The sequence below is a fragment of the Chanos chanos genome, chromosome 6 (genome assembly GCF_902362185.1).
Source record: "Chanos chanos chromosome 6, fChaCha1.1, whole genome shotgun sequence".
Taxonomy (NCBI): domain Eukaryota; kingdom Metazoa; phylum Chordata; class Actinopteri; order Gonorynchiformes; family Chanidae; genus Chanos; species Chanos chanos.
This window is the reverse complement of record NC_044500.1, coordinates 24,361,815-24,505,993: the sequence shown is the minus strand read 5'-3', so window position 1 is coordinate 24,505,993 and position 144,179 is coordinate 24,361,815. Positions and strand designations below refer to the sequence as shown.

At 42.9% G+C, this 144,179-nt stretch overlaps 6 protein-coding genes across 6 annotated transcripts; 2 read left to right on the top strand and 4 right to left on the bottom strand.

The window, feature by feature from the left end:
• The first annotated feature begins 28,131 nt into the window (after positions 1-28,131).
• Positions 28,132-33,758, top strand: wnt2ba (wingless-type MMTV integration site family, member 2Ba). The gene is made up of 5 exons (XM_030776483.1): positions 28,132-28,199; positions 30,221-30,441; positions 31,976-32,253; positions 32,962-33,226; positions 33,529-33,758. The coding sequence occupies exons 1-5, from the start codon at positions 28,138-28,140 to the stop codon at positions 33,756-33,758; spliced, it is 1,056 nt and encodes a 351-aa protein (XP_030632343.1). The 5' UTR covers positions 28,132-28,137.
• A 6,630-nt stretch (positions 33,759-40,388) lies between these two features.
• Positions 40,389-62,079, bottom strand: st7l (suppression of tumorigenicity 7 like). Its single transcript, XM_030776322.1, has 15 exons — positions 61,911-62,079; positions 61,401-61,483; positions 58,440-58,599; positions 57,997-58,051; positions 57,765-57,880; positions 57,138-57,216; positions 56,600-56,688; positions 53,555-53,655; positions 53,042-53,156; positions 50,081-50,153; positions 49,781-49,883; positions 43,812-43,962; positions 43,508-43,600; positions 43,220-43,359; positions 40,389-40,488 (listed from the first exon to the last, which is right to left on the bottom strand). Exons 1-15 carry the CDS (start codon positions 62,077-62,079, stop codon positions 40,393-40,395), a joined length of 1,623 nt encoding a protein of 540 aa, XP_030632182.1. The 3' UTR covers positions 40,389-40,392.
• A 396-nt stretch (positions 62,080-62,475) lies between these two features.
• capza1a (capping actin protein of muscle Z-line subunit alpha 1a) lies at positions 62,476-75,052 on the bottom strand. Its single transcript, XM_030776989.1, has 10 exons — positions 75,014-75,052; positions 72,134-72,197; positions 71,783-71,834; positions 71,548-71,611; positions 71,016-71,222; positions 66,296-66,375; positions 66,113-66,191; positions 65,923-65,994; positions 64,033-64,095; positions 62,476-63,790 (listed from the first exon to the last, which is right to left on the bottom strand). The coding sequence occupies exons 1-10, from the start codon at positions 75,050-75,052 to the stop codon at positions 63,650-63,652; spliced, it is 861 nt and encodes a 286-aa protein (XP_030632849.1). The 3' UTR covers positions 62,476-63,649.
• Positions 75,053-76,189: 1,137 nt separating this feature from the next.
• Positions 76,190-96,965, top strand: mov10a (Mov10 RNA helicase a). The gene is made up of 22 exons (XM_030778184.1): positions 76,190-76,308; positions 76,769-76,874; positions 76,983-77,161; positions 77,740-77,981; positions 78,288-78,540; positions 78,950-79,090; positions 79,250-79,412; positions 88,294-88,445; positions 89,072-89,242; positions 89,530-89,677; positions 89,953-90,114; positions 90,251-90,354; positions 90,688-90,785; positions 91,297-91,395; positions 92,351-92,459; positions 92,578-92,695; positions 93,539-93,730; positions 94,090-94,152; positions 94,288-94,413; positions 95,722-95,810; positions 96,120-96,238; positions 96,337-96,965. Exons 1-22 carry the CDS (start codon positions 76,190-76,192, stop codon positions 96,393-96,395), a joined length of 3,012 nt encoding a protein of 1,003 aa, XP_030634044.1. The 3' UTR covers positions 96,396-96,965.
• Positions 96,966-97,313: 348 nt separating this feature from the next.
• On the bottom strand, positions 97,314-110,278 carry LOC115814843 (rho-related GTP-binding protein RhoA-D). Its single transcript, XM_075353580.1, is given in 6 exon segments — positions 97,314-99,957; positions 100,078-100,208; positions 101,002-101,014; positions 101,016-101,123; positions 103,263-103,420; positions 110,159-110,278. Coding segments are annotated over 5 exon segments (582 nt in total). The 5' UTR covers positions 103,419-103,420; positions 110,159-110,278; the 3' UTR covers positions 97,314-99,783.
• A 1,497-nt stretch (positions 110,279-111,775) lies between these two features.
• Positions 111,776-140,885, bottom strand: LOC115814325 (protein phosphatase 1H). The gene is given in 16 exon segments (XM_075353578.1): positions 111,776-114,193; positions 114,668-114,714; positions 114,716-114,820; positions 115,668-115,775; positions 116,409-116,472; positions 118,747-118,865; positions 127,169-127,253; positions 127,908-127,944; positions 127,947-128,019; positions 128,331-128,369; positions 128,371-128,411; positions 128,414-128,533; positions 128,536-128,659; positions 134,286-134,400; positions 140,630-140,870; positions 140,873-140,885. Coding segments are annotated over 16 exon segments (1,479 nt in total). The 3' UTR covers positions 111,776-114,045.
• Positions 140,886-144,179: the final 3,294 nt, after the last annotated feature.

Sequence of the window (144,179 nt, the reverse complement as noted above, 5' to 3'; positions counted from 1 at the left end):
CTTGCGCCTCTTTGATGGGACTCCATCCTGTCCAACCGCCAAATAACATTCTCCATGAACGTTTACTGCTGTCAGACATCTTCTTAAAAATGCATTTAACGGGGACACCAGTTGTTTGTTTTCGTTCAGACTCGGCGTTGGAAAAATTGGATATTCCCGGCGCACGAGTAGCCTCTCCACTCCGCTGTCCGTTCGAAAACTCAAGTGTTCTTTTGCAAGTCATCTTCAAAATGCACACTATCGACAGAATATGGAGTACAACTTCCGTAATCCTTCAGTGACTTGCTTCTCCTACATACAGGTAACCCCTTCCCCAAAGCAAATTTCGCGCTGCAGTTGCACACAATGCTATTGGTTACTGTCACTCTACACCACTCACGCACAGAAAACTGATTGGACAGGACTCAACCTTAGATTCTAAGTGGGTGGTTTGAAAACGGGGCGCGTCCTCATACTGAGGAGAAACATTCCAAACAAACAAGCGAGGAACAGCAACAACAAAAACTCCTGTGCCCTGTAAACTCCTGTATCCTTTGTCCCGCATCCCTCATACTGAGATAATGTCCCGCATTTTCGCTGGTCGTTTGGTTTTTAACTGTCAGAAATAAAAAAATATATGGATCCATTCTCTTACCCGCCCGGCACATAAGCCGCTTATGCCGTTGCAGCATAGTTTCTAATCTATTTAATAGCACTATGTCAAAAGCAGTTAAAATGCAACATAGCCGAGTTTTTAAAAGCCTTGCTTTCACCCAATGGCTGAGAGGAGAGCATTGAGGGCAATCATCAAGAGGCTGTGGCGACCGTCAATCAAACTGTACTGCTGTGGGGCCGACGAATTTATTTGCTACGTCACAAAAACCAAACTTAGTAAAACTTTACTGTCAGTATATCTGTCAGGATTGGGGAATCTGGCCGCTCTGCTGGCCATCCTGTGTATTGTCGAGTTGTGCTTTTGTTTGTTTTGGTTTTGCCATGTTTGTCCCTGTGTCTCCTGTCCCCGCCCCCCACCTGATCCCTATTATTACCTGGTTTGTCTCCTCCAATAGTCTGTCTCTGCTGTTCATTGTTCTGTGTATTTAAGTCCTGTGTTTGTACCTGTTCTTTGTCAGATTGTGACCTTTTGTTCTCTCTGCCAGTCTGTGTGTTTGCCTCCTGTGATCTGTAATTTTGACCGTGTTTACCTGGACCTGTTTTTGCTTTACGTTTTGGATTTGGTTGCCCTGAGGATCCCTGGCTCTGACCTTGTTTGTATCCTGTTTTGACCATTCTTTTGCCTTACGATTTGGATTTGTTTGCCCTCTGGATTTGACCTTGGACTGGACACTGTTCTTGAGATTTGGATTCTGATTTTTGGTTCTGAATAAATCCTATTTTACTCAGTGGGTCTGCGATTGGGTCTTGGTCTGTCAAATCCTCATACTTTACAGATATGAAGGTAAACGTTGTCAGCCAACATCATGGTCAAAAAGAAAGGAAAAAGTTCTTTTATCCCTTCTGACCATGCTACATCCAGTAGAGATTTTGGCTTGATATAAAGATTTGCATTGAAATTGTTTTATTTTATGTAATATTTTATTTTGAGCCTTATTTATTCTTATAGTTGGATTTGGTCAGGGGTTTAACTTGAAAGACTTGAGCTGTATGATGCCTGCTGCTTTGCTTAAGTACAGTTGCATTTGATGGGCCTGTAATGGCCAATGCATGTTGGATGTCTATCAATACAAGTGTATACACGTGTTTCTTATTCAGTTAGGCTGACATTATATATAAGTTTTACATTATCTCTCAGCATTGGTAACATGTCCCACATTGTCCCACACAAACTTACTACTTGTCCCCCATTTGGTCTGTTTGCATCTGGTCAGCCTATACCTTTGACCTCAAGTAAAGGACAGTTGCATAACCATCAAATATGTAATTAATGAACCTCTCATTTAGACTTTTTTTTAAATTATGTTTTCAGTGTGTTTTTGTATGCTCCATCTGAAGAGTCCATCGTAATTTAGCTGCACGACAGAGCAATGACATTAAAGGCTATATGGGCCTACCACTGCTGTATTATACACCTGCAACACCTAACAAGTTTGCGTGGTTATCAAAATATAGCCTAAATATTACATATAGGCTAATTGATAGAAAGTTACAGCGAGGAAGGGGGGCAGGCTTCTGTACCCAGTCCCACCTAGACCACTGACTGTTATTAGCATTTGAAAGGCCAAGCCATCAGCTAACGACTGTGGTCATGCGGATGCCACAGCTGTATTCGGACATTTGCGGGAGTTTTCAGGTCTGCATAAAGTTCTGCGGGCATCCGAATACCTCCAGAAAACAGCAGGTTTGGTGGAAGTTTACTTCGTCCGGATATTTCAGAATACACCACTTTTCACGCAGTGATATCTAACCTCCCCTTTATCTCCAAGATCCTAGAAAAGGCTGTAGCACAGCAGTTGTGCTCATACTTACATAGGAATAACATTCATGAAATGTATCAGTCAGGATTTAGGCCTCATCACAGCACAGAGACAACACTGGTTAAAGTTGCAAATGACCTATTACTGGCCTCTGATCAGGGTTGTGTCTCCTTGCTTGTGTTGCTTGACCTCAGTGCAGCCTTTGACACCATTGATCATACTATTCTCCTTGATAGACTAGAAAATGTTGTTGGAGTTAAGGGAATGGCCCTCTTATGGCTTAGGTCCTACTTGACTGATCGTTATCAGTTTGTTGATGTAAATGGTGACTTCTCTACACATACTGAGGTAAAGTTTGGAGTCCCACAAGGTTCTGTTTTAGGCCCACTGCTTTTTTCTTTATATATGCTACCTCTAGGTAATATTATTCGTAAACACGGTATTAGCTTCCACTGCTATGCTATTGACACACAGTTGTATGTCTCAGCAAAGCCAGACAAGAGACACCAGCTTAACAAAATTGAGGAATGTCTAAAGGATATTAGGCACTGGATGCTTACTAACTTCCTCTCACTTAACTCTGAAAAGACAGAAGTACTTGTTCTAGGATCACGTGCAGCTAGGCGTAAGCTTTCCGATCGCATAGTAACTCTGGATGTCCTTTCTCTTTCATCATGTGCGGCAGTAAAAGGCCTTGGTGTAATTATTGACTCCAGTCTTTCATTTGAAGCTCATGTAGATAACATTACCAGGATAGCCTTCTTTCATCTTAGAAATATTAACAGGATAAGAAATGCATTGTCATTTCAAGATGCTGAAAAATTGGTTCATGCTTTCATTACCTCTAGGTTAGACTATTGTAATGCCTTACTGTCTGGATGTTCTAATAGGTGTATAAATAAGCTACAGTTAGTTCAGAATGCAGCAGCCAGAGTTCTTACTAGAACCAAAAGATATGACCACATCACTCCTATCTTATCCACACTGCACTGGCTCCCAGTCAAATCTCGTATTGATTATAAAATCTTACTATTAACCTATAGAGCACTAAATGGTCTTGCGCCACAGTACCTGAGCGAACTCCTGGTCTTTTATGATCCACGACGCCTACTTAGATCAAAAGGTACAGGCTATTTGTTGGTACCATTGTGTGCACTCGGCACACAATGTACATTTTCCCTTAACCATTATGTGGAAATGAACATCTAACAATGTCTCTCTCTCTCTCTCTCTCCCTCTCTCTCTCTCTCTCTGTCTCTCTCTGTCAAGCCACACATGCTACTTGCCACAAATGCTACTCCTGAGATACCAGTGATCCTGACTCCTCCTGCCCTCTGGACCGACCCATCCTGGTGTTATCATCTTTCATCCCCCTGTCAGCCTCCTGTCAGCATCGCCATCCCCTTTGTTCATGCTCTAATTTACTTGCAATTGTAACTGCCAGCTGGGTCGGCACCTATTGCACACCTGACTGGCCAAGGAGGGTTCTCCTCTCTCTGTGGTCCTTCTCAAGATTTCTCCCATTTTCCCATTTCCCTTTTGGGTTTTTGGGGAGTTTTTTCTTGCCCGCAGGGGGCAAGGGGGTGCCGTCCTGTTTTGATTTTGACTGTTGTGGCCTGTAAAGCCCTTTGAGACTGTAAACAGTGATATTGGGCTCTAAATAAACTTGAAACTTGATTTATTTTGCATATGGTAAACATGACATAGCTCAGAGTAACCTACCCTGCATAGAGAGTTTTTTTAAATGATGAATTTTAATGACATATCACACAGCAACAAAGGGTGAAAACTTTTAGGGGTGAGAGTTTGGAGTTTCCATAGTCAACACAAGTCATAGCTGAGAATTACTTCAGGTTCCCTATCTAAAAATCTGTTATCAAACTTTTTTTCTTATTTCTTTAAACTGTTACAGAGTCAAAGGTAATGGCAATGGTATAGCAGAAAGTCCTGTAACTTTGATGTAACTGACTGAAGTAGCAGTCCTTCGACACTGATGTAAGGAAATATGATGAGTGTTTTCAGAATCACCAGAATAGTGGGGGCTATGACTGCGCTGCTGGAGCAACACAGTGAATCCCTGTCTGCTGAATTTAAGTCATCTCTCAGAAGGAGCACCATCAACGCATTTCCTCACTTGAATCTTTCTCGAACGACTTCAGTCAACGTCTACAAATTCTAGAGTCTCTTTGTTCCAACCTGCATAAAGACACCTCCAAGCTAAGTCGCCGACCTAGAGGGATGTAGCAGGTGGTAAAACATCCGCATCCTTGGTTTACCAGAGTCCATTAAAAATGGACACCCTACCCAATTCTTTTCAGAATTACTCAACAAGGTCTTCAAAGAGGAGGTATCTTCATCCCCTGCAGAAATTGACAGAGCGCACCGTAGCCTGGCGGCTCAGCCTAAACCTGGGGAGAGACCGTGTCCAGTTCTACTGCACCTTCATCGTTACCAGATCAAGGATCTCCTGGTTCGCGAAGCACGCAGAAGAGAGAAGGTGGAATACCGCGGCCATGGCATCCGTGTCCTTGAAGAAGACTACAGCCTGGAGGTGTAAAGCCAGCAGGTAGAATACAGAGACATTATGGCCGAACTGCACAAGCAGGGGATGCGACCCGCTCTTCTGTATTCAGCAAGACTATGCATCATGAAATGTTACAGGCCATTTAACCAGTAACTTAAAATTAAATTAAAGTAGATATAAGAAAAACAGAAAATACTAGGGCACAGAAAAAAGAAGCCAGCAACTACAAGGTCAAAAGCTGTGTGCTCCTAGTCAGCCACACCCTCTGCCTCCCCCTTTTCCTATTTAAAGACCTTTTGACCTGTAGAGGGCACATACTCACAGAACAGAAATACAAAAGAATGTATTCATTTAAGCATTATAATAAATGATCAAATAAATGGCTCCTACACCTAGCTTGCTAATTATGCTTCTTGTAGCTAAACTCTTCAACCATTACAGCTACGTTCCCGAATGTTCAACCATTACTTTTAAGGCCAATTTATACTTCTGTGTCGAATCTACGCCATAGCCTGACGCGCACCTCCCCAGAAATGTAACTACACATCGCTGCGATGCGCGTTGACGCAGACCACAACAACTGTGATTGGTCCACTTGGTCACATCACCCTCCCTCTGCCTCAATTAGTTCAATGGTCATATACGCCATCTCCACTGATGTCTTCTCTTTTTTCTGTGTTGCAGTAATTTCAGTAAAAGTAACTGTTGTGCAATATTTATTAGCTCCAATTCCAACATGATCTGCTCAGTTTCAGTTGCCATTGAAAATTTTCAGCAAAATTGCGAAATTATTTATTTATTTTTCCATTTCTGGTCTTTATTTCAGGTACATAAACACAAATCACCCTATGATAATTTCTATACAAACAAATTTTCCAGTGTTAAAGGATTGTGAAAGTGTTTATATTGTCACACAGGTGGACAAACAGTACAACTGTTGGTAGGGTTCAATTCATTCTACAAAAAGTCCTTCACAAATACATGACCAATGCCTGTTTAAACAAAAGTGTATATTTTTACAAATATTTCATTTTTATAGATATTTTATATTTACTGGTTAATATAGCTATTTGTAACGGTTGCAATATCCGTACTCGCACATAAATTTTCATCAACAGATAAGGTATCTTGCTTTAAATTAACACTAAAAGAAACCATAGACACCACCCCTGCTCTTCGGAGGACAATCTTATTTATTTATTTTTTAACAAGTGAAGATTCGGGACCTTCAATGAAATCGCTCCGCAACCCACCCACCTTGACAATTCCTGGACAGACAGACAGACCTACAGATAGAGGAATGACGAGACATAACAACAACAAGCAAAAGGACAGATAGGCACATAAAGACAATTTACAATTTACAATTTAGCATTTGGCGGACGCTTTTAGCCAAAGCAACTTACAATCAGTGCATCGGTCGGATTCCCAATACCTCATAAGCAGACATCGCAATAATAAGACTGAGCTTCAATTTACTCCTTTGTATTGCGCCCCTGGAATTCTTTGACAAACATAGAAACAAGACAAGGTTTTTTTTTGTTTTTTTTAGTTTTTTTTAAAGGAAAGGAGGTTAGGCATTGGGGGATAGGTGGGTTCTGAAGAGGTGGGTTTTCAGCTTCTTGTGGAAGATGGTAAGGGATTCCGCAATCCTAACTGTATGAGGGAGGTCATTCCACCACCGCGGGGCAATGGCAGAGAAGAGGCGTGGTTGGGAGGAGCGGCTGCCGGGTTCCCGAAGTGAGGGGACCGTCAGCTGACCAGAGGTCGTAGAGCGGAGGGTTCTAGTGGGGGTATACGGAGTTATTGGGGACCGAAGGTATGATGGGGCGGAGCCTCTTGTTGCCTGGTAGGCCAGTACCAGTGTCTTGAATTGGATGCGGGCAGCTACTGGAAGCCAGTGGAGTGCCGTAAGCAGTGGAGTGACATGAGAGTGCTTAGGGAGGTTGAATACCAGGCGTGCAGCGGCATTCTGCACGAGCTGGAGCGGCCTGATGGCGCAGGTCGGTAAGCCAGCCAGTAGAGCGTTGCAGTAGTCCAGGCGGGAGATGACAAGCGCTTGGACCAGGAGCTGGGTCGCCTGTTGTGTGAGGAATGGGCGGATTCTCCTGATATTGTATAGAGAGAATCTGCAGGATCGAGTGACTGCCGCGATGTGACTGGAGTAGGTCAGCTGGTTATCGAGGGTTACGCCAAGGTTTTTGGCTGCTGTGTTGGGGAACACCACAGATCCCTTGATGGTGATTGCAGTGTCAATCGTTGGGGAGTTCTTTGCGGGAAAAAACAGAAGCTCCGTTTTCTCCAGGTTGAGTTTGAGGTGGTTAGCGGACATCCAGGAGGTGATGTCAGCTAAGCAGGCTGCGATACGAGGCTGAACCTGAGAGTCAGAGGGGGGGAAGGAGAAGAACAGCTGTGTATCATCAGCGTAGCAGTGGTCAGAGAGACCATGGGCAGAGACACAAGAATGAGAAGACATGACAAGACCAAGCAGGCAGAGAGACAGACAGATGAACAGACTGACATCACAGGCCATGATGGGACATGACAAAACCAAGCAGGTGGAAAGACAGACAGACAGACAGGCTGACATAACATGACAAGACAAGACCAGGCATTGTGTACAATGGGTTTTATGGAAGGAATGCAACTACGTAGCTATTTGGAGGGGAAAGCAGACTTAACTCTCTCTGTGTTAAGGAAAGTCCTTCGATCCCATTATCAAGAGAAAAGTGCAACCGAACTGTACAAGCAGCTTACGTCAGAGGCTCAAAGCAGTAAAGAGACTCCTCAGAACTTTCTTTTCCGTGCCCTCGATCTAAGGCAAAAGATTCTTTTCGCTTCCCAAGAGGCTGAATCCAGTCTTAGGTATGACCCTGTGCTTGTGCAGAACATGTTCTTGCATTCTGTTCTTACTGGTCTGCAAAATGACAACATAAGGAATGATCTCAAACCATATCTGCAGCAACCAGACATACATGATGAAGTGTTGTTGGAGAAATTGAACATTGCATGTACGATTGAGGCAGAGAGACAAAACAAAAAGAAAGAAATGCTTCCACGTAGTGGTTCACTCAGTTCAGTCCACAGATGCCCCAGTTTCAGCTGAAAGGAAAGGGAAAACACCAAATCAGGAAAGTAAAACTAAGCCTGATCTGATGACTGAACTTAAAGAAATCAAAACAGACATTGCCTTATTGAAGAACCTTAGTACTGAAGTGTGTCAGATTCGAGAATCAATTCAGCAGCCCTAAATGGCCTCAGCACAAAATTTGTCCACACCTGGCATGCATAACAGCCTTCCTCCCAGTCAGTTTGAATATATGCCCACTGGCCGCTGGCGAGATTATGGCCAAGGATAAAAAGGGGGGACTGCACAATTCCAACAAGGTTATGCACCACAGCGATACCCTTTCCCCTCGAACAGAGGCCACATAAGGAGGTGCCCCAGTTGCCAGCAGAGTGACACTGACAACTTCTGCACACATTGCTATGCACGTGGAAGCAGTGAACACTTCTTTGCAGGCTGCAAGACCAGGGGATTCGAACTCAAGAGGCATTCCATTAAACGAGAGAGGGTTGCCCCCACGGGACAGGGAGTAACCTGTAGCACATTAGGGTCCCACCATAAGTGTATGAAGTGTGGTATGAGTGGGGATGGAAATATACCAAGGGTGTGTTCTCCATGTCAGAATGTTTTTTACTGCTCTAAGATTTGTCATACCAGTCTTTGGGCTGTGCACAAGAAAAAATGCATACAGTCAAAATGTAGGAAAGTGAAGGAAAAGATGAAAGTGAAGAAAGGTTCAAGTGTTGCAGCCTTAGTAGGGAAACAGTGTCTTGTTGACTGTTATTTGAACGACGTTAAAACAACAGCACTATGAGATACAGGCTCCCAAGTTTGCATCATTGATGAAAGTTGGAAAAATGAAGCACTCCCAAATGTGAAGCTGAGACCTGTCTCTGAGATTATTGATGCTCCTGATACTCTCCAAATAGTGGCCGCAAATGGGGAGAGTATACCCTTCCTTGGATGGGTTGAGGTCGCATTTGGACTGTCAGTTGAGAGGAGCGATGTCAATGACCTTATTATCCCCATCCTGGTGACGAAAGGGGGTCATTTGTCCCACCCCATAATTGGCTATAATGCGATTGAGCACATTGTAAAAGGCAGTGAAAGTGGGCCATCAAATATTCAAGCAGTGAATAATTGAGAGAGATAATTAGAACGGCTTTCCCTGGACTTGACACGTCAAAAATTCAAGCTTTCATAGACCTTGTGCAAGTGGAACAACCACATGAATATATAGTGAAGACCACCCGAGAAAAGGTTATTACCCCCAAACTCACGTCCATCCAAGTAGAGTGTAGAGTTTCAACAAGCCCATTGATGGAAGACACCACTTTAGTGTTTGAACCTGATATTGACCCTAACCGGAAGGGCTGGAGTTCAAAGAGACGTTGGTGCGACTGAAAAAAGGTACTCCTCCCTACATCATAGTGAACGCACAGAATCCCACAAATCATGACATATTATTGCCAGGAAAAATAGTCATTGGAATGGCCCATGGGGTGCAATCTGTGTATCCAGCCCTCAGCTTAGATCAGTTGTGTCACTCTGCACCTGTGTCAGTGAACCATATCCAGTCAAAGAGCGACCAAACCATCGATGATGAATGGGATCCCCCAGTAGATTTAACCCATCTTGGTGAGCCTAAGAGAGAAATTGTCCATATGATGTTAAGGGATGAATGTGCCTCATTTTCCCAGTCAGATGATGACATTGGATGCATTGAGAGTCTCAGGATGAAAATATCTCTCATGGATACTGTTCCCATTGTACGGTCGTACCTGTCCGTGCCAAAACCATTGTATAAGGAAATGAAAGACTATCTGCATGACCTTATAGCTCAGGGATGGATAGAGAAATCAACATCTTCTTATGCATCACCTGTTGTGTGTGTGAGAAAAAAAGACAGCAGTCTACATCTTTGCATAGACTACAGAGAATTAAATAAGAAGACCCATCCTGATAGGCAGCTCATTCCTAGGGTTCAAGATATCCTTGATGGTTTAGGCGGTAACTCATGGTTTTCGTTATTAGACCAAGGTAAAGCCTACCATCAAGGCTTCATGGCAAAAGAAAGTAGACCTTTAACTGCATTTGTGACGCCATGGGGCCTATATGAATGGATTAGGATATCTTTTGGGTTAATGAATGCCCCTGCAGCTTTCAAGAGATGCGTGGAGGAGTGCTTGGAGGGGTTACGTGATGAGATCTGTGTGCCCTATCTTGATGACACCTTGGTCTATAGTAAGTCCTTTGAGGACCATATCAACCATGTTAGAAAGGTGCTGCGGTGGTTAAGGCAACATGGGATCAAGATAAAGCCCAACAAATGTGAGGTCTTTAAGCGTGAAGTCCATTACCTGGGAAGAATTGTGTCGGCAGAGGGAAGTAAGATGGACCCAGCTACCACCATCGCTGTGAGGGCCCTAAAGGACAAAAGACTGACCACTGTTGGGCATTTGCATACCATTTTGGGACTTCTCAGTTATTATTGGCAATATATAAAGGATTTCTCCAGGATTGCAGGACCACTTTACAACTTGTTGAAGGGGGCAGCACCAAGAGATATACAAGGGCATACACAACAACAGTCCAAACAGAACCATAGTAAAAACAGAGGAGTTCCTTCAAGTAAGCCCATAATGTGGGAGGAAAAGCATCAGAAGGTTTTAGAGAAGCTGACTGATTGTCTGGTTGAGCCACCTATCCTTGGATTCCCAGATTTTTCACAGCCCTTTATTCTTCACACTGATGCCTCGGGTCAAGGTCTGGTTGTGGTGTTGTACCAGAAACAAGAGGGAAAACTTTGTGTCATAGTCTACGGATCTCGCATGCTGACTGCCTCGGAGAAAAATTACCATCTTCACTCTGGGAAGTTGGAGTTTCTTGCCCTGAAGTGGTCAGTGACAGAAAAATTTCGCGACTATTTGTACTATGCCCCCTCATTTACTGTGTTCAGTGATGATAACCTGCTCACATATGTAATGTCTAGCGCAAAGCTCAATGCAACTGGTTGTAGGTGGGTAGCTGAACTAGCTGACTTCCATTTTACAATCAAATACAGACCAGGCAGAGAGAACATAGATGCAGATAGCCTTTCCAGAATACCGGTAGAGATTGAGGACATGATGGAACAGTGCACGGAAGAATTGTCATTTGACTGCGTAGCTGCTATGATTCAGGCCGTGGAAATGCAAGAATATACTCCACCATGGACAGTCACTGCCCTCACTCAACATCCAGCAGACAGCGACAGATATGACCCTCTTGCTGTTGCAGAGATTAGAGTCAACTAGAAGACACACACATTGGGCCAGTGATAAGACACAAGATGACTAATACAAGGCTTCCGGGCCACCTGGCCATGTCTCTCAGTGCTCAGAGTAAATATCTGCTCAGGGAATGGGAGAAGTTGCATATTGACGACAATGGTGTCCTAAGACAGCAACCAGGACCCAACTGATTTTACCAGACAAGTACAAGACCTGTGTGATGAAAGAATTGATTGATAACATGGGCCATCAAGGAGTAGATCGCACCACATCACTTATCAGAGACCATTTCTTTTGGCCCCATATGCGCAGAGAGATTGAGCATCGTGTTACAAGGACCTGTATGTGTTTGAAGCAGAAGAAGCCTAGCAAAGAGACAAGGGCCCCTCTTACTAATATTGTCACAACCCAGCCATTTGAGGTTGTCTCAGTTGATTTCTTACATGTGGATAAATGGAAAGGGGGACATGAATATATATTAGTGATAACTGACCATTTCACACGCTTTGTACAAGCCTATGCTACCACATTAAAATCAGCCAAAACTGTTGCAGATCGGCTGTTCAATGACTATGCCCTTAGATTTGGGTTTCCCAGGTGAATACACCATGATCAAGGGGGCGAATTTGATAACCAGCTTATAGCTCAGCTGAAGAAGAACTGTGCTATTATGAGCTCACGAACATGCCGCTACCATCCGCAAGGGAATGATCAGGTCGAACGGTTCAACAGGACACTACTTCAGATGCTCAAAACACTAACCGATAAAGAAAAGACAAACTGGAAGGAATCGTTGAACAAACATATAACATATAACAGCGCGAGGTGTGAGGTCACTGGCATCTCTCTTTTCTACCTTCTTTATGGGCGGAACCCAAGGTTACCTGTTGACCTACTTTTTGGACTGAGTACATGCAAAGACGGAAAGATCAGATGCAAGAAGCATATGAGATTGCTAGGGAAGGGGTAAAGAGGGCAGCAGGACAGAGCAAAAAGAATTAGGACAAGAGGTTGAGAAGCACAGTCTTGCATCCCGGTGACCGTGTTCTTGTTAGGAACTTGACACCGAGAGGAGGGACAGGAAAGTTACGTAATCACTGGAAAGAGGCCATCCACACTGTTGCGAGACAAATCAAGGAAGGACTCCCAATCTATGAAGTGCAACCAGAGCAAGGAAGGGGAAGATCTAGGGTCCTGCACCGCAACCTATTGCTGCCATGTGATCACCTACCTATAAAAGTCCCGTTGAAGACCAAAGACAGACCAAAGAAAATAGGGGAGACACAAAGAGACAGTGACGTAAACAAAACCAATTCTGATGATGAGGACGATGATGATTTCTGCTGTTATTACTCACCTGTCATGCAGCCTCAGGTGGAAACATGCAATGCGGATACTGAAAGTACAGAGGGGGATGAACTGGAATTAGAGGCAACCAAACCCAAAAGCCTGGGTGAAGACATGGCTGAGTCCTTGGAGAAAGTGTTGACAGAGGAAAAATGCTCGGATGATGACTTAAGTGATGAGGAGACTTCAGCACTAGACCGTAGGGATGGAGATAATGAGGTGGAAGGAGGGTTTCAAAGGCCACAGAGAGAAAGGCGAGCCCCTAAGCTCTTCACCTATGATCACCTTGGGACTCCCACTTGTTACAACACTAGCTGTGCCCATAAGTTTAGGCAGTATGAGCCAAGACCCCATATTAGGTCACAGCTAAACACTATATGGCCAAAGTCATTACAGTCTTATCAGCCGTATTTTGTTTATAAATGTTAAATAATTCCCTCATTGAAGTTAGACAATTAAAGAGCGCATTTACTCCTCTGTGTAAACTGAGTAGCACTGTCATGATAGAGTTTTGAGGGTCATTCAGGTTCAATCAGCTCTATTTGTCCAAACGGAGCTGGAGCCCCTAAAGTTACTGATAGAGGGGGAGTATGTGGTATATGGTGTGTCGTGCCAATGGTATGAGGAAAATCTGGTTAATGGTTCTCTGTGAATATTAGACTTAATACTAATATCACTTTGCTGTAACCATAACCTTATTTTGGAACCTGAACCCAGTGAAATTACAGATATTCTGAAAAACTCTATTTATAGCTCAGTGCTCTGAACGCTGAACCTAGAAATTATTCTGAATAACTCTTCATTAGCCGTACATATAATAAATAACAGCATTAAAGTAGCAGGTACAATAATACTCTTCGAATTCAATATTTCTAGCTAACTAAGTTCCTGGATCACCATATTCAGTAACTTGGAAATAACTTATCACATACTCAAAGAGTAGGAATACAGACGTACACGTTTAATACAACGATCAAATTCAAACGGTACAGAATGAATCTAATGTTGAATAAATGGGAAGTCAGGTGGAATTAAGCACATCCGCTATACACACACATACAACAGCATCTAAACTACTAACAAGAAGACAAACAATTAACGGTAGACAATATCCTCGTTACCTAAAGTATGTATGAATGAACAACTACGCGAGCATGAGGCATTACTCACGAGAAGGCACGCTTAACCAAAAGAACTACCTGAGTGATGTTCTAGTGGAGTTACTTACACACCAAAAGGGGTTGTGAGGAAGGGAGAGAAAAGGGATGAGGAAGAAAAAGAGCAGGCCCAGCCACGTTCAGGTATGAGAGACCGGAGTTACCGAGATTGGCAGAAGGAGACCGTGAGCGAGACTTCGTATCGGTGCCGGGAAAGTCTTTTAGCGTCGCGGATCTTCCGTAGCGGTGAGCCTAAGCTGATTCTTCGTGGAGACGAGCAGGACAGGACGGATGGACTTACATTACGGCTGATACAACCGGAGCTCAACTGTAGCTGAACTGAGCTGTGAGATAGCAGAGAGTCTGGCATTTTATCTGATTGCAGACGGGGGTGCCGCTATCCTTTTGGGGGTGTCTCTACCTGAAAGGAGGAGACACACCTTGGAATTTGGGAAGTATTAATTTGAGCTCGGTTGAAATAATTTTACATAACTTTTTCCCATTAAAGAATAGTAAAATTACGTCCGCATACTTGAATCTACCGCATTTTATGCTCCCGAACAAGACCAAATATGGTTTCTTTACCATTAAAAACAGCACAGTTACACTGGTGGTCATACAATTAGCTGCTCATGACTTGGCTCCTGGCTATTTTTAAGTTTTACCGCGCATTTATGACTATATGAACAGTGCGTATTTAACTGATAATATCGTATGGTTAGTTTCGTTTTTCTTTTGTTCTACATGGTTTGTGCCCGAGTGGAGCGATGCAGATGAGGCCTGTGACATGGTCTGAATTCCATTAAAACTAACCTCCCGAGGTGATCTAGTCTCTTTCGCACCTAAACGTTATCAGCATTTGACCAAATGGTCTTGGAGTTGCTGCGCTAAAACATTGAGCCTGACATCTGTTAGGTGTTACCGCGAGCTGTTTCTGCTTTAGTATGCATTGGTCTTACACGCAGGAGGCCTGGGCTATAAAAGAGAGAACTGGGATCAAAGGGGATAGGGATAGAGAGGTAGAGTGGGGGTGATAGAAATAGATAGAGAAGGGTGAAAAAGAGGGAGAGAGTTTACATAACTGCAACTTTAATTACTAAGGAACACTTAAGGTTAACAAATGTCCTTTTCTTTCTGAAAGCTGCACAGTGTCTGCCCGACAGGTGACTATGAGTTTCATGGTATACCCAGTTAGCCTTTGGGGGGGGCCCCCGGGCAGTACGCCTATGGGTAAGACCCTCCATGAGATTTCGAATTGTTTTAGATATGTTTTGTTGTGTAACCAGTAGAAGGGGCTGCCTGTTGATTGGGGGGATGTGCTGCTGCCAAAAAGGGGGGGGGGACTAGTTGCTTTTCCATATCATTACAACTAGCAACCTGACGAAAGCAGCACGGTGTTCTGTGATCTGTTCAAACACAATATTTCTCCACTCTTAAGGTATGCATTTGGTTTAAATCTAATTAATTGGTCACTACATAGTAACTGAAACAAGAGAGACTTTGTTGTTATTTTTGTATTCACTGAAGGTGTAGTTTTCCATAGAAAAGTATTGCGAGTCACGATTACTAATCGCATATGAACACTGGGAGAAAACATGGTTCATTGTTAATCTGAATTAGGCATTGTGTGAAGTAATAGCCTTAATAGTTTGACTATTCTTGGTCTAATTTCTTAAATTTTGATTGAATGTACTGTGTAGTTATAAGATACGCTGGTTGAATGTCGAATGTAACGAAACCTGTTTAATGTGTTCTGCTAACAAATCAGTATAAGTGAGTTACCTAGCACTGCTTAGATTCGAGTGTTGCCTGTATTGAATTGTTGCGATGTTCTAGCCTGTCACAGTCGATTTGCCAGTAGCGGTCCAACAATGGTATGGTTAACAGGTTTGATAATGAGTAACAACATGACTTTTGACACGTTTAACAGATTTTGTTTGCAGTGATGTACCTCTTAATTTAGAAAATGTATTCACATGTGTGATATTCCCTTTTTGCATTTGGTAACTTACATGCCTCATAACAATGGACTGTTAGAGGAAGAGAGAAGTGTATTGTAAGTTTTTTTTTAAAAAAAGTGAGTGTTTGTCCATGTTTGTGTTTTATTTTGTATACAGTTACTTTTCCATATCATTACAACTAGCAACCTGACGAAAGCAGCACGGTGTTCTGTGATCTTTTCAAACACTATATTTCTCCACTCTTCAGGAGTGTAACACAGACCTTTTTATCTACCACAAGAGTTTTCGTGCATCATTGCTGCTGCAGTTTATGTACCACCGGATGCTAATGCTAAAGTAGCCATGAAAGACCTCAGTGCCACTATTAGCAAGCTACAATCACTGCATCCAGACGGGGCCTTAATTGTTGCTGGGGACTTCAATCACTGCAACCTGCGTACTGTGCTTCCACGATTTCATCAAAATGTCTCATGCATCACAAGGGGACATAAAACCTTGGATCATGTCTACACAAATGTGCCTGATGCCTACAAAGCCACTCCCCTCCCCCACCTGGGACAGTCTGATCATCTTTCATTGTTCCTGCTTCCCAAGTACAGCCCGGTCATCAAAAGTGTGAAACCCACAATGAGGACCATCAAGATCTGGTCTGAGGGTGCTGACTTTGATCTTCAGCACCAATTCCAGCACACAGACCGGAGTGTTTGTTGCCCATGCCACCACAAACTCTCAGACTAACATTGACACATATACCAACTCTGTCTTGGATTACATCAACAAGTGTGTGGACTACACTAAAACAAATAAAAGTTTTCCCCAATCAGAAACCCTGGATGAACAGAGAGGTTTGCCTCCTACTCAAATTCAGAGATACAGCCTTCAGGTCTGGTGAACAGGAGGCTTACAGCTCAGCCAGGGCCAACCTGAGGAGGGGAATCTCCCAAGCTAAATACAGATACAAACAGAGGATCGAGGAGCACTTCAACTCCTCGGACCCCTGGCACATGTGGCAGGGCATACAGACCATCACGGACTACAAACCACCCAGTACTGTGCCCCCATCCAGCTCTGCCTCCCTCCCCGATGAGCTCAACCACTTCTACGCTCGCTTTGACCGAGAAAACAAGAAGGTCACCCTCAAAGCGGATCTCCCCCCCCAGTGAGCTGCCTCTCTCACTTTCCATTTCTGATGTCTGCGCCACCCTGAGCAGGGTGAATGTACGGAAGGCAGCTGGTCAAGATGGAATACCTGGCCGTGTGCTCAGAGTCTGTGCAGGGCAACTGGCTGGGGTCCTCACCGACATCTTCAATCTGTCCCTGGCCCAGGAAGTTGTCCCCACTAGCTTCAAGACTGCCACCATCGTGCCAGTGCCAAAGCACTCCACTGCTACGGCCTTGAATACTTCCGCCCAGTTGCACTCACCCCCATCATTGCAAAGTGCTTTGAGAGACTGGTTCTAACGCATCTCAAATCCTGCCTGCCCTCTACCCTGGATCCCCATCAGTTTGCCTACCGCACCAACAGGTCAGCAGAGGACGCCGTCTCCATGGCACTCCATACTGCCCTGACCCACCTAGACAGTTCCAACTGTTACATCAGAATGCTGTTCATTGACTTCAGCTCAGCATTCAACACTGTGATTCCCTCCAAGCTGTTCTCCAAGCTTAGCCAGCTTGGTATTAGCACATCCCTTTGCAACTGGACTCTGGACTTTCTGACCAACAGATCCCAGTCTGTTCAGTTAGATTACCTCTCCTCCTCCACTCTCACTCTGAACACCAGCGTGCCATAAGGCTGTGTGCTGAGCCCTCTCCTGTACTCCCTCTTCACCTACGGCTGCGTCCCTGTCCGTGGTTTTCCAACACCATAATCAAGTTCGCAGACGACACCACAGTGGTAGGCCTGATCAGAGAGGATGACGAGATGGCCTACAGGGACGAGGTCGAGCACCTGGCTGTGTGCTGACAACAACCTGGCCCTTAACACCCAGACCAAGGAAATCATTGTGGACTTCAGGCGTGCTAGGAGCAAAGCACATACCCCCATCTACATCAGTGGAGCTGTAGTGGAGTGTGTACCTAGCTTCAAACTCCTTGGCGTCCACATCTCCACATCTTACTTCTTGCGGAGCCTTAAGAAAGCTCGTCTGTGTTCCAGGATACTGGTGGGCTTTTACCGCTGTACTATTGAGAGCATACTCACCGACTCCATCTCAGTGTGGTATGGCAATTGTTCCACAGCAGACCGTAAAGCACTCCAGCAGGGGGTGAAATCTGCCCAACGGATCACCGGCACCCAAGTGCCCACCATTGAGAACATTAAACGCTGCCTTGGCCGGGCGAAAAGCATCATCAAGGGTGCATCCCACCCTAACCACGGACTCTTTACCCTCCTCCCATCTTCTGCTTTTTTGCACTGGCTTTACCTCTCATGAGTACCTTGCTTAAACTGTACATACAACCTACTGTAAATATTTTGTCTATATGTATATTCAACCCATACATATACACTCCTCTTTCCTACTCTGTCAGCTTCACCTCTGTGTATAACATAATTAATATATTATACATGTATATTATCTGTAGATATTGCTCACCACTGCCTATACTGCTGTACATACTGTAAGATGTAGCATCACTTGCTGCAGTATTCCCTATACCTGTGCTTATCTGTAAATAATACTATGCTTTGCACTTCTGGTTAGATGCTACTGCATTTCATTGGCTTTGTACCTGTACTCTGCACAATGACAATAAAGTTGAATCTAATCTAATCTAATCTACAACTACATACAGTCTTTCCTCTCTGTATATGGCATTTAAGATGTGATGTGCTTTTTACACCACAGAGACAGAGAATACTCTTTCTTTTCGAGAGTCCATCACACCTACACTAGAATCAATTTTTTTTTCATTGATAACAAGCTCATCTCGCAGCTTCGCTCTTGAGATTTCCAAAGCATCATGATATCTGACCACGCCCCTCTAGTCCTAGGTCTATCTTTTCCTGGCATTGGTCAAGCAAAGAGACAATGGCGATTTAACTCAAGTCTACTATCTGATGAAGGCTTTGTGAAGTATATACCAGGACAAATAACTTTCTTTTGTAACACAAACACCCCATCAGAAGTCTCCGGCCTAACTGTATGGGACACCCTGAAAGCATATTTAAGGGGCCAAATAATGTCCTTTGTAGCAAACAAAAACAGTAACCTCCATAAGAAACAATTAGACCTCTCAAATCAAATCCTCAAACTAGATCAGCAGTATGCCCAGACCCCTACACCTGAACTGTATAAAAAAAACAATTGGAACTCCAAACTGAATTTGACCTACACTCAACATATCAAACAAAGAACCTACTGCATAGGAATGAGTTTTCCAAACATGGCGTAAAATCAGGACAGCTATTAGCAAATCAACTCAGAGGTATGAAAGCTAAACAAATCATCACAGAGATCCATATGGACAATGGTGAGGTGATGTCAGATTCAACCAAAATCAATGAAACATTTAAACTATTCTATTCCAGGTTATATACTTCCCAGTCTAACTCTAACAACAGGTCCATGGAGGAATTTTTCAGCCAAGTAAACATCCCAACATTACATCAAGACTTAAATAAAAGACTAGAAGAGCCCATAACAACAGAGGAAATAAACGAAGCCATATCAGCTATGCAGTCAGGAAAGTCCCCTGGCCCAGGCGGCTTCCCGACTGAATTCCACGAAAAATTGTCTCCACAACTCGCTTCACACCTGACTTCCATTCTGTCTGAGTCTCTTAGAATTGGTGGCCTCCCACCATCGTTCAACCAGGCCTGCATAACCCTCATAGCTAAACAGGGAAAGGATCCTGATGACTGCCTCTTACAGGCCCATTTCATTGTTGAACACAGATGTAAAGATCTTAGCCAAGGTTTTGGCTGGAAGGTTAGAAGACATTCTCTCCACCGTCATAGAGGTGGATCAGACAGGCTTCATAAAAAAAGTCATTCTTTTTTTAAATGTGCGTCACCTCTTTAATATACTATACTCACCCACAAGCAAAGTTCCTGAGTGCCTCGTCAGTTTGGATGCCGAAAAGGCATTTGACAGGGTGGAGTGACACTATTTATTTACAGTTTTAGAAAAATTCAGATTTGGACCAACATTTATTTCCTGGATAAAGCTATTATATATTTCCCCCTCAGCTTCAATCTTAACGAATTCAATACACTCACAACCTTTCGTGGGACTCACCAGGGGTGTCTATTAAGCCCCTTGCTTTTTGATTTAGCAACTGAACCACTGGCTATCACTCTCCATGATTGTAGCCACCTGTCAGGCATCTGGAGGGGAGGTATTGAGAATAAAGTATCGCTCTATGCGGATGACCTGTTGCTATACGTTTCTGTCCCAAGTGCCTCCCTGCCTGCTGCACTCTTATTGCTTTATCCATTCAGCCACATCTCTGGATACAAATTAAACTTACACAAGAGTGAACTATTTCCAGTTAATGAGATACCTCAGAACTGGACTATTTGGTTATACCGTTTAAAATTGAAAAAGAGCATTTCACTTAGGGTCACCTTGGGGACTCCATAAAAAGAAAATATAAATACATCTTCAAAGAAAGCTTTGTTAAATGCCTGAACCAGGTTAAACAAAATGGTCACTGTTGTCTGTATCCCTAGTAGGGCGTATCAATTCTGTGAAAATGACAATACTAACGAAGTTTTTATATCCTTTTCAGTGTATACCTATTTTCATACCCAAGTCATTTTTTAACTTACTAGACTCAGTCATCACATCATACATATGAAAAAATAAACAGCCTAGACTTTGCAAGGCGTACCCTCAGAGACCTAGGAGTAGTGGGGGTATGGCACTCCCCAATTTCCGTTTTTACTACTGGGCAGCTAACATTTGAAGCTCAGATCTGTAGGTGGATCTGTAATACCACTATCACTGTTATGAGACCATCTTACTCTGTTTAAGAATTTGTACCATATTTGTTTTAAAACCAATAAAAAATAATTTGGTAAAAAAAAACCACATTGTGCCACAGGCACTGAGGCAGTCTCAGGTAAATAGAAGTCCTTCCGTAGCAGGCAAGATCGCTATAGCTGGTCTTCACAACTTGGAGTTTATCTGTTTTTGGTGAAAACATTGGGGAAAGTGTTTCCGTTATAAATGAAACCAAAATGGTTTGAAAGACAGCTTCCCTTTAAATAACAGAGGTTTGACAAAATGCTTTTCTTCTGTAATCATCCAGCTTCATCAATCACATTTAACATGATATCTCGTTCTGTCATGGCCAAACAAGGTCAATCAATTCCCCAAATACCTTGAGGAAACAACGAGCAAAAAAATTCTTAAGAAAAACATGGCAACTTTGACTCTACCATCAACAGAATAACCTCTTAAGTCTCAGGGAAGATGTCAGGAAACACCAGGGGAGTGGCATCACTGAGACGAGTCACTTGTCTGCGGACAGGCCTTTGACCACTGCAGACTACAGCTGAATACCGAGTTAGAGGAACCTGTGGACACCCAGAGCAACCAAGAGCACGGATCCACTGCCTGATGGCTGTTGTGCCAATGAAATATGACCTCTCTCAGATACTTACTGAGACGGGCTGCCTAACAAAGCTCCACAACATGACCAGATCATTCTGTAAGGACACGAAGAGCGAAGTTCTTTCCTGATTGTGAAGTATGCTTTAGGGTTGTCAGTTGAGGGTGTTCACCTCCACCCAAGGACTGTGTGAAAATCTTTCATCTCTTATGACTCTGAGTCAAGGCCAAAGAGCTGTCACCAGGGGCCTCCTGTTTACAGATGAGGACAACACAGTCACAACTAACATGGTGAAAAATGTCTGTTTCCTGCATTTTACCAGCCTGCCAAACCAAACCATCTGCATCAAATAAACATTGTCATTTTGAGTGCTCAAAGTTCTCCAACAGTTCACATACCTCAGGTCCACAGTTGTTGAAACAGCAGCAGAAGGGGAAAAAGAGACAACTTCCATGTAAGATTTGCTGTGGATAGCTTAGACAAACACATGAAATACATTCACATTTCCAGCATATTCACATTACTCAGACAGCATTAGCTGTGATACTTCAGGTCTGGTTACCTGCTGGAGAACAGTTACATCCTAACCGACAACCCCTGTCCTCCACAGTGAGATGCTACCCACACATGCTGAATGCAAGCATTTTTTGGCAGCAGGATTTAATGTTTTAATTGAATGTATTTACCCTTAGTGCATTTTGTATTCCGTATGGTTCAAGCATCCTCACATATGAAAGAAAAAACACTGAAATAGTTGAATGAATGAAATCCATGTTTGGAAATAGTCTGCATCAGAACCAGGAGCGGATTTAGGCATGGGCGAAATGGGCAGCCGCCCAGGGCGGCGTCCTGCCAGGGGCAGCATGGGGTGCCTGCAAATAAATGAATAAATAAATAAATAAACGGAATGGTGACATTTGCGTGATCAGTTTTCTATCTCTCATTTGCATGTCACATCAATGATATCATGTCACCATCTGGGTCAATTAACTTTGTCGGAGTGGGCGCCCTGTAGTTTGTGAGCTAGGTAGGCTATTGCATTGGAGGGTCTCCAACTCAGAAGTACGAGATGGGGAGGGGGGAGGGGTTCAGTTGACCTCAGTTGACCCACTGGCGGCCAAGGTGGAGCAAGGGAATCTATCAAATAGTGCACCTCTCACTTTGTACAGCTGTAAAGGGCGGGCCAAGAGAAGGGCACAGAGACAGGAGTGGCAGTGCAGAATTTTGCAGTTTATTGGACAGCGCATGTGTTCATTGCGGGGAAAAAAAAGAAATTAAACTTTGCAAACTGAAAGTGAAACAAAAATAGTCAAAACAAGATGATTCTTATACAACTAAACAAAGTCTGCTCTGGCCTCCAGTGATGGAGGTCTACAACCAGCAGAGATCAGTTTAGCCTGAAAGGAAAAAAAAAATGAATAAGTCATGCTCAGGTACGCCGGGACAAAAGACAGGACCAAGAGACAGTAACAAAAGACAGCCTAAACACAGGGAGCTCCCACACATATATATAGTTTGGTGACCCGCACCAAACAACAGACAGAGGGGGTGACAAACAACAGAGCATGGCTAATATATAAATATCTAAGGTTATAATTAAACTAATGCATTCAAATGAAATTTACATAACCATACATAGGTTATTTAACCAATAATCTTATTAAAGAAAACAAAACAAACACATTAAGAACATTCAGGAAACACTGGTTGATGTCTGGTCCCCTCAGATAATTAATGATGGTATGACCCTCCGCCTTGCCTCTGGGACCCCAATAAATATCTCGTGTTTCCCCACGTACCCCTTTCCATGACGGACCAATCTGGAGAGATGACTAGGCAGGTAACAATGAATAATGGTGAATAACAGAATCTTTCAGCAACCAAGTTTGTGCACTTAACCCAGAAACTGAAAGCAAATAAAAGGTTGTGGAGGACAAATGGTAGTTTGTGTTGTTATCTATTGCAGATTTTATGTGTATGTGATAAATGAGGTTGAAACTAAACTGATGCAATGGCCTGTATGTGCGGCCATCACACACAGCCGTCACAACAGCACTAATGCAATTACCAGAATTAGTCACACTACGAAATGCTACCAAATAAACCACAACTCATTTAATAGTGTTAATATATAGTTTCACAGACATATTGTTGCATTTTATTTCTGGTTTGTGCGAATAATATAAGAATATAAGAATAATATAAAACCAGTCTGCACCTGGGGCAATGGAAGCGGGACTTTAGGCTCTTAGAATATCTATGTTAGTCAACACTGTCTACGTTATGACAAATGGAGAGAGAAGTTAGCATTGCAGCGGTGGCCTAGCTCGCTTCTAAGATAGGCCTACAGTCTCGTTGATATGTCAGTTAGATATACAGTGGAAACTGCTTATAGTGATCATGGTTATAGTGATCAACCGTTTATATGGATCAAAAAGCTTGGGACAGAATCATTCCTATACAAGTGCAGAACTGTATAATTCTCTTATAGTAATCAAGCAGTCCGCTCACAGTTGTAAGATTATAGTAACATCTGAACAGACATGGTTCAGAATAAACTTGGTGTTCCTCAGAATGTTTTACAGATAAATTTGATTTCAAACTCTGCTACCAGTTCAGCACTGATAGCCTACAGTTTATTTTCAATTCTGTTAAAAATTGAGAAATGCACTGAAACCCCGGCCAAGCCGTGGCTTAGCCTGTATTTGCACTACTGACGTTACCGTATTTTGTAAACCGCACAATACTTCTACGTTTTAGGCTATGGCCTTTATCATTTGAACTACAGCAAGCTGTATTTCATATGCAGTATTGTACTATATTGCAATGTATTTAAATTATACACAGTTCAGTAATTTAATTTATACAGTACTGTGATTTGAAAAGTGTTTGAAACAGCTGTAGGCCTACTGTATTTTGAAAGAGCCCATAAAATTCCTTAAATAGCGATGCTGTCTGGTTCATTACACTCAAAAAACTCAACAAAACTCACTCATTTGTTTTTTTTTCTTACCAAAATAGAAATATGTTTGTATAATATGAATGTATTGTGTTTATGTTTGTTACATGATTTATTCTTGTTTGTTTAATGTCACGCAACGAAATTCTGATGAACCAGATTGATTCAAGGAGGATGAGTTACTTTGGATAGGTGATGCAAGTATTGCTAGCTACTGCGGATGTTCCATACTCTCGGTCGATGGGCGGAGCTTCCCAGCATGCCTTGGGGAAATGGACTGTTGTCTAGACCCAGTTCATTATTGTTCAGTTTATGTTTCCCTTTTGTGTCTAGCAGAAGTTTTTGTGATTGTTTATCATTTAGTCTTTGTGTTGTGTTAATTAGTACTTGTGATGGTTTTAATGTTAAGTGTGTCCCGTGAATGTAATTGTCTTTGTGAAAGATGTACTCCCCTCACACCATGATAGTATGATTTGTATGTTGGTTTTTTGTTATTACTCTTGTTTGTTAAAAGGCTTGTTGTTGAAGAGAGAATAATAATAATAATAATATTGTTGAGTGAATAAACAACAAAAACAAGTGAAGCATGTAATAGGTTGTGTTTTTGCATATCTGTTTAAGACTAAATAGATATACAAATTAATTGAACTTAAATGAAATTACATTTGATCAACAAATGTATGTTGTATTCATAGAACATAATAAAGATAGACTAGTTTCACTTGATTTGTTTAGATGGAAATGTGTGGCATGGTTAAATTGCATTTATTCAACAAGTTATTTTTGGAGTGTACTAACTGAACATCTAATTGACATCTGTAATAAATATACAGTCAGTTAGATGGTGATCTGCATGAGAAATAAAGAAAAAGAAAAAAAATCGAGGGGGGGTGGTGCACCTGCGTTTCTTTAACTGATCCATATAAACACTGGAAGAGAATAAACGAGGGAGCTTATAGCCAGCCCAATCCACATTATCTCAGGATTAATGTGTGACTCCGGATTATAATGGCACTCCGTACCACCAGGCAATCTTATGTCTAGATCGCAAGGTATGTAACATGATAATGTTTTAAGAAGAAGGGCCGAGCGTACTGGCTGCGCAAAGTATTTTGTTGATTTGTGAAATCAGAATGACCAACAGAGATTACTTGATTGTAAAGCACAATTTCTTTGTAATTCTATCTAAAGTAGGCTACCATAGACACTGAAAATACGTTCCTGTGCTGCTGCTGCTTTGAAGGCTCCAGCTCTTCAGCTCCGGTATCTGTGTTTTCAGAGTTTTGATTGCATCAAATTAGAAGTTGCGAAGTTGCAATGTAGCATATGCTATGACATCCTGATAACGATACTGCCTTTAGGCTGTCTCAAACTGTGGGAAAATTTTGCATTTAACTGCCAGAATTAAGAAGATTTTCCCTGGGGGAGGATGACCCTGGAGCCCTCCTACAGGGCTGGGTTTACCCCATGTTCTTGTCACCCCCACTTCGAAACTCGTTCCGGCGCTGCTGGTCTGGACACCACCAAGGTTTAGTCTTGACCCTTGAGTGACAGTGTTGGGGGATGGATAATGCATTGATGCTCAAGTGCCAAAGCAACACAAATGGATATTTGTCTTTGCTACTTCTTTTTGATATGAGTCTTATTTTTGTATATATGTTTAAATTTGTAGTTTTAAATGTTATTATATGTGTTGTTCCAACAGTCTGAATAAAAATTACAGATAGTGCAGAATGGTGCTTTTTTTCTGCTGGCGTGGGGGGGTAAACACGCAATGTTTGTCAACAGGGGGTGGGGGGCACTGAAGGAGGGGCTCACCCAGTGCGCCTTACAAGCTAGAACCGCCACTGATCAGAACTGAGAAGCAGCTGATTTCTGGGTTAGTTGTCAGGTCTAATCTGTACAGAACAGGCCAAATTCATGACTTTGAGAGACATGAATTTGTCAGTGTAAATGCAGCTGAAGGCACAGATACACACAAACATAATGGGCAGAGAGGAAGACAAAGATGATGAGGGCAGCACACTTATTCTTTAAGTTATGGAGGATAGTCCATCCCGGACTTTTGGATCCGGTGTTGCCCAGATTGGATCCAAATGGAATCCTATCGCAGAACACCACTGGAGGGCTGTGGAACAGCACAGTCACTGCCCTCTGCATTTAACGGAACTGAGTGAAGAGGAAAGTGATGGAAATAGGATAAGATAAGATAAGATAAGATAAGATAAGATAAGATAAGATAAGATAAGATAACATAACATAAGAAATACTTTATTAATCCTGAAGGTAATTTGAGTGTCACAACCATCCAGCACAAATCAAACACAACGATAGCATAAAATAAAATAGAAAGGTTGCATCTGTCTGTCTGCACTGTGCAGTAATTAAGTACATTGTGCAATTCCACATTGTGCAGTAATTTTATAAGTAGCCTATAATAAACTGATAATAGCGAGATAGATAGAAAAAGGTATTGTCCATTGTGCAATGATTATATACATAGTACATAATGAAATATGATACAAAAATAAAACAAGAGTAAAGAATTACTGCTTTCAGTGTGAAATGTGCAACAGAAAACTTTGAGAAATATGGTTCCAATATATATAACCGCACTGATAGGCTATATGTCAAAGGTCAGCGTAGCAGTGTGTCTGCCGCTGACAGTAAAGCAAACATTAGAAGCAACTGTCCGGTGATATTGCTCCATGTCGAGAAATGCCGCGACATAAATAATAGTCATACCTGAGATGGGCTCAGCTGTAGAGCCATGGGTTTGTTTGTTTTTTCAGTAACCTGTAGTAGGTCTACTTTATACTCTAACATGCCTGAGACAACTGAATTTGTCTGTCTGATATATGCCTATTTGTATTTGACGTAGGCCTACCTGTTAATTGTTCTTGTTTTGTGCGTGAATTGTGCCTCAACACTTATTCTCAAAATCATCATAAGTGAGGGATCATTTACAACGTCATATACTAAAGTCATATACTAAAAATAAACGAGTAATAGGATCCGTCTTGACACAGAATGTCTTCATTGTGCTATATATAGACTTGTATAAGCTGGTGCCCGCATACTAATACCTTTTGAGGCTACACAAAGCTGTATCAGCATAAAAGGTTACCTAATAGATATAGTATATCAGACATATGTGGACATCAGAGTCACAATCACATAGGGCTCAACGTTACTGCTATGTCCCCAGTAAAATGCCGCTCATCATTTAATTAACGGATGTATCGAAATGAAGCGACATCGCTTTGTGACTCATCGTGAAAAAACGCATTATACATTTAACCTCTTTCATCTTCGGAGAGGGTCTCGCTGCACTCTGCTGATTCCACCCAATGAGATAATAGAGAACAGAAAATATTAATTCCCGCTCCCGCCAGCCCCCACACGTCGTTTAGGTTTTATGTTTATTCCGGTATACAGTAGATGATGTCTTACTCTGGTCCAAATGTGAAGTTTGTCTCCACGGAAGGAACAATCTGAGAATCTCTCCGCCGCGGGACTGAGAACTCGGCACCAAAACACAAGCCAATTATAGCTTAGAGTGATGGCTTAGACACAAATCGACAGATCATGATTTTTTTTTTTTGGTTTAAATCAATATGTAATACATTGATAACATGTATAGGCTATATAAGTCCAAAAATAAAACAAATTGCAAAACTGACAGCAATTTTAGTACCGCTTGTTTGTTTAGGCTATTATAAATTGTCCACTTTTTGCGGAGATGCTCCAATCGGAAAAAGTTCCCTCTTCTTCAGGCGCCTGGGGGAACCTGCAGGAGCGGACTGTCTCGAGACAACTTCTCCGAAATGGAACTTTATCCTGCCGCCCAACCTATTTCACTCTCGCTTCGTCAAGGATGTTCTTGTCCTTTATTTTGTTACTGCTTGTGTTCACGCCACGTGCGGATTCATCCTGGTGGTAAGCTTCTCATTACATTGTCTTCAAGATTTCAGGGTTTGTTTGTGTGTTTTTTGTTTTTGCTATGATGCGCGTCTCCTAGCTCCTGAAGCTATGCTTAGAGTTATAATCAGGAGACAAAGTAACTTGTTAAAACGTAATGTTGTTAAAACACCATAATGACACAACTTTAGACTAAATACGAGCGATCATGTTCTTGTCAGAAAGACAGAATAAGACAGAATTATGCTTTTGCGATATTGATCAGACTGTGAAACCTGAAACAACGAAGTCGGATGGGACAGCCTAAATCTTTGATTCATAAACATCAAGACTTATCCTTTAAACAAGCTGTCTGGATAGATTAAATGAATTATCGAGTTAAAGACACTGCAATCCATTGTGTAAGAGTTGTGGGCTTGTTTTATCATCAAAGTATAACTGGTGGAAGACAAAACGAGACTTTAATGATAGAGCATGAAATGGTTGCGTTTAAGTTTGCGTTTGACACCAGTCAATGAATTCAGATCCCAAAGCAACACTTAAGTTCTGCCATTTAAGATTAATGGGAGAACGGGGAGGGAAGGGGGGCTTTAACCATCTTTATCAACCATAGCATGCGGGCAGGCTCAGCGGTGCACGAGAGTGTGATGTCGCACAGGTGGTTTCTCAACGAGTGGTAATTATCTTAATGCATGATGCGCCGACACAATGTTAGGCTGCACACAGACTAATGTGTGGAATTAAACCACCAGGTACTGTGCTATGCTAAATGCCCGAAAATCTCAGGTCAGCATTCTTAGTAGTCGTTGCTGTGTAACAACAGACTGATTATCCACTGACTCCTAACAGGACAGACTGAACCCAAAGATACACTGATTTCCTGGTGTTAATGGCAAACCCCTCTCTGCTTGTTTCCTCCATTATCGACAGCGCGCACAGACACCCTGCTATCATCTCAATGATAGTCTAATACGTCGCAGCCTACCCCATGCCTGCATACAGCTGTGCAAATAGGCTTACTCCAGTTCTCTTTTAATCCGTTGCCGTGGTTCTTTCAATTAAAAAGCCCCTCCAGCGAACGTCTCACCGCTGATAAACTCGTTTCTCACTATAGAATGCATAAAACCGACTTCCCTAGCAGGAAATGGTGCGCTTGTGATCACACTGAAATAACCAAACTGACTCCTTCGCCCTCAGTAATGAAGTGAATATATCACATTGTACGTTTAACATTTAAGCGGTTTGGTCAGGAGCCCAGTGAGCCTAGGCCAGCATAAGATAGTTCTCCCCATTCGTTCAGTAATTTATACAGTTGGGGATTGTTGTCATCGCTGCAATAATTTACGCGAAGCGCGTTTTTGGCTTAAAACTAGCACTCTTTCCCAATTCGGACGTAGGAGGCTGGAGAGGGGTGCTTGGGAGCGGCGTACGCGTGTGCAAGAATGAGTGAAAGTCAGGGATAAACACGACGGGCGTGCGGAGAAGAGTTGTATGGTCGCTGGAGGAGAATATGGCCGGAGACAGCCATAAGAGGAATGGAAAACTGAGCCCCGACTTAGTTTGACCGCCGCCCCGGCACAAATGATTTAGCTGATAATGAAAACGGGCAAGAGACAAAGCTCTGTGAACACTACACAAGCATTGTTATGACGGATTCTCTCGGTATTTGACAGGAGGGAGGTCAGCGTGACTTCTCTGTTCTTTCAGCCCACACAGAGGTTTTACCTTATGTAATGCTCAGGAAAGTACCCTTATCAGGTTCATTAGAAATCAGATCTCCTTGTCTTTTGGTAAAAAGAAGTTTGATTTTTATTTTGCACTTTGATTTTTCTCACAATTCCAGACTTTTCAGTGATTCAAGGGTGGTTCCCACAGCTTTCCAGGACAGAAACTCAATTCTTTGTCATAACTTCCTCTACAGCTCTCTGTTGGTGCTTCAAGGCATGGACAATTTTGATGCATAGACCCTTCCATCGGTGCAGTAAAGTGTAAAGTGATAGAACTGTGTTGACTGGTTTGTGTGACTCTATCGTATGTAGGTACATTGGGGCGCTGGGGGCACGGGTCATATGTGACAACATTCCTGGTCTGGTCAGTAAGCAGAGGCAGCTGTGCCAGAGACACCCTGACCTCATGCAGTGTATCGGGGAGGGCAGTAAGGAGTGGATCAAAGAGTGCCAGCACCAGTTCCGCCACCATCGCTGGAACTGCAGCACCCTCGAACGCGACCACAGTGTGTTTGGTCGTGTCATACTGCACAGTAAGTGTGTGTGTGTGTGTGTGTCTGTGTCTGTGTACGTACATCTGACTTTGTCTCTCTCTCTCTCTCTCTCTCTCGCTCTCTCTATATGTGTGTGTGTGTGTGTTTGTTTGTGTTTGTGTTTTGATACTTACTAACTGGGTGGTTGAATAAGCAGTTAATCTTATCAGTGTTGGCAAAGACCAAAACAATGAAGAACTGCCTCACATTGTCTAAAGACACTAAAGCAGGGGGTTGACCAGCTTCTGCTGTGAACTGCCATAGACGATTAACAAATCTGTCTGAGGGTGGGGAGCAAAGAATCTGATCTTGTCTTTCCAAGAATGAGGAACGGTTTGGGGAGAAAGTGGACATTCTCCAAATACAAGTAGCAAGTGGAGGAGATCTACATGGTGGATGTATAAACAGTAATAAGAGTTGTAAATATTTGGGGAGACGAGTCTGGCAGACAGACAAAGCCTTTCTTCCTGACATTTAACTGTGAGTCAGGCTCTGCATGAGGAGGAGTAAAAACAAAGGGGGGCAAGCAAGGCCTGAGTGTCCCCAGTCTTGCCCTCTACCCCAGTAAAAACACCCTTCACGACTGAGACCATGCTCATCCAAACACAGACAAACATACAAGAATGTGGCCTCCTGTGGCTAAGCATAGTATCCAGCAAAAAAAAGGAAGCAAAAGATGAAGATAATAGTTAGAGAAACGGGGGAAAGTCACAGACAAGGTGATCAACAGTAGGACACACCACTCTGACTGACCTGCTCGTGAGACAGAGTCGTCTCACCTAGATTGGCATTCAGATGGATGACACAGCAGCCATGTTTGGTTAACAGGCTGTTGTCTGACATTATAGGGCACATAATGGAAAAACTGGAAAAACTAGATTTGAATTAACATTTATGCATCCAGTTACACACATTTATTGAAGTACCAGCAAACAAGCAAAGACACCTGATCGGCAGGTTTGGAGTGTAGCTTGTGCACTGAGAGAGAAAGATGGGTGTAGATGGGCATGATTAGGTAGTACACTGGACTGAGCACTCATGAGACAAAAACGAGAAAAAACTTAGACAGTCTGCTCTCTGTCCTCTCCAACTGTTCTTATTACATGACTCTATAATGCTCTTATAACATATGCTCTCAATACATATGGCTCTGTAATGATATTATTACATATGCTCTTATACATATGACTCTGTAATGATCTTATTGAAAATGACTCTATAATGATCTTATTACATGACTCAATAATGTTTTTATTAAAAATGACTCTACAATGCTCTTATTACATATGCTGTTATTACATATGACTCTATAATGATCTTATTACATATGACTCTATAATGAAGTTATTACATATATGACTCTACAATGATCTTGTTCCATATGACTCTACAATGATCTTATTACATATGAGCCTGTCCCATATCCTTGAGGACTTATGTGGCCATGTTAATTTGCATCATTACTCTGTAATTACTGTGTAAGTAAGTGGTTATCCATGACTCATAACATATCCACCTTGTCTCTTGGTTTCAGGCAGTCGTGAGGCAGCATTTGTGTATGCAGTCTCCTCTGCAGGTGTTGTCTATGCCATTACCAGAGCCTGCAGCCAGGGGGAGCTCAAAACATGTAACTGTGACAGTCAGAAACGGGGCAAAGCCAGTGATGATGCAGGTGACTTTGACTGGGGTGGTTGCAGTGATAATATTAACTATGGCATAAAGTTTGCCAAGGCCTTTGTGGATGCCAGGGAGCGGACGGTCAGAGATGCACGAGCGCTGATGAACCTCCACAATAACCGCTGTGGGAGAATGGTGAGAGAACCTCTGTGGATCAAACTGATAGCAGCTAGCGGTAGAGTTAGAGCTCACAGTTAGAATCAGATTTAGTGATGGCAGAGTTAGAGCTCACAGTTTGTCCTAAACATGCTACACAAACCCAGAGGACTTACCTGTGGTCAAGCTTGGTCATATTCACCTCCACATACAGCAATATAGTTAGAAAATCCCAGACAATTAGAAGATCAAAGTTAAGAACTTTAACTGAAGATCCTATAGGGACAAAACATCTCCAGCTGTTTTTCTCTGCTGTTACATTTCATTTATCACTTTACACCATAACCCAGCATTTGGATGTTACACTGTACCTATCGCTGATTCCAGGACAAAGAATCAAAGCAAGCCTGAGCTTTAATCAATGATAAAGCAACACCTTGGTTCAAGAAATGCTATAGGAACAGTTCATGGCTATGGCTAAGCACTGGTATGTCTTAGGTAATAAGCAGTCAGAAAGAGCTTGACTATAATAAAGAGGCCACATTTGTGAGGGCCAGTCAGAGTGGTTGTATTAACCAGTGATTTGCTGTAATTTCACCCTTTTCTTCCATCCTTTCTGATCAACATTTTTATAATCTGAGTCTGCACAGAGCAATCGTCAGCTCGACTGAACTTAAATGTGTAATTCCATTCTCACTGGGTTGTACCCATTCACACTGGCATTGATCAAATCCATTTCTGCTTCAGGCAGTCAAACGCTTCATGAAACTGGAGTGCAAGTGTCATGGTGTCAGTGGGTCATGCGCCTTAAGGACCTGTTGGCTGGCCATGTCTGATTTCAGACGGACGGGAGACTACCTGAGAAAAAAGTACAACACTGCAGTTGAGGTCACCATGAACCAGGATGGCACAGGGTTTACTGTGGCCAACAAAGGCTTTAAAGGAACAACCAAGAATAATCTAGTGTATGTGGAACATTCCCCGGACTACTGTCTTATGGACCGGACCACAGGTGGGTTAGCCATGACCTTTATTTCAGATCACAGAATCCACAGAATGGGTTTCACATAAACCATCATAACCACAGTTTGACGGAGGGTAAGAAGTCATGGCCAACAATGGCACAAGTCTCTCTCTCTTTCTTTCTTTCTTTCTTTCTTTCTTTCTTTCTTTCTTTTCTTTCTTAGTTTATTAATTCCTCCATAAAATTCCAGTATAATTTAATTTCACTCTATCCTGGAACAATGCTACTGGGTTTAGTCTACAACAGACAGTGTACAATAAAGCCTGACCACCCTATGTCCTATAACCTAGGTTCTCTGGGCACAGCAGGACGGGTGTGTAACAAGTCCTCTGGAGGAATGGACGGCTGTGAGGTCATGTGCTGTGGGCGTGGCTACGACACTACTCGCATCAAACACATCACTAAGTGTGAGTGTAAGTTCAGGTGGTGCTGTGCAGTGGAGTGCAGAGACTGTGAGGACACTGTGGACATTCACACCTGCAAGCCTCACAAGCGACCTGATTGGCTGGACAAGACTTGAATGATGCGCAATCACCCAATCCCCTTTCTGCTTTCTCTCTCCGGTAATTCAAGCTAGCCATTGCTGTGTGAGAAATGTATTCCACTGATCTTTCCATCTGATTTCCACTCACTCAGGGATGACTGTTGGATGCTAAATTCCAGCCAATGTGCCTGTTTGGAGTAAGCTTCAGGAGCCTCTTTGGGTAGTAGTTTGGTGGGAGTGGAGAACTGAGAAACACTTACTTGCTGATTATGTCTGTGGAGTGTAGAGTCAGAGTGCCAATGCTGTGAACAGTTTTCTTTTCCTTTGATTTGGTTGGGTTGAGAGGACCTCGGTCAGGAAATGTACTTGACTGTGTGCTGCTTAGATACTATTCAACACACCTGGTTTGGAAACCTATACACCTATGAAATCTATTTGAACTGTGTCTCATCTGTCAGTATCTCATAAAATGATTAATGTTTCTCTAAGATGAGTGAACTCCTTTGTATTAGCTGAAGAGCAGCACTAAGGAGGAACGGAGTCCAGCACACCAGTGACAGGACATTTCTGTTTATCCTCTTCTTTTACAGCAATACTGGAAAATATCAACTGTACAAAAAGCCAAGAAAGCAAATTATGACACTGAAGTTGTACAACTGACATGTATACATAGCTTATAAGCTAATACAAAATCTCTATCAATGGCATTATAATGTGTATAGAACAGCATGAAAATATTCTTTAAGCTCAATTACACAAGTTATATTATAAAACTAAAATATATTATTATATTATAAAAGCTAAAGTTGACTTGGGTAGATAACCTGTACACTTGTCAAATCTTGCATGGATAATGTATCTGATTTGTTAGCTTTGGCTCCTGTTGTATGTCTGACCCCTGTTTTACAAAATCTGTTAACCAAACACGTACAGCTCACTTTTACGTACAGCACTTTTATTTTGCATTTGGTTCAGGTGAAATGTCTCTGACCACAGTCATTCAATGATTTGTTGGGTCCTTTCATTTGAATGGTTTAATAAATTAAACCACCATAAGTGCATATTTGACAAAATCACATTAATCAGTGTGTTGTAAATAGGAGGGCAATTCTGGGAGCTGTAGTTTTCATTCCTGTTACAGTGGTAAACCCATGAATGACCCCCTCAAATGATATTAGTTCTCTGTCCCCGCTCACCCTGTCCCAAGCTTTGTCAATGCTTCCCCATGCCAATACTCCCTCTAAATGTCACAGCGCAGCCATGAAAAGGTTTAACAGAGAGTAGGCTGTTAAAATAGCTTGGTCAGCACGCCTAGAATTCTCCAGCGCTCATCCCGTGACTGACGGCTTTACTTTGGTGTGACAGTGTGGCTGTTGTAAATTTTACTGCAGAGACAGGTGAAGAACCAGACACCTGTGGGTGCGACGTGCTGGCCTCCCATGCAGGCTGGAGGGTGCCTGTTCACACTGACAGTCTCATTAATCTGGGGAAACATGACCTGGGCATGACATGTATAAAGTTACAGAGAAGTATGGCCAGCCGAGGTCACAGGATTACTAATTTAGTGTCATTTTATATATGTCTTGCAGGTCTTTAAGGGATTATTTGTGCTTCCTTTGAAGACCAAAAGACTCAGAGAAAAGCTTCAGTGACTGAGGAAACTGTGATGGAAATATTCACCCTTGACTTTATTCTCACATAGAAAAATTGTGAAACAGTATTAGCCATAATAAATCATCGAAAAGAGGTTTCAGATATATCCTCTAGTTATATGTGCTCTCAGGGTCTCATCCAATCAGAAATTATTTGAAACTATATTTTTCCATTAAATGTCTCAAAGTCATATTGTGTTGTTTTTCAACATTTTAGTTTTGTGATTCTCGCCAAGAGTGCTGTGTTGAGAAAGACATACTGAAAACATACTGAATCATTTTTTCAAAAACTGTCAAACAACTCCCTCAGCAGCATGTCTGGGGTGTTAAAATTTACACACAGTCCTAAACAAAAGGGTCAGCCATTCCAATTAGTTTCCCCATCATGGGAAAGAGCCTGTTCCTTGGCTCAACAGTTTCATGTGATGACTCCAGCCTAACTTTTCATGGACTCTCTAATGGTCTTCTCTGCAGTGCTGTAGTCAACAGTGGTACAGTAGTGACTGGTGTGTTAAGCTAATAGCCCTCTCAGCAGTGGTACAGTAGTGACTGGTGTGTTAAGCTTAGCCCTCTCAGCAGTGGTACAGTAGTGAATGAACAGCGTTTTCCCCTCCCTCAATATGCGTGGCTGAAGTGCCCTTGAGCAAGGCAACTAACCCCCAACTGCTCCCCAAGCAGTGCAGCTATGTGGCTGCCCACTGCTCCAGGTGTGTTTGTGCTCACTGCCTCCTAGTGTGTTCATGCTAATTGCTCACGACTCTCAGTGTGTGTGTGTGTGTGTGTTCACTGCTCCGGGTGGGTCAAACTGCAGAGTCTTAACTTCTGTAAGTCTGTAGAAAAACCTGGTTGGCAGTGCTCTGTTCTGACCACTCCACTCTGTCAGGTGTGTGAAGCATCACAGAGAACTGGGCAGTAAAACAGAGACTATAAGACTTCTATCTGAGCTCAATTCATTACTGAAAAATTACCTGTCAATTTCTCTCGCGCTCTCTCTCTCTCTCTCTATATATATATATAAATATTTGAAGTATGTTTTTTTTCTGAAAATCATTTGTAATTATGGAACCTTCATATACCACATGTGTGTCCATCCTCTTCACTGTAAAACCTTATGTGAGTACCTTCAGGAGCTGTAGGCTTTACCATTAAACATCCCAGCAGCAGGCACAGTGCTCAGCCCATGCTCTCCAGAGAGCAGAGTTACTGGACAGGTTAATGTATTATAAATGTATGTGGCCTTTGGCAACATGTGTGGCTAAACTCCTCTGTGAGAAGGCTGATCCGTTAGCACGCCTCTTGTCAAACTGAGATTAGTGGGCTGGGAGCTGAGGATTAGTGCATCAGAACTCTTATCTGGTGCGTCAGCTGACAAGAATGCAGGAATATCCCCATGTTTCTGAGCAGAGGCCTTGGCCTCAGGTTCACCACCCTGGAGGATTAGCCTTTTATTTTTATCACTAACAAACTGATCTTATGGCCTCCAGTGGGACTTTCACAGGGATGGTGTTCACAGCATGCCACACACACACACACACACACACGGAGAGAGGGAGAGAGAAAACAAACACACGTGTGGGAAGGAGCATCAGTCATAAGACTGGACTGTAGTGCAGTGAGTATGGAGAATAGGTTTCCCTGTCTCAGGCTGCCTTAGCACAGAGATCCTGAGAGCAGGTTTACTTGAAAAACAATCTGATTTCTTTGTGTAAGGCTGAGAACTTTTTTTACTCTAGAGTTCAAATTTACCCTCCAATATTACACTTACCTTCTGCGGACAGTGGCTGGTTGGTGAGATACACCATCTCATTCTGGAGAATGGATCATTTCTGTGGACAGTGAGTTGCAGGCAGACAGGCACAGATGGATCAGTTAATGTTGGAATAAACGTTTGAAGGAGAATAAACGTTTGAATGAGAATAGATGTCTGAATAAGCTAAATGAGTGACCTAAGCTATGAGGAGGAACTGAGGAACTGTCCTCCGTCTGTATGAGCAGACAAACTTAATGTGAAGAATTGCTTAATCAGGTAGGCTCCATTTGTATGAGCAGAAAAACTTAATATGAGGAACTGCGAGGAACTTAATATGAAAAACGTAGGCTTTGAGTGACAGTTCTCCTCAGTTCTCTCAGTCTCCTGTGAGTGTCTTTACATGTAGAGAGTGTGAGACAGGGGGGAGACACGCTCATCTCGTATCTAGGGTACAGGTATTCTACTGAAAATTCACTTTAGAGCTCTGCTCAGCCCTGGCCCATTGCTGGAGAGAACTCTGAATCAGTGGCTGATGTTGAAACTGAGTCAGATATTAATGCAGTTAGGGCAAAAACGCATGGTTATTGTGACTCCTGAGGTCTGAGCTGGGAAACACTGCTCTGCTCATTGTGCCTTCATTTTAAAACCACACTCTTCCTCTGCTTGCCTTTCTCATCTGCCACTAAAGCGTTTAAAGTTCTGCAACTCAAGGCTTTTGGGGATTTTCACCCTCACCCTGATGATTCAAATTGTTTCACTGTTTGAAAAAAAAAAAAAAAAACAGATAAAAAGGAATCTTAGTCCTGGCTTTGCTGGGCCAACACTGCCATCTAAGTAATACTTTGATAGATGAAAGGATGTGGGTATCTGTGATGTTTTCATAAGTACATAACTGAGAAGAAGTGCTTTTCTCATGACATTAATGAAGCAAAATGCTTTCCATGTGTTAGAATTGTAATGTAGTCCATTACTTGTTCATTTTATACAGATTTGTTGCTGCTGTTGATTTTTAGCAAGGGTAGAACTGAAAGTTGTAATGTACAGTAACAAACAGACAGAGCAATATAATGTTCATTCATTTTCCAAGCCACTTATTCTAATTAGGGTAATGGGGGGTGCTGGAGCCTATTCCAGCACTCATTAGGCAAAAGGCAGTGAAACAGCCTGGACAGGTCACCAGTCCATCACAGGACAGACACATTCACACCTAGGGGTGATTTAGTATCTCCAGTTTGCCTGACCTGCGTGTCTTTGGGCTGTGGAAGGAAACTGGAACTCCTGGAGGCAACCCATGCACACACAGGGAGAACATGCAAAGTCCACACAGAGAGGACCCGGGAATCGAACCCAGGACCATCTTGGTGTGAGGTGACAGCATTACCCACTGCGCTACCCACTAATGACAGCACTACCCACTGCGCCACCGTGTGCACCAGCAATATAATAATATTTGATACATCCTTACACATAACTGCTTTTAGATTTACCAAACTTACAAAACTATTAAAACCATCCACTGCTCTCCTCTTAATAACAGCCAATCATGGCTTGGAGGGGCTCATTTATCATATAATTGTCCTTCTGTTATTTGTTATATGGACAGTTTCAGCATACATTTTTATATTGGGTTCTGAGTGATGCAGTCCACAGATCCACACTTTAGGCCTGTGAGATGTAGACCAAGATATCTCCGTTTGAAAGAACATTATTGCCTTTAATCTTGTTTGTGAGGCTACTCACCACATGGCGTGCTAGTCTTTATCCATTACAGATGAGCCATACGTGGGAGGGCAGACAGAGAGTGTATTGAGGACCACGGTGAAGTTCATTACCCTGAAAGGGGAAAACCCATGGAATTACTCTCTTTAAATGGGAGCATTAGTACAAGGGATGAAAAACCCTTTTTAAAGAGGACCCCACCTCAAACCAGTTCCGCCTGTAGATTGCCTTTGTAGGCACTTGACAGTGTTTAAATAAATGCCTAATGAAGCTATAAAGGGCTATGGCATTTGGAGACCAAATATGACCAACCCAGTTTGCCAGTGATCATCTGGGGCCATACTGGAAATAGCCAAATACTCAGCAACACTTCATTCATTTGCTGATTTCATAAAGTACTCTGTGGTGATCTGATGGTTCTAGAAAACTCAGCAATTCTCACACCATGTCCACTGCCAATTCCGTTTACAGTTTCCCAGTGCAGCTGTGAGAACTGGTGGAAACAGTGATACAGCACAGCGGAGTTTTTCATGGCTACAGCAGGCGCAGCACTGGCCTGGCCTCTGTTACGACTTCAAAAAGGCACTAAATCATGTCCCTGTTTTTAGTTGGCCTCACAAAACCAAGGTCAGCTCTGGCCCAGTCAACATCTTCTTTTTGCCTTTTAAGAATCTACTACGCTCTGTGCTCTGTTCTTGGGCCAATTAGACTAGTGGACAATAATTCAGTGATAGTTAACCAGAACTGTGGACAAAGTTTGAGACTGCAGGCAATGTTAGACCAGACGAGGACAGTTGTATTTGGGAATAGCTGCTGACAGGCCTGAGGCATGGATGCACCCAGACCATCCAAATGTACTGGTCCCTTCTGACTGGCTAGCACAGTGGCAAAGACAACAGCCAGAATTACTGAGCAGGTAAATCAAAACAACCTGTCAATACTTTTAACACAAGGAATCTAAAACTAAAAGGCCTTAATGGGCCAGCAGGATCCAACTCAAATGTTTAATAGACCAAGGATGCTGGCCAGGGAGATCTCACCATCGTTCAAAGGATTTTGAGTAGTTTCGTTTTAGAGCCTAGACTGACAAGCTACCTCACTGTCTGCAGCTGCAGCTCTTCACACCCTATAAGTGACTCAAATCACGTTTAACACCCAGGCTTCAAAGATGCTGCCCAATCACAAATGGCACTGAATCTCACGCCATATTGCATTTCACATGAGGTCTCATTCACACTCATGTTGTGGTTTTCCCAACTAACAGGTTGGCTTTCAACATTGGACCAAAGTGAGTATGTATTCATCAGCTGTCTGTGCCAGCCTGGGAGCCGTGCATCAGGCCAAGTTTCCTTAAAAAGCACCACGGCTCCGAGATCCAGAGAGCTCTGAACATACAGACAATAAAGAAGAGCAATGGAAGTAGACACAGGTTTATGCAAAGACAGAAATCATAATGTTTAATTGTTAGTTGATGGATAAGCGTCTGCACTCTTCACTCTATTCTCTTAATTCTTGTATTCTGTTGGCATGCGTTTCACAGGGAGTACAGTCAGAGTCTTGCTGGCTGATGCAGAAGACAGGAAGGCATGAAACTCTCCATCTTGTCTGCGAAGAAACCCAGAGGTGCAAAGAGGGTACTGAAGAACTGAAGACAGGGAGAGGGGGAGGGAGAGAGAGAGAGAGAGAGAGAGAGAGAGAGAGAGAGAGAGATCGCAAAGTGATTGATATCAGTTCAAACCAATTATTACATTTTCAGCTTTAAAATAATTGCAGCTAATCTATTGACTTTTCCAGTACAGAGCACACCCAAAACTGGAATGCTATTCCTATTTCTCAAAGATTCCTTCCACACAGGCATATAACTGGACTCCATATGACTATACGACAGGAGCAGATTCCTTGTTCATGGTAAATTGTCGAAAACATCTGGGGAGACTTTCTTCCTTTTCTTTTTAAATCCTGCTTAAATAGTTGGACTATTAGTAGCTATCCGCCCTGTCCTGACTGCGTTTCATTTGTACTCAACTTAAACTACCCTTATTGGACAAATACAGCTGAAATTAAACTAAACTGGATTTTACAAAATCAAGTAAACATATTAAATACTATAAAATAGCCAATCACAGATCCAGCACAGCAGGACAGAGTGTTGTTATGACATGCCAAATTCAGTCACTTTATAGCTCACTTCATATAACTAGTATTATTCAAGGATGACTAAGAAGGACAGTGAGGTCAAATGTAGAGTTCATGTCCACTTTCCTATTGGTGAGCTGTAGACACATGATACCAGGTTCATAGCAGAGGTATAACTGAATTGAAAATGGTCATGTCCTAAAGCTCTGCAGTGGATTTAGTGAGCTGACACACACAGAGAGTAGACAGAGCTGACCCACAGCGCTGGCCGCTAACCAGCTCCACTACTTAACGACGGCGCGGAAAAACAACCGCAAGAGGAACGTTCAAACCCTCGTTGTCCAGTCCACCATAAACAAGCCTTTAATGTGTTTACCAAGCAATATGTTCTGCAGCCCCAACAGATGTTTATGACAGAATATGGGAACAGAATCACAGTGTGTGGCGTCTGTGAGGAGCGAGAGGCGACGGAGCGGTTTTGGCTGGAGACGCCTGATGCTGGCTCTGATAGTGACAACACTCATGCATACCGCAACATGACAAACGAGGAGCAATTAAACACAGACCTCAGACCGCTTCATTTATTTCAATAAGAGATTTGGAAAATGACTCCCAGCAGAGCGATGTGTGTGTGTGTGTGTATGTATGCAGAAAGTGGAAGCGTGTTTGAGGAGGACAGGAAGGACAGATGACTTGACAGGTCACACTATGAAAAAATCAACAGTTTTGCCAGTTACAACACTCCATGTGTCATTAACATACTGAAACACAGCTACAACACACCACGTGTCATTAACATACTGAAACACAGCTACAATACTTCACACTTCGTATATACATGCTAAAATACAAAGCAAGATTATTGTACTGTGGGCATTTAAACCTGTTCACACAATGTTCTACACATTGTCTAGGAGAGACATGACAGCAATGCCTTCTGTCTGTATAGCTGAACTAATGCCAATGGCCTTGCGTAGCAGATCCCAGGCTGTGTCTGTGGGTCTAAAACGATGAGACTGGTTTGGGTAATATCTGAGTCCTATAGAACGACACAGGGCAACATGCTGTACCAGTCACACTGCTAACAGTCATCAGAACCTCTCAGACCTGCCCTGGGGTCCAAGAGGAGGAGTTTAAGAATCAGCTCTGGACTGGAACTCACTCAAACTCAAACCCACACCCTGGGCACAGGCGGTGAGTCGGCGGTGACGCAGGTTGTGAGATTTAGGGCACAGACTGCCAGTCTCTCCTCATCGTGTTCTGCTTCTCCTCACTGTCCAGCCAGAGGCCTCCTTGCTTCTCTGCGCTCTCATACTTAATCACCGCTGGCAGCTCGGCCCGACTGTTACACAAAACAGGCTGAGAGATACATGTTCTCCCTCAGGTCTTTCCCAAAACAAATGCCACTCACAGAAAACACAATATTTAAAGAGCATTCGATCAGCTCGTAAAACAGAGACTTAATAAGCACAGAGATTGGACACAGAGCCTCCTGCCCTCTTACAGAGTGCCAGACATGCCCACTCCAAACTGGAGTCAATCAGTGAGTGAGGACTTGTTTTTTCCCCCCAAAGATGCTAAACTGAAACATATGATTTAGTTACGTATATGTATTTTGCCTCCTCTTTTGGACACTTCACAGACATTCACACAAACAGATGTGTGTTTTAAAAACATCATGAGATAAATAGCAGAAAATAGAGCAGTGACTCAGACGCTCTTCAGAAGGAATCTCAGTGAATGACTCTGGTCATGGTCCTGGAGGGCTAGGGTCTGAGGGCCTGTGTGGAGGGCAGACAGGACTTACATCCTGTGCGGACAGTAGACAGAGGAGTGCAGAGAGATGCAGAAAGACTTGCGTCCTGTGTGGACAGCAGAGAGGACTTGTGTCCTGTGTGGAGACCACAGAGGTGAAGGACTTATGTCCCGACTGGACAATGGAGAGCAGAGAGGTGAAGGACCTACATCAAAGGTGTCAAAATCCAGTCCTGGAGGGCCATGGTCCTGCTGTTTTTCTTGTCGATCAAGTAAATACAATCTCTGATTGGCTGAAGAGCATGCGCACCTGTTTTCAAGGTGAAAATCAACAGGTAACTAAGAGGTGAAAACAAAAACCAGCAGGACCCTGGCCCTCCAGAACTGTATTTTGACACCTCTGACTTACGTCCTGAGTGAAGACCAGAGAGGTGAAGGACTTACAACCCATGTGGACAGTGGAGAGCAGAAAGGTCAGGACTTACGGCTTTGGCAAAAATGCCCATAAGTTCGGGGAACTGGTGTGTGAGCATAGCCAGCACAGCAGTAAAGGAGCACAGGCCTGCTGTGAAGAGGATGAAAAAAGGCAACTCCTTCTTCGGATACACTGAAACCTCATGGAACGCTGAGAGAGGGAGAGAGACAGGGAAGAGACAAAAGAAGAGAAACAGCATGAGTAAGATGGATATCAAATGAGAAAGAGAGAGAAGAAACGAGAAATGTAAACATTTTTTACATTTTTGGCAGTATTTAGTCAAAAATATCGTGCTCACATGGCAGAAGTTCTCTGTCAGCAGTCTCTGTGCAGCCAGGGTATGGGTAGAACAGATGACCCTTCTCTAGAGGGTATGGAATAATCCGGAAGGCTGAAAAAAACAAGACAAAAAATGGATCCCAACCAATTAAATTCAAAATCAGTCCAAACCAGGGCTGATCAGCTGAAGTACAGACATGTCCAATGAGACAGAAAACTACATGACAAAAAATTATGCCATGAAAATCTGATGGATGTGCACTACGACATGGGTGGACCATACACTCGTGTGTGTGTGTGTGTGTGTGCGTGTGTGTACATACTGCCTTCCCATGTGCAGTGCAAGAGGTTGAGCGCTCCCTCTGCTCTTTTCCAGTGCTGTAGGTGAAAGAAGGCATAGGCCACTGCCTCACTGTCCCCCCGCTTCAGAATGTGCTCCGGAGGCAGGATCAGGCTCTTCATCTCTAATAAATACTGCAGACACACACACACACACACACACACACACACACACATACATATACATGTGCACACACATACAAAGAGAGAGACAACCAGGGAGTAAATTAACCCACTAATGTACAAAGAAGTCAAAGGGCACAAACTGTGTATTCTGTCTGAACATCTCCTTATTGGTTCTTTAATGAACATGGATATTTGAACCAACGGCTGCTCTCCTTAATGAAGGATGTCTGGGTGTACTCCAAACGCCTTTTTCCCAGAGCAATGCTGGAATGGCTTTATAAAAAAATACACACTCACAGGGGTGAAAACAGGAGACTGGGAGTCAACATTAGTTCATGCGTGACTGGTTGATGCTCCATGATGACGACAGTGTTTTCAGTATCAGTATCAGACTCAGACTCAGTAGAACCATCTGTGCCTGGATATAATACAGCTCTGTACGACCAATGCAGTCCAGCAGTGACGACCCAGATCAGCAGAGGGCTCATGGGAAAACAGACTACAGCAGTGTGGGCTGAGTATCTAACAGAAACTGTGTGTTAATCCAGTCTCTGGCCACTGGAATCTTCAGACCAGCCTACGACAGACACACTGGGCTGACAAACACGGCCTTGGAAATGCTCTCCTACAACTAAATCTGTCTGATCTGTTCAGAGCGCAACACGCCAGCCTCATGCACACATACACACACACACACCTATACACACACTCGCATGCACTCCGCACACACAAATACACCAAACACAGCCACAGAACAGGGCGCAGTGTGTGAGTGTGATGTGAGGGGCAGTGTTTGACTAGATGTGACATCTTATATCATTCCTGTGTTAATAGGACTGTGGGTGTCCTGTGTCTTCAATGTTGGAATGTGTCTGAGAATGCAAAATAAAGCACTTGGTCTGTGTGTGTGTGCATGTGTGTGTGTATGCATGCATGTGTACGTGCGTATTCCTCTGTGTTTCAGACTGGATGTCTTCAGTGAAGACCCATTGGGGGTCACTTTAAACCAGGCCAGTCTGTTGATTATGGCTGGTATTTGAGAGCAGGCTGTCCTGGCAAGCTTGGGCATTGCAATGAATGACATTTCCCCTTTTGACAACACACACACACACCACCCCCCCAACCCCCACCCCCTCCCCCACACCACCCCTGCCCCCCCGTGACACCTCTTTGATCTGCGGATAGCATGTCGCTCATGCTCTCTTTTAACTTCGGGACACTAAGCCAAAGCACAAGTCTTAATCCACCATCTGATTCTGATCTTAACTTAATGGAAAAGAAACAGAAACCATCACCATAGATATGCACACTAAGGCTGAACGCAGCTGGTGTTAAACGGTCTCCTGTCACGCCAGCCTCTGATCCAAATCAGCGGTCAAATGCAACCATTCACTTCACCTCTGTATGTCTGACAATTACTAACTGTTACTATAACTCCAAGGTAAAGCGCTTCAGAGTTAACCGTCTCTGTAACTACGCTCATTCAGTCACTGAGTGAATGGACTGCTAGTCTGTCAGCTCTCTGGTATTTCTCACTGTTCCTGTGCTGTGCTCCTCAGAGCTCAGTCAGTGCACATCAGCACAAAGAGTGTAGAACACTGCAGATGGGTTTCAGTGTTGAGAACAACCCAGAGAGAAGCAGCTGGGATCTCACACTGATTATCACCTAATCCTCATCTTTACAGAAAAACCTTTATGTGGTATTCACTGTCATTTTTATCCTCTGACAGACCATGCCCCTGAAAGACACAGAAACATTTCTGTATGCATTTTCTATGTGAACAGGAGGACCAGGGAAGAAGAGAAGAGAAGAATGTGCTCTGAGTCAGTCATTCAAGTTTGGTGGAGCAGACTATTTGGGGTAGAACAGGCAGAAGTGTGTGTGTGTGTGTGTGTGTGTTTGTGCGCGTGCGTCTGTGTGTGTCTGTGTGCACTTGTACAGCTATCCTTGTGAGGACCAATTTCAGTTTTAGACCTTGGAAGTGAGGACATTTTGGGAAACTGAAGACATTTTGGCTGGACCTCACTTCTTCAAAGGGCTGTTTAAGGGTTAAGACTTGGTTTTAGGGTTCAGGTTAGATTAGGCTTAGGTTAGGGTTATGGTAAGGGTTGGGGTTGGGCATTTAATTGAGATAGTTGAGGTTAGGGTAAGGGGCTAGGGAATGCATCCTGTCAACGAGTGTCCTTACAAAGACAGAAGTACAAGTGTGTGTGTGTGGTGTGTGTGTGTGAGTGTGTGTGTGTATATATGTGTGTGTGTGTGAAAGGGTCCTGAGCAGTTACAGACTCATGGATCATTCGCCACAGTCTGCTGCTCTAGTGGTATCTGATGAAACTCAAACAGGCACTGCTGTCATGGCTGCACATCCCAAACATACACCTACAACAAACACAAACTCCCATCAGCCTACACAAATGAACCTTAGACACGCCCCCATGAGGAGTCTGTTGGTTCATCTCTCTCTGTCTCTCCGTCTTCTGTGGCCTGTCTGACTTTCATATAGTCCTATGAGTAGATAAATCTCACCCTGGGTGGCAACAAACATTTCATTAAACACTTTGGTTGCGTTTTTTGGATATTAGACAGAGGCTCTTACATGTTTCTGTAGAATAGGCTGGTACAGCAAGCTAGACTTGTTGACAGAGGACCACAGAGGTCCTGAGGGTAGCCATTTTCCATAGACATGTTGTTTTTCATTTTGGCCAGACAGCTACAGTTTTGTCTCATCTGTCCACACATTGTTCTAAAATTGTTGCATTTTACTCGTGTTGTTTTTGCTAAATAAGGCTACTTTGGTAGTAAGCAAATGGTCCATTTTGGAGCTGAGTGATCTTGTCCTAACTATTCTTCAATGAGAGCCAATGTTACCCAGTGTGTTTCCTAACAGTGCACTGTGGGGACAGAGGGGCCTACGATGGGCCTCTGGGTGATATCCTGGGGTTCTTTGAAACAGTGAATATTCTGTAGATCAAACTGGTTAGACTGGCAACATTCTGGAATTTTCTCAAGACTTTTTACAGACTGCAGACGTCTTGCTATGCTAAAATGTGTTTAATACTGTTTAAATAAATGCTTTGAAATGTGGCACGAAATCATTCTCTGTCAGACTGTCATACTAACACGACTGAATAGCACAATGGAAAACCAGACCACTCAGCAAGAACGACAGCCAGCAGTTGTGGAAATATACTCTATACTACACACTCTAAAATGTTCCACAAAAACCACTGTTTGAAGTCACGTTTAGATGTGCTGACTGGAAATGTTGTGGATGTCATTTGTTTTCATTTAGGTTTTCACCACAACACTCATTAACCAGTTTAGTAGGGTTGTTTTGGTATGTTCCAGTCTTTGAATTAACAACTCCTCATAGCTAATGCCCTTACCAAAACAACTCCACCATCATATTTAACAACTCCTCACAGCTAATGCCCTTACCAAAACAACTCCACCATCATTTTTAACAACTCCTCACAGCTAATGCCCTTACCAAAACAACTCCACCATCATATTTAACAACTCCTCACAGCTAATGCCCCTACCAAAACAACTCCACCATCATTTTTAACAACTCCTCACAGCTAATGCCCTTACCAAAACAACTCCACCATCATATTTAACAACTCTTCACAGCTAAAGCCCTTACCAAAACAACTCCACCATCATGTTCAACAACTCCTCACAGCTAAAGCCCTTACCAAAACAACTCCACCATCATGTTCAACAACTCCTCACAGCTAATGCCCTTACCAAAACAACTCCACCATCATATTTAACAACTCCTCACAGCTAATGCCTCTACCAAAACAACTCTAACATTGTCTTTTATAGCCCCTAAACAGCTAATGTAAGTTAAAAGCATCTTTTTCTCCAAACACAATCGCATCCTTTTCTTCAAACACAATGTCAGTACACAGATAAATGACCCATCAAACCATCCTTGGTACTACACTCTGGGCTCCAAGTTTTGCTTCGGCAACCTTACCATTAAACCTCAGCATTATGAAGTTCAGGATGGAGAGATTTTTGATTTTCTCTCTCTTTTTTTTTTTTTAACTGAGACTCTACTACTGTTTTATAGCTGTTGTACCTGTCCTGTCAAGTCCTGTCAGACGAATGTCTGGTCCTGTCGATGAGAATGTACTTCCTGTTCCTGTGATACAGCTAACACATGTTGGTCATTAGTATTTATTTTAATATGAATATTTTAACAATGACTCATGTGCAGTTGCCATAGTAAATTTCATTCAATTATTTCAAGATTAAGGTCCATTTTTCCTTTGGTGTGTTCATTCTTCTGCTCCACCATGTGCCTTTTGATTCCAGAATTACATGTATCCTGAGAGCTTAAGACCAATCTAATCATCCACTCTTAACCCTTAGTAACGGCCAGTCAGTTTTAATTATGTCCAATCATCAAATCTTCAAAGTGTGTCCTTTGCTTTTCACTGACTGTAGTATTAAAGATTAGGATAAGCGACAAAGCAACTCTACAAACTGCTACAAGATAGCGCTTTATCACACATATGAATGACAGCAGACAGTGACAGTGGGGTGAAAGAGTGGTAAAGAGTGGTAAAGACAGGTGTTATACCTCTACAAGCTGATCAGGTTGTCGGGTGGGGCAGGTTGGGGCAGATGGAGTTTTTAGAGGTGCAGAGAAGGCACCTCTTTGAAAAGACTGCACTAAAACATGGGGACTCGGAAGTACCTAACTTTAAAGCTGTTCTAGAAATACTAAAAATTTAGAAATATTTCATTCAGAGTAGTTTTCGTTGGTTAGTACAGGTAAACTATTTCACTTTTTGAAAACCACGTAATCATTTGAATGCCGAATGAATTTGCAGCCTAATACAACACCTCAGTAAGCAAACACTTCAATGGACATTTTGCAGACTTAATGAGCTACCTATGGCTTTTTAAATGCATATAATGAAATGTGCTGAACAATGATGACGTATGTGTGGAATATTGTAGACATGAAAACGACAAAGGACATCATCTCAGTGAGTGGTTCAGAATTAATAGACTGTTTCATCTCTAACAAAGGAACTGCGCCACCTACCTGCCCATTATGGAAATGTATTTCTCAATGTATCACTGTGGGGGATAACTACAAAATAGACTACAGCTTGCTCTTTGAGTTCACTGAGTGGTCAGGGAAAACAAAACCATTCCTCAGACATGACTGGACTGACTGATATGACCGACGGATTGCCAGATATGACTGACTGGACTGACCGATACGACTGATGGATTTGGTCAGATATCGAGAGACTAAAACTATTCCTAACCAAATATGGAGAGGAAACCTTCATACACACACACATATACATGAAAACACACAAACACACATAAATGAAGCTCAAATGTGTGTGTGTGTGTGTTAAATTTTAGATACTTTATTGATCCTCTGATGGAAATTAGGAATCTGCATTTAACCCATCCAGCAGTAAACATACACAGTATGTGTAGTGAGCAATGAGTACACACACACCTGGAGCAGTGGGCAGCCACATAGCTGCAGCGCCTGGGGAGCAGTGGGGGTTAGTTGCCTTGCTCAAGGGCACTTCAGCTGTGAATACTGAGGGAGGGGAAAGCGCTGTTCATTCACTCCCCCTGCCTACATCTTTTCCTGCTGGTCCAGGGATCAAACTGGCGACCTTCCGGTCCCGAGCCCACTTATCTAACCTTTAGGCTATGGCTGCCCCACAAGTATGTATGTATGTGTGTGTGTGTGCGCCTGTCTGTGTATTGATATATATGGGTGTGTGTGTGTGTGTGTGTGTGTGTGTGTGTGTGTGTGTGTGTATTTGTGTAGCCTACCTTGGGCACATGTGGGTTGAACTCCACAGCTCTGTGGATAGCCTCCACTGCATTCATTTCAGCTGTACTGAGGCCTCGTCTGGACGCTGCTTCAGGGGAAAACCTAAAATATGCATTACTCTTTACTGAATATAGAAAGCCATCTGCCCTCTGGAATACACATACATTAACATGTGTGACAGTTCTAAAATACTAATCAAACTTACAAACATACATGTTTTCATTATAATATTTTAAGGTGCAGTTCATGTGACTGGAATGTGCCAGTAAATAGGCTTCACACAGTAAAGAAACACTCACTTATCTGAGACGGCCCGAGCTTTGAGCAGGGCAGATGTGTAGCATATTGTGGCTGACTTAGGCAGGCTGATGTCTGAAAAAGGCAGGGCATACATGGCATTACAGAAGGTTAGAGAGTCACGTGTGTGCTACCCCAGCGATGTGTCAATGGACATGTCACCAAGAGCTACAATGGACTCTGCAGCACTACAATGGGCTATAGTGACCCTTTGTTACCATATGCTGCAATGGGCTATGGTGACCATGTGCCATAGCACGTTGTAATGGGCTATAGTGACCCTGTGTTACAGCATGTTAAAATGGGCCATAGTGACCCTGTGTTACAGCATGTTAAAATGGGCTACAGTGACCCTGTGTTACAGCATGTTAAAATGGGCTATAGTGACCCTGTGTTACAGCATGTTAAAATGGGCCATAGTGACCCTGTGTTACAGCATGTTAAAATGGGCTATAGTGACCCTGTGTTACAGCATGTTAAAATGGGCTATAGTGACCCTGTGTTACAGCATGTTAAAATGGGCTATAGTGACCCTGTGTTACAGTATGTTAAAATGGGCCATAGTGACCGTGTGTTACAGCATGTTAAAATGGGCCATAGTGACCCTGTGTTACAGCATGTTATAATGGGCTATAGTGACCCTGTGTTACAGCATGTTAAAATGGGCTATAGTGACCCTGTGTTACAGCATGTTAAAATGGGCCATAGTGACCCTGTGTTACAGTATGTTAAAATGGGCCATAGTGACCCTGTGTTACAGTATGTTAAAATGGGCTATAGTGACCCTGTGTTACAGCATGTTACAATGGGCTATAGTGACCCTGTGTTACAGCATGTTAAAATGGGCCATAGTGACCCTGTGTTACAGTATGTTAAAATGGGCTATAGTGACCCTGTGTTACAGCATGTTAAAATGGGCCATAGTGACCCTGTGTTACAGTATGTTAAAATGGGCTATAGTGACCGTGTGTTACAGCATGTTAAAATGGGCCATAGTGACCCTGTGTTACAGTATGTTAAAATGGGCTATAGTGACCGTGTGTTACAGCATGTTAAAATGGGTTATAGTGACCCTGTGTTACAGCATGTTAAAATGGGTTATAGTGACCGTGTGTTACAGCATGTTAAAATAGGCTATAGTGACCCCGTGTTACAGCATGTTAAAATGGACTATAGTGACCATGCGTTACAGTATGTTACAATGGGCCATAGTGACCCTGTGTTACAGCATGTTAAAATGGGCCATAGTGACCCTGTGTTACAGTATGTTACAATGGGTTATAGTGACCCTGTGTTACAGTATGTTAAAATGGGCTATAGTGACCATGCGTTACAGTATGTTAAAATGGGTCATAGTGACCCTGTGTTACAGTATGTTAAAATGGGCCATAGTGACCCTGTGTTACAGTATGTTACAATGGGTTATAGTGACCCTGTGTTACAGTATGTTAAAATGGGCTATAGTGACCATGTGTTACAGTATGTTACAATGGGTTATAGTGGCCGTGTGTTACAGCATGTTAAAATGGGCTACAGTGACCGTGTGTTACAGCATGTTAAAATGGGCTACAGTGACCCTGTGTTACAGCATATTAAAATGGGTTATAGTGACCATGTGTTACAGTATGTTAAAATGGGTTATAGTGACCCTGTATTACAGCATGTTATAATGGGCCATAGTGACCATGTGTTACAGTATGTTACAATGGGTTATACTGACCCTGTGTTACAGTATGTTAAAATGGGCTATAGTGACCCTGTGTTACAGCATGTTAAAATGGGCTATAGTGACCCTGTGTTACAGCATGTTAAAATGGGCCATAGTGACCCTGTGTTACAGTATGTTAAAATGGGTCATAGTGACCCTGTGTTACAGTATGTTAAAATGGGCCATAGTGACCATGTGTTACAGTATGTTACAATGGGTTATAGTGACCCTGTATTACAGCATGTTATAATGGGCCATAGTGACCATGTGTTACAGTATGTTACAATGGGTTATACTGACCCTGTGTTACAGTATGTTAAAATGGGCTATAGTGACCCTGTGTTACAGCATGTTAAAATGGGCTATAGTGACCCTGTGTTACAGCATGTTAAAATGGGCCATAGTGACCCTGTGTTACAGCATGTTAAAATGGGCTATAGTGACCCTGTGTTACAGTATGTTAAAATGGGCCATAGTGACCCTGTGTTACAGCATGTTAAAATGGGCCATAGTGACCCTGTGTTACAGCATGTTAAAATGGACCATAGTGACCCTGTGTTACAGCATGTTAAAATGGGCTATAGTGACCGTGTGTTACAGCATGTTAAAATGGGCCATAGTGACCCTGTGTTACAGTATGTTAAAATGGGCTATAGTGACCCTGTGTTACAGCATGTTACAATGGGCCATAGTGACCCTGTGTTACAGCATGTTAAAATGGGCCATAGTGACCCTGTGTTACAGTATGTTACAATGGGTTATAGTGACCCTGTGTTACAGTATGTTAAAATGGACTATAGTGACCATGTGTTACAGTATGTTACAATGGGTTATAGTGACCCTGTGTTACAGTATGTTAAAATGGGCTATAGTGACCGTGTGTTACAGAAAAATCATAACATTGTAGAATATTTTGCTGTTATTTGTGCCTGCAAGTGTGCTACAGAAAATTACACTTTTATTTTGCTATGTCATGTTACCAGAAGAACAGTACAGTTAATATTAATTCCTCCGCCACAATACATGTACAGCAGCACAAAGATCACGGGGTTTCTGCATTAATATTTTCTTTTAATATATATATATATATATATATATATATATATATATATATATATTTTTTTTTTTTTTAATAACACACCCCCCCTTTCAGAGGACAATTTTTTAAAATTTCAATCTATTTTAATTTCTGCATAAATATTCAATTTCTGTCTCATTAGCCAGACAAGGGAATGGCTGCAGTAGTTTGGCTCACCGTCATATTTCGCCAATACGGCTTGCACATCTGCGTATGCCTTTAGCTCCAGCAGGGCTTCCAGAAGATTCTCATGGATATTTAACATTCCCAACAGGGGGAATTCTTTCATTAACTTAGGGAGAAACAGAGGACCAGAGATTCAGCTCTGAGCATTAATGGTGACTAGAAAGAGGCAGCCTTTAAATGACAGCACACAAAAACACATGATCATACCTCTCTCACTCATAATCATAACATAAACCTACTCAAATAAAACAAGCCTCTCAGAGCCATCTCCCTCCTGCCTTAACTGATCAAAACAATAGTAAAGTAACACTCAAACAACATTCAAGAAACATTTCACATCAGACCAGGGTACATCATTATTTTAGACCAAACACTGAGAAGAATCTGAGGTTGAAATCACACTATGACAGTCATCTTCCCTCTCACAAACACTCATTATTCGTCATGGTTACTTCACTTAAGGCATAAACAGATCTGGTGACCACAGAAAGCAGTTGGACTTACGTCTCTCATCATTTTGACGGCCTCTTTGACGCGTCCCAGTTTTCGTGCACACATGGCCAATCTGCGCCTGATGTACACGAGCAAGTTGGTGTCTTTGCCAGCTACAGACGGGGCACACATCACACAGCTCCATTGAACACATCAAATCAACACAAACATTACAGACAAAATCAGCACTTCACATCAAATACACTTTTCATTATGGATTTAATCACATCCAAAAGAAGGAGATTAATTATTAATTTAAAAATCAAAATAATTGTTTACTTAATAATAAGATTAATCATTTACTCTCTCCTGTAAACAATCTCAACCCTAACATTTTCCATATTTTGTCATTTTACAAATTTTTTGTGACTCCTGCACATAAATGACTAGGTAATCAAGTGTTATGAAAATTCTGAAGGTGTTCTCACATGTCATTTAAAATACAAACTGAAATGTGTTGAATTAATAAATATTATATTATATGTTTTATTATTTTGTTTTACTACACTTTAAAAACAACCTTTGTGCTCTAAATTGTTAACCAGTATAAACATACATTATACACACAGTCAAGAGGGGAGAAAAAATCACTTCATCTGCAGTTAAAAAACAAACTGTACAGGCCAGGAAGGGGGTGAATACTTTCTTTCCACTATATCGGTAGTGTAAATCTAGTGCTGTATTACAGAACTTCACTGTGTCAATATTTGCATGTCCTGCTGACCCACTGACCACAAACCATCAGAACAAAGGTGTTGGTGTCCAGCACTACAAAGCATGCATCCATTCCCACAGTGAAAATGTACATTTGTCAAAATATATCTCACAAATTATTTATCAGCATGTATTTATCAGATTATTTATCAGAATATATCTCACAGATTATTTATCAGCATGTATTTATCAGATTATTTATCAGAATATATCTCACAGATTATTTATCAGACTATGTCTCACAGATTATTTATCAGCATGTATCTATCAGATTATTTATCAGCATGTATTTATCAGATTATTTATCAGCATGTATTATGAGATGAGAGCTGTTGAGTGAGTTGGTATTGGGTAAGAGATGGTGCTGTCTGTTGAGTGAGTGGTATTTAGGCCCACTGCTTTTTTCTTTTTAGGCCCAGTGCTTTTTTCTTTACATATGCTACCTCTAGGTAATATTATTCGTAAACACGGTATTAGCTTCCACTACTATGCTGATGACACACAGTTGTATGTCTCAGCGAAGCCAGACGAGAGACACCATCTTAACAAAACTGAAGAATGTGTAAAGGATATTAGGCATTGGATGCTTACTAACTTCCTCTCACTTAACTCTGAAAAGACAGAAGTACTTGTACTAGGATCACGTGCAGCTAGGAGTAAGCTTTCCGATCACATAGTTACTCTGGAGGGCCTTTCTCTTTCATCATGTGCGGCAGTAAAAGGCCTTGGTGTAATTATTGACTCCAGTCTTTCATTTGAAGCTCATGTAGATAATATTACCAGGATAGCCTTCTTTCATCTTAGAAATATTAACAGGATAAGAAATGCATTGTCATTTCAAGATGCTGAAAAATTGGTTCATGCTTTCATTATCTCTGGGTTAGACTATTGTAATGCCTTACTGTCTGGATGTTCTAATAGGTGTATAAATAAGCTACAGTTAGTTCAGAATGCAGCAGCCAGAGTTCTTACTAGAGCCAAAAGATATGATCACATCACTCCTATCTTATCCACACTGCACTGGCTCCCAGTCAAATCTCGTATTGATTATAAAATCTTACTATTAACCTACAGAGCACTAAATGGTCTTGTGCCACAGTACCTGCACGAACTCCTGGTCTTTTATGATCCACCACGCCTACTTAGATCAAAAGGTGCAGGCCATTTGTTGGTACCTCGAGTTGTGACGGCTACAGCAGGGGGCAGAGCCTTCTCTTACAGAGCCCCACAGTTACGGAATAGCCTCCAAATTAATGTTCGAGACTCAGACACAGTCTCTATGTTTAACTCAAGGCTGAAAACTTATCTGTTTAGCCAAGCCTTTTGCTGACAGCTCTTTACTAGGTAAAGGAGCAGATCTGGAGGGTTCCCGAGCATAGAATGTTTGGTAAACTGGGATGTTTGGATGCTGTGCCCCCCTCCCCCCCCACTCTAACATGTTCACTCAGGTTTGTTGACGGTGGAGTGGGTGGCCGCCTTGTGTCCCAGAGTGCCATCATGTCCGTATTACCTTCTAGCTCTCCCTTTTAGCTATGCTGTAATAGCTAGACTTGCTGGAGTCCCTGCCTGCACTCGGCACACAATGTACATTTTCCCCTAACCATTATGTGGAAATGAACATCTAACAATGTCTCTCTCTCTCTCTCTCTCTCTCTTTCTCTCTGTTGAGCCACACATGCTACTCGCCACACGTGCTACTCCTGAGATACCAGTGATCCTGACTCCTCCTGCCCTCTGGACCGATCCATCCTGGTGTTATCATCTTTCATCCCCCTGTCAGCCTCCTGTCAGCATCACCATCCCCTTTGTTCATGCTCTAATTTACTTGCAATTGTAACTGCCCGCACCTATTGCACACCTGTCTGGCCAAGAAGGGGTCTCCTCTCTCTGTGGTCCTTCTCAAGATTTCTCCCATTTCCCTTTTGGGTTTTTGGGGAGTTTTTTCTTGCCCGCAATGAGGATTAAGTCAGGGGGTGCCGTCCTGTTTTGATTTTGACTGTTGTGGCCTGTAAAGCCCTTTGAGACTGTAAACAGTGATACTGGGCTCTAAATAAACTGGAAACTTATTGGGTAAGAGATGGTGCTGTCTGTTGAGTGAGCTGGTATTGGGTAAGAGATGGTGCTGTCTGTTGAATGAGCTGGTATTGGGTAAGAGATGGTGCTGTCTGTTGAATGAGCTGGTATTGGGTAAGAGATGGTGCTGTCTGTTGAATGAGCTGGTATTGGGTAAGAGATGGTGCTGTCTGTTGAATGAGTTGGTACTGGGTAAGAGATGGTGCTGTCTGTTGAATGAGTTGGTATTGGTGCTGTGTGGTCTAATGCTCTGCTCTGAGAAACCCATACCACTTTTCAGGGCCTTTTTAAACAGACGCTCAGCCTCAGAGATTGTGGTTGCTTCTTCCTCAGCCAACAACACATAGGCAGCAGCACATCTGGGAAATCACACACACACACATACACACACACGTACTAAGATAAGTGATGTAAGCTGAGACCTTAAAACACACTTCAGCCAGAAGCCTGTCTACTTACACAGAATAACTCAGCAGATGGAAAGCCATGTAAGACAGTTTCTGTTTCATTAACAGTTCAAACGCAGTCAAAGAGCAAACGTGGACTTGGCAGGCTGCTCCGGTGAATATATGTAGAGGTGTGCATGTCTGTATCCATAAGTGTGTTTGTATGTGCGTGTAACAGTACTGTCTAATGATTGTGTGTACCTCCTAGGTGTGTGTGTGTGTGTGTGTGTGACAGTACTGACTCGGGGTTGAGTTTAGTGTGTGTGTGTGTGTGTGTGTGTGTGTGTGTAACAGTACTGACTCGTGGTCGAGTTTAATGTGTGTGTGTGTGTGTGTGTGTGTGTGTATGTGACAGTACTGACTCATGGTTGAGTTTAATGGCTTGATAGGCTGCCCTGATCCGAGCCTGAGGGTTCCTCTCTCTCCATGCTTTCTGCATCACTGTGAGAGAGAAAGAGAGAGAGAGAGAGAGGGAGAGAGAGAGAAAAACAGAGAGAGCGCAGTCAGTGGTCACACTTAGACAAAGCTAGAGACAATGGCCTTTGGCTGAAATATAAGAATTTAAACTCTGAATTCTGCCAAATTTCTATTGCGGCTCTCAGCCACAAAGTATAGGTCCAAAACATCAAAAGGAAAAAAGAAAGGAAACACAGAACATATGAACAATATGCAGCTTTACCTGGATTTTGTTTTGAGGTCACAACAAAAAGAAATAGCAACAACATTTACCCTATGGCCCAAAATATACAGAATATAGTCATGCGATATATATTCTTAAACATAATGGGCCTGGAAATACAACTGAGCTAAGCTTCAAATAAACAAACAGACAGACTAATACTTACATGAAAGTACCTGTTACATCAGTGCTTACTAAAGCCTTCTGATGTGAGTCAAATAAGTTCTTACCAGAGTCCTCTGGTCTGAGTCATATATATATCAGTTCTTACCAGAGTCCTCTGGTCTGAGTCATATATATCAGTTCTTACCAGAGTCCTCTGGTCTGAGCTGCTGTGTGTCTCCAGTGAAGAACGTCTGGTGGTCTTGTGCTGATAAATTCATGTCATGATAGGTCAGGGGCTCTTTCCCAGTCACCCATGTATACCTGCAACGGAACACACAGCTCAGCAAGAGGCAAGGAGAGAAAGGGTTGGAATGACAGCATAGTCTGTCTATGTGTGGCTGTGTGAACTGTGTGTGTGTGTGTGTGTGTAGCCATACCTGCTGTATTCTGCACCTCTGAATAAATTTAGGGGGTTCCTCCACACTTTGCACTCTGAAACAAACACAGACACTTCAGAGTCTGATTCTTATTACTGCGCAAGTTACCAGTACAAAGGCTGAGTTACCAGTACACAGGCTGAGTTACCAGTACACAGGCTGAGTTACCAGTACACAGGCTGAGTTACCAGTACACAGGCTGAGGTACCAGTACACAGGCTGAGTTACCAGTACACAGGCTGAGGTACCAGTACACAGGCTGAGTTACCAGTACACAGGCTGAGTTACCAGTACACAGGCTGAGGTACCAGTACACAGGCTGAGTTACCAGTACACAGGCTGAGTTACCAGTACACAGGCTGAGGTACCAGTACACAGGGCATCATAGATAAAATAAACTGTATCAAAGTGCCACCATCATCCAAATGTACAACAGCCAGTACCTGAAACAGTGGGTCTGTGCTCTGTATCTCCATTGACTGAGGAGAAGAGATCTCCTGAGCTGCTGTTCTCCACTCCGCCCAGCAGAGGGCGCAAGTGGCTAACAGACACTTGCTCTATGAATGATGCGCCATACTTTCTGAAGTACCACCATTCAAATATCTTAAATAAAGGAGAGAAAAGAGAGGGTATGACAAACAACAGTCAGACAAAAGAAACAATAAGGGAAAGGCAAGATTAAAGAGTGTTTAAAGCATTTAAAAACATTATACAAAACATTTCATCTAAGCTATTTATCCAAGTGGGTCACACTCACAGGTTCATCTCTTTCCAAAAGAACCTCAAAAACAGTTCAATACATGAACATATGTAACTTAGGTGGCAAATACATGAACATATGTAACTTTCGTGACAAATACATGAACATATGTAACTTTCGTGACAAATACATGAACATATGTAACTTTCGTGGCAAATACACGAAACATATGTAACTTCAATGGCAAATACATGAACATATGTAACTTAGGTGGCAAATACATGAACATATGTAACTTACACGACAAAACATGGATAAATCATTTCAAGCTTGTCCTGCATTTACAGGTTTTTGGTCCCCATATTTCATGTGCTACTTTAAATATACACTTATATACATCCAGTTACATCAGCTGCTGAGTGACTGTGTGAGAATGGAGAGCACAAGACATCCAGGGATAGCCTGACGAATGAAAACACAGATGAGTCTGCAGTCTCACTGTTAGAGACCAATGGTCTGTCTGAAATATGACGCAGTGTTGAGTGTTGAGCACTCTGTTAAAGTGTTCAGCGCTGCAGAGTGAGTGACTCTCATGCACAAAGCCCTGAGTCTGTGTCACCAACTCTGTTGCTTCATTTCACTACACACATTCTGAGGCAATCTGAGTTAAACTGAAGATTCCCTGTCTCACCACTGATCATCTCACAGACACAGCTCTATTTGGATTTGGAACAGAGCTTTAATGATGATGTTTTCAGCATATCAATGTATGTTTGGATCCACAATTTTATCACACAGGTTACTGATGGAAATGGTGAATGACAATACCCTGAGAGCTGAGTTTTCCAGTAGTTTTAGCAAGCTTTCTGAAGCAGAGTCTAACTGATTACACTATGGTATATCAGACAATGGAAAAGCCTAACTGATTACACTGTAGTGTATCAGACAATGGAGGAGCCTAACTGATTACACTGTAGTATATCAGACAATGGAAGAGCCTAACTGATTACACTGTAGTGTATCAGACAATGGAAGAGTCTAACTGATTACACTATGGTTTATCAGACAATGGAAGCTACTTCACAACACACCAGTCAACAGACTAACTAGTCTGTTCAACAGTATCTCTCAGCCAACAGTAACAATCGCTTTACATACACCAGTGCAGGGGTTACAGTCTGGGGCACTGACCACATTCAGATGCCATGCCTTTTCTGAAGCCCCTCTGAAGGCTACTTAGGACATCACTGGTCCTTACAAACCATTTCTGCTCATTTTTAACAAATAGTTTTGGGATTTCTGAATGTTCAGACATAAGAGAGAAAATGTTTTGCTGTAAAAGGTATCCATCATTCAGAAGATAAAAGCCTGTGGCAGGTTTAAGACCCTTTTAATCTTGAACTTCTGTTGCTTCAGAAGGTCATGTTAAAAAATAATTTATCAGGAATTATTTCTACAACAAGCTCAAAAGACCATCATTTCATTAATCTTTTCTTTATTTCTGATAAAAGAGGATTTTTTAATCATTTCTAATTTCTTTTTATTTTTTTAAAAAAATATTCTCTCGTGAAACACATTGAGTTAAAAACATTTCTCAGTTCAACTCATAGGCTATATCTCCTATAAGACACACACTGAATGTTCCAGAAGAAATGAGGAGTTGCTTAAAATAGTTTACACTCTGAGAGATTACAAGAACAAAAGGTTTGAGGACAGACCTGACTGTTCTCTAAAACTTTAATGGGTATTAGGTTTTTTTATTATTTGACTTAAATAAACGCAAACTTCTTCCAGTTGGTGAGTGTTGGCAAAATAGCTAAAGACGGTCTAGCCTGCTGAACGTTGGCAGTGTGGACATTCGCTGTGTCTTGCTTTAGCCCAAGTTGTGTTTCTCTCATGAACAAGTTACATTTAAACACAGACACAGCTTCAGTCTGTGTTAATGTCAGGAAGGTGAGTTAGTCTTTCCCAGTCACTATAAAACATATACACCAATAAAATATTTAGGATGCTTTGTTTGCCAGATGTTTCAACACTGCTGTTTGGATGTGCACAAGGGTCATGCACAGCATTTTTAAAAAAAAAAAAAAAAAAAAAAAAAAAAAATGACATCTTCTGTAAATGAGTGGACTCATTGGTTGAGCTCGTAATAATCAGTGTTGTGTGAGTAGGTGAGTTAAGTAAGTTTGTGTTAAGCTGACACAGTATGATAACACAGTCAAAGATTTAAATTGACCAGAGGCTGGTGACCTCCAATCACAGTTTAAAGTTCTGGGTAGAATTACGATGTCATAATTCAGTCTGGCCAATACAGCAGACAGTGACTGACTGACAGGTGATGTGACTGATAAACTTGAGCATCACAAACACTGGAACCACCCACTAATCAGTACTGCTTAGAGAACAGCCACAGAATTCATTCACATTCACACTGTCCCTGCGCGTTTCATACTGCTCTTGGTTCACACTGCACTGGTACCTCACAGACTGATTCCCCTTTAAGGAACTCCTGCCAGCTGTGGACAAGAGCACAGGGGAACCAAAGCGGAACAAAACATGTTTCCTTTGGGTGGCCTACAATGGGAACTGACAATCAGATGCATCCCAGCACACTACTACTACCTCTGAAAATTTGCACGGCTCACGGTGTGTAAAAAAAAGCAGTGTCTGCCATCTGAGGGGGGAGAAAAGACTCCTGACTTACCAAAATAAGCCCCGAGATGAGGGAGGAGGTGCCTGTGAGTGCCACATAAAATTTAGGTGTCAGCGTATTCAAAAAGACAGATGCTGTGGGGGAAAAGAGTGTACAAGTTAAACCATCCTACAGTTTAACAGCCTTAAGAACAATGAAAACAGAACAAACAAGGAGAGTGTGTGTTAAAGGGATGGGGAAATTTGGTTGGAGGATTCCACAATGTCACGAAAATATCGTTATTCAGCCAACAAAGTTAACCTCAGAATCCACCTTAGAGCATCTAACAGAATTTGAATTTTATGAACCAAATGTCCTAAGGATTTGTACTAGTGGAAACTTTATTTATTACGCGATTCTACGATAGCCCTGCCTTACAACTGAAAGAAAGAGACATAGAGATAGAAATAGAGGGAGGAAGAGAGAGAGACTAGAGTAGGCCATGTCTTCAGCTGTCACAGCACCTGTCACAACCTGCCTGGACAGTTGTGCGGCTAGCTGCTTTTTCTGTAGATTTATTACCTGCGGAAACGGTCTCTTGAAGCTTGAGCGGACTTCGTAGCACGTAAATCATAGTTAAAAGCATGGCCAACCAAATGGCACAAACGTAGGTCCAAGACCAAGAGAACCAGCATTTTAATTTCTCTGTAAACCTGGGGGCTTGAGGATTATTATTTGTATCATCCGCCATTTTTCATTTAAAGCTATAAACACAAGAACTATGGGAAACTGGAGGACCGGTCTTTTCTCTCGGATCTTGCGGTCTGTCTCCATGGGGTGGCGTCATTACTTCAACAACGCAACACGAGGGGAACGCACCAAATACCGGAAATTGTTCAAAGAAAGAAGGTATTGTGCTGCTTATGATCCGTGTTTGATAAATTAATTTAGAGTTTATCTGACATTTATTGAACTAAAAGTAGCAGTTATTGAACTGGGATCGTGTCACGTGTTTTTTCTCTATCATGTCTGGAAATTGATCTCGTATGGAACAAGCGCCATCTCATCATATCTGATTCTTATGGACGGGATTACCGCTGAATAAACGACAATACCCAATGTCTGGTGCAAACTCTTTATTCAACTTGAATGATACACGTCTGTTCTTTTGGTAAAAATAATTAACAATTAGAGCTAGGGAAAGGGGTACTTGCAACAAAGTTTTTGGAATGGCAAAAATACATGACTGAAAACCAGAGGAAGGCAACAAATCAATATTTTGTAAAAGGAAAGTTAGATCTCTCCAAACTGTATGTCTGTCATCTCAAACCTGCTGCCCACTGACTCCTGAGTCAGTACAGTTCTAGGCAGGATGGGTCTGATCTGAACCCCAGGCACTCCAGCCATGCTACACTCACACAGATCTGTGCAAACATTACCAGGGATGTGCAGGCTGGCACTCAGTAAGAAACAAACTTTTGTGGGGAAAAACAAAAACAAAAAACAAACAAACAAAAAAACCCCTGAATCATTTTATACCTCAAGCTGATGTGCAAATGAAAATGGAGGGCTTGGCACATCTAAACAACAAAACTGAATCACAGGCAGTAAACAATCACAGGAAGAGTTCACAGTTTTTCATGAACCAGTCACTGTGTATATGTTCAGTCTGAGGCAGAGCAGACAGGTATTGGGTCATTTGACTGTTAAAGGCAAAGGATAGAAAAACACTGTGTAATGTTGAGATGTCAAATGTAAGGAGGACTGAGTCATGTTGGGCATGTTATTAAAAAAACAAACAAACAAACAAAGGCTGAGCAGTAAAAAACAAACAGACAAAAACGTAGCACTCATCAACCATATTCACACTCAACACACAGCTTCAACACAAACTGACCGATGACTATGATGGGATTTTTTTCCCTAGCAAATCGTGCGAATCATCTTTTGACAGTGAATAGAGAAATGTAAAAAATTACGATGTGATAATTTCTATCCCTTCCAGTGGAGTTATTCATGGAGCCACCATGGATGTGGCTTTAAAAACCGATTGAGCTGAGCGAAGGTGCTGCCAAACGGCGTGAGGAGCAGAGAGCAGCTTTTTGTCCTCACTGAAAAAGGGACGAACCGTGGCTTTCTTACAACTGAAAAGAGAACAGCTTTTTGTCCTCGCTGAAAAAGGAACGAACCGTGGCTTTCTTACAACTGAAAAGAGAACAGACACATTGATAGCACATTTCTCACAGGGAACATGAACAGCTTGGCCTCTCAGACAGTCTCTCTCTCTTTGGCTGTGAGGGGTTCACAGCCCTGTGTCTGAGCTAGGCGCTCTGCATCTCCTTGCCGATCCTGTAGCTGAGGATCTTGTTCCAGTCGATTTTTGTGCGTGTGACGGGCAGCTGTCGGCGTAAGGCTTTGAAGGTGGTGTCGGACATAGTCTGGTAGTTTTCACTGATGGCCGTCTGAAACAGGAGGCACATATGACTTAAGAAAACACATGTTTCTTCAGCCCCAGTCACTGCAATAGCACTGGTCAACTGGTCTATTGCCACAGCACTGGTCAACTACTCCTATCATTTCACACCATCATATGAAGTGTTGCCATCAAAATGAAATAATCACTATGTGATAGAAAGAACAAAAAAGAAAAAATTCTTGTTCATTTGGGTACTCAGTGGTATACGTTTGTGATAAGAACACACACCTGGTATTCATTTTCTGCATTTTCAATGATTTTGACAAACTCCTTAGCAGTCTGGGTTTCACTCTGTCAAAACAGAAAAACACAAGTCAGAAAAGGAGGAAGAAAGAAAGGAAACCATGATGTGGTAAAACCGCTGAGTTTCAGACTTTTGGGGTTCCACGTTGATTAAGATCAGAGTTGCTCTGTGAGGCACTGTCCTGACTGACTGACTGTAAGGATGCCTTATCCAGTCACAGGCCATGATATTACCAGGGTTCATACACATTTTTACCAATAAATTTCCATGACTTTCCCGTGCCTTTGAGGCAAAATTTCATGACCATACATTCTCTGAAACGTCTGTGTACACATGAAAAATAAGGATAAAAATCCATGTAAAAATTTACCACAGCATATTTTAACTGAAATTAATGACAAACTATGCGGTTTGAAGCCAGACATGATTAAATCCACATTTTCCTGGCACTGCGTGAATTTACATTTCGTTAAGTAAAAGCTGCAACACAGGTCGGAGTCTGATGTTACCCCACACAGAGAACAAGGTAAAGTGACGTGACTGATCTGCCCGAATATCGAAGCATTGTTTAACCAATGATAGATTTTTCTCTGTCGATCTTAACTATACCATATGATGATTAGGATGGGTGTTTGGTTGCAGTTTAATGGTTAATGCTACTGTAATACAAGAAATTTAGATGTCAAAGTGGCCTACTTTTATTATCATTTAAAATTAACAATTTTGCCAGTAAACACATTTGCACTTTTTGAAATTCACTAACGGAAGCTTCGTGTTGCTCTCCACCAAGGCGTCATAAATTCGCACATAAGCTAGGAATGACGTTCATTTGTGATTCCCAGTCCTGGACCAAAAAAAAAAGTCCAAAAACCCTGGTTTGGAAGCATTTTAAGCTTACCGATGATAAAAAAAAGCAGAGTGCCAGATCAAATTCGTGTACCATCACTCAACAACAAATCTGGGAAACCATCTGAAAAGTGTTTCATGAATTCAGAAATAAACTAAGGTCTACAATAAATTTAGTTTAGCCTACTGCGCAGATAATCAGTGTATTATCTGTGAATAAAGGTGCGTCCTAAGCTATGGAAGGAATGCCAACCATCGACACCGTAAAGACAGCGAACTCTGGATCAAATGATGTAAATAATGTCTATTAAAGAGTGTCAAACTTAAAAAAAAGTGTGACTTGCAGTTTCTCATATTCATCATCTCTTTATTCATACTACTGAGTAGAAAGTTGAGTATTCCAAAACAACAGACCAAAACGATGCCGTCACGTTACAGACACTCGAAGCTTCGCTTGAAAAGGGTTGGCCAAAATTCAGTTGGCAAAAAAGTGGCATTTGATACAGCCCTACTGAACCACGTATACTCTATAAAACAGGTGCCTATGAAGAACATTTCCATGACTTTTCCAAAACTGTGTGGGTTTAATTATTTTTCCAAAACTTTTCCAGGCCTGGAAATTGATATTTTCAAACTCCATGACTTTTCCAGGTTTTTCATCACTGTACGAACCCTGTATTACATTCACTCACTACTGAAAACTTTGCACATCAGTTCACACAGTACCAAAGACTGTAGTAATATAGGTCACATGTTTTCTTCTCTGCAGACAAACTTCCTTTTGAGCTAATGCACTGAAGCACTGAGGAAGTTAGCAGGCTAACCACACAGAGACACCCTATGATACAGCAAGACAGAGCAGCCCCAGATTACAGCAGGCTCCTGTCATACACACACACACACACACACACACACACACACACAGATAAGACATAACACTGCCAGGCTGATAGGACCCTTGAGTGCCTTTACTCATCCCAGCTACTCTCCATACATCTTAACATTTATCCACACACCAACCCACTCACAGACACAAGAAGGGAGTCCTCCACATCCTTGTGGCTAACCAGCTGTACGTTACCATCCTCATAGTAATGCACCTGAAACATGAAAAAGACATGAAAATAATCACCCACATGTTCCCCTGAACCTGACCATTTCATCATCATCACTGAGAGAGATTTGACAGCTCGTAAACAGCCTGGGAGTTACACTGACCTGGATCTTCAGCACACCCACCACCTGAGCTGTGGAAGGAGACATAGAAAGCTTCCACTCTGAGCGGCAGCGTCCGTTCCTGTGGGGTCACAGGTTGTGGTCAAAACACAGAGACAGTAAAAGACATGTCTTTACACTCCTGTCTGATAAGTAAAAGACGTGTGGTGAGAACACAGTACTGACCAAAAGTTTTTGGCTTGAAATTGATGACTCTCAATACAGGCAATGATAGTCTGCTGCCCATCAATGGTTTTGCCGTACACCTGTGCAAAATCACACACACATACCTGACACACTGAGACACAGAACTTTTTACAAAACCCACAAAACTTCAAACAATGCTTCACAACCATCTTCTCTGCCTGTTCTAAATTTCTGTGCTTTCAAGCAAGTTCTGTACTTGTAATTCAAGCAAGACAATTCCTGTGTGTCTGGCTTCTAACAGAACTGCAGGAATTAGGCTAAGACAATGAAGAGCAGGGGGAGTGCTGTGAGGCAGTGAAGAGCAGGAGGGATGCCATGAGGCAGTGAAGAGCAGGGGGAATGCCATGAGGCAGTGAAGAGCAGGGGGAATGCCGTGAGACAGTGAAGAGCAGGGGGAATGCCGTGAGGCAGATGGAAGAGCAGGGGGAATGCCGTGAGAGCGTGAGACAGTGAAGAGCAGGGCGAATGCCATGAGACCGTGAGACAGTGAAGACCTGGGGGAATGCCCTGAGACCGTGAGACAGTGAAGAGCAGGGGGAATGCCATGAGACTGTGAGACAGTGAAGAGCAGGGGGAATGCCATGAGACTGTGAGACAGTGAAGAGCAGGGGGAATGCCATGAGACCGTGTCACAGTGAAGAGCTGGGGGAATGCCATGAGACAGTGAAGAGCAGGGGGAATGTTGTGAGACTGTAAGACAGTGAAGAGCAGGGGGAATGCCATGAGACCGTGTGACAGTGAAGAGCTGGGGGAATGCCATGAGACCGTGAGACAGTGAAGAGCTGGGGGAGTGCCGTGAGACCGTGAGACAGTGAAGAGCTGGGGGAATGCCATGAGACCGTGTGACAGTGAAGAGCTGGGGGAATGCCATGAGACCGTGAGACAGTGAAGAGCTGGGGGAATGTTGTGAGACTGTAAGACAGTGAAGAGCTGGGGGAATGCCATGAGACCGTGTGACAGTGAAGAGCTGGGGGAATGCCATGAGACCGTGAGACAGTGAAGAGCTGGGGGAGTGCCGTGAGACCGTGAGACAGTGAAGAGCTGGGGGAGTGCCGTGAGACCGTGCTACAGTGAAGAGCAGGGGGAATGCCGTGAGAGCGTGAGACAGTGAAGAGCAGGGCGAATGCCATGAGACCGTGAGACAGTGAAGAGCTGGGGGAATGCCATGAGACCGTGAGACAGTGAAGAGCTGGGGGAATGTTGTGAGACTGTAAGACAGTGAAGAGCAGGGGGAATGCCATGAGACCGTGTCACAGTGAAGAGCTGGGGGAATGCCATGAGACCGTGAGACAGTGAAGAGCTGGGGGAGTGCCGTGAGACCGTGAGACAGTGAAGAGCTGGGGGAGTGCCGTGAGACCGTGATACAGTGAAGAGCAGGGGGAATGCCGTGAGAGCGTGAGACAGTGAAGAGCAGGGCGAATGCCATGAGACCGTGAGACAGTGAAGAGCTGGGGGAGTGCCGTGAGACCGTGAGACAGTGAAGAGCTGGGGGAATGCCATGAGACCGTGAGACAGTGAAGAGCTGGGGGAATGCCATGAGACAGTGAAGAGCTGGGGGAATGCCATGAGACAGTGAAGAGCTGGGGGAATGTTGTGAGACCGTGAGACAGTGAAGAGCTGGGGGAGTGCCGTGAGACCATGAGACAGTGAAGAGCTGGGGGAATGCCGTGAGACCGTGAGACAGTGAAGAGCTGGGGGAATGCCGTGAGACCGTGAGACAGTGAAGAGCTGGGGGAGTGCCGTGAGACCGTGAGACAGTGAAGAGTAGGGGGAATGTCGTGAGACCGTGAAGAGCAGGGGGAATGCCGTGAGAGAAATGGAAGACTAGGGTGAAAGGCTGTGAGCAGAGGCATTGTTAGGACCTTGAAACATTGGGGGCTTAGCCCAGCCCAGAAATCTTTAGATTTTCAATAATTGCACCATGTTCAAGTTATTAGAGTTATATGTTTATAAGTTATATGCTCAGCCCATGTTTCACATTAATATCATAGTGAGTGCAGGCTAGCTACACCAGTGGTTCTCAAACTGTGTGCCATTACACACTGGTGTGCCTTGGGGGCTGGCTAGGGGTGCCCTGGAATTAGTCTTATTTATGATGATTTACACAGCTATATAAGGGTCACAGTTCCGTACATACTTCGGTTTTGAAGTCACAGTTCGGTATGTTCTCGGTGAAGTGAAAAAAGACATGCAAAACATGAAATTTAGTCTGACATTTCACAACATGTAAAGAGGTTAAGTAAGTTACTAGCCCAGTTAAACAGCAGTAAACTGATAAAGGCAAGACGATGTAGGGGCACAAATTTAGGCACGTGCCTCAAAGGGAAAAAAAAAAAAAAAATACTGACAGTGAAATTCTCTGGAACCTACTGGTATCAGGAGCTTGGTATCAAATTACTCCCCCAAACCCACAACCAAGTCCATATCTATACTTATCAGCAGATCACAGACTAAGGGTGTAATGGACAGCAGCGTTTCTAGCTTGTATGGCGCCCTGGGTGAACACCCCCACATTGGCGTGACGTGCAAATGAGCAATAGAAAACCGATTGTGCAAATGTCACCATTCTGATTTTTTTTTTGTGAGAGCGCCCCATGGCACCCCCAACACAATGCCGTCCTGGACGGCTGCCCTTGTTGCCCATATCTAAATCCACCACTGGTAATAGTACGCAAAAGTCACGGTTCAGTACGTACTTCGATTTTGAAATCATGGGTCACTATGTTTTCGTGACAGTGGGAAAAAAAAAAAAAGAAAAAAACACATGCAAAACATGACATTTCATTTATTATGACTCTAACTTGTAAACTTATAAACTTGTACAAACTTGTAATAGTGGCAAACTGACCATAAGTTCTTGAACACATCAGGAATGCACATAAAGGCACTAAGAATGCACTCAAACACTAAGAGCAACATGGTTTGCTTCACTTGGTAAAGTATAAGACACAGGCTCACTTTTGTTAAGCTCTTAAGCGACCTTTTGGACTACTCAGTTTTTCAGTTGAAATGACTGATTACTTAATTTGCCTGGAATACCTGGGGGGTATTCCAGAAAGCAGGTTTAGTGAAAACTCTGAGTTAGTTAACTCAGAGTAAGTAGTAAACCTCCTAATAAGAGAGTCCTATGGCTTCATTCTCCTAGCAAAACAAAGCCATAAGGCTCTTCTATTAGGAGGTTTACTACTTGTTCTGACTTAACTAACTCAGAGTTTTCTCTAAACCCGCTTTCTGGAATCCCCCCTGGTCTCTGATGACCTGTAGTGTATGAACTCGTTGCAACGGAAAAGCAAATTAAACATCCATTGAACAGCTACATAGCTAACATTAACCGTCCAGCTAGTTAGATGGCTCTCCTCACTAGTAATAAAAGCATTGGTCATGGTACTGCTGTAACTACGTGAATAATGAACGAAAGACCCGAAGACTCATAGCGCAGCAGCCATGTGACAAGTGAAGAAGAAGACAGACTCGAAAGACCCGTTCGTGAACGAAGCTAAGCCTGAGTAGCGCGCATGCGCGGCCTAGGGGAAAAAATGAACGAATCACTCACTCAGACGACTTGATACTCAAAAACGACTAGTCATACAAAAGATTAATTCAAAATGAACGAATCGTTCACGAACGACACATCACCAAGTGGTCTACTTCTAGTAGTTCTGGCTTTGTGGTCGCCATACTTGTGAGGCTGCATTAGCCTACTGAAAATGTGCTAATTTGAGTTGCTAAGTTACGGATTCGTTATGGAATCGGAGAGGAGTTTTTAATTTTAGTCCCGCACACAGAAATGTAGATGAGAGGGCACACTTGTCAAGTATGACTTTATTGTTTTCGATAACGTTTCGGTCGACTGACCATCAGAGCATAAAAAAAGTTATGCATGTAACGTGCGTGGTTAAAGCTACACGATATTCACTCAAATCACAACGCGCACCGAACCGAACGTCCTGTACGGAGCGATACGGTACAAATAGGAGTACCGTTACACCCCTAAGCTATATATAAAGGTGTGCCTTGGAAATACTTGTTTTCATAAATGGTCTGCCCTTAGACAAAAACGTTTCAGAACCACTAAGCTAGACTCGCTAAAGAGTCCTCTTCTTCACCAACCTGAGCTTGTAGATAAGGCAGTGGCACTCTCACGTCCTGACTCATCTGCTGCTACAGCAACAAGAGATAACTCTTCCTCCACCTCCTCTAGCCTCGCCTGCGCCTCGTTGCCTTCGTCCTTTTTCTTTACAAAAAAAAAAAAAAAAAAGCTTTTTATATCCAAAGCCTTCAAGTCTTGCCTTAGTGAACTAGCTAGCTACCTACCACCAGATGCCAATGACAAGCCCTGTAACTTAGGCGCTCTCTCTTTGTCTCTATAGTGCTAACACAAAATGCACTCGTGCCAAGTGGTGTTAGGTAGATCTGCTGCATGAATGACACATAGAGGACCCAAAACGTACTTGCGTTTTTTGATCAATGATATCATATTATTTTCCAGGGCTTTAATGCATGATCGGAATGACAGATGAATATATCGGGGGCTATTATTTTTATTATTATTATTGTAAAAAAAAAATTGAGATCTAGGGCTATTCATAAAACATTCGGGGCTGTAGCCCTGGATGCCCAGGCCTAACGACGACACAGGCTGTGAGAGACGTCAGTGAGTCAGGACACGAGTATTCAGGACATGACGATGGTCTCGTACCGTGCAGACGCCGCTGGGGTAGTGCTCTTTGACATAGGCTTTGAGAGCGTTGTCACAGGCATCTCTCAGTGTCTGCAGTGTCGACTCGCCCTCATGCGTCTGGACATCCCGTGCCTCCTTACGCAGGTGGTCAAACTTGAATGACACCTTGTTGCGAGGGTCGAAGAAGCGACCGTTGCCAAGGTCTCCATGCTCTGTGATCAAAACCTGAGGGGAAAGTGATACAACACAGTAAAGCTCCTTTTAAAAGCATTCTCTGAGGGTATGTCCCCACTGTGACCACAGTGTGTTAAACTTACACTACAGTTATGCAGGGAGGCAGAAAATATCACTCTGGCCTCATTTCTCTAACTGCAATGTGACATTAGCTCCTCAACTAAGCAGAATATTGTTACAAACAAGATGTCTGAAACGAGGCAGGGGTAGGACACCTGAGTTTTCACCCAGACCTGAGTGTGATTTTTTTTGTTAAAGAGCCTGATCCGGTGGAAAAAGCATTTTCACTGCAGCCAGTGTAATTTGTGTCTGTTACCTGATCATTGTATCCTTCAAGTTTGACAGGGGTAAACTGATCCATGTTATACTGGGCAAAGGCACTGTTGTAAAGAGAGAAAACAAAGCCCTTATTCAACATGAGAATTTGCATCTCTCACACACAAACACACACAAACACACACACACACACACACACACACTCTGGGGTTCCTCTGACACTGCAGGAGGGTTCAGTCAATAGTGCAAGTGAGACAAAGGCAAGTCATACTCACTGTGCCGCACCTTCCCTGAGTAAAGCATCATTGTTGAGCAGTAGCCGCACATCTGTGAATAAAGCACAAAGACACCACCTCCATTAAAGACTCCGTTAGTGCCTTCGAATTGCCTAGTGTCTTTGTTAACGCACCTAAGAGACTGTTCTATACACAGCCCAGAATTCAAACACGTGTGTTAACTGACTCTAATCCAGTTTGTGTATATTCTTCAAATACAGTGAGGTGTTTGAACACACACATATAGACAAATGAACTTTGATAATGACTCATTACAGTAGTCCTGTGTGATAAGAGCAGACAGACAGTAGAGCACATGGATGCAGAGTTTAATGCACACAGGTTCCTCACCATTAAAGACTTCATTAAATTCTCCAGGAGGAGCATGAAGGACGAAGCTGGCTGCAATGCGGACCTGTGGACAGGAGAGAGGGAAGAGTCAGCAGCTGCAGATACAATCTTCAAAAAATAAAAAGATTGGATACTTACCTAAGTTTCTACATTAAAAACACAAAGTCAAAGACACAAGTCACATGCAAGCAAACTGAGAGTACATGAAACACAGAGACAGACAAAGAAAAGCTATCAACTGACATCCACTTAAAAACACTCAGCTTTACTCCAGTACTGGACCTTCACACATGCTTTACCCAGATCAATGCCAGGTTTAAATATACTGAAAATGCTACAGAAATGGGAAGCAAGTCCCATTCTTCGCTCTTAAAATTCGCACTCATGAAAATGAAATGCCAAGACATGTCTTTCACATAAACAGACTAAATAACTAAAATGTTTGTTTGGACAGTAGTGGTTTTTTCAATTTCTTATCAACACGGATGAAAAGATACACAACACATCAGTCTGACAACATATAGCCTAAATACATTTGAGGTAATTGCTTATTCAGTCAGCTGTGCCAGAGAAGCTGTGTGTGTCCCGTTCACTGCCTGAACACGGCTGCCTTTAAACACATCTGTTCTCCTGCTCATTCCCATCAGCCTGCAATGTAAGAGGAGAAGTGTCTGTAGTGAGTGAAGTGGTTGGAGTGTGGACTCAGAGTCAGACACATTTCAGTCACTAAGACTGAGATGATGGAGGAAGGCATCCGCCTTCGCAGCCATTGCTTAAGTCCATATGCAGCATGGCTCAGGGAAACCAGCCACGCCTCAGGCTCAGGGTGAGGAGGACATCTCTGCTATCTGCTATATCACACCATGAGCTGCTTCCACTGTGTTCAGTCACTGAACCTAAACACTTACCCTCTGTCCCTCAGCCTGGTCTAGACTAATGACCCCACTAAAGAGGACAGAAATGGTACCCTGAATGGGCTGAAAAAAAAACCCTTTCCTGGTTTAAATAAGTGTACCGCAGGTCAGGTTTCAGTGAGGTCCATCACACACAATGAGTATCCAGCTGTATATGTGCAGTACATTTAGCACTGCATGTGTGTACGTGAACACACACATACGTTCCATCACTCTCCTTTCGGTCAACGAAGGGCAGGTGTCACTTTAAAAAACAGGTACGTTCTGAGAGCATGATGTCTTTGTTTATTAACAGTGTTACCTATTCCAGAGGCTTGTCTCCACCACCACACTTCCACACAAACTTTATCTCCAGAACCGGACTGAGGAGGAGTGGCAAGAGGGATAGAGAGCGGAGGACTGAGTCTCTGCCATCTCTGCATTTCTGAAATACCAGTCTCCTCCTTCTGCTGGCTCCTACATGCCCCACAACACCTGACAACACATGGCCAGTGGCGGGGGAGGAGGACGGAGTTTGGAAAGGGGGGTGGGGGGAATACTGGAACAGTTTTCTGCATGTATGAGCATGCTAGATGAGCGAGTACACAGACAGAGTCAAGAAGAGTTTAATAGCAGTCAAGAACACTCTTGTCTGTAAGAGACCTAGAGCTACGTTGTGGACTTGGACATACGTTGAATGAGCTAAGTATGTTGAATCAGGTGCGCCTGAGTACCTGAATTAAAATGGTACAGCAGGACTCTGGAACAGTGAACTTAGAATCACTTACTCACACTCTCTCTCTCTCATATTCTGTGGTACACTGACAAACTCCTAATGCAACACAGTGAAATAAACCAATGTATGACTGACATTTTTATCAGAGAGAAATCAAGAGAAGTGCACTGCCATAAGCCTGTAAATATTGTTAATGCAACAATGTTAAAGAAGTTTAAAGGATAAGTAAAAAACGGCAGACAGCGCGACTTAGGGAAACAACTGTGTGTCGTGACAGGGCATTCAGTCGTGTACCTCTGCAAAAGGTGACAAAATATCAGGAATGCCACGTTTTAACAGCCTTTAACAACAACAACAACAACAACAACAAAAACCCAACAACAACAACAACAAAAACACAACAAACAAAAACTGACATAAAAGTTAAACACGTGTTTCAGACTGTATCAGCAAAGGAGATCCTTGTAGATGAATTAGTTACTGAACGCAGCCTTTCTCCGTCAATGTACCGTTAGTTTACAGTAACGGGCATCTCGGGGTATGAGCACTGAATAACAATGAAGCAAATATACCCTATACGTATATAATTTTTAACTAATTTCAAAACTGTTATATGACCACGCCTATGTAAGTGATTACCTCTTGCTTTCTTTAACACAGAGCGGGCTGATGATAGGAGAAAGACTTTAGTAATTTGAACAATAACAGGAACCAGTTAGCTAAGATAACGTGTTGAAATCTCTTCAGAAGTTAACGAGATTGTTCACGATTTAACAGACAAGAAACTGACATTACCGTTACAGATTATTTGTATCTTCTTCACATCCTCTGAATTAAAACGCTCACTGACTTGTCAAAGCTGTCCGTATTAGCACCATAGTACACACCCAACACTCATATTACTTAAATCCAATTAAAAGACCTGCCGCCATAACAGTTTGAAATATCATAGATATCGTTAGATTGTAGCTAGTGGGCTATAAATCATAACGTATTGTTGAAAAGTGCAAGTTACCAAACAGACAGACTTAAAATTTCACTCTCGGCTCCTGACTTCCTTGCTCTATTAAGATTCACCGCTTCAAACACTAGCCTGCTGTGTAATACGGTGTGCAAACAAAACATTTTCTATAGCTACCTTGGATATTTTTAATGGATTTTGACTGTATATTTCTCGAACCATTGTAAATGCGCTACAAAGCGTTCAAGTCTAATTCAGAAGTTTAAATAATTTTATAAACTGATTCATACCTTCTCTTCTTCAGTAATCTGTTCATCGAAGTCTGCCATCTTGGCTCATCTGGGAAAGCCCAGGCAAATTGCACCATGGGAACCAATCCCCATCACGTTTACAAGAGAAAAGTTTGGATCTTAATATGAACACATTTGTAACAATTTTACATGATTCGTCACAAATATAGATAGCGATAATTTATTATCGCAAGAGTTGTCATGTAATTATTAAGTAAATTATTTAATTTAATATTTTGTCATATTGTATTGATCCTTGTATTCACTTTCAAGCATAACTTTCATTAACAAAACTGACGATTCTTAAAACACTTTTCTTTGTATTTTATCCTTGTCATAGAACCTGCTAGTACAAACATAAAAAAAACAAAAAACAAAACAAAACAAAAATCAAACAATCTAACAAAACCCCCAAAACAAAACAGAACAAAATAGAAAGATTTGCTATGCCACCTGCTGGTGCTTTTATTCACTAAAATGGGTACCTGTTGAAAGCTGGTAAAATTCGGCTGTTTTGCGTATTTTCGAGAGACCATTAATAGCCTGGACAATGTTTTCTCGTCATATAACTTTTTTGATTAATCAGGGATTCGTTCTAACGTGACACGTGCTTTGGGAAAGTAATGTTAATTAATTGGCAAATAGGTACCACATATACTTGGGGAAACGTAGGGTTAACAGAGACAGCTCTGTTAGAAAAAAGAACCAACAGCCTTATATAGACTCATCCATTGACTTCTGCTGGTTAAAGTGGCAGCCCATCCCATACTGTTGCAGATCCGTGGAATGGGCCAAAGCTTATGTAATAGCGGATAAAATTAAGGGAGTATCACAAAGTTAAGGATTCAAATTAAAACGAAAGTTTCTGCGCGGGGATATAAGAACATTTATTTCCATATCTTCCTATCAAAAAGTGAATAAAAGTTCACTCACATTATATTTAATTTAAAGTTTTGTACGTCTGAAATAGTTTCCTTTATGTCTCTAACTCTGTAACAGTTTCTTTTTTTTTTCGTTTTGTATTTGCTGACGTAACCTTTTCACGATCCCGTATAACACACTTGGGTTCAGTGGACGTAACTTTCAGAGGGGAGGGTAGAGACCAACTGAATGTGCATATATCCGGCTTTTCCTGAACTGCCGCGCAAATATCAACTCTATTACAAAAATCACATAATGCCATCTCTAAGAGCATGTTACGAGGTTGGACTGGATTTTGTTGAATTCTTGGGGGATAGGAAAACGAAAACAGACAAACATGAGCTTCGGGAAATTTACAACTTGGAATTTAAAAGGTTCATTATTGGTCTGTCTGTAACGCATGGAGATATATATTAATGTAATATGTAAGCACTGTACGTGTTTTCGGTACTTGAAACTGAAGATTAGTTTTCATGTATCTAGTTGTTTTTGATATACTGTATGTCGCAACAGAATGATTAGTGTCCGCTATAATATGGTGATGGTGGTCTGCCCATTCTAACACTGTTGTCAGCTGTGTTAAAAAGCCTCTTTGTGGTCCTTTTTAGTCAGAGAATGCTTTGTAAACATGCATTAGCTACTCCGACTGACGTATGTGTGACAAACATGAAAACAAGCGCTATTTTAATGGAAAGACTGTCTTAAGTCATTTTACTCAACATAAATAGAGCATTGGGAATCATTGTCATCTCATCATGACAGGTGTGATTTATCTTTAAAGGTCACTATGCTGAATTTACAAACAGCATTTCAACAAAATGCCTTTGATTTTAGGGGACGTGTCAGCAACCCACACTTTTCCAACGTGATCTATGCCCTGCAGAAGTTCAACAAAGCAAGCGTCAGACAAGGCAAAGTGTTCCTACATGCCAAACCTCAAGTAAGATCCTCAGGCAGGACACATGCACACGACCTGTTACCCTTCTCTGAGCCCTCAGATGTGTTTGTTTCTTTGTACACATGTTTGTCCTCTGATTTTATTCCAAAGGTACGTGTGTACTACTGTGACCAGTGGAGAACTCCCCAACAGAGACCGAAAGCCATACAGGAGGAAAATGGAGGCTCTGTGGCCTCCTCCTCTAGCCGCTCTCCCTCTGTAGTGAACCCAGTGCTCACCCCAAAGAAGAGACTGGCAAAGGAGGTCCTTCAGAGGCTCAGAGCGAACAGGTCAGAGAGACGAATGACACCCTTACAAAAACTGAAGATCACTTTTCATGTGTATTTTATATAATTAGGCGACATATCATTATACAAATCCATTTACAAGACACAGTCCCTTGATACCCTTGTTTTGAGATGTGATATGATGTTGGCTAAAATACCTGAAGACTGGCATTGTATTGTTATTAGGTTGATGTGTTCTGTTGTAAACAGTTATACTTTAGGTATGGATGGGAAAGTGGCTTGGACTGGACCCTGTGAGATCCCAAATGAGAGATTCCCATGTCCTGCTTTGGCTCATTTCTACCTCAATTAACTCAATTAAATATGTAATTTAGGGCTGGAACAAAATCCTAGAGGACAGTCAGTCTCTAACTGAGGAGTTGCCAACCTTTGGATTACAATTCCAACCTTGGTGCCTTTTTCCCTTGTCACTTACCTGAGAGGCCCAGTGGGCTGGCATCGGTGATGTACTTGCTGAGTTCAGAGGCAAGAGGTAGACCTGGAGGTCTTTATAGGATGGTTAACTGACATTTTGTTGACATCACTTTCTGGCTCATGGCTCCATTTTTTTATCCAATCAGAGCTGAGCTCATTGCCGATAAAGGGGGTATTGAGATCACTTCAGACCCAGGAAGCACTCATGGGAAGGTTCAGGTCAACATCCAAGACCTCGGAAAATTATTTACTGTCAGGTTCCACATCATGAACAAGGGGGAGAACTGCATTTACTTCAGCTACTACACAGCACTCCACAGAATCTGCTGCTTTACTCTGGTTGACAAGCGGAGAGTGACACGGGTTTGTCCACTACTCCTTTGCCCAGGTAAGATCAACAGGTAACATTGTCAGCCGTTGAGAGGTTTTGTCATGGACCATGCCTAAGAGTGTCTTCTTGGAAAATAGTCACCAAATAACTCCAGCCAGGACCAGAGCTACAGTCAATTCAGTGTCAGACTCAGGCAGCCCAGGGAATAAGTTGAAATTCAATTGATTTTTTTCTGCTAGTTAATACATTAATGCGTGAACACGCACACACACACACACACACACACACACACACACACACACACAGTGCTTTGGGATTTGAAAGACAAGCTTGCATTAAAACTCCTCGATGTTTTCTCCGCAGGAGAGAGCTATGAGGTGGAGGTACAGTATTGCGTGCATCACTATGGACATTTCCCGGCCACCATGTATTTTGAGTTCTGTCCAGAATCTGAACCCCCTGGTCCTCCCAAACCCTTCTGTATTGTGAGGGAACTGGAGGCTGTGGTGTGCACTCTGCTGGCCGTGAAGCTGGGACCAGTGGCCCCATATAAGTCTCAGCGTAGAGGAAGGCAAACGGTTGGACGTGTGGTGGAGGAGGGAGAGGCACCAGAGAGGTGGGATCAGTAGTAACAGTAGTTTAAAAAACAGAAAAAAAGGGTTTGGTTTTCCTTTCTTTCACTGAACATATCTAAACAAGTGAGTCTAAAATAGGACTGATGACTGGGGCAGGATCTCAGGTGTATGTAACCTGTATGAGATTTCTACTGTGTGTCCAGTATGAAGACTATAGTGTATAGAACGTATTGAAGCCATGAACAATATTCTCTCCTCTGTTGGTATTGTGCAGACCAGCATTTCCAACCAAATAATCTTTCAGGATTTCACTTAATCCACACAGATTTTGATGAATATGGTGTTTGAATTTGTGAGTGAGATTTTTTTCTTTTTTTTCAGTTTAAAGTAATTTCAGTGCAGTGCTTTGGTAAAGTGGTAGAGACGCCATGTTCTCCTTTTTTTTTGTAGTTCCTACTCACACCCTCTGAAGGTTGTGGTGAAATTAAAGGACTATAAATATCCTGTCTACCTGAAGGAGTTAGTTAAATACAGACTGGAAGACTCGGAGCAACTTTCTCCTGCGGCAAGACAGAATCTTCCCTCTGTGAGGTTGGTGACAGAGGGCTACCTCCTCCTTCATCATCATTCTTATCTATTCTCATCTGTTCATAGCACAGATATCATACAAATCCGTTGTTCCCGTGACTCTGGATGCTGTGTGTGCTGATTATGGTCACAGCCTTGACTGTGTGTGTTTTGTGGTCTCAGAGAGCTCCTGGACAGCACCTTATCCGTAAAAAACTACTCAAAACGTTTTCACCTCCTCCTGCACCTAGAGGAGATTCAGATGGAGGTGGATATCACGAAGTATGACCTATCCAGCCAAACCATGACTCCTGACCCACGCAACAAAAAGCTGCTAATTTTACAAGTGAGTGATGCTACACCTAACCACCCAGGATGCAATGAAACAGCATCATACCTGTCATCATAACAATGTCATGACCAGGCATGCAAAAGATTATCAGTTATGACAGGATGGTGTATCTCTATGGGTTGTGTTTATCACTCCCTCTTTACTTGCTCATAGCACTATCCCGGGGAAAGGAGCCGCTGGCAGACTGGCATGCTAACACTGTACTTAACCTTATCTGATTTCACTAGCCCATACTCCTCCAATTCCCTCTGAAAATCCACTCTTGTGGGATAATAAAACTGACCTTTGGTCTAACAGGAACCACACAATCCATAACTCCTTCACTCCTCTACTACACATACACTTCTCACTACAGTGTCTGCTCAGATATAGCTACTGAGGCATTAGCAGAGTGAGCTGTTCAGTTATGGGAGTGATGTGGTTCTGGTGATGTCATGGTCATGTTCTTCTAGTGAAGTTTGAATTGGTTCAGGATTATCCGGTCTTGTTGCTTGTATAGTGAAAACACTGTTTTATGTTGGTCACAGTTGCCAGGAAACACAGGAGGGCTTGGTCCTCAAGTGTCATAGTATTTACAACTGTGTACTTTAAACTTGCAATGCAGTACTTCTATGCAGTCCTTACACTGCAGGTAGTACACTGCACAGTCATTACACTGCACAGTCATTATACTCCACAGTCATTACACTGCACAGTCATTATACTCCACAGTCATTATACTCCACAGTCATTACACTCCACAGTCATTATACTCCACAGTCATTACACTGCACAGTCATTATACTCCACAGTCATTACCCTCCACAGTCATTACCCTCCACAGTCATTACCCTCCACAGTCATTATACTCCACAGTCATTACACTGCACAGTCATTATACTCCACAGTCATTACCCTCCACAGTCATTACCCTCCACAGTCATTACACTGCACAGTCATTATACTCCACAGTCATTATACTCCACAGTCATTACCCTCCACAGTCATTACCCTCCACAGTCATTACACTGCACAGTCATTATACTCCACAGTCATTACACTGCACAGTCATTACACTCCACAGTCATTACACTGCACAGTCATTACCCTCCACAGTCATTACACTGCATAGGTCATTATACTCCACAGTCATTACACATGCACAGGTCATTATACTCCACAGTCATTATACTCCACAGTCATTACACTCCACAGTCATTATACTCCACAGTCATTACACTGCACAGTCATTATACTCCACAGTCATTACCCTCCACAGTCATTACCCTCCACAATCATTACCCTCCACAGTCATTATACTCCACAGTCATTACACTGCACAGTCATTATACTCCACAGTCATTACCCTCCACAGTCATTACCCTCCACAGTCATTACACTGCACAGTCATTATACTCCACAGTCATTACCCTCCACAGTCATTACCCTCCACAGTCATTACCCTCCACAGTCATTACCCTCCACAGTCATTACACTGCACAGTCATTATACTCCACAGTCATTACACTGCACAGTCATTACACTCCACAGTCATTACACTGCACAGTCATTACCCTCCACAGTCATTATACTCCACGGTCATTATACTGCACAGTCATTATACTGCACAGTCATTACCCTCCACAGTCATTACCCTCCACAGTCATTACACTGCACAGTCATTATACTCCACAGTCATTACACTGCACAGTCATTATACTCCACAGTCATTACACTGCACAGTCATTACCCTCCACAGTCATTACCCTCCGCAGTCATTATACTCCACGGTCATTATACTGCACAGTCATTATACTCCACAGTCATTATACTCCACAGTCATTACACTCCACAGTCATTATATTCCACAGTCATTACCCTCCACAGTCATTACCCTCCACAGTCATTATACTCCACAGTCATTACCCTCCACAGTCATTATACTCCACAGACATTACATTGCACAGTCATTGCACTCCATTAAACTCCACAGGCATTATATTCCACAGTCATTACACTGCACAAACATTGCCTGGCACAGGCATTATATTCCACAGTCATTACGCTGCACAGTCATTATACTCCACAGTCATTACACTGCACAGTCATTATACTCCACAGTCATTACACTGCACAAACATTACCTGGCACAGGCATTATATTCCACAGTCATTACGCTGCACAGTCATTATACTCTACAGTCATTACACTCCACAGTCATTACACTGCACAGTCATTATACTCCACAGTCATTACCCTCCACAGTCATTACCCTCCACAGTCATTACACTGCACAGTCATTATACTCCACAGTCATTACCCTCCACAGTCATTACCCTCCACAGTCATTACCCTCCACAGTCATTACCCTCCACAGTCATTACACTGCACAGTCATTATACTCCACAGTCATTACACTGCACAGTCATTACACTCCACAGTCATTACACTGCACAGTCATTACCCTCCACAGTCATTATACTCCACGGTCATTATACTCCACAGTCATTATACTGCACAGTCATTACCCTCCACAGTCATTACCCTCCACAGTCATTACCCTCCACAGTCATTATACTCCACGGTCATTATACTGCACAGTCATTATACTGCACAGTCATTACCCTCCACAGTCATTACCCTCCACAGTCATTACACTGCACAGTCATTATACTCCACAGTCATTACACTGCACAGTCATTATACTCCACAGTCATTACACTGCACAGTCATTACCCTCCACAGTCATTACCCTCCACAGTCATTACCCTCCACAGTCATTACACTGCACAGTCATTATACTCCACAGTCATTACACTGCACAGTCATTATACTCCACAGTCATTACACTGCACAGTCATTACCCTCCACAGTCATTACCCTCCGCAGTCATTATACTCCACGGTCATTATACTGCACAGTCATTACCCTCCACAGTCATTACCCTCCGCAGTCATTATACTCCACGGTCATTATACTGCACAGTCATTATACTGCACAGTCATTACCCTCCACAGTCATTACCCTCCACAGTCATTATACTGCACAGTCATTACCCTCCACAGTCATTACCCTCCACAGTCATTACACTGCACAGTCAAGTTCAAGTTCAAGTTCAAGTTTATTTAGAGCCCAATGTCACTGTTTACAGTCTCAAGGGGCTTTACAGGCCACAACAGTCAAATCAAAATATGACGGCACCCCCTGACTTAATCCTCATGGCGGGCAAGAAAAAACTCCCCAAAAACCCAAGAGGGAAATGGGAAAATGGGAGAAATCTTGAGGAGGACCACAGAGAGAGGAGACCCCTCCTTGGTCAGACAGGTGTGCAATAGGTGCCGACCACGTGGGCAGTTACAGCTGAAAATAAATTGGGGCATGAACAAAGGGGATGGTGATGTAGACAGGAGGCTGACGGGGGATGGAAGATGATGACACCAGGATGGATCAGTCCACAGGGCGGGAGGAGTCAGGATCACTGGTGTCTCAGGAGTAGCATGTGTGGCTCGACAGAGAGAGAGAGAGAGAGAGAGAGAGAGAGAGGAGAGAGAGAGAGGGACATTGTTAGATGTTCATTTCCACATAATGGTTGAGGTAAATATAACATCGTGTGCCGAGTGCAGGCAGGGACATCCAGCAGACTAACTAGTACAGCATAGCTAAAAGGGAGAGCTAGAAGGTAATATGGACATGATGGCACTCTGGGACACAAGGCGGCCACCCACTCCACAGTCAACAAACCTGAGTGAACATGTTAAAGTGGGGGGGCGACAGCATCCAAACATCCCAGTTCACCAAACAATCTATGCCCGAGAACCCTCCAGATCTGCTCCTGTGCCTAGTAAAGAGCTATTAGCAAAAGGCTTGGCTAAACAGATAAGTTTCAGCCTTGACTTAAAACATAGAGACTGTGTCTGAGTCTCGAACATTAATTGGGAGGCTATTCCATAACTGTGGGGCTCTGTAAGAGAAGGCTCTGCCCCCTGCTGTAGCCATCATAACTCGAGGTACCAACAAATAGCCTGCACCTTTTGATCTAAGGTAGGCGTGGTGGATCATAAAAGACCAGGAGTTCGCACAGGTACTGTGGCGCAAGACCATTTAATGCTCTATATGTTAATAGTAAGATTTTATAATCAATACGAGATTTGACTGGGAGCCAGTGCAGTGTGGATAAGATAGGGGTGATGTGATCATATTTTTTGGTTCTAGTAAGAACTCTGGCTGCTGCAATTCTGAACTAACTGTAGCTTATTTATACACCTAGTAGAGCATCCAGACAGTAAGGCATTACAGTAGTCTAATCTAGAGGTAATGAAAGCATGAACCAATTTTTCAGCATCTTGAAATGACAATGCATTTCTTATCTTGTTAATATTTCTAAGATGAAAGAAGGCTATCCTGGTAATATTATCTACATGAGCTTCAAATGAAAGACTGGGGTCAATAATTACACCAAGATCTTTTACTGCTGCACCTAATGAAAGAGAAAGGCCATCCAGAGTAACTATGTGGTCGGAAAGCTTACTCCTAGCTGCATGTGATCCTAGTACAAGTACTTCTGTTTTTTCAGTGTTGAGTGAGAGGAAATTCGTAAGCATCCAGTGCCTAATATCCTTTAGACATTCCTCAATTTTGTTAAGTTGGTGTCTCTCGTCTGGCTTCGCTGAGACATACAACTGTGTGTCATCAGCATAGCAGTGGAAGCTAATACCGTGTTTACGAATAACATTACCTAGAGGTAGCATATATAAAGAGAAAAGCAGTGGGCCTAAAACAGAACCTTGCGGGACTCCGAACTTTACCTCAGTATGTGCAGAGGACTCACCATTTACATCAACAAACTGATAACGATCAGTTAAGTAGGACCTAAGCCATAAGAGGGCCGTTCCCTTAACTCCAACAACATTTTCTAGTCTATCAAGGAGAATGGTAATGATCAAATGGTGTCAAAGGCTGCACTGAGGTCAAGTAGCACAAGCAAGGAGACACAACCCTGATCAGAGGCCAGTAAGAGGTCATTTGCAACTTTAACCAGTGCTGTCTCTGTGCTGTGATGAGGCCTAAATCCTGACTGATACAGTTCATGGATGTTATTCTTATGTAAGTATGAGCATAACTGCTGTGCTACAGCCCTTTCTAGGATCTTGGAAATAAAGGGGAGGTTAGATATTGGCCTGTAGTTGGTCAATGAACAGGGGTCAAGGTCAGGTTTTTAATTAGGGGTTTGATAACTGCTAGTTTAAAAGATTTAGGTACATAGCCAGTACTAAGGGAGGAATTGATTATTTTTAAAAAGCGGTTCGATGACTACTGGCAGTATCTGCTTAAGGAAACGTGTAGGTAAGGGATCTAGTACACAAGTTGGTGATTTTGATGAAGAAATTAGTGAGGTCAATTCGGTCGCCTGAAGGGGAGTAAAACATTCTAATCGCTGATCTGATATAGTTATATTGTTATCTACAGTGTTAGTGATCAAATTATCTGGTTTAAAATTTATAGCCTGGATTGTTTGCCTGATATTTTCAAATTTTGCTATTGAAAAATTCATAATGCGTCGCCACTGAACATTGATGGTGTGCCTGTTTCCGGAGGTGCTTTTTATTCCCAGTTAGTTTTGATACGATATTAAATAAAAATCTAGGATTATTTTTGTTGTCTTCTATTAGGGTGGAGAGATACATTGATCTAGCGGCACTAAGAGCTTTTCTATAGCTCAGGAGGCTCTCCTTCCATGCTAAACTGGAATACTACCAATTTAGTTTGGCGCCATTTACGTTCTAATTTTCGAGTGTAAGTTTTAAGGCGTGTGTGTGCTCATTATACCAGGGAGCTAGTTTTTTCTCTCTGATTATTTTCCTTTTAAGTGGGGCCACATTATCTAAGGTGTTGCGGAATGTTAACTCTAAAGATTCAGTTGCCTGATCAAGTTCTGTGGGGTGTGACATTGTTCCAGTCAAAGTTGATAACTCTGGGAGATTATTGATAAAGTTCTGCGTAGTAGCTGGCGTACACGTACGTTTATTATGATAGCGTGGCGAGCTGCATATATTATTACTAGAAATATTTTGAATGAGATAAGATAATGATCTGAGATAGCTTCAGATTGTGGAAATGTGACTATACTTCCTACATTTAGTCCGAGTTGTTAGTATAAGATCGAGGGTGTGGCCACCATTATGAGTGGGGCCCTATGACCGTCCTGATTAATCCCTACTGAATCTAGAATGGACACGAACGCTGTTCTCAGAGGGTCCTGTGGGTTATCAAAATGAATGTTAAAGTCTCCGACATTAGAGCTTTGTCTAAAGAAATAACAAGGTTTGAGATAAAATCTGCAAATTCACAGAGGAATTCAGAGTACGGCCCAGGCGGTCTATAGATAATAATTAGTGTGATAGACTGGGTATTTTTTGTGGCTACTATGTTATGTTTGTATAAAGAACTTCAACGCATTGAATTTATGTAGAGGTTTTTGTATGATGCCTAGGCTATCATTATAAATAACTGCAAACGCCTCCTCCTCTGCTAGTTACACGAGGCTGGTGTATATAACTGTATCCGGGAGGACTAGCTTCATTTAATGCGACGTACTCATTTGGTTTGATCCACGTTTCTGTTAAACACAGTACATTAAACTCCTGATCAGTAATAATTTCATTGACAATGAGCGCTTTAGGAGTAAGAGATCTAATATTTAACAGTCCTAGTTTTAGATCGAAGGTGCTGGCGGTACATTCTGTATGATTTAAATCTATGTTAATTAGATTACTAGAACAAATTCTCTGAGTATTTCTACATTTTCGTATAGGTCGGGGAACAGACACAGTCTCAATATAGTTTAACCTGGGTGACGACTCTGTGCAGCTAGCAGACGGTCGGTTTAGCCTTTTTGCCTGCTCCCTGGCCTTGGCTCTGGATTGTCACGGATTAACTGTTCTGAGACTATGCGCTATGTTACAAGAAATGAGAGCAGCACCTTCCCGAGTGGGATGGACACCGTCTCGCCCTAAGAGGCCAGCCTTGCCCTCAAAACTATTCCAATTGTCTATAAAGCCCACATTGTTGTCAGAGCACCACCTGGACATCAGCAGTTCAGCGACCATAACCTGCTGTAAGCTACATCGCCTCGCCGGATTGGGATGAGGGGCCAGAGCATATTACTGCATCGGACATCGCCTTCGCTAATTTACACACCTCTACGATATTACTTTAGTAACCTCTGATTGACGAAGGCGTATATCGTTAGCTCCTACATGAAAAACTACCTTAGAAAACCTGTGCTTACTTAACACTTTAGATTACTTGCTATGTCCGGCGCTCTGGCTCCCGGTAATACAGCTAACTAAGGCTGCTGGGTGCCCCTAAAGGTCTAGCTAATTCACGTGCCGTAGAAGGAATCTCCTATAACCAGAGCTCTTTCAGGTTTCTCAGCGGGTGTTTCACTGAGGAGGGCAAACCTGTTTGGACACGTGAAGCGGGGAGTGGTGCGTCTCTCGTGGGCTAGCCTTAGCGTTAGCTTTGGCTTTGCACTTATGCCGCCGAGTCGTCACCCAATTCGCCCCGCTGTGAGGGCTCTAGTGCCGGAGTCGGAGAGCTGCTAACTCTTCCTGAGCCATCCAGATTTTCTTTTACAGGACTAGGCTATTCTCACTCTCACTAAGCCTCTCTAGCATCTGGATGCGCATCTCTAATGCTACAATCTTCTCCGTCAGGGAGCTAACTAATGCACATTTAGCACAAACAGAGCTATTATTAATGACGGAGGAAGAATGGCTAAACATCCTGCACTCGACACACTGAACAGGCTGAGCATTTGCCATAGTGAAAGTTTCACGTACCTTAATCCCAGATTTAATTTGGTTTTAAATTAGGCGTTGGTATTTAAATTAGGCAGTTCACGCGTAGGGCAGCTGCAGAGTCATTATACTCCACAGTCATTACCCTCCACAGTCATTATACTCCACAGTCATTACCCTCCACAGTCATTACCCTCCACAGTCATTACACTGCACAGTCATTATACTCCACAGTCATTATACTCCACAGTCATTATACTCCACAGTCATTACACTCCACAGTCATTATATTCCACAGTCATTACCCTCCACAGTCATTATACTGCACAGTCATTACCCTCCACAGTCATTATACTCCACAGACATTACATTGCACAGTCATTGCACTCCATTAAACTCCACAGGCATTATATTCCACAGTCATTACACTGCACAAACATTACCTGGCACAGGCATTATATTCCACAGTCATTACGCTGCACAGTCATTATACTCCACAGTCATTCCACTGCACAGTCATTATACTCCACAGTCATTACACTGCACAAACATTACCTGGCACAGGCATTATATTCCACAGTCATTACGCTGCACAGTCATTATACTCCACAGTCATTACACTGCACAGTCATTATACTCCACAGTCATTACACTGCACAAACATTACCTGGCACAGGCATTATATTCCACAGTCATTACGCTGCACAGTCATTATACTCTACAGTCATTACACTGCACAGGCATTATATTCAACAGTCATTACGCTGCACAGTCATTATACTCCACAGTCATTATACTCTACAGGCATTATACTCCACAGTCATTACACTGCACAAACATTACACTGCAGAGCACAAACCTTACACTGCACAGTCATCACACAGCACTGACGTTACACAGCACAGAGAGTACACTACCACCCACCCTTCATACAGATGTTGCATTGACACAGAATTCCATCACAGAGTCCAAATTTTCTGTGTGTGCATCTGCAGTTCTTAACTTCTGTGTTTGTGGCTCTAGACTGTTTAGTTCTACTGTGCTATCCTTTTATAGACAGTCTGATTAATGTAGCGCTTCTTCCACATCCCGTTCAGGTTCCTGGCGTGGCAGAAAAAAGGCCGTCTGTCTTACGGGGAGACTACCTCACTGTGTTCCTGTCTAAGGACAAAACGGAACCCATCACTGTGTATAAGGGTTATGTCCACCAGGTGGAGCTAGACCGAGTCAAATTGAGCTTCTCCAAAAAGTTAGAACCCCTCTCTCTTTTCAGAGTCGAAGGCCTGATACAGGTCACCGTAATTTTTATGTCAGTGAAGACAGCTCAGACAGAACACTGGAATTTTTATTTCAGTGTAAGTCAGTCCAGACAGAACACTGTAATTTTTATTTCAGTGTAAGTCAGTCCAGACAGGACACTGTAATTTTTATTTCAGAGTAAGTCAGTCAAGACAGGACACTGTAATTTTTATGTCAGTGTAAGTCAGTCAAGACAGAACCCTGTAATTTTTATTTCAGTGTAAGTCAGTTAAGACAGGACATTGTAATTTTTATGTCAGTGTAAGTCAGTCCAGACAGGACACTGTAATTTTTATTTCAGTGTAAGTCAGTTAAGACAGGACATTGTAATTTTTATGTCAGTGTAAGTCAGTCCAGACAGGACACTGTAATTTTTATTTCAGTGTAAGTCAGTTAAGACAGGACATTGTAATTTTTATGTCAGTGTAAGTCAGCCCAGACAGGACACTGTAATTTTTATTTCAGTGTAAGTCAGTTAAGACAGGACATTGTAATTTTTATGTCAGTGTAAGTCTACTGATACAGGATGTAACTCTGGTGTAACTCTGATGGAACTCTGTTGGTCCACTCCTACAGGCTTCTGCAGCGCTTCATCAGCAACATGAAGTTTGATGTGGAGTTCAGCTTTAACAGATTCCCTCTGAAACTCCAGCATCGTGCTGTGGAGCTGATCGGTCAGCACAGGCTGGGGGCGGTGCTCTTTCCCTCAGACCACGGAGTCAGAGACACATCTCTTCCTCAGCTCAGGTCTCCCACACACACTCATTCACATCCGCATGTCATTCTTTTAACATTAGCAAGTGCAGTTTTTACCATATGCCTCAGTTCATGCATTGACTGTGCTAGTTCTGTGTCTGTGTGCTGGTACTCTTAATATTTAAGAGTGTTAGAGTTTCAGGCAAAGCAGTGAAATCGGCGTAGCTGTTATTAGTTATTGATTAAAAGGAGGGATATGCAGTTGCATCAAGCTTTGTCTGTAAGGTGCAGAACACAGTGATGGAGTGAGTGGAAAATGAGTACACTCTGTTCCACAGGATGTGTAACCGTGACCTGGAGACCAACCCAGAGCAGAGTGCAGCTGTGCAGCACATTGTCTCTGGGCTGTCCAAACCAGCTCCCTACCTAGTCTTCGGACCCCCCGGGACAGGCAAAACAGTCACTCTGGTGGAGGCTATAAAGCAGGTGAAACGTCCAGTTATATGTGATACAGTAAAGGTCCCCACTGAAGTTAACACAGTCAGACTGTCAAACATTCGTAGTTCTACATGCTCTGACTTCTTTTCAGTGACAAATACTGGAATGCTTAAATACTCTTATTAATATCATGCTTATATATTTCTATGTGTGTGTGTGTGTGTGTGTGTGTTTGTGTGTGCGTGTGTGTGTATGCGTGCATGTATGTGTGTGTGTGTGTGTGTGTGTGTGTGTGTGTGTGTGTATGTATGCGTGTGTGTCAGGTAATTAAGTCATGCCCTTCTGCTCGTGTTCTGGCCTGTGCACCTTCTAACAGTGCATCAGACCTGCTGTGTGAGCGGTTGCTAGGATATGTGGATGGCCATCATCTCTACCGTCTCTATGCCAGCAGCAGAGATCCAAGCACTGTTCCCAAAAAGCTGCAGGTAAACTCACCGAAGATTCACTCACATGTGTACTCTCAAGACACCGGGCTGGCCGTCCAGTGTGGCCAGTTTGTGCTAGACGTATGGTAAGGAGATGGAGTGACATCCTCCTCATTATCTGTGTTTTTCTTTTCAGAAACACAGTAACTGGGACGCTGCTGTGGATGGCTTTGTCTTCCCGTCAAAGGAGACTCTGATGGAATACAGAGTTATCGTGGTCACCTTGGTAACAGCTGGACGGTACAGACCTGATCTGATCACACCAAATCTCAAAAACACGTCATAATATTCAACTATAATAATTATGAGTTATTTTATCCCTTATTACATTATGTATGGGTGTCTAAAGGCCCTGTTCACTGAACAGTGGGCTTTGAGAGGGAGAGATTCCTAACTGTTGAAACAGAGTTCAGCATGAGTGGTAAACATTGTGTAGAAAATGAATGTCACTCTGACTACTGTGGACAGGTCACTTCAGCTCTGCATTAATAAGTACAGTCTATTCATCAACATTCTTCATTTGTTTTTAAAGCAAACCTTCGTGGAAGGGCTGACTGTGTCTGTGTTTCTCAGGCTTGTGTCTGGAGGCATCCCTCCCACTCACTTCAGTCACATCTTCATTGACGAGGCCGGACAAGCTGTGGAGCCTGAGTGTGTTATTGGAGTTGCAGGTAAGAGAGGAGGAGAGAGAGAGAAACTGGTAAGAGGGGAGGAGAGAAAGACACAGGTAAGAGAGAAGGAGAGAGAGAAACAGGTAAGAGAGGGGGAGACAGAGAGACTGGTAAGAGAGGAGGAGAAAGAGAAACTGGTAAGAGAGCAGGAGAGAGAGAGACTGGTAAGAGAGGAGGAGAGAGACACAGGTAAGAAAGGAGGAGAGAGAGAAACTGGTAAGAAAGGAGGAAAGAGAGAGACTGGTAAGAGAGGGGGAGAGAGACAGGTAAGAGAGGAGGAGAGAGAGACAGGTAAGAGAGGAGAAGAGAAGGACACAGGTAAGAGAGGAGGAGAGAGAGACAGGTAAGTGAGGAGGAGAGAGAGAAAGAAAGAGAGAAGACAGAGGCCTTGAATCAGAGAGTGTAATTGTGTGTATATGTGAAAGAGAGAGAGTGTGTGAGAGATTGGGAGAGTAAGAGAGATAGTGTGCTGTTGTCCACTCTTCTCACTGTTGCTTCCTGTGGTGTGTAGGACTGCTCCATCCTGAGAAGGGTCAGCTGGTGCTTGTTGGAGACCCCCGGCAGCTGGGCCCAGTCCTGAGATCACCCCTGGCAATGCGCTGTGGACTCGGTACCCGCTCCTTCTCTTTTCTGTTTGTTAACACCACTGACAGGAGCAGATCTGTGTTGAGGTTTTAGCAGATGTCAGCAGATCTGTGTTGAGGTTTTAGCAGACATTAGCAGATCTGATAATAAATAAATGATAAAACAAATAAAGCAAAGAAGAGGTACCTTGATATCATGAAGAAGCCGGTGTAAGGTTCTGCTTCAGCCAGATGGCCGTTAAAACAGCTGATTTACAATATGTAAGAAAGTGAATATAGCATAGAAGATTGAACATTGAATAGTGACGAATATCATGTCCTGCGGCAGATAAAACAGTTTTCAAATGTATTCTGTGGACAGCGAAGACTCTATTCTTGGATCAGCCTTCCCTCCCATAGAGACTCATAAAAACACCCACTGTTACCACGGGTGCCAGATTCTGAGACACAGCCATACACTGACGTGAGACGTCAGCTGTGCTTTGTGAGAATGCCGTGTTGAAGCAGTCAGGCTGTGCTTTGTGAGAATGCTGTGTTGAAGCAGTCAGGCTGTGCTTTGTGAGAATGCTGTGTTGAAGCAGTCAGGCTATGCTTTGTGAGAATGCTGTGTTGAAGCAGTCAGGCTGTGCTTTGTGAGAATGCTGTGTTGAAGCAGTCGTGCTGTGCTTTGTGAAAATGCTGTGTTGAAGCAGTCAGGCTGTGCTTTTTGAGAATGCTGTGTTGAAGCAGTCGTGCTGTGCTTTGTGAGAATGCTGTGTTGAAGCAGTCAGGCTGTGCTTTGTGAGAATGCTGTGTTGAAGCAGTCGGGCTGTGCTTTTTGAGAATGCTGTGTTGAAGCAGCCATGCTGTGCTTTATGAGAATGCTGTGTTGAAGCAGTCGTGCTGTGCTTTTTGAGAGTGCTGTGTTGAAGCAGTTATGCTGTGCTTTGTGACAATGCTGTGTTGAAGCAGTTGTACTGTGCTTTTCTCTGTGTTGGACAGGACTGTCACTGTTAGAGAGACTGATGAGGGAAAATCTGCTGTATCAAAAGAGCACCGGGAGCGGCCAGTATGACAGGCGCTTCGTTACCAAACTCCTGCGGAACTACAGGTACCCACAGCCTCTCTTACCCACACTTACTCTCTCAGGAGTAGCACTGAGAGTAACTGTTTGTCTTTTTCCTCCTTTCATTATCCTCCTCTCCTCTCTTCTCCTCTCCTCTCCTCAGGTCTCACCCAGCCATACTGAGGATCCCCAATGAAATGTTCTACGACAACGAGCTTCAGGTGTTTGCTAAACAGATGGAGCGTGAGGCTTTCAGTAAATGGGAACATCTGCCAAAGAAGGTGACACATGCTCTTCATTATTACAAAGTAACTGTCAGTTAAAATGATGGTTTAAAATTTTAATTTAGGGTCAATTAGGGCTATAGCAGTCAATTTACGATTAATGCCTGTAACAGATAATGTACTATAAGAGTCAGTTACAGAATGCAAACTCTAAATGTCAGTTACAGATTATGTGCTGTTACAGTCAGTTTAAGATTATGGACTATAATAGTAATTTACAGATTATGGACTATAATAGTAATTTACAGATTATGGACTATAACAGAATAAAATTAAAGACTCTGGCAGGTTGCTCCCCACACTAATGTTCTATGTTAGCCACCAGTCATCTTCCAGGTGAGCTGTGTTTGGGGAGTAGTCTCTAAGTGACTGGCACTACCTGTCTTAGCCTGTCAACGAAAGCTCAAGGTGACTATTTGGGGAGACATGTTATGACTACAGTATATGGGCTGACCTAGAGCTGTGTGTAATGAAGGGGGTCTTGAATCCATTTGCAGAGACAAATAGCTCTTGCAACACATAGCAATTAAACAGGCAAGAGCCCAACATGATTTGCAAAGTAAACAAAGAACTGGTACCAAAATCCAACTTGCAAGACAAAGTTTGGAAATCAAACAAATCAGATCAAAGTCACACACACCAAGCCATAGACAGTACCAGGAAGAAGTACAGAACAGAAGGATTGAAAGGCAAACCTCACAAGGCAAATGACAAAGTCCTGGTATTACGATACAAGATAATAAATCAATGGATTAAAGGTGAGTCTGATAATCAGGAGAGGCAGAGAGTGGCCACACTGGGAGAAACTGAACATAGGGGGTGTGTGTGTGTTGTTCTCAGGGATTCCCGGTGATCTTCCATGGAGCTATGGGAAAAGATGAGAGAGAGGCCAACAGTCCCTCTTTCTTCAACGTCACAGAGGTGGAGATCCTCGTCAGCTACCTGAACAAGTTAAAAGAAACTCAGGGTAAAAAAGGCCTGCCTAAACTTTCCCCTTCAGACATCGGTATCATCGCCCCCTACAGGAAGCAAGTAAGATTGAACTTTGTCTCTGTGTAAATGTACACATAGCTAGATGATATTACTGTGCACCCTGAGACAGCTGTCTGCCTACAGATGGTAATAGCAGGGCAGTTGATGAAAGAGCACACCAGCGCTGCTGATCCTCACCAGTGTTGATTTATCTTAACACAAACCACAGACACTGACACTCGGGTCCTTCTGATATCAGTAAGAAGGAAGTGGACATGTGTTGTGGAATACAGTCCTCTTGTTAGCCTCACTGTAAAGTACTCGGAGTGCCTAACAATAAGTGCTGAAAACAAAAGGAGTAAACAGACATTAAGCACATTTTTTCTGTGTATGTTAATGGCAGTGTTTCACATCTCCAGGTGGAGAAAATTCAGACTGCTCTGAGGTCAGTCCGAGAGCTGAGCCAGTGGAAGGACATTAAGGTCGGCCCATCCGTCTGTGTTTTGATCTTCTCTCATCTTAACTGTGCTTATCAGTGTGACACTGTGTTTGTCCAGTGCTTTAAGTGAGGTGAGGGAGAATGTTGTTGGTCTCAGCCCATGTGTGTGGTGTATCAGGTGGGGTCAGTGGAGGAGTTCCAGGGCCAAGAGAAGATGGTGATCATGGTGTCCACTGTCCGCAGCAGTCTCAGCTATGTTAAAATGGACCAAGACTTCAACATGGGCTTCGTCACAGATGAGAAGGTACACAATCCTATTAACTGTCAGGCTTTCAGCAGGAGATCTACAGCCATCTACAGTAAGAGATATTTCTATCTGGGCAGTGGTTTGAAGTAGAGTCTGACCGATAAATTGGGGTGCCGATATTATCGGCCGATATGAGCTAATTGCAGATAAATCGATATCGGCATTTATAATGGCCGATAAATGACAATTAAAAAAAGAGACGGAAGATGGATCCTTCACCCATGGTATGACATTCATGTCGCCCATGCCTGGTTTTGCTGCAGTAAGGTGAAAGCCAGTACAGTCAGTCAAACATCAAAATTACGTTTAATGTTATGTTAGTTGAGTGGTGTAGACTAAGCTGTTGACAAACTTGACTGTAAGTTTATTTAGGAAAAAGCATCGTAGTTCTAGCAAGTAAACAAACAACGGTCCTGTCATTTCTCCCTCATCCGATCTAAAAATTTTCTCTGGCGACATCGTTTACAGCAACTTATAATGCTGTCCATTGCTAAGTTAGGCTACCGACGAAGCAAGCTAATGCCATGTTTATCAGTGGAAGACTGCTGACGTTAATGAGCGATTAAACTGCAGTGTTTAACTAATTCTGCCTAAATGAGGCAATGGTAAATATATCTGTGACTTGCACGTCTGTAGTTACAGTTGGTGCATTGGAAATTGTTAAACCAGGGGAGACACAGAAATAAACGTGAGCTGAATAAGTATCTAACATGGCTTGGTAGCCACACAAAGTTATCTAGTTTCTCTTTTAAACGTGTAGTGTGAAATCCCAAAGTCACAAATCCTCGATATGACATGACTATAGTCATGTAGTATTAGATGCATTCAACAGCGTTTACTCTAGCTCACTGTATCAGTTTACTGCATTATTTATCAAAAATGTAATATATTTTGTTGTACCTTTGTTCAAAGTACTACTTATGACAATAAAACAAGTTCATTTTTAAACTGTATTATGTCATGTTATCATGATGAGGACTCTTACATAATTACACATAACAAATGTTAGGAAAAATCTTTGTTTATGTTATGTGTTTCTGAGAAAAAGAAAAAAGAAAGAATATTGGCTGATATATTATTATCGGATTTCTAAATAATCAAATATCAAAATCAGTATCGGTCTGAAAATTCCTGTATCGGTCGGGCTCTGTTTTGAGGTGAAGGACTCAGAGGTTGTGATGTATGTACAGTACACACTCATGGCTAAGTGCTGATACAGACCCATGTGGACAGAGTGGGAAAAGATAATGATGGAGTGACAGTCCTTTATATGTCATTGTCCTGAAAGTCATTTTCCCCTTGCAGAGGTTCAATGTGGCAATGACCAGAGCAAAGTCCCTGCTCATTGTGGTGGGAAACCCCGTCATTCTGACCAAAAACCGCACCTGGCAACGGTGAGTCTGGCCAATACTGCAGTTACATTTGGAGTTACATTTGTCTCATATACTCACACACTCACAAACACACACACACACACACACACACTCTCACACGGGACTGAGTCAGGATTGCATTCCTACAACCCAGGATTTGTAACATTACAGGAAGTCAACAGTTTGCAATAGCTCTGCTGTAAAGTGCTCTGTGAGTGAGTTATATGTTTAGTCTCATGCGTTTCACGTTGAGATTTTAAATCCGAGTGTCTGAGTGTGTTGTCCTGAGTAATCTTCATCTGTTAGCTGACATGGGTGTGTATGTTTCAGCTTTATCCAGTACTGTGAAGAAGAACAGGGATACACTGGCTTTAACTACAGAGATGCTGAGGGAGAGGAGGAACTCGTTAGTCGCCTGACGACCCTTAAAATCCACACGGAATGTGACGGTAAACACTTTTACACAATCAAAGAGGACACACTCACAATAAGCTGTCCCCATATGGCTCTTAGATTAACCACTGTATGTTTGTGTGTGTTCCATCAGATTTGGAAGAGAGTGCACTACAGAGCCATGTGCATCCAGAATGGAGAAATGAACACTAATGCATTTGCTGTCAATCAATCTATCAGTCAACCAGTCAGTCAGTCAGTCAGTCAGTCAGTCAGTCAATGGGTTAACAGACAGTCCAGCTGTAGGCCAGTTAGACCAGTATCCTGCCGCTGGTCACACTGGGGGGTTTTCTCATTAAGGCCTTTTAGCCCCTTAGCTGTGGTGGTGATTTGTTTTCAGTGATTTCCACATATTTTAGAGTATTTCTGACGCAAAGATTAACACATGCTATAAACATATTTGTTTTAGATGCTGTTGTCTTGTTAAACAATGAAAATATGAATAGGTATTTGGGGGCTATGTGTGCTGAACAACTCTCTCAGGTTTAGTTTATATGACAATGCTTGTGTACATGATTGAGGATGTTTAATGAAATGATAAAAGTTATTGCAATGTGTGCTGTATAAAAGAGAAACCATCTCAGTATTTTATGAGGGTGAGTCATATGGCATGTGGCATTACTTACTGTTTTGACCAAGTATATTTTAACCATTTTAGTCCAGAGCAAAGTTTAGTCACTGACAGTAGAGAACCCAAACATGTCTACATTTTAGGATGATGAATTAATTGTCAATAAGGTTTCACATTCACATTCAATAATGCTACAACTGAACAAAATGACAAAATAAAAATATTTTGACTTTGCAGTGAAGTTGTTCGCTGAGTAATTTATTGGCCCTGTATAGAAATCTCTGGGTTTTTTGGCATTAATGCTGTAATATCAGTTCATACGTACATGTTTAATTTTAAATTTCAAACTTGAGGACACATGTATTTTTAGCATGTCATGTTTGTTTATTCATCAGATCTGTGCTGGGTGAACCTATCATTGTGGTTACACGTCAGTGGTTCTAACAGAATTGAAGGACAAAAGTGTCTCTGCATCTGAAACAAGAAAATACCACATCACCTTGTTTCAAAAAATACTTTATTAACACAAACCTGTTTTCACTGTAATCTGATGTTGTCTACAGCACTATTCCTGTATACAGAGCAATAGTGGATTAAAAGCTCATGTTTCCAATATAACACTCAAAAGAAACAAGGAAGAGAATACGGACACAGCAAGAGAATCCTCTGAGCACGCACGGTTACCGTAGAGACCAGCCCATGCTCATGCATACGTCGGTTCATGCACTTTTTTTAATGCATACACTCACATAAGACACACTCATAAATAACTTGTGCTCCTCTGATACTGACTTGTAATATTGTAATGTTATTGGCTGTTCTGGTGGAGTGTTATGACTTTTAATATTGTAAAGTTATTGGCTATTCTAGTGGAGTGTTCTGCTTGAATTGTATCACCATTGTGCTCTTTTGGTAATGCCCTCTCCCAAGAATTCCTTGGCATAGTTGACTTTGCTGACTGTAAATGTTAAGGGACTTACTGGAGAGTTATTGGACGTAACCAGTTTAATGGTTTATGTTTGAATTCTCCTAGTAGACCTGTGTGGCTGACTGCTCGGTTCAATAAGACTCACTAAACTGATGCAGGGTAAAGAGAGGAATGTGACATGGTTTAAAAAGGTAACGGGAACTCTGCGGAACAGTTCTAGACAGCCAAGACTGAGGTACACAGCATCAAAAGATAAGCTGCCTTCACACAGATCCCTATAGTCACATCAGTGCCCAGCTGGCCAAAACACTGCAGACAGTCAGTCACAAGGCACAATCAGAGAAAGAGAAGCATAAGGCAGGGCTGACTAAAGCTTTACAGTTACTCCTGCTGTCATATCTGACAGAATCAGAGGTATCTGAAATGATGACATGGCAGGCACTTTACTCACTCGTTTTAAGAACACCATATTCCATCGCTTTAATCCACATTCGCTCTGACTGCTCGGGGTGAGAGAGCAGACGGAGAGAGGGAGGGGTGTGAACTGTATGTGACAGAGAAATGGACACCTGTGTGTCTGGGGATGACTGTGTGAAGTGCTCTGGCCTTGTGGCCTGGAGAGGGTCAGTTTTGATGTGAAGAACACAGGGATGTTTCTGAAAGATTCAGCATCAGTATTTCTCCACACAGGGGCTTGAGTAGGTCAGTCACACTGCACTTTACCACACTCACAGACATAACTGTTAATGCAACCCATGTCTGCCAGTCAGGGACAAAATATGCCAAACTAAGACAACCAACACCATTTACCAGTAGGGTCACTGGAATGAGTCAAACTAAAGCCATTTCCTTATTTGTTTAGTCCTTGACTAATTCATTCCTTTCTTGGTTAGTCCTTGACTTAATCATTGAAAACACTGCAAGGAGAAAAACAATAACAACAAAAAACCATGTTCCCATCATAAACAGGACAGTGACGGAGGCTGGTCAGTCACAATAGGAAGGCACTGAAAATAGACATGGAATGGAATGTAGTCAGACAGGCCCTGCTTAACACACACTTCCCACTGCCTCCACATGTCCGACACCATCTCTTCTCCTGGCAGGCATAAAAGCACTTCTTTCCTTTTTTTATTTTTTGGTAGGGTAAGCCAAACATGTTACAAAAGCAAAACAAATACATTCACTCCTGTATCGTATCAGAAGTGTGTGTTTAATCTCTGCCTTCCTGTGCTACATATTTGGGTCAGGACCATGGTTTGCAGCAGAACTTCTTGGTCTTAAATCAAGCTGAGAGAGTTCTATTAGGAGATTGCTCTCAAAGCACTCTCTCTCCTCTAATGCAGTCTGAGCCATCACAAGTATGCGTTCATATTTGGTCAACAAACTCAACCCCAGGGTTAATCAATAAGGACTGCAGGAAACTATGAGGTGGGTCATGGCCCGGTTTAGCTGCTGCTCTCAGGCCTGGTTCTGATTATTTGATCTAGATTCTGTCCGAGTTAAGCTCAGATTGAGTAAACCTGCAGTTTGTGGTCACAGCGGTCATAGCATGGCTGTCCATGAAATGAACAGGGGGTGTGGGACTGTGTGTATTCTGCAGACTGTAGATGTAGTCCTTAGCTGGCATCACAGAGTCCAGCTGTCAATATTAATCTAACTGAAGGATGACTTCCCTCAGGCAGAGACCAGGCCCTGTTTATGTATACATAGAAAAATTATATTTATTAACTCTTACTCATACAACATATCATAAGAAACTTTACCTAAAAACATGTGTTGATTGTGTCAAAGGAGACGGAAAGAGAAAGAGAGCGAGAGAGAAAGAGTGAGAGTGAGAGAAAGAAAAATCAAGGCATCTATCTAACCCAGCCCAGTCTCTGTCAGTTTAATACAAATGTTCTCAGTGTATGTGTCCACTGCTAGCTCTGGTTTGGATGAAATTGGACATAGAGGGCACAGATTCTGTTTGGGTACACATCATTCCTTTTCTGTGTTCCTCCTGCTCCGCTGACAGGGATGCAGAGATTTCTAGAGCCTCCTCACAGGAGCACGCAGCCACTCCTCTTCTTCCTCTTTCTCACTTGCAGCGCTGCCCTAGTGGCCATCTCAAAGACCTCGCGAACACCCTCTTTAGTCTTGGCTGAGCATTCCAGGTAACCAAAGGCGCTGATACGGTTAGCCATGTCCCGCCCCTCCTCAGGTTTGACAGGCTCCTGCCGAAGACAAACATCCCAACGGTTAGATCTGTCCTCACACTCAGATCAATGCTGCTCCTCAGACAAGCTCTGAGAGACACTAATTAAATTGACACTATGGAAAAGGTCCTTCAGTACCTGCTTCATCTTGGACAGCTCTCTACGTGTGTGCTCATCATTCCTCAGGTCCTTTTTGTTTCCCACAAGGATAATGGGAACACTGGGGCAAAAGTGCTTCACCTCTGGAGTCCATTTTTCTGGAATGTTCTCTAAAGGCAAACATAGAAGAGTACTGTGATTCACAACACGCTATAATATTACAGTAGTGCCACTCACAGCACTTCAGATCCTGTACAGACAAAAGTAATCTCTGCCAGAAAAAAAAAACACTTGATGAAATAGCTAGTGGACTGATTTAGCTCACATAGTTACCCTGAACTTTCTAGAATTTTGATTTAAACATTTAATTAAGCAATCAAGAATTCAATTAATAATAAAGATGGATGGCTCAGAAACTTGAAACACATGTAAAAGTGTTCCCATCCAGCTAAATCCTATTCCTCCCTAGGCTCAAAAACACTTACCATCTGATCTTAAGGAAAACAGAGGTACTTATTACCTCATTTTTAAGATGAAATTATGTTGTTGTTGTTTTTTTTTTAAGTAAACACTCTGTATGATGTCATATTTCGGGTTTTTTTTTTTCAGAGAAGATGTTTTAGTGACAGTTTCGGATGGATAACTTCATACAGTGAAATTTAATGACAGTTTCAGGTGGATAACTTCATACAGTGAAATTTAGTGACAGTTTCGGATGGATAACGTCATACAGTGAAATTCCAGACTCCCTTGCACTGTATGTGAGTTTCTTATGGCTATTAGCTGAGTCAAGACATGCAGTAGACTAATTCACACAAAAGGAGGAGTTTCTATCGAACTTATGTAAAATGTGACATCAGGAAACATATGAGTGCGCAAGAACTTGCAAGGGGAGGAGCTGAACAATGACAAACATTGAGTGGTGCAGCTTCAAATGACCTGAGTTGATCTCTGCCCCTTTACCTAAGCTGTCCAGGACTGTCGATGGAGAAACACATAAGGATGACATCCGTGTCGGGATAGGACAGAGGTCTCAGTCGGTCATAGTCCTCTTGACCCGCTGTGTCCCACAACGCCAGCTCCACCTACCAATGATCATACAGCAGTTCACATGACAACCAATTAGGACTCATCCACAGTGCTCACTATGTAAAGCCTACGGGGTGGTTACGGTGAATGTATTTGAGGTGGTGTATACTCATCTGAACTGAACTTATCTGACAAGGATTAGAGTTGCTGGTGTTAAAATCATATCATATTTGAAAGATACAGTTTTCAACAAACCCATACAGCCTGCTTTTCCCCCTAAATGATATAGATACCTGAACTGTTAGATGACTGGGAGTGAAACAAGCCCCTCAGGATATCAGCAATCCAGGCCTTTCCCCAACAGCATGCTACGATCTCTCACAAATGACCAGAACCAGTACATTTTGGGCCCAGGAACACAGAGATTTTCTCAAACTGACATTTGAAGAAATGGTGTACCCATTCGGGCTGAGGTCTATTTTGGTTTTGGCTTCGGGAAACATCTGAAATAAGAAGGGGGTGAAGAGCCAAACTATTTTGGCTTGGTTCTGGGTAAAAAAAAATCCCTCAGAGATATAGAATAGACATTTTCTTATTCTCTGAACAAGGGCCTTAGTATTTTCAGTGTTCTGTCACAAACTAAAAGCATGGCGCCAAGCCGCACCAGAATCCAAATTAATTTTTCCACTAGCATCTTTAGTGTCAGACAGTCCAGCGTAGTAGCCCATCTGTACAGGATGCAGGTTTGTTCTGTGCTATACAAAGTAAAAGGCATAACTGCACATTACAGAGGAAAAATTAGGTGTGTTACAGGATCAGCCACTTGTGTACCTGGTGGTTTTTGGTACGTGTTCTTTGGCACGACACTTTACAGGACCGAGCCATGATTCTAGAACCACTAACTGAGCATGTGTGTGTGAGGGCCTGAATGTACTCTCTCTCTCTCTCTTTCCTGTAGACAGGAAACGACCTCAGTGAATGAAGAGAATTAATCTCACAGCCTCTAACACAAGACTGCTACCTCATCAACTCCCATCTCTCCAGTGTGCCCAGCCTCCTCCAGTCACTGAGTAATTAACTGACTCACAGTACACGGGTAATTAGACACTATCTCACTGCACTGGGCCCCTGGGAGATACAAGTACAGAGGTTTTACTATATATATACTTCTTCTTTTTCGTTTTTTTTTTTTTTTAGTGTGGTTGTTCTAATCCACAACATTGTATAAATCTAGACACATGACTCTACAAAACTACAACAAACACACACTACTATGCCTGAGAACTCATTCCCTCTCCCTCCCCCACACACCCCACACCAGCTTTTGGAGAGGGGAGGAAGAGGAACAGAGGGAAAAAATAAGAGCTAAATTTAGGGACTGGCCCTGAGTATGGAAGGCAATAGAGAGAGTGAGTGAGACATTTACCAGAGTGGAGAACAGCATTTAGATGCTTTGCGTGTGTTAGCCAAGTTCTTACATTTTAGACACACTGCGGTAAGACTGGGCAGAATTCAGAGTGGTGTGACCACAGTGACAGAGAGCCTACCGAACACTCCAGCCTCATCCCCAGTGTCCAAGCCAGCAGTCTTAACTGTGCATTTCCTTTCCATGAGAAACAATATAATTATCACACACCATGCCCTTGTTCTGCACAGGAAAAGCACTGCTGGGTTTATCAAAAAGTGGGGAGGAGAGCATGGAAAAAGGGGCAGAGACTGCGGATGGATTTCCACACGTCCATGTGCCAAGTCCCCACAGGAAACCAGTGAGTGGAGCCATTTCCTGTTTTGTCCAACCCTTGGGACCAAGCGGTGGTCAGTGCACGGACTCATCGGCTGTCTGTCTGCACTGAGAAACTCAAGACAAACTTCAACACACGACGCTGCCTATCCCAACCCTAAACATTAACACGGCCAGGAACATGGGCTTTACCGATTGGATAAATGAGTTCCAGGGAACTTAAACTAAGGATTTAATGTTTATGTTGCCTTTAGATTCATGTATACAGATGCTGCAAGGAAACTAACACTAAATTACATAAATTACAGCAAATTAATGATAGTAATCATTTCAAATCTCCTTCAGTATGACAATGCATTCCTCCTGAACACTCTGTATATCCTCACATTCTCTTAGATAGTCCACATCTTTAACCCTTCACACAACATGGATCAGAACATAGAGCCGTACACACCTGTTTTCCATCCACTTCAATGTCTGCTATGTAGTTCTCAAACACGGTAGGCACGTAGACCTCAGGGAACTGGTCTTTACTGAAGACAATAAGTAAGCAGGTCTTTCCACAGGCTCCATCACCAACTATTACCAGTTTTTTCCTTATAGCCGCCATAACTGCAAGAGAAGACACAATTTTGCTCTGATCAGGTCAACAGCAAACATACAATTAAATGGAAAAAAGGTACGCAAACTTTTATGGTTTAACATAAATTCACATGTTCCTGGAAAAAAGACTAGAAGTAAGGGCTACAGGACAAAAAAAACCCTGTTTACATCCTGTTCCACTGAAGAATCTCCCTATCTGTTCAGAGTAGACATAGAGGGGAACTGGCCGTGCCGTCAGTGCTGTGTCTGCTGCAGGAGTTTAGAGAGCACATGCTCGGCTTTAGTGCGCTAAGGGTTAAGACAGGCAGGACAATTCTATCAGGCCATTCCTCTGCTTCTTCTCTCTCCTCTTTCAGCCATAGTATGCTCCATAAGGAGGGGTAGCGGAAAGACAAGAGCCAGGAAACCGTAAGAGCTGGAGATGTTTCCGTCACTTCTTGTTTACGGAAATGTGGGTGTTTTTGTTTTTAAACATGATGAGTGTGATCTCGCCTGACGTTGCAGTTTGTAACCCCACCTATAACAAATGAGGTGGAACAGCAGACAGACTGAAGCTGCTCAGACTTGCACGTAATCTAGTTAGAGAAAGAGGGATGAATATGAAGTTGTTTATACTGTTATTCACAGTTAATCCTGAAACTTTATGACTAATTCTGCACATGTCCATGCTGTGTCAGTGAAAGAATAGAACCAGGAGGACAGCCTGAGCAGGCAGAGCAGACAGGGACTGCAGCAGCCCAGCGTTGTTTCAGATAGTCTAGCCAAGCTCAGTCTATTAAGAATCATCTTAGTCCAGTTCTCCCTTCCTGAAGTTGTCTGTCACTACATGCAGCCCCATAAAGCTGGTTTTACAATTTAGAGTTATGGGGGCAGTTGTTTTCTGCCTGTGTGCTGTGTCACCAAGAGAAAGATGTGTGTGGCATCCTGATTGGCTGAGAGCTGGTGAGAGAGCCAATCGTAATATACAGCCCTCAAATTCTCTCTTTCTCTGTTCTTTGTTTTTCTTGTTCCAACATCTAACCACTATTACCAGTCTCCCCGCTGCCTGGCCTGGCACCAGTTAAGTGGCATTGTTCGTGCAGAGCCCCCACCCCAAAATGGGTATTTTTAGTGTTGCCCTCTGTTTGCCTCTGTGTGGCTGTCAATTTCTGTTCCACAGGAAATGCTGTATTAGTTTATCTTCCAAAATAAACTTAGTGAGCTGAAGTGTTCCCAGAAAGGAGGTCTGGGGAGAGGACAAATAACTCTGCATCTCTCTGTCTCTGCTTTGACTCCCAACCCAAAAGATTTAATGTGAAAAAGACAAAGACTAAAATGAATTTCCAGGGCAAGGACAGATGGCACCTGTTCACACCAGCAGGGGTGAAAAAGAGACAGCACCAGAGGTGGACTCTGAGGAATCAGGGCATTATGGACCAGACTCTGACCATGCACAACTCTCTCATGATCTCTTTTTCACACTGCATAACAACGTTCCCATTTATAGAGATCAAGTACCTGTCCAAATGGGCAAAACTTGTTAAAAGACAGTATCTTTCCATGAGACTTTTTCAACTCTGTGTCTGTGAACGCTTTAATGAGTGAGAGGGCTGTATGTTTTCAGAGGATGATAAACAAGTCAATGAGTGAACCTTTTCTGTCAAATAGAGAAGCTCTCTGTGAATGGGATGTGTGTGTGTGTGTGTGTGTGTGTGTGAAGAAAGCCTGAAATAGGAGTGCTTTTTGGAGGGTAAACCGGTCTGGAAATCAAAAGACCAGAAGAACAGCAGAACTCAGAGGCAGCCCCTGTGATAACAGAGCAGTCTTGCTTCCTGTGCTCGCATACTGCTCCTGGCTGCGGGGCTGTTTGTGTAGAGTTCAGCAGAAGATGGGCAAAGTACACATCTCCTCTCTTCTTCATACTCTCCTGCAACACCACACTGGTCGTCAGGCCACCTGGCTTTCTCATCACCTGCCTGTGTGTTCCATGCCTTTAACAAAAAACATTTGCTGCACAGCATAAAACAAAATACCTTCCTCTGTCACATGTGGGGACAGTGTGAGTCATAAGATGACACAGTTCCCTGGGATGCAAGGAGCCGGACTTTTCCCTGACTTCCAGTCAAGCGATAGGCTAAGTGTGACTGAACACAGAAAATAGACACCATGGCTTGATGGGCTAAATTCATAACGTTTTAATTCAGTCCATGATTTAAATGCCTCCCATAGGAGGCAATCATTCAGAGCGGAGTGTTGGGTGTATGGGCTGTATAACACAGGAGCCATCTTATCCTCCACCACCACTGTTACACAGGGGAGCTTTTATAATCGAGAGTCCTTAGACTGAACCTAATACAGCCACTACGACCCAAGATAACAGGTCTTTCAGAACAGTCCTTTTCAGTGACAAATCTGCAAGTAAAGTTCATTACCTTGAGCAGCAGAAAACCAGACAAGGAGTTAAATGAAGTAGTAAAAGTTGCATAACGCCCGTCACTCTAAATGACTGTCTTTCTCTTCGGTTACTCTCTGACTGACCAGGTGAGATGAGAAGCGGTGAATTTGTAAAGAGATCATCTTGTTATAAAAGCCATAAAAGCTAAGAAAAGCAATGTGTCTTTTGTACTTATTTATAAATGCCAAATCTTCCACTGATCATGAGCAGCACAAATTCATTTTGATACACACCATCAAATTACACATTACTGAACTTTTATGGGTCCATAAAAATCAGCGAAATACCCCTCAACAAACCATTTGCGAATTAGTCAAAAAATAGATTTTCCCTCCATCCTCCCCATTTAGGATGAGTCGTAGAACTCTGATGCAAAATGTCTCAGTGTGCAAAAAAGGCCTTAGAAACAGTGTTCGTTTAGAAGTGTAAAACACAATATTTCAAAAGTGTAGTTTTGAATTCTGTTCTGCTTTTGACAGTTTTGTGCTTTGTACTCTGCTGTGCAGACCAAACAAATTCAGGGTTGAATCTATGACCCATTTGAGCTCAATGTAGTTATGGGGAGGGGGTGTCATTTTTACATCTCCACTATAAAACTAAAAAATGTATTCAGTACAGTGCACACCAGTTCTGCTTCTGTTTCTTCTATTCAGATCAGTAGAGAAGACTGGTCTAGTTTTGTTTACTGGGGTTATCAACACTGGTGAAGTGAAACAGTTTTTTTTTTTTATTTAAACTGATTAATTTCATTCACCTAACCATTAAAAAACAAAAAGCAATGCCATTTCTGACAATACAGTACATAAAACCAACAGAAAGACCAGTTTTCACATTCTGAGGCAACAGAGACAAAACCTCAAAAACTGTTAACATAGAATAATTATGGAAAAATACCACACACAGCACAGAAGACCTCCAACCAAGAGGGAGCCACCAGACAAATATATAATTTTAAACAAACCAAAGACAAAAGGCTTGCACTGACACAGGACAATTTTTGTGAGAGCAGACAATAAAGTAGAATAAAAAAATTCTTTAACTTTCTGAATTTTTATTGGGTTGTCAAAGCAAATATAAAAAGCACCACATGCCTTTTGCTCCCGAAGGCAGTCGGTCAGAGACCCCTCAGTGGCGTGTTTGTTAACGGTGTGAGAGGGCTGACCCACCCTGGGGATAATGAACCTCTGTGGTTTTAATAGGTGTCTGTGACGGGGGGATTCCAAGGCTCTGTCACAGGAAGGAGAGATATTGAAGAAAGTTGAAGGAAAGTGGTGGGGGGATGAACGGGTCTTAGACATGTTGGGGCTCTAGTGATTCCAAAAGAGAACCATCTTTGAGCCTTTCTGTCATTTAAACGTTCTGTCACTTTTCATAACATTTTCCCTTTAGAAGCAGGGAAACCGGCGCACAGAAGAGTGAACTGGTGAAATCCCATAAGTAAAACTGAGATTGACAGGGGACTATTTTGAGTATAAATAAAAGGTTGGCTGAGAGATCTAAGTCTCCCTAGAATGACTCAGCTAACTTCACTGTGTCACAAGCTACTCCACACCTTCATACAGGTACTCCATGCCTTTCACACAGGTACTCACAGGTTTACATTTCACTCACATTCAGCCCTTGTTCGTCTTTCCAGGTCAGGCACTCATGATATTCTGTGAGACGTATGGATGGTGGTAGAGTTTCTGTGGAATCTGACCCCAAACTGCGGGTCTTCAGAGGCTGTCAGCTCAAAGCATTTTGGTGGTTTCAGCAGGGATCATTCTGACAGGACGTGAACAGTGCAGTGGGCTGCCCAGGGAAACATGGGGTAGGACATTTTCACGTCTTCCTCCTTCTTCTCTAAGGAAATGACTCTGTCCGCAACACTTTACACACTGAGCCGCTTCTCTCCTGTCAGCTGCTAAAACTGATTAAAGGCCAGAGACCTGAGTCAGATCATCATATAAAAAATTAGCAGAATCCAGTTTCACAAACTACAGTTTGACAAAAATCCATGCAGTCATTGTTCCCCCCCCCCCGTTTTCCTTCCAGTCAGAAACCTGATCAGCGTCACTTCCCAACAGTTTCTCTTCCATGAATGGTAATGCAAGGAAAATGCTGGAAACTCACAGCAGCCTTCTCTCACTGGAACATGTGAACATATCAAACGCTATGTTCCACAATGAACTTGCCTTTGATTATTGTACCACTATATTATGATTTTTATTCAGCGTTACTGTGAATATACATATAAGTACAAGCACTCACATACAGCTGACGCCAGACCGTGCAGCCAAACACACGGAAGGGAGTACGCGTGTGTGTGTGTAGGACCAGTGGGTGGCTGAAAACTAAAGGAATGTGTTTTCTACACTGGATGAACATTTGAAAAGTAGGCCAAAGTTCACCTCCTGACAGAGTGATGAAGCTCTGCTGGTGGTTTAGTGAGACGGGACACAGTGTAACTCGCGTTCCTTGTACTTCATACCTGCATGACAAGCCAACATTCAGCTCTGAGATACTCTGTCCAAAAACACGCCTTAAAGAGCCAGATTCACACACTGTGTCATGCCAAAGCAGCAAGAGCACATTCAGAAGAAGAAGGATTGTCTAACTGTACATTCTCCATGACCCCACTGTTTCAGTCACTCTCTGTCTTTTTTTTTGTTCTTGTTTTTTGAAAAGATCTTGGTATAATAGAACACTGCAAACTATTCATTATCCCAAGCAATTGTTGTTGATAACAACAAGGAAGACCTTTTTCTTTAATCATACATTTGTTCTTTATTTTTAAATTTTATACACTCATTTCTTCTTTTGGGCATCTTCTCTGAGGAACTGCATGAACCACTGTTGAAGTTTAAGAGGTCATAACAATGTACTGGTCAAAACGCCAGGGAAGACCGGTTTATATAACATAGTGAGGCGTGTGCGATATCAAGCCCACGAGTTCAGAGACGACACTTTGGAGCAGTATTTCCGTTGTAACTACAGTAGGCAAACTGTGGCGGACAGCCAGGAGCGGATTAGTTACTCAGGAAGCGTTTCAGATATGTGCGCGCCAGAGGAGCACGTCTCGTGGCACGGGCTCAAAAGACAGTGACCCTTTAAGATGGGACAAGGATGGACAATCAAGGTGAGGTACACGCAGAATTATCGTATTCTGGAGACCGTTCTTAAATAGAATTCTCACTCACTCATTGTGACAAATAGGAAAAAGGGCCCGACAAACCGGGGCGACCTGTTGAAATGCAAACAATGCGTTCCCTTATTCTGTGATCTTGGTTACCGGCACACACAAACAAGTTCGGTGTAGATTCTGTGTAGAAATCTCACGGGGGCATTGCAGCTTTTGGGCTTGCTCAATTTATGCCAGCGTTTAGCAGAATCTGGATCAGCTGAGTGGTTTCATCTGGCCTGTTAAGGAACAGCCTTAGTTGATAAGATTATACTGAGGGTTTGACGTGGCTACATGATTAAACGACGCAGTCATTGTGCAGTTCTTTGGGACTATTTGACTTAATTGTCTTGCAATGCACGTTCTTAGATCGTCTTACCAACCGGCATGACCTTTTCGCATCGCACAGAATGTTTAACACTGGACAACACAGTAAACAGAGCGAACCTTTGGAAACAGCCTCGGATTCGTGACAGGCGTTGCGTTAAGAGCGAAAATCTAAAGAGCTTTTTCGTTAAACGTCCCTTACGAGTTCATTCAGCAGGTTCTCCTCCTCCAGCAGCACAAGATTGAAAACGCCACAAGCCAATGCGACAAATGTTCAGTGTACTGTATAGTACGAAGTTACAATCGACAACAAGGCCTTTCAAAGTTTTGAAATTCCAGTTTCAAGACGTTGTCCTGAACCTAAGATCAGCACCCATGCACCGGCTAAAATCCCAGAGAAGCACATTTGGTCGAAATAAACTTGGTTACTGCCAGTAACCTGCAGTGTAGTGTAACTTGCCGCTAGTTGGGCGTTTACAGTACCCTTCTGATTCACATTCCAACTTATAACAGTCTTCAGTTGTACCCAGGAGCATCACTGACTGCACATAGTTGGAATTAACAAGTGCTCTGCATGTAGATACAACGCATTGTATCTAATTGTGTCTACTGCCATAAAAAGACACTTGTGAAAGAAGGACGGGAGAAAACTATGACGTTGCAAAAGATCTGAGGAATACTGAAACCAGCTTCAACTGACTATACTCGCAAGTCACGAGCCACCACCTACTTTTTACCACACCACGGTAATGTGGAAAACATGCCAACATTCCCAAAGTCTGCTATTCCGTGCCCTCCTCTTTCCTTCAAACGAAAAAGACATTACCTGATTTATTCTCGTAGAGCTCTTAATCCAGGTCCTCGTCTCCTACCCTTGTCAGTTCTATAGTGCTACCGCAGTGGACTTACGCAGGTTAATTGCTAAGAAACGAAAGCGACAAACAGAAGATCCTCCCACCTACAGAGGAAAAGTCCATGGCTATTGTGGCGTTCGGTCTCCACTGGTTAAGGAGGAGGTGCAGCTGCTGAATCACTGAGATCCCTCCCATCCCCTGCTAATAATGATGACATCATTCCTACGGTGAGAACTGCGAACTAAAGAAAAGTGGGCGGTAGCGGTAGGTGAAGTCCGTCCATGGGTGTTTATATAAATATATGTGTGTGTGTGTGTGTGTGTGTGTATATGTATGTATGTATGTATGTATATATATATATATATATATATATATATATATACACACACACACACACACACACACACATAAATACGTACACACACACATACTAGCCCTGGTTTATGACTACTATCTGCACAGTCCAAGGGCCACAAAGCATAGTCATAGATTATGAAGAGGAACAGGCCAAGTCCAGTTGTCCGCATGGTACAGAGAAAAGAGAGTGGTTAGTTGACTGTGCAAGACTTAAAAATTACTTGTCACACAAGATTTGTCACACATCAACACATCTATAAACAGAGATGCTACTATAATCAGAAGTTACTAGTGATGTCTAAATAATGGAGCTATGAACCTAAACATTGTTTGGGTTCATCTACAGCATTGTGCATATATGAAAAGTGTGTGTGTAAATGGGGGTTAGTAGGACTATGGAAAGTTGTGCCGACAGTGGGCTGTGTTACAGAGTGAAAATGAAAAAAGGGTTGGTGATTAGATAGTAAGTTAGTTAGTTGGTAAGAGAGCAGTATCATATGAATATGTAAGATATTGCTGGTGTAAATGGTGTGAGCCTAATTCTTCAAACCAAACACAGGGAGAAGTAATACTCCAAATGTGTCGTGCAAAGGCTTAAGAAGGAAATGAAGCAAAAGCAAGGAAATCTTTAAAAAGCATCATGTTTATTTAGAATTATTTGACATTTGAACGAATTTACATTTCAGTCAGCTACTAATCAAGGCTCTGAAAACAAAGAGTGGACTCCAGGTGAATTCAAATCCCTTTAACCCCATCAGGTAAACAGTGGGATGACAGGAATCCTCAAGTATGTAACAGCTCCACAAACCCTGATCAGTCCTCAGCCTCCAGTCTGAACTTTTGACCAAAAAAAAAGACTACTTTTGTTGTCCTCAACCGAATTCATTAAAATGCTACACAGAATGTGTAAAATGCCCAAAATGGCATTCCTGTATTATATTATAAACAGAGTAACACAGTTACTCTCCCAGTTACTCTCCCAGTCACACTTTTGTAACTGGTCTTTGTAATCCAATACAGTTTATCCTCTGTAAAACCTTCGCATAGATCACACTATATGGTTACTGGGAGAGGTAGAGACATGATTATTTCATTATTATTTTTTTATATTGAAGCTGGGAAAAAATACACATGGTTTGTTCTGCTGCAGCAATTAATTCTGGTCATTTCTTTAACAGTGCACCATTTGATTTGGTATTTGCCCCCCCCCCCCCCCCCCCCCCCCCCCCCCCCAAAAAAAAGCCAGAACCTGAAAAAAGCAATACTACCACAGACTAAGTGGCAGCAAGTTTAGGCTTAATACCAAAACTTTACTAAACGCAATTATCAGTCACCAGTGCTAACACCCATACATCCTGTCTTGTTCAGTTTGTAAAAGTCATCATGACTGTGGTATTAATTTAATAAAATGTATGGTTTAGAGGCATGTACAGCAAAGATGGAGCTTTACATCCAACTACACAGATGGAAAGTTACAGATAAAGTGCTTATTTTTGTATATGGAGAGGTTTTAACACTTGAGATTACTGACAGATTTGGTAAAGACAGCCCTCATACATGTCTCAGTACAATGTTCAACAGTTTCCCCTCTCTTCATTGACTTGAATATATATTTTCTTTTTAAATGGAGGAAATCCTCTGAGAGAAGCTGTAGCAGTGATGTTGCATGAAGTCACAGAGAATGATGGCTTATGTATTGTTTTATTTCGTATCATTTTAGTTCAACACTCCACGATTGGGTTCCAATGGTGTGGCCAATCACGCATCATCAGCCGTGTGCAAACACACAGAACAAAAAATGCAGTGACTCACACGGCACAAGGTCATCATCTGAAATACCGTGTATTCACGGGGAAAAGGAGAAGACATGGTCCTTTTTCAGTACTACCAACAGTATTATAAGCTAACAAAAGGCTTCTGACTCTCAGTGTACAGGCCCTCAGCGGCCATGGCAATCGCAGAGTGTGTAGCCAGGCTCCCTCTGCTCAACTACCAGGGGACGGCGGTAAAGGACCTGAAGTACAGAGGGCCTTGCAAGAGAAAAGGAAATTAAAAAAACAAAAAAAAAACCAAAAAACCTTAGAGACAGTGGGCCGAGGAGACGGCCTGGGCAGGAGAGACCAAGGAGATTAGCTCTTCACTTCAGGCTTGGTAGGTACAGGGACAGTGCATTACTGTCCTTTAACCTGAAGGGTTTACTAACACAGTTGTCATGGTAATGGCAAGCAGACAGGATGTGTTTAGAACGAGTCTGCGGTCTCACCGGAAGTGAATGCCTCTAAAACATTCCTTAGGTCCCAAAAAGGGGAGTGTGCAGGGACTCTTTGGGCTATGACTATGGCAGAGCTTTAAGGAACTGGTAGAGAAAGGGTGTGATTCCATCCATCTATATAGGCCTCTGAGAAACTAAATCAGCCCAGAACAGTAAACTACAGTGACAAAACAATAAACTACAATGGCTAAACTGTAAACTACAGCGAGTAAACAGTAAACTACAGTGGCCTAACAGTAAACAGTAAACTATAGTGGCCTAACAGTAAACAACAGTGGCTGAACAGTAATCAGTAAACTTGACTGGGGTTGAGCAGGGTCAGCACTGTTGTTATGTAGCAGGACCTCAGACCAGGTTCCTTCAGCTTACAGCACTGACCAAGTCTTCACCATTTCCAACGCAAAACTCCCTCACGGAGACTGCCTGGCCTGCATAACATCCTCATCACATCCCACCGTATGCTGATACACACAGCCTTCAGGCTGAAGACAGGAGGATAATGAGAAATCAAAAGCCTTACTGTGGAGTACACCGGCTGTGGAAACAGTTAATTCAGAAGAACAAGACTAAGTGTCCAAGGATAATAAGCACCATACAAAGGCTTGGCTGCCATTACATGTTGCTAACAGGCATGCAAGTTAGCATCTTGATGCTTGTGAGAGTGTACACCTGAGCGACACCAGTAAGTAACCCCTGACTCCCATGTCCAGTAGGTGACACTTGTTGCTCCAATGTATCAAATATAGCGATAAAATTACGATACATAATACATAAACTAATCAGTCCAAGGAAACAGTGAGTGTGGATTGTGCTGCTGTGTTTATTTGTAGAGGATTAGCCCATGTGCTGCACTGTGCTGTGCTTATGTTGTTAACCCTGTGTGCCACCTGATCTCTCCCCACTGGGAGGAGACTGGAATCGTGTGTGTGTGAACATGAAATAAAACATGGGATCTGGAGGACTTTCTGTTTGTTTTTTTAGGCTGATAAAAGTCTTCAGTTCTCACCCTTCTGGAGGAAAAGGCCCCAGAGGGCTGCAGAAGTACCATGTGGTTGGACAGATGCGACATGATGGAGAGAGTATGCTTGGGAGAGAAGTAGGCCATCACACCCACATTATTCAGCTGTTAATGGAGTTTTATCATTCTTTTTTTTTTTTGCCCCTCTGGGAGGACATGACTGGACCGGGCAGGTCTGTGCTAGCTTGTCCAACGTCCGCAATACAGCCCAATCATGTCTCTATCTCAGCCCCAACCAATGGGATGACAAACACAGTGATGTCATCGCCCGACCCCAGCCTGTCGTTCGGCAGCCGCCAGCCACGCTCTTTCAGTACGCCCCGTGACCTCATCAGGAGGTGCTGAGCTGCTAGTGTGTACCTTTGGGAAGGACAGAGAGGTCGGGTTAAATTCTGAAACTCTTTCATGCAGTTTAAATAGTTTATGACAGTATGAGGTGTGTATCTTTATGAAGAGTTTAAAATGTAAACCGCTCCATGGACAAGTGCTTCACTGTGAGACATTCTTATGACTGTCAAAAGACACAACTCAACCTTGTATTGAGTGACTGACACCTGCTGGTGTGTGGGATACAATACACTATACGACTATACACTCATTCATACTGAACTGAACAGCACACCCCAAACATTACAATAATGTATATTTACCATATCTCTCTCTAACACAATGATAACATGGGCATATAAACTCAAAAGATGCATATTTTTCCTAAAATGAATAATCAAAATTTTGATCACCACAATCAATGCAACATATTTGAATTATATAGGACTGTGTCTGAATGAAGATACAGGATTAAGGACATGTCAAAGGTTAAAGGTTACAGCATACCTCATAGGGTCGTCTGGTGCACAGGTAGCGAGAAAGGTCGTTACCGCGCTCAGCCACCTCCCTGTCTGTGGTCACATCCCACAATCCATCTGTGCCCATGATCAATACATCATCTGGCCCATGTTTGTGCTCTGAGACATCATACACCTTCACCTTGACAACCAAAAAACCAGCACACACTCATTTTCACCTGGACAACTAAAAACCAGCACATATTCATTTTCATCTGGACAACCAAAAACCCAGCACACACCCATTTTACTGACTGCACTCACTCAGACTGACTCAAATTCAACAAGCAGAAAAAACGTTTTGAATACGATGAGTTTACACTGAGGTTCCCTCTTGCCAAGACTTTGTCTGGACTGTTACTTTCAGGACCTTTAAATCAGGCCATTTCTCATAGCCATTCTGTTCCTGGTCATAAGACACCTGACCACACTAATAACAAACAGTCATGACTGATTAGGACACATGCAGGTGACAAACAAACATGAACATGACAGCACTGAAGGAGATATGTGAGTGACACTGCACTAGGCCAAATGCTCGTAATATCTTAAAGCAATGAGCAATTTGGAAAAGTCTGTAGGTTTCTGCTGTTGTTCAGTTTTTTTTATACTTCCTTGTTCCATTCAAACTGAGGAAGGTTTTCACTAGTTAAGTCAGGTATGCTGTGCATTACGAGACACAGGCACTCCACTGTGTGTGCTTAGGATCTGAATACAGTTACACTGTGACATCAACATCAGGACACAACAAAAAGTGAGTCCTACAAATAATAACTCCCCATGGGGACGGTGGGAAATGTCACACCAAGGACTTCGTTTTCACAGTCAGCAGTAAACCGAGATGTTTAAGAAACAGTGTGAGGTCATTCATGTCATTCAATAAACGAACAACCAACCAGATGAATGACATGAATGAACAAACCAGTGAACAGTTGAAAATTCAATTATTGTTAGTTCTGGTTCACAGCTAAGATACAGTGGTTCCTCACCTCAGGGCAGCAGGAGAGAAAAGGTTTGATGTGAATGTTTGAATTATACACTTTCAGGTCATGATCTCCCAGACCTCTCGTTACCCCTATAGTGGCCATAACCCGGGCCTGCAGAGGAAAACACACACACACACGCACACACACACACACACACACACACACAGGGTTATGTGAGGTTACAATGTGATTTTAGGAAAATCCCCTTAAGAACGATTAAAGACTCAGGAACTCTACAGCTTTGCCCTAGAATCTCTCTAACACACATGCACACACAAAAAGACAAACACACATAGTTCACACAGATACACACACTAGTACAGGAGTGGCACCCTACTGAGAGAGCAAAAGCTGAGGAGAGTGAGAGCTGGCCAGAGAGAGATGTTATATCTGATATCTCATTCTGATAAACCTGTGTCTACAGCAGCTCCAGTCCTGATCAAACACATTAGACTGACCTGCTCATTCACACCCATTCACCTGCTAAACTCACACTTCTGCCTCTCATCAAGATAGTGAGGTACATTATCCTAGTGTGTTGTGCTATCATACAAATTACAACCAGAATTGGAAAACACTTTTTGAAAGAGAGCACACGTCCTCACTTCCCCCTGTTTTGTGACTCAGGTCAGTAATGACAGTGTTGTGGAGAACCCTGTGTGATTCTCTAAAACTCTGACACACTGGACAGAGCAGCCTCATTCATCTCATACTGTTTCCATAAGACCTCATTTATACACATACCTTTTTACCTTCTCCATATATGAGGGGGAACTTGAGATCGTCCTCTACTATTGTTTTGTAGGCCCTACAGCAATGAAAAAAGGGAACAAAAAGAAACAGTGAAGAGTTACAGAGAAAATGAAGAGTTACAGTCTAGCATGTCACGTATTTTAAATATTCAATTACAGTCACGGTGTCTATGCAAAGTGTAGAGCAACACTCAACAAAAACAGTTCACACCTACAGAAGACTATAGTGATTTAGTTTTACCATTACACTCAACACAAATTCAATGAGATTACTGGACGACGACCACGACAACGACGAAGAAGAAGAAGAGGACGTATATTGATCCCTGTGGGGAATTTCATCCTCTGCATTTAACCCATCCTATACACACACACTAGGAGCAGTGAACACAAAGTTAGCACACACACTAGGAGCAGTGGGCAGCCGTATACGGCGCCCAGGGACCAACTCCAGATCTTTTTGCCAGTGCCTTGGTCAAGAGCAATGGCAGAAGTATTAACCCTAACATACCTGTCTTTGATGGTGGGAGGAAACCAGAGCACACCCACACAACCATGGGGAGAACATGAAAACTCCACACAGAAAGGACCTGGGACGGCCGGGATTCAAACCCGGGCCTTCTTGCTGTGAGGCAACAGTGCTAACCACCTTTGTGACCATCCCTGTGTCAGTTTCTCTGCCCTCTGTCCTCCACCCAATCAAAGTTTTCAGAGTCAGACTGACACATAACGGAAGCAGTCACTGTCCAATCAAGTTTTTTACTACAGGAAAACATAGTAAATAAAATTGTAAGATCAGGGCTGTTTTACACAATGCTGAAAACTATCATCTGACCTGATTTATTTTAGTAAGGTTAATATGTTTTGACAGAAGGGGAGAGCAAGGGTGACGCCTTGCCTTCAAATTTAAATATTGAAATTACATGAATCTGATGTATTTTTTTTTTTGTGAAATGATTTTTTTTGACTGACAGGGCTGTCTAATATTGTCACACTGGGACAGAATTCTGGTCTGAAGCATTCTTGAAGTTCAGGTCCATTTACAGAGTAATGGTATGAAGACTTTGCTGGTGTCTAAGACTGGAAATTATTCATGTTTGCCTGCAGATGCAGATATACTGTACAAACCCATTTCTCTGTTTCATAGAAATAATTTGATCTTTGTCATTTGATCTTTGTCATTTGACCTGTGACATATTCCAAGACAAATCTACCACAATCACTGTTTTTTTCTTCTTTCCTTAATCAGAGTTATTATGCAATGTTTAATAAAATGATAATATCAGACTGGAGCAGACTGCTTTCCTGTATTTGATGTGAATAAAGCGCAAGAGAGTATGAACATGAATTCTCCCCAATCTTCTGCAGAATTTTCATCACCGATCAAAGCTAAAGCATGCAGAGTTTGTTAACACAGACACCAGTAAGCAGCTGATAAAACTGCTGCTCTCATTTTTAAACAAAATGAATAATCTTTAAGTCAAACTGAGAGGAGCTGACTGCAGAAAGTCTTAGATTTACACGCGAGTGTTTTGTAATAAACTGCACAGCTGGAAAATTATGAGAAAAAAACATAATTGTGATTTGGATCGTCCTGTAAACAGCTGTACATCATAATCTGCTCCCTCAATATACATAAATAAAACAGAGCTAACGGCCACCTTCCAAACTGACTGACGTGCTTGGTTTGTACATAAATCAGAGTCAAGGTGTTTTCAGCCTTTCTCTGATGCTCCTGTCTCAGTGTGAACCTCTCTCTCTGATGCCAGACGATACTTCTGCTATTTTAGTATTTTCACATGAAGCTCTAAAAAAACACGACCATATTCAGAGTGAGAGAAACAGACTGTTCTGCTTTAGTTGACAAGTTGGCTGCGATGGTACACACAGGAAATCCTGTGATTCTGTGAAACCATGTGATTGGTCAGACAACTAAAGGACACTGAGGATAAGCACAGAGGATTAGCTGACATCGTACAATGCACTCAATACAAATGTATGTTTCTCATACGCTGAGGACAACCCATGTGAGTGACAGCGCAGGTACACTAATGGAATGAGCTGATCAACTACAGACCAGTCCACTAATCATACCATTACTTACCAGTGAAAGGGCACATCATGATTAGGAATCATACATATTTAACTATGCAGCCTTACTGCAGAGTACCTGACAGTACTCAAAAAGGTCTCTGCTTCCTCCATTAGTTCCCGCTAATCTGCACAAGTGTGTTTACGGTCCACACACACGCACACAAGCAGACCACCACACACACATCACACACACAAGTGCCTCTGTTGTATGTGTGTGTGTGTGTGTGTGTGCTTACCAGCCAGTCATGGTGTGGTCTCTGAAGAGCATTTTCTTGCCCAGTTCCCTTGTGCTGTATTCGTCGGGGAACTCAATGTGAGTGAATTCATTTCCCAGCAGCTCTGGCTTCAGGAAGCCCTGGGCACACACACATACAGACAGACAGTTTTAAACAAACAACAAATACTGACTTTATTGTCACACACAGTGAGCAGTGAAATGAAGCCTCTGCATTTAACCCATCCTAACAACAGGTGAGCACACACACACACACACACACACACACACACACACTATGAGCTAGGAGTACTGGGCAGCCACTGCCGGCACCCAGGGACCAAGGTCAAGGGCCAGGGTCAATGTCACTGACAGGAGTCTTATGAGTGCTAATCCTAGCATGCATGTCTTTGTGGTGGCAGGAAACTGGAGCATACGGGAAGAATATGGAAACAGAAAAGGACTAAGGGTCAACCTATATATCGGGTTTGCCGATATATCTGCCACTATCGGCCCCTTTTGAGGCTTATTGGTCCGTATCAGTATTGGCCTCCTCATATCGGTTTTGCTGATATTACTGCTTGGTTGTCCTGAACTGGGATTACGAAGTTGTCAGTACTCCTGTCAGGACTTTGTTTTTTTGGCCGCCCTGCTGGCCATTTCTCAGAATTGTGTTGCCATGTGCCTTTGTTTGTGTCTTGTTTTGCCATGTGCTTCTGTTTGTTCCCATGTTCTCCTGTCCCCGCCCCTCACCTGATCCCTATTATCACCTCATTGTCTTCCACCAATCACCTGTCCTTGAAGACAATTGTTCTGTGTATTTAAGTCCTGTGCTGGTGTCTGTTCTTTGTCAGATTGTGACCGTTTTCCTGTGTGTGAAAGTTGCCCTCTGTGATTTGAGTTTGAATCGTGTTACCTGGACCTGTTTTCGCTTTACGTTTTGGATTTGGTTGCCTTTTGGATCTCTGGTTTTGACCTTGTTTATACTCTGCTTTTGACCAATCTGTTGAATAACGATTCGGATTTGTTTGCTCTCTGGATTCCTGGTTTAAACCTAGGATTGGACACTGTTTCTGAGATTGGCTCCTGATTTTTGCTTTTTTGAATAAATCTTATTTTACCCAGTGGGGTCTGCGATTGGGTCTTGGTCTGTCTAAACCTCACAGTACAATCTGACCACTATGGACCCAGCAGACCCCAGTCAAGTGAAGACTGCTCTGGAACAGCAGGGAATAATGCTGGGAAAACACCAGGCTCATCTGGATTCCCTAAGCAAGACCCTGGACGCGCTCACTGCTAATATTGCAGACCTGACGGCTAGCATCCAGCCCCTCCGGCTAGCCCAGAGCAACCCACAAGCCCCTGCCATCTCTTCGCCTGATACCCCGGCTCCGTGGTCTTCGCCCTCTCCATCTGTCCGTGAGCCTCATCTGCCTCCTCCTGAGAAATACTCTGGTGAGCCTGGCACCTGCCGTTCTTTTCTCTTCCCAATGTTCACTCATTTTTGAGCTGCAACCTACCTCATTTCCCACCGAACGAGCTAAAGTGGCCTACGTAATTACTCAGTTGTCTGGTCGGACGAGGCAGTGGGGAGCAGCCGTCTGGGAGGCTGAGGCACGCTTTTGTAAAGATTTCCAGTCCTTTTCCACAGAGATGAAGAGAGTATTTGACCGTTACAAAACATGGGCGTGAGGCTGGTCGCGAGTTGCTGCACATGCGCCAGGGGCGCAGGTCTGTGTCTGACTATGCCATTGATTTTCAGACCCTGGCCACCTGCAGTGGTTGGAATGTAGATGCACTTTATGACACCTTTTTGAATGGCCTCTCAGAAGAAGTCAAAGATGAGCTCATCACTCAGGAATCTGCCTGACAACTGTGTGGCCTTGGTGAACTTAGCTATCTGAATCGATGCACGGTTACAGCAGCGTTGCCGAGGTGCATTTCCCCGGGGCCCTCTGAGAGCAGCTGCCGAGGTTCCCGATCAGACAACCAACCCTCCCGCGTCCCTCCTCACCGGTCCATTCACATACTTCGGAGCCTGAGCCCATGCAAATCAACCGTGCCCGCCTGACCCCAGCTGAGAGACAGAGAAGGATAACAACTCGTTCCTGTCTGTATTGTGGTCAACCTGGACACTTCATCGCACACCTGCCCAGTAAAAGCCGACGCTCACCGGTAGGACGAGGAGTACCGGTGAGCATGTCCCCAGTCAAGATCTCCTCGACACAACGCACTCTTCTGCCTGTCACTCTGGAGTGGAAGGACCAAAAACTCGAAGCTGCAGCCCTGGTCGATTCTGGTGCCGAGGAGAACTTCATCGACTCCTGCTTGGCTGCTCAGTGGGGGTTTACCTACTTCTTCACTCAAGTCGCCATTGGTGGCCCATGCTTTGAATGGACAGAGGTTTAGCCAACATTCACACACGTCAGCATCCCGGTGAGTCTCAGTCTTTCTGGCAACCATCATGAAAAACTAGCTCTCTGTTATTGATTCCCCTCAAGCACCCGTCGTCCTGGGTCACCCTTGGCTAGCTAAACACAATCCTCACGTAGACTGGTGCCAGCAGCAAAATTGTGGGCTGGAGCCCATTCTGTCTCTCTCGTTGCCTCCGTCATGCTCAGATTCCTGTCTTTCCAGAGTCCAAGTTTCCCGAAGAGTTTCCTGACCTCTCTGCGGTTCCTTCTGAGTACATGGGACCTGAAAGCTGTGTCAGCAAATCTAGAGCCACGTCCTTACCCCCACATCGCCCTTATGACTGCGCCATAGATCTCCTGCCTGGCACGTCTCCCCCTAGGGGGCGCCTCTACTCCCTCTCCCGTCCCGAAACTGAAGCTATGACTAAGTACATTCAGGAGTCCCTGGCAGCAGGTATAATCCGTCCTTCCTCTTCGCCTGCAGGTGCAGGATTCTTCTTTGTTGAGAAGAAGGATGGTTCCCTCCGTCCTTGCATTGACTACCGGGGCCTCAATGACATTACCATCAAAAATCGCTACCCTCTTCCCCTCATGACCTCAGCCTTCGAACTACTTCAGGGGGCATCCGTCTTCACCAAGCTGGATCTCCGCAATGCTTACCACCTGGTCGAATCCGTGAGGGGGACGAATGGAAGACAGCCTTTAATACCACTTCTGGTCATTATGAGTACCTGGTCATGCCTTTTGGATTAACCAATGCGCCTGTTGTGTTTCAGGGCCTGGTCAATGATGTTCTCAGAGATATGCTTAACCACTTTGGTCTTTGTCTATCTGGATGACATTCTGATTTTCTCTAAGTCCCTTACTGATCATGTTTCTCATGTCCGCAGGGTCCTCCAGCGTCTACTGGAGAACCAGCTCTTTGTTAAAGCAGAGAAATGTGAGTTTCATCGGGACACAGTCTCTTTCCTCGGGTATGTAATTTCAGCTGGCAGTGTTCAGATGGATCAGCAAAAGATCAAGGCAGTGATCGATTGGCCTATACCGACTAACCGTCGGGAGCTTCAGCGCTTTCTGGGTCTTTGCCAATTTTTACCGCCGGTTCATTCGTAACTATAGTACATTGGCTGCCCCTCTCACTGCCCTAACTCTCTACAGTTGTCAAATTTTCCTGGTCCCCTGCAGCAGAAACAGCATTCCGTGACCTGAAGCAGCGCTTTACTTCAGCCCCCCATCCTGATCCAGCCTGACCCCGATCTTCAGTTCATCGTGGAGGTGGATGCCTCTGACATTGGCGTTGGAGCAGTCCTCTCTCAACGCTCCCCCCAAGGACAGTAAAGTCCATCCTTGTGCCTTCTACTCTCACCGCCTAACTCCCACAGAGCAGAATTATGACATCGGCAACAGGGAGTTGCTGGCGGTTAAACTGGCCCTGGAGGAATGGAGGCAATTGGTTGGAGGGGTCCCGTGTGCCATTCTTAGTCTGGACTGATCACAAGAACCTGGAATACATCCGCACCGCCAAAAGACTAAACTCCCGTCAAGCTCGCTGGTCCCTGTTCTTCTCCAGGTTTAACTTCACTCTGTCCTACCGTCCTGGTTCTAAGCATATCAAACCGGATGCACTTTCCCGAAGGTTCAGTTCTCCAGAGAGTCCCCAAGAACCAGATACCATCCTTCCATCTTCCTGTCTCATGGGCGCTGCACAGCTGGACATTGAGTCCACTGTGCGCGCTGCCCAGTTGAATGAGGCAGGCCCCAGTCAGTGCCCCACTAACCGTGTTTATGTTCCCAGCTCTGTCCGTTCACAGGTCTTGCAGTGGGGTCACTCATCCCGACTGTCCTGCCATCCTGGAACCAGAACGAACAAAGGCCTTCATTGGTCGGCGGTTCTGGTGGCCCTCCATGCATGATGGACATCCATGACTTCGTTGCAGCCTGCTCGGTCTGTGCCAGAACAAGACCTCCAACCAACCCCCTGCTGGCCTGTTACATACCCCTGCCCGTTCCCAAGAGACCCTGGTCCCATATCTCCCTGGATTTTGTCACCGGTCCTGCCGCAATCAGAGGGTAACACCACCATCCTCACTGTTGTGGATCGCTTCTCCAAGTCAGTACATTTCATTCCTCTACCCAAACTCCCCTCTGCCAAGGAAATCTGCTAGTCTCATGATACAAGCATGTATTCAGGTTGCATGGGCTACCCAGTGATGTGGTGTCAGACAGGGGTCCACAATTCACTTCCAACTTTTGGAAAGCCTTCTGTAAACTTCTTGGTGCATCTGTCAGTTTGTCTTCAGGTTTTCACCCACAAACCACATGGCCAGACCGAGCGGGCCAACCAACAACTTGAGACGGTGTTGCGATGCATGGCTTCTCAGAATCCTGCGTCCTGGAGCCAACAGTTACCCTGGGCAGAGTACGCCATCAACTCTCACACTCCTCATCTTCTGGCCTGTCCCCATTTGAGTGCTCCCTTGGCTACCAACCCCCCCCTATTCCCGGACCAGGAGGAGGATGTGGGTGTGCCCTCTGCCGAGGCATTCATCCGTCGCTGCCATCGGATGTGGAGGTACGCCACGCTCTGCCCTTCTTCGTGCCGTGGCTAGGATGAAGCGTCATGCTGACAGGCATCGCTCCAAGGCTCCACTGTATCGCCGGGGACAGCATGTGTGGCTGTCCACCCGAGATCTTCCCCTCAGAGTTGATTCCCGCAAGTTGGCCCCTCGGTTCATCGGACCCTTCCCCATTGTTAGTCATCAGTCCCACAGCTGTCCGCCTCAAGCTTCCTACTACTCTTCGCCGCATTCATCCCACTTTTCATGTTTCCCGGATCAAGCCGTATGTTCGTAGTACCCTGTGTCCTGCCCCCAAACCCCCCCCACCCCCCGGCTCATTGATGGGTCAGAGGCATACACGGTGCGCCAGTTGCTGGATGTCCGTCGCCGAGGCCGTGGACTCCAGTACCTTGTAGACTGGGAAGGCTATGGACCTGAGGAGAGGTGCTGGGTCCCAGCCCGGCACATTTTGGACCCCACGCTCATCAGAGACTTCCGCCACCAACATCCTACTCCCTCTGCCAAGACGCCTGGAGGCGTCCGTTAAAGGGGGGGTTACTGTCAGTACTCCTGTCAGGACTTTGTTTTTTGGCCGCCCTGCTGGCCATTCTCAGAATTGTGTTGCCATGTGCCTTTGTGTCTTGTTTTGCCATGTGCTTCTGTTTGTTCCCATGTTCTCCTGTCCCCGCCCCCTCACCTGATCCCTATTATCACCTCATTGTCTTCCACCAATCACCTGTCCTTGAAGACAATTGTTCTGTGTATTTAAGTCTGTGCTGGTGTCTGTTCTTTGTCAGATTGTGACCGTTTCCTGTGTGTGAAAGTTGCCCTCTGTGATTTTGAGTTTGATCGTGTTACCTGGACCTGTTTTCGCTTTACGTTTTGGATTTGGTTGCCTTTTGGATCTCTGGTTTTGACCTTGTTTATACTCTGCTTTTGACCAATCTGTTGAATAACGATTCGGATTTGTTTGCTCTCTGGATTCCTGGTTTAAACTTAGGATTGGACACTTTCTGAGATTGGCTCCTGATTTTTGCTTTTTTGAATAAATCTTATTTTACCCAGTGGGGTCTGCGATTGGGTCTTGGTCTGTCTAAACCTCACAGAAGTGTTATGTGATGTGTTAAAAAGGCTTAGCATAGAGACTCTCCCTGTTTTCGTTTACCTATGTTCTTATTGGTTAATAGGAGACATGACTGATGTTCCATAAAATGACCCCGTCCCCTAGTTGGGCTGTTGTTGAGGGAAGGAGGTTTAGCGGTGCTCTGAATTAGCTACGTATTGTCATTGTTTACAGGCATCTTATGCGTTCTTGAAACCTGTAAGTAGCCTTTTTTCACGTTCTGTAAATAAATGTAGGTCGTTAATTCATTATATATTATTGCAGTTAACTTAAGACAGAAGGTTTCAATGTTATGTCATCTAGTATCACTGATAAATGCTAAGTAATGGTAGCAGCATGTGGCCTACCATGTCCTGGACACTGAAGCTGTTGTCTGAAAGTTTGATTATGAAATGAGTGTTCTTGCTGGTAATACGCAGTAGTACCAGGGATGCAACTGAATCGCTATTGTTGGACATATTTACGGTGCGTACAAATGTGGGTTCAGCCACATAAATAAATACCACAGATAACCAGCTACCAGCCGTAAGATGGCCACGCCTGTATTTCTAATGTGCAGGAAGAAGCCAGTGCGGGGAGACAGTAACAATTCGTGATAAACATGCTATGCTGCTGATATAACGATGTTATGTTGAAGCACTAGTTACCCAGTACTGCTAGTTATGTTGTATGTTGTGAAGTGTTGTAATTTAATCCCTCCTGTTTAAGCCAGATCATTAATGTTTAAATAAGTAAATATATATTGCTAGCAAAGTGCAGCTGTGCCTTTTATTACATTTTAGCATTGCTTAATATTTGGGCATGTAATAATTGTGTTGAACTCTCTTGTTTGTAGACCATACACGTGCATTTAAGAAAACGAAGAGTGGCAATTGGACACCTATGTTGAATTCTTGCCAGATGCCCGGGACTATCCCTAATCACATCATAAATAGACTCAATCTTGAATATGATGTCTGAACACTTAATCTCCACAATATGTAAACAGATTTTTTCTCTTTTAAAGTTAGTAAAAGAATAATCATTCACTCAGTAAAGCAGTATTAGATCTGTATATTGCCTGTTGTTTCTCATAGAAGGTATCTGCAAACAAATTCATTATGATTCCCTTTTATGTAGTTTTGTTATTGCAACTGCCAATATAATCAATGGATATCGGCCCAAAATATCGGCCAAATATCGGTTATCGGCCATCCTAAGCCACTAGATATCGATACAAGCCCCAAAAAAACGCATATTGGTCAAACCCAGGACCTTCTTGGCTGTAAGGCGACAGTGCTAATCACTAAACCACCATGACGCCCACTAACAGTTTTATCTCACTCTCACAGTCACACTCCACACACACACACACACACACAAACACACACACACACAGCTTAACACCGAAATGTACACTGTTAACACAGACAGTTTTATCACACTCACAGTTTTAATACAGACAGTGAGAGTTTTTAACACAGAAGGTAATTAGGGTTAGAGTTTCTGAGTTTCCATCATGTTTCTGAGACACCTCATAACCTGGGTTAAATTAACAAACCATTCAGAAACATTCCTGTTCTATTCAAGATCTTCTGTAACTTCTCTATCTTCAGATTTTATTTTTAATCTTTGCCTCTTCCAACAACAACATATTTCATGGCAATTCTTTGGAAAAGCGTAATTTGTCTGAAAAAAACTTCTATAACCTTGAGTTTGTGAACGACTTTCAAGCTCCCCTGGAAACTCCCTGAGGGCAGTAACAATTCCTACATAAAGAATAATCTCTGACTATAGGTTCTCAGCCCTGCTCACACCCAACAGTCATTACATAACATTTACTTGTTTAGCAGACGCTTTTATCCAAAGCAACTTCCAAGACAGGCAGAATACAAACCAAAAAAACAAAGGTAACACCCAATATGGGGGCTTGAACCAACAACCCTGATTTTTAGAGTGCCATGCTCTACCAACTGAGCTAGCCAGGCCCACAGTCAGCCCTGTTCAAACCTTACAATTACCACAGTCAGTCCTGTTCACAGCCCACAGTCAGTCCTTATCAAGAAAAATAAATATGTGGCGACTCTAAGAAAGTACCTCTGTAAAGCTTGTAATGGGTTTTTAGAGGCTTTAATTTTTCTCCAAAGCAACTCAGCAAATCCTCTATCACTTCTTCCACACACATTCTAACTATAAAGTACTTATTGCACAAAAGATGGCGGAAATTCCAACAGGAAACATCTTGTCACACAAAATTCCATGATTTTCTCCTAGATGATAAAAATTACACCTCCACGGGCAGGGCTTCCCTCTTGGCCCACATACATAGAGCAGCAGAGCTATGACAGCAGGTGAAAGAAAGTCACTCACCAGATACTGTAGCCTCTGTCTCTCACTCTCTGGGGTGAACTCATTGGACATGGGAATGACCTCACTGTTGCGGACGATGATGGCTCTTTAGGAATACACACACACACTGAGTGAAACAACCACATGTACACAGGCACTGCCACGAACACAAAACACAACACACACAGGCCTCTGAGCATGACCATCAAGCCCTTCTAGCTCTATCTCCATGGTTTATACGCTACAGAAACTCAGAGAGCAAAAACTTTAACTTAATATGCAAAAAGAAGGAGTTTTTTTCTCACAGGGTAATACCTTGGCTACATACAGATTTGAGTCTAATGTAACCCAGCCAAAAGTAAACACATAAAGCTGTTTTCCTTATTAGGTACAGCCATCATCAAGGCAACCTCGTGTTTTCATATGGAAACAGCCACTACATTTCACATACACACACACACAATCCTTACAGGTCAAACACTAGTACAGTTAATTATTTAGTCAGTGATCATAGCTTCAGTGTGAGGGCAGTTCTCCTCTATAGGCAAACGACTGTAAACAACAGCCACTGATGATTTAATTGCCAAGAGACCTTTTTTTCATAATGATCTACAATGTTGTGAAAATTCATGGTGGCAGTGTTTCTGAGTGGTGTATTACATGACTGTACACAAAAGGTATGATCTGTTCATGGTGTTATGATGACTGTACATCAGGTGGCGCTTGTAGAGATAAAATGATGACCTGTCAGTTTTCTAACCTGCTGTCTCCTGCATTAGCCACATAAAGTTTCCCATCAAATGCACTGCAGTCAAGGCACAGCATCCTCCAGAGATACTGTATGATGTTTTCTCCCTCTCAATCAGGTCATCCTGTATAAACACAATATTATAACAGTCACAGCACTCCAACAGTAGCACCAAATCATGGCCTGTGCTCTATGTACCCAACAACTCTAATGCTAAACATGAACAAAAATCTAAATCACATGAAACTCAGCTCTGTTTTGGGCACATTTGTCTCTAAATGTAACAGAATGAGTTTGGAATGATGTCAACAAAGTGTGTGTCCACAGTGACAACCTCCTGGTCACTTATTCAGTACTGGTCTTTTCTCAGTGTTACGATCAGGTGCTTGTTATCTGACTCAGCGTCAAAGCTGAGCGAGCACGCAAAGGACTCACATCTGTTTAAAAAGCGTTCTCGATGATTCCCATCACCAAGACTCTCCAGGCTGACCATCTTCTCCATGTGGAAACGCATCCAGCGTCACTCAGGCCGTCGGAGTCCTCGGGGTCCAGACACGCACCCTTTTTCACCTCCACCTGGTATGGACTGCCGTTCTTGGTCAGGCAGATGGGCGGAGGAGACATGGGGTTCTCCAGAGGTGGGCAACGTCACACAGCTGGTCCCTGATGAGGAAATGCAGGAGTTTGGAGGCCATGAGGGAGGCCCCTGACCCAGCATGTCCGTCGAACACGCCCCAGTAATGCAACGGGATCCCTGAGGCATCCTGTGGGAGACACACCTGCAGGTCAGTGGCTTTTAAAACAGGTAGCGAGGAAGTCTTTACAGGGAGCTATGTATGATCTAGTAACATTTTTAACCAACAGTTGTTTCACTATACACCCAAAAGGGCTTTCTGTGAGGGGTAGCCAATGCCTGTTTGAGTTGGAGAGTATGGCATTTTCATCTCAGTTAAAGATCAGTGACCGAATTTTTGGGTATGTTACTGAACATATCAATTTATCCTCTGTCCTGTGTAAGAATTGTTATCTGAGCCTGGTCTGTGTTCAATCAGCAGGAAACATGTAGAAGATGAAGGAAAGTGCTCGAACACAAAGAACCTCTCTGATCAGTGCACCATGTTATGAGCTACACAGACAAAGATTTGATCGGAAAAACGAGCCATTAAGTAACCTCCTGACCAGTTGTTTTGAAGCAGATTAAATTATTGCTGATTCCTGTCTGTTAACATGTTCTCTCTCTCCCTCTCTCTCTATCTTCCAGCACAGGATCAGACAGACAGAGGAGGGAGACATTAATAGATGATTTATTTGATTGGAGGACTGGCAGGAGGGAGTGGGGGAGGGGCAGAGTATATAGAGGGAGGAGGAGTCTTCCTGAGAGGGGTGATCTCTGATAGGGTATTTACTCTCCTAATTAAACACAGCACACAGCACATGACTGGCAGGCCCCCAGTTGTCTCACTGTTGTCTTTGGCATCAGTTACTAACGAGCCTGTGTGTGTGTCTGTGTGTGTATACAGTGGTCAGAGGCATAATGAAATTGTCTTCATTCTTCTGAGAAACATAACTCTGCCCTGGAGTGACAGACAGAGCTTCAAACTTTAAATAATGATCTTTCATTAGGTGGGATGAAGGGAGTGTGGGGGTCTCTTCATTCCCAGAGAAGAGCCAGGTCCAGGGTCCAGGGTCCAGGGTCCAGGGTCCAGGGTCCAGGGCCCAGGGTCCGGAGTACTAACTGACTGATAAAGCTGCCCAGGCTACAGCTGAGACCTTCCTGTCTTCCTGGTGACTTCACGCTGTTTTTCATCATAGAGAGAGACACGCAGGCTCTAGACACGAAAGGTGTCCCATGACAATTCAAATAAATTCCATCATAAAAACTCTTCGCAGTGTATATTATAGAACACATCATGCTATTAAAATAAAAACAGTGACTTTGAATTTGAGGTGTTAAAGTAGTGGGAAATTACAGACTCAAACAATAGCAACAGAAAGTGTCCAATTCCTTACAGTGTAGACACAGGAACACTGAACCACTGCAGTTAGCAGGCTCAGAATTAGGCAATCAGCCTTCCAACATCTACTCTACAAAACCTGCTACAACTTTTCTTCATTTCTAGAATGCATTTCTTACATCAGTGAGTCCACATTTTAACAAATCTCTCAAAAACACGTGCCAATACCCATTTCTTCTGCAAAATGTAGCATCATAGCATCAACCTCAAAATTTTGCAGAAGTTACAGTGGTCCTACTCTTCTTATGAAAACCTGTCTGTTGCAAAAACGCCCTGACACAAGCCTGCAGGCCGAGTAAACTCCATCCAAACAGAAACTGTCACTGTAGATCAGTAGTTTGTTTTATTGCTCAGTGACTAATTGACTCAGTCAGTGAGTAAATGAGTATTTTTTTCAGTATCCTGCACCAGGATGTAATGCCTCAGCCAATATGGACCACCACCAATCACTAAATAAACTTTTCTTTCTTTTTTTCTTATGGAGCCTGAAGTCTGGAAAAGAGCATGTGGAGGAAAGACTGTGAGAAACATGGCTGTCACTGACCTGTTGAGTAAAGATGAGTAGAGTAATGCTGCAAATTTATCGGCTGGATGCATGAACGAAAGCCTGTATGAATGACCGACAAGATTTTTTTTTCCTCAACGCGCCTCAAACTCTATAAACACACTGATGCATGACACACGAGGTGTATGTACAAACACACCTGTACCCAGGGGAGACATTTTCAAATCACCATGACAACTACTGCTGAAACCAGTCCTGTGATAAAAAACATCAAGACCCTATCTATGTACAACAGATTTTATGGTAACCAGTGTGACACCAATCAGTCAGTTCCTCAGACACAGAAATACATGTGAGTTTACAGACTGACCCCAGGGTTTTCCAGTACTATGACAGTACATATATGCATGTCACAGTCCGTGTTTATAAAGGAACCGTTATCTCCAGTTCCTGACACATCTGGCTGTGTTTGACATGATCTGCGAATCAGTTTCTTCTGCCATGATGAGACCTGTTATGTAACTGTATTTAGTGTTCAGCAAAAACTGTGGCCAACATAGAGAACTCATCACAGTGCTCATCATCAAGATTCTGATTAAAGAATGACTAAATATTGCATACAAAAATATTACTGAACTCTGTCAGAGACCATGTGACCTTTCAAGAGATCCTATGACCTTTCTGACCTCTGAGTTAACACAAGAGGATCATAAAACAATGACAGTGAGAAACGACTAAGATCACATGTTAATTCCTGTTTGTCACTGTGTTAAGTAAACATAACTCACAGGTATCAAACTAGAGCCATGTACCAGACCTCAGGGCCCTGTATCAGACTCCAAAGCCCTGTACCAGACTCAAGCGTCCTATACCAGACTCCAGAGTCCTGTACCAGACTCCAGGACCCTGTACCGAACTCCAGAACCCTTTAACAGACTCCAGGGCCCTGTACCAGACTCCAGAACCCTGTAATAGACTCCAGGACCCTGTACCAGACCTCAGAACCCTGTACCAGACTCCAGGGCCCTTTACCAGACTCCAGAACCCTGTACCAGACTCCAGAACCATGTACCAGACTCCAGAACCCTGTATATGACTCCAGAACCCTGTACCAGACTCCAGAACCCTGTATCAGACTCCAGAGGTGAGTCATTCACATGCAATCCTGTCTGTTATTCTGTTGTTGAGCTGTTTGGTAAGACTGTGATTGTTGGCCTGTTTGTTGAGGCTGTGATTCTGTATGTTATGGCTGTGATTGTTGGCCTGTATGTTGAGGCTGTGATTCTGTATGTTGAGGCTGTGATTCTGTAAGTTATGGCTGTGATTGTTGGCCTGTTTTGTTGAGGCTGTGATTCTGTATGTTATGGCTGTGATTGTTGGCCTGTTTGTTGAGGCTGTGATTCTGTATGTTATGGCTGTGATTGTTGGCCTGTTTGTTGAGGCTGTGATTCTGTATGTTATGGCTGTGATTGTTGGCCTGTTTGTTGAGGCTGTGATTCTACATGTTGGTCTGTTGTAGTGTCTTAGGTATGTAACAATACACTCGGCTCACAGTTCCATTTGATTCACAATACTATGTTTATGGTTCAGTTCTTCCACGATATTTTTGAGAAGATCATTTAGACTGACACTGAAATGAAAACTATGGATTTATTTTTGATTCATTAACAATGCTGAACTATTGTTGTCTTTTTGAACCATCAAACCAAAAGTGATGACAGCTTGACTCCAGCAGGAATTCTTTGAAAGCCAGACAAAAAAGTCTTCAAACATGTATTAATATTAAATTGAATGGGTCTGTCTGTGTTACATTAATATTAAATTATAAAATTTGCACCTCAACTCACAACGCTCAGATTTAGACACAAGTTAACGAGCTAACTCTCCACACTTTCAGAATTTCTGTAAGTTTGGTTTATGCTTGGTTGTACAATGTTGGCATTACAGACTGACTAAAGTGCGGGCGTGACAGGATGTTGTGTTTGGGCTTTAGTGTCTTAAGAAGTAGGCAAAATCCTTTGTTGTCAACTACCGAGAATGGTCTCATGTCTTTAGCAATAAACACTCCTATGGATCTGGTGATATCTTGTGCTCTTGCACTAGTATGAGGCAACATGGATGCAAAATTTTTCCAAGACACGTCTGGCTTTTAAGCACTTTCTTTAAGCTCACATCCCCTGACCAGACTTTGTCGGTGTGGTGGCATTGTAGATGCTGCATCACATTAGTGGTATTAGCAGTAGTGCAGTTTTTCTACAGTGCATACCGTCTTCGCTTTGTGAGTTAATTTGTCACCACCCTCCTGCTGAATGATCGGAAAGCCAAAATGTTGCTGTCCTCGATTTCAATCTCAGCTCCAGCCACACACATTACATTCAAGCTGATGCTGCTAGTCTGCTACTGAAAACCTCTTCTTTCCATCTATGACTGAAACATATAATACATAAGGCCTCAATTCTGTGAGGCTTCGGTCTGTAAAGCTGGTGTAAAGGGTGCAGTCTGTAAAGCTGTTGTAAAGGGTGCAGTCTGTAAAGCTGGTGTAAAGGGTGCAGTCCTGTAAAGCTGTTGTAAAGGGTGCAGTCTGTATAGCTTGGTGTAAAGGGTGCAGTCTGTAAAAGCTGTTGTAAAGGGTGCAGTCTGTATAGCTGGTGTAAAGGGTGCAGTCTGTAAAGCTGTTGTAAAGGGTGCAGTCTGTATAGCTGGTGTAAAGGGTGCAGTCTGTAAAGCTGTTGTAAAGGGTGGCAGTCTGTATAGCTGGTGTAAAGGGTGCTAGTCTGTAAAGCTGTTGTAAAGGTGCAGTCTGTAAAGCTGGTGTAAAGGGTGCAGTCTGTATAGCTGGTGTAAAGGGTGCAGTCTGTATAGCTGGTGTAAAGGGTGTAGTTTGTAAAGCTGATGTAAAGGGTGTAGTTTGTAAAGCTGTTATAAAGGGTGCACTTTGAGCTCTACGAACTAACACTATTTCATGACTAATTTTGACTTCAACTCTGAAACAATTCTGAGGGACCTCAGTTCACTCTCTACAGGTGGGTGTCTCCAGCCGTGGCAGCTCGTGAGCTGGAAGCAAAGTTCCCCTTTAAATCTATCATTAATTTCAACCTGTTCCCGTTAATCCACTTTGATTAACAATAAAACTAACAATTCGCAGAATAATTAACACCAATCGCGTAAATAGAGTAAATGATTACCAGTGTCATTTCGTGATAGTATTGTTTCTCTTTACTGAACTGTGTAGCAATTATTATACCCACACGTTCTTGTAATTTGTGGATAATTTGCTCTCTGCCCGAAGCAGGGAATATTAATGTCAAATGCGCTTGTCTGATTTGCAAGTTTCTGCCGTTTAAATGTGCATGAAATACTGTGCATTAGCATTGAGTGCAATGCACAATAAACATTAGCAGTCAGGCCTCAACTAGTTTGCAGAAAACAGTAACTCTATCAGAAAATAACACTGATAATCATTTACTCTATTTACGCGATTGGTGTTAATTATTCTGCGAATCGTTAGTTTATTGTTAATAAAGGTGGATAAACGGGAACGGGTTTAAATTAATGATAGATTTAAAGGGGAAGTTTGTTCCTCCACCGTCTCCAGCTCACCAGCCGCCACTGGTCTCCAGCTGGCTCAAATTTAAACTAATCAAAACAAAGCCTTGAGGCAGAGACCTCCTCTGATAAATCCAACTGCATTTTTCTCTGCTGAACCAACCAGGCGTGTTGTACCAGCAGTCATCTTTGTGCTCACAGTGTGAACTGACTGAAAATGAACAGGTGGAGGGGCTGAGAGAAAACACAAGATGATGCTTTTCTCTTTGCTCTGAAGAGGGTATGGTTCTGTAGCTACATGTCAGACAGACAGTCCACTCTCACCCCACTGTCCTCCATCAACACAGACCCACGCTGCTTCCCACTGGTCTTCTTCACATAGAGCAACTCACAGGAAGCCTGGTCCTCATTCAGCATACTCTTCCCTGCATTTATAACCCTGAGAGAGAGAGAGAGAGAGAGAGAGAGAGAGAGAGTGAGAGAGAGAGAATACATAAATGAAACACAAAGGTCATGTGTGGTGAATTTAAAAAACACACAAAGGTAAGGATTGCCCTTACCTCAGTGTGCAAGGTGATGAAAACTCTTTCATGCAGTCTAACAAAGAAAAAAAAACAAAAGAAAAAAAACCCCCTAGCCTATTAATTAAGGTAACGTCCATTGTTTCAAACCACAAAAGTTGACACAATAAATGTTTATTTTCAATGCCAACAAGAGCAAAGATAGAAAAAAACCCTGAAAGGTTTCTATTCCACGTCTGACACAGACAATGCACTGAAACACTGCGTGAGAGGAGTATTCTAAGCTAGTGCTGATACTTGATGAAACACTACATATGCACGCTCACTTCAGTAATTTTCATTATTATGATCATCTTCATCATCTTTTATTCCATATTATGATTCCCATCATTCTAGGCCTTGTCTGCAGTTATGTATGTATAAATCTGCCAAGGCACAGGGTTGAAGCATTGAGTCCGAACAGGGCTGACATAGAGTTTTAGAATGTCAGAGGGTTTGTGTGCAGTGGGGGGGGGGGCAGGTCCGTCAGAAAGCTGTGAAGAGTGGTAATATCCAGCTGACAGAGTGGGTAATCTCACCCTGCCATGCCCACAGCCTTATGGACATGAGCCGTTAAAGACAGCCCCAGAATGAGCTGGGCCGTGAAGGAGCTGGCGAGAGGAGTTGGTTCTGGTACTTTTGACAATACCTGGTCCAGCCTGCACTGTTTCAGTGTTATGCTGAACCGTCAGCACTGGTTTTGGTGGGTAGCCTGTAAAACCAGTGCAATGCCAGCCAGAGATAAGTCATTGCTATCTAAATCTGGATTATGAGAAGTCATCCACTTTGCTATAATCTGAGAGCAGTGAGTGCCAGCGCGTTGTCATGCATTGGTTGTAACGGTGACGCTGTAGGACTGTTAAAGGTCAGCCTGTCATTTTTCTCCATCAGTCTCTCTCCGCTGCAGAGATAATCACTGGTTACTGTTACAGCAGCAGTAGTTTCATGTTTGCCTGAGAAAATCCTTTAGAAGCACTGCCTCCATGTTGATTTAAGGCCTCTTCTCGACCTTTGTTTCTGTTCACTGTCAACATTGCAGTAGTGCTTGTTGTACACATTAGCAGTTATTAGAGAGAGTGTGTGACTGAGAAGCCAAAGGTTTTTTTTTTATAGTTTCTTTTATGCTTTTACTCTGCTCTCAGATCCAGTTTAATCTGGTCAAGCTGCTTCCCCTTGTCAGCTGACCCAGCTCAATGCCAAATGAAAGAACTCCTTCAAAACACACTGAAGCGAAACTCACAGTAACGTTACACGCTTCTCTCCTCAGCGACAGCATGAGCATGTGACCGAGAAAAGCAGTTATGGTTACAGAGGGATCCAGCTGTCCCACAGGCCCTCTGACTGTCACCAGCACACACTCTCAAAAGAGGAAGCATGCAATTCCTATAAGTTCCCCAACTTCTTCTTTACACTGACATGTAGACAATGGCCAACCAAAGTTTCTGCATGACTCCACCGCTTACACCACATGCCTTCTCTGAAGTTTCAAATTTACACACAGGCTTCAAAATATTACAGTGTCATCACCACAGTGATGACAAGTACGACTCCCAATTTTAAGACCCACTGATCGTAAACAGTGACCAAAGAAAGAGCAGACAGGAAGAATTCACTATGATAATGTTTAGGCAAGACGAACACAACTCCTTCAGTCCAAAATGGGCCGAGTGATGTGCAATAAAAAGTCAAACTTCCTGCAGGAATTAGAAATGGACACAAAGCAGCCTGTCAGCACCTCCACACACTGCTTTCTCAACTAAGAAAGAAAACAAAGTCAAAACGAGCATTTCCTGTCTGTGGTGTCACTGAGGTTTCCTGTTTTAGATTTTTTTTTTTTTTTTTTTAAAGATGGGCGAGAAAGAGGACCTTAACAGAACTGCATTCCTTTTAACCTGAATCCTCACATGACTCACTGAATCATGACACATAAGGAATTTCATCAGCTCTTATAAAAGAGGCATTGATCTTAAAGATGCACAGATGAACACATGCTTAGAGGTTTTTGTTCATGTTGGGGTAACTGGTTCGACCAGATTCTTTCAGCACTTGAACGGATATGGATACAGAATGCCATGCAAGGGTGCATGCTCTACATTACACAAATGAAAAGACATCACAAGACGATGGCGCATGTAGAAGAAAAGGAAATGTATGCAGCATGAAACAAAAGCTATAACCCAACATTTTCACCACATCAAAACCAAACACACACACACACACAGAAGATCATGCTTTTGTTTGTACAGGTGCTCCTCAACTTACGATGGCTTTATGTCCCGATAAAGCCATCGTAAATTGAAAATATACATAAGTTGAAAGTGCATTTAATACAGTACATCTAACTTGCTGAACATCATGGCTCAGCCTAGCCTACCTTAACCGTGCTCAGAAATGCTGGCAACACAGTACATTGTTTGAGTATCAGTTGTCTACCCTCGTGAACGCGTGGCTGACTGGGAGCTGCAGCTTACTGCCGCTGCCCAGCATCACGAGAGAGAGTATCGTACTGCATATCGCTAGCCCGGGAAGAGATCAAAATTCGAAGTACGTATCGCTTTTCACACCATCCTAAAGTCAAAATATCATAAGCTGAACCCTCCTAAGTTGAGGGGCACTTGTATTCTTAGTTTAGTTTTCACTGAGTGAGCTAATAATTCAATTCCAGAGCAGTACAAGAATGAGTGTAAGTGATATATAAGAGGAATGTTTATCCTATGTGAATATTTCAAAAACACAAGATGGATATAGTATTACCAAGAGTGTCAGCTGGAATTATGTGTGTGTGTGTGTGTGTGTGTGTGTGTGTGTGTGTGCGTGTGTGTGTGTGTTAAACGCAGTTAAGCAAAGGTTTAGGCACTTTAAGACATAGGCTTACAAGCACAGCATTTCTATAGTATTTTAGGTTACACAGATGTCTGGTTTCTACAAACTACCTAGATATTTGACTGAGAGGAAGTTTCACCTTATAATAACAGACAAAACCAATGTCCTACAGGCTAATGTAATTTTTCAGCACAGTGCAGTTCTGTTTTAGAAGGAAAGCTTTGTGTAACAATTCCAAAAAGAAAAACAGTGAAAAACACAGTGGATAAAACCTGCAGGAACAGAGGCCGGAGGAATAAGTGAGCCAGGCTGGACATGGCAGATTGCTGGAGCTGTAGAGAGCAGAGCATAGATGAGTGGAGTATTGAGTTACAGCTGATTGATCCGACTCTTAGGAGTGCTAGGGAACACCATTAATGTAATGTAACTGGTTTCAGATTACCAGCATATAAAACATTACGTGGGAAGCCCACCAAGCTTGCCCTGATAGATGTGCAACAAAACAAGACACCTGCCAATAAACTCAGACAGTTCTGTTTTGTTCAGTTTTGTTGGTTGCTCAGGGCTGGAGTGGTGAGATGAGGCATTTGACATACAGACAGGACTACAGTGTGACTTGAAAAACCAGACAAACAGTCTCCCACCTCCATCCAAACGCAATGATAATGAGAAATGGGTGAGTTGTGGAAATAGCTCTCAGCTCTGCGTGTCTCAAATATGCCACCACCACTTCCTTTTGAAATGCATGTGAAACAGATTCACCCAATAAAGGCTGTGTATCACTCACAGCCTCACAGCAAAGAGATTATACAAATAACAGAGCCAAGGGTGAGACATTTTTTTCATAAAATGAACAGAGCAGGCGTGCAGAAAGAGAAGACTGGGAAGAGCACTCCTGCATAGGCCTACTAGACTGAAACATAGCAAAAAAGACTGAAATCTAATGCTGAACAATTTCCAACTGATTCTGAAAAAGTGCTGATCTGAAAAACTGCCATTTACAAACATGTTTAGGCAAAAGAACACCACTCTGTGGCAGCCCGTGTGACATCTCCATGCAGTGTGTCTAAGTATGGATCCAATCATTTACAGTGTTTCAGAGCTCTGTAACCAGCAGCGCCATGACTCCTGAGTAACATCAGAGTCCTGGCAAACAGACACACTGCTTGCTTGTCTGGCAACATTTCTGTGGTCTGTAATGAGTGGAGTGCAATCTTGTCTGTGCAACATGAATTGTGTGAACCTGGAGTGCAAACAATATGTATGGATGTAATACTGAACTAAATGGTAAAACAGTAATTCAAATTATTGCAATAAAGTAAATTATTGTAAAGTAAATGACTGGAGAGTAAGATGGTACATGTTCAGTTCTTCACTGGGCCCTCTCTGAGCTGTGTTAGAGGAGAGTGAATCACAGGTGCAGAATCACTATGACAGATTACTGTGTGTGGGAGCAAGGGCTGTACCTCTGGAAGACTGACAGGTGTGTACAGTTACCTGCAGACTGAGGCACTGGGTCTGACTCACAGCTCACCGGAGAGTCAACACACTGACACATGTCTGTCATCCCTCTGTATGTGTGTGAGCTTTCTGTGGCACATGTCTAACTTATGTGTGATGCTGGTAGAAAACGGCACAGGTTGAGAAGGTCTCCTGAAGCGACTCTACATGACTCAGCAGTCAGTGCATGTGTGTGTGTGTGTATGTGCCTTGAGCCCAGTGAGGATGGGAACTGATGCAGTGGTACACATGCCCAAACACATCAGTTATTACTGTTACTGTAATTATACAAGACATGGCTCAGAACAGCTGTATTTTAAAAAGACAAACATCCACTCACTTCACTCAAAATATCAAAGTATCCTGAAACAAAGCTAATGATATTTCAAAACGGATACAGGGTTTATCCGAGTTTGAGAGTTTATCCAAGCTATGGAGTTTGAGATTAATTCAGATGAGATTCAGATGAAAATAGACTAATTTTCATTTCCTTTTATGAGATACAATTCAATGTTTGCAAATACCTCTCCTAAGTCCTTCCATTGAGAGTATGGAGTTGTTGTTTTTTTTTTACCATCAGTCGCTGTGATCAGTACTTTTTCAAAATCACTGTGAACATGACTGCACACCCAGAGTGAATCTAACTCTGAATACACAGGGTCATCTGTGTTCATTTAACTGTCCACAGTTTAAACTGCCGTGAGGACACTGACCTGTCCAAATACAGTGCTGGGGTTAAAAACAGATTAAATTAGAATGAAGGACTCCTGACAAATAAAAAAGGTTGAAAAGGACTGGGTGACTTTTTGAGTTCAACTAAATAACACCCAATTTTTAGATTCTCTAGGAACTTCTTTATATAGATAGATAGATAGATAGATAGATAGATAGATAGATAGATAGACACACATACACACACACACACACACACACACACACACACACACATATACACAGTTAAGCCCAAAATTATTTATACCAATGCCACATTCGTATTTATAGTGATTTTTTATTTTAACAATAGCGTTCATCTGGCTGAAAATGACATAAACAAGTGACAAAAGATGGTCTCAATTTAAAGTTGATTACCATGCTCTAGAACACGGTAAAAATTACCAGGACCATTTGGAATGGTATAGAAGCTTGCATTTTTTTCAAAAATATGCGACAATTTGAAGGGGTATGAATAATTTTGGGACATAGCATTTTTTTAGTAAAATGTAAAAAAAAAAAAAAAATCATAGAAATAGATAGAATTTATTATTAACATCTAGCACAATGTCTTACCGTCTTTTGTCACTTGTTTATGTCATTTCTAGCCAGATGAAACGTATTGGTTTGGATCTGAGCTGTAGCAGACAATCTGGCTACTGAATATTGTAATCCATGTTTGACTTTCGCTTTGTGAAAGTGTACAGTAGAAAGCGGACTCGCAGCATTTAGCAGCAAGGCATCAGGATAAACGGCTTCAGCCAAATGTTGCATCATGAGACAGCATGACAACGTAGCATTTAAATTTAAATAAAACAAACACATCAGACGCCCTCCCGTTCCACAGCTCCTACTCCCACGTTCAAAGGACCATGGCACTAACCAGCTGGTGCTTTGCGTATTTGCCCTTGGCTAAGAGCGGGGCGACACACTCATGCACACGGACCCTTTGCTAACAGCCGTCACATTAACCTAAAGATATATCAGCGTTTTAAGCTTAGTTCAATATACTGTGGCTGCGTACCACTGAAAGTCTTTAGTGGATAACAGACTGGCATTTAAACGGCTACTCACTCTGCGTATCCCGTCCGCCACGGCAACCTGCAATCCCGTTTCAACGTAAGCACCGGTCTCGATGCATGTTCTGTCGAGTACTGCAGTAGCTCAGGAGTGAGATCCAAGAACTCAGGTCGGCTATAAGGGAACCGGGGAGGTAGTCCGTCCAATCCACAATTTTGCGCGTTGCCTGAGCCATGTTGATGGTGATGGTGACCATGCGGCATCATTCCGCCCGACAAGTGTGGACATGCATTTTAACTTTGCTTATCATTGCGATAGGAAATAAGGGCACGAGGAGAGCGATAACCGCGTGACTAAATTCATTAATACAAGCCTGGACTAAAGAGAAATAAACCGTCGGAGGTGAGACTAGATGCAGGAAGCGATCACGTCCTGACCCATGGTGACGTTTTGACTGACAAAGTTATTCCTCATAGAGAGAAAAAAAATGCATTCCCATCTGAGTGATTATCCCTCCAGAGGCTTTAACACGCGGCACGGTCCGTCTGGAATAGGCCCAACCCCTTAAAACGCTGCCCTGTCGCCAAAACTGGTCTTTATGATGCCCAAGGCTTTGACAAAGTTGAGCCGTGTAATTCTGATTGGTCCTCAGTGGGGCGTTGACAAAAGCAGCGAGCATATCCTTAAATGTTTTTTACCTATTGGTAACAAATTGACGCATTCACTAAATTACGCCATGCATTCTCACTTAACAGGATTTTACAATGAAACATATGTGACGTAAGACATATGTGAATAACAGTAAAAACGACAGTGCGATTGTAAATTCAATCCTAGTATAGCTCATTTACCACAGTAGCCCAGTGCATCAATAATCCGTAATCGACTTGTTGTGAAAATGATAGGCGTCTAATGACGACGATGCAGTTGTTAAGTCCTGGATCTGGGACATCATGGGACAAAACATATTCACCTGCCACAACATTACCGCTGAATTCTAGGAGAACGTTCGGTCGAGAACACTGTTATGCTAGTGATGCAACTGATTAAGGAGAATTTTGTTGTCGAATAGAGTTGCTCTCAATAATAATTTGTTTGTCCCTTCCCAAACATATCTCTCTCGCTGATACCGTCCAACTTATTGTTATTTCTAATAAAGTCTGATTGACAGTAACATGCTGTCACACTACACAGCAATAACCAATAACTAATGAAATTATAATCCATAGTCACAGGTACTGGTCATTTTCCTGGCTCTGATACATTTAGGCTACCTATGTATGAGTGGGGAAGAAAGGAGAGAACACACTGGACAATGGATTTTTGTCATTTATCACTAATGTGGTCACAGAACAAATCAGAGCCTCCCAGCTTCATGACTGGGTTCATAACAATATGTGCTATTTGTCCCAGAGTGAGTCTAGGCAGGAGAAACAGAACTCTAAAATTTGTTGGATGTGACTGTGATTTGATCCAAGGCGTTTAGGACTGAACTGAATTGACAGGCCGGTGTACTCAGCTCTCGTGTTGTGTAATACCCTGGAAGGTTACACTGGTAATACCACAGTGCATATGATAGTTTTTACTCAGATTTGACAGGGATTACAGACTGGATAAAGCGCATGAGTGTGTTTGAAAAACTTTCTTCTGGCAGATGTGATACTGATGCACCTTAACAGACTGAGATGAGTACTGGTGTGTGAATCAGAGCCACCTCCAGCAGAACACTGTGTGTGTGTGAATGCTGTTTCACACAGCCCCCTGGGGTGTTGCATATTAAAAGGAAGGGTCTGTCTCAGCTCTGCTCAGCAGCATGTAGCAGACGAAATGAGATTCAGAACAGAGGGAAACATTGCTACATTTCCCAAATGTCATTTCACATTGGTATACACTGCACACCCCAGATGGTTTCATGAAATTAGGATTTTTCTTATTATACTTTCAATCCTTACTTCAGTTTCTTGCCAGTACCACATCTAGTTCATTAAATGTCAGAGGTGTTTTTTTAGCAGTGGATTTAAGGTGAATATCTCAGTTTGCCACAGTGACTCTGTGGAACAGCAGTGTCAGGGAGAGTCAAAGGTCCATGTCAGAGTGTTGACTCCTGCTAAGAGAGAGAGAGAGAGAGAGAGAGACAGTGGGTAGTGTGCAGTGGTCAGAGGCATAACTGTTCAAACTAAAAGCCCTGTGTGGGAGTCAGTCAGTACCCAGTCAGCATTCACAGGAGCACGTCTCTGTAATGGAGGAACAGGAGGTCCGAAGTGTCTTGGGAGAGAGTCACCTGCATTCCTCACAGTGCTAAAAAGCATTTTGTGTCACAGAAAAGCATTCAGCATTGACGTACATCATACTGTGTGAAACTGCCTATTGCATCACACTGGTTGGAAAAACATATAAACATTCATCTTATGTCCGTTACAGCAGTATAAATACACAATATGACACTGCACATAGCACTGCCTACAATGTGTTTGTTTATCATTTTACCTTGGAGACATATTCATATTTGTAAATGGGCCTGAAAATGTTCTGCCATAAGACTACAGTGCAAACAAAAGCTTTTCATATGATGGTCCTCGTGTTGTTTATTAGACTCAGTATTACCATCTCATCCATCCAACCATTTCTCTCTCTCTGTGTCTCTGTCTGTCTGTCTGTCTCTCTCTCCCTCTCCAACAACGATATTGTGTGAATTAATTGGTTTGCATGCAGCTGCTTTAGCACAGTGGTACTTAGCATCATCATAGTGAGTGTCTTTATAGAGCCACTCAGTAAAGTCATTTACATGTAGTTGCCTAGCAGAGGCTCTGATGAAGACTGCCCAGAATGCCCTTTGTGTGAGATAATCTAAGTACTGCTTCAGTTTTTAAACACATAGCCCAATGTTTCTCTTCTTCATTTGATTCAATCAAAGAAATGACTTTGTATAATGAGTTTGTTAGGTAAACACAGCTATTGGATTTTAAAAAGTGTGGCTCTCAAGTCAGGACCATGGAGTTGGTGTCTCTTTGGTCATATTCTGTTCAAAGCTATTTTTCCTTTATCAGCAGTCCAGGTGGTTTTTGCTACGGACTTACTCCAGTGGTATACGGGTGTAATAGTACATACTGGGAAAATCCTGGGAAAAAACATTATTAGGAAAATCAACCTATTATCATGAGGCCAACTTGGTCATTTGTTTCGACTGTGTCATTTTTCTTTTGTCAGGGGACTAAATAACACAAAACAATGATTCTCAGTATATTCAAATCCATTCTGAGAGAAATAAAGGAGTTTGGTCACGGCACACATACATGTCTGAGAGAATTAAAGGAGTTTGGTGTTGCTTAAATGTGAGGGACTGACTGTTTAATGTGAGGGACTGACTGGTTAATGTGATACTGGCTGGTTAACGTGAGGTACCGACTGTTTAATGTGATACTGGCTGATTAATGTGAGGGACTGACTGTTTAATGTGATGCTGGCTGGTTAATGTGAGTTAATGACTGTTTAATGTGATACTGGCTGGTTAATGTGAGGGACTGACTGTTTAATGTGATATTGGCTGGTTAATGTGAGTTAATGACTGTTTAATGTGATACTGGCTGGTTAATGTGAGGGACTG

Excerpts from the sequence above, each read along its gene's own strand:
- wnt2ba (XM_030776483.1), top strand. The coding sequence starts at position 28,138 with ATGTTCTTGTCCTTTATTTTGTTACTGCTTGTGTTCACGCCACGTGCG. Across the intron at positions 30,442-31,975 it reads TGGTCGTGTCATACTGCACA|GCAGTCGTGAGGCAGCATTT; the intron begins GTAAGTGTGTGT and ends TCTTGGTTTCAG. Across the intron at positions 33,227-33,528 it reads TCTTATGGACCGGACCACAG|GTTCTCTGGGCACAGCAGGA; the intron begins GTGGGTTAGCCA and ends CCTATAACCTAG.
- capza1a (XM_030776989.1), bottom strand. The coding sequence starts at position 75,052 with ATGGCAGACTTCGATGAACAGATTACTGAAGAAGAGAAG. Across the intron at positions 66,376-71,015 it reads ACCCCAGCGGCGTCTGCACG|GTGTACGGCAAAACCATTGA; the intron begins GTACGAGACCAT and ends GATTTTGCACAG. Across the intron at positions 66,192-66,295 it reads TTTCAAGCCAAAAACTTTTG|GAACGGACGCTGCCGCTCAG; the intron begins GTCAGTACTGTG and ends GTGACCCCACAG.
- st7l (XM_030776322.1), bottom strand. The coding sequence starts at position 62,079 with ATGGCGGATGATACAAATAATAATCCTCAAGCCCCCAGGTTTACAGAG. Across the intron at positions 53,656-56,599 it reads TAAAAAGGCCCTGAAAAGTG|CTGGCAAAGACACCAACTTG; the intron begins GTATGGGTTTCT and ends CCCCGTCTGTAG. Across the intron at positions 50,154-53,041 it reads CGTATTGGCGAAATATGACG|ACATCAGCCTGCCTAAGTCA; the intron begins GTGAGCCAAACT and ends TGCCTTTTTCAG.
- mov10a (XM_030778184.1), top strand. The coding sequence starts at position 76,190 with ATGCCATCTCTAAGAGCATGTTACGAGGTTGGACTGGATTTTGTTGAA. Across the intron at positions 92,460-92,577 it reads AAACTCCTGCGGAACTACAG|GTCTCACCCAGCCATACTGA; the intron begins GTACCCACAGCC and ends TCCTCTCCTCAG. Across the intron at positions 95,811-96,119 it reads AAAAACCGCACCTGGCAACG|CTTTATCCAGTACTGTGAAG; the intron begins GTGAGTCTGGCC and ends TGTATGTTTCAG.